General features: G+C 34.7%; 11 protein-coding genes across 12 annotated transcripts in view; 6 read left to right on the top strand and 5 right to left on the bottom strand.

The window, feature by feature from the left end:
- Window positions 1-1055: 1055 nt before the first annotated feature.
- Window positions 1056-7260, bottom strand: LOC133200967 (BRISC and BRCA1-A complex member 1-like). Of its 2 annotated transcripts, XM_061336780.1 has the most exons (7): window positions 7047-7260; window positions 6431-6489; window positions 5265-5385; window positions 4873-4979; window positions 4366-4489; window positions 2720-2806; window positions 1056-2107 (listed from the first exon to the last, which is right to left on the bottom strand). In XM_061336780.1, exons 1-7 carry the CDS (start codon window positions 7239-7241, stop codon window positions 1925-1927), a joined length of 876 nt encoding a protein of 291 aa, XP_061192764.1. In that variant the 5' UTR covers window positions 7242-7260; the 3' UTR covers window positions 1056-1924. The 2 variants fall into 2 exon arrangements, with proteins under 2 accessions (XP_061192764.1, XP_061192765.1); XM_061336781.1 differs by lacking the exon at window positions 2720-2806.
- Window positions 7261-7442: 182 nt separating this feature from the next.
- Window positions 7443-15648, top strand: LOC133200816 (membralin-like). The gene is made up of 11 exons (XM_061336632.1): window positions 7443-7538; window positions 9153-9331; window positions 9913-10504; window positions 10664-10774; window positions 11109-11231; window positions 11458-11558; window positions 12503-12560; window positions 12698-12781; window positions 13756-13888; window positions 14046-14145; window positions 14545-15648. Exons 2-11 carry the CDS (start codon window positions 9155-9157, stop codon window positions 15430-15432), a joined length of 2367 nt encoding a protein of 788 aa, XP_061192616.1. The 5' UTR covers window positions 7443-7538; window positions 9153-9154; the 3' UTR covers window positions 15433-15648.
- Window positions 15649-53066: 37418 nt separating this feature from the next.
- LOC133200812 (hillarin-like) lies at window positions 53067-65243 on the bottom strand. The gene is made up of 8 exons (XM_061336628.1): window positions 64504-65243; window positions 58725-58952; window positions 58129-58350; window positions 57545-57724; window positions 57264-57346; window positions 56181-56324; window positions 55717-55872; window positions 53067-55476 (listed from the first exon to the last, which is right to left on the bottom strand). Exons 1-8 carry the CDS (start codon window positions 65116-65118, stop codon window positions 53925-53927), a joined length of 3180 nt encoding a protein of 1059 aa, XP_061192612.1. The 5' UTR covers window positions 65119-65243; the 3' UTR covers window positions 53067-53924.
- A 6603-nt stretch (window positions 65244-71846) lies between these two features.
- Window positions 71847-74450, top strand: LOC133200966 (uncharacterized). Its single transcript, XM_061336779.1, has 4 exons — window positions 71847-72332; window positions 72829-73040; window positions 73631-73810; window positions 74202-74450. The coding sequence occupies exons 1-4, from the start codon at window positions 71906-71908 to the stop codon at window positions 74442-74444; spliced, it is 1062 nt and encodes a 353-aa protein (XP_061192763.1). The 5' UTR covers window positions 71847-71905; the 3' UTR covers window positions 74445-74450.
- A 1784-nt stretch (window positions 74451-76234) lies between these two features.
- LOC133200811 (ATP-dependent DNA helicase PIF1-like) lies at window positions 76235-87535 on the bottom strand. Its single transcript, XM_061336626.1, has 10 exons — window positions 86830-87535; window positions 84967-85056; window positions 83999-84152; window positions 83610-83724; window positions 82884-82990; window positions 82465-82604; window positions 78703-78809; window positions 78353-78440; window positions 77612-77757; window positions 76235-76963 (listed from the first exon to the last, which is right to left on the bottom strand). Exons 1-10 carry the CDS (start codon window positions 87527-87529, stop codon window positions 76748-76750), a joined length of 1863 nt encoding a protein of 620 aa, XP_061192610.1. The 5' UTR covers window positions 87530-87535; the 3' UTR covers window positions 76235-76747.
- On the bottom strand, window positions 79855-82242 carry LOC133200821 (uncharacterized protein C17orf113-like). The gene is made up of 3 exons (XM_061336636.1): window positions 82134-82242; window positions 81620-81714; window positions 79855-81333 (listed from the first exon to the last, which is right to left on the bottom strand). The coding sequence occupies exons 1-3, from the start codon at window positions 82240-82242 to the stop codon at window positions 79855-79857; spliced, it is 1683 nt and encodes a 560-aa protein (XP_061192620.1).
- Window positions 87536-88773: 1238 nt separating the features above from the next.
- Window positions 88774-92966, top strand: LOC133200965 (tetratricopeptide repeat protein 33-like). The gene is made up of 5 exons (XM_061336778.1): window positions 88774-88855; window positions 89916-90135; window positions 91089-91170; window positions 91354-91485; window positions 92445-92966. Exons 2-5 carry the CDS (start codon window positions 89921-89923, stop codon window positions 92952-92954), a joined length of 939 nt encoding a protein of 312 aa, XP_061192762.1. The 5' UTR covers window positions 88774-88855; window positions 89916-89920; the 3' UTR covers window positions 92955-92966.
- Window positions 92967-95300: 2334 nt separating this feature from the next.
- LOC133200810 (trimeric intracellular cation channel type 1B.1-like) lies at window positions 95301-99722 on the bottom strand. Its single transcript, XM_061336625.1, has 5 exons — window positions 99503-99722; window positions 98327-98483; window positions 97976-98160; window positions 97193-97280; window positions 95301-96828 (listed from the first exon to the last, which is right to left on the bottom strand). Exons 1-5 carry the CDS (start codon window positions 99630-99632, stop codon window positions 96531-96533), a joined length of 858 nt encoding a protein of 285 aa, XP_061192609.1. The 5' UTR covers window positions 99633-99722; the 3' UTR covers window positions 95301-96530.
- A 6828-nt stretch (window positions 99723-106550) lies between these two features.
- LOC133200809 (protein O-linked-mannose beta-1,2-N-acetylglucosaminyltransferase 1-like) lies at window positions 106551-122326 on the top strand. The gene is made up of 21 exons (XM_061336624.1): window positions 106551-106627; window positions 107952-108011; window positions 109003-109087; window positions 109622-109755; window positions 109991-110056; window positions 110389-110502; window positions 110891-111008; window positions 111755-111853; window positions 112027-112148; window positions 112330-112400; window positions 112657-112732; window positions 113114-113239; window positions 113688-113746; window positions 113883-113955; window positions 114245-114373; window positions 117343-117533; window positions 117731-117839; window positions 118945-119016; window positions 119850-119891; window positions 120253-120320; window positions 120573-122326. The coding sequence occupies exons 2-21, from the start codon at window positions 107973-107975 to the stop codon at window positions 120631-120633; spliced, it is 1854 nt and encodes a 617-aa protein (XP_061192608.1). The 5' UTR covers window positions 106551-106627; window positions 107952-107972; the 3' UTR covers window positions 120634-122326.
- Window positions 122327-127730: 5404 nt separating this feature from the next.
- Window positions 127731-129749, top strand: LOC133200860 (uncharacterized). The gene has a single exon (XM_061336673.1). It carries the CDS (start codon window positions 127731-127733, stop codon window positions 129747-129749), a length of 2019 nt encoding a protein of 672 aa, XP_061192657.1.
- Window positions 129750-142333: 12584 nt separating this feature from the next.
- LOC133200807 (uncharacterized) overlaps window positions 142334-144179 on the top strand; it is a 1991-nt gene continuing 145 nt past the window's right edge. Inside the window, exon 1 of the mRNA XM_061336623.1 lies at window positions 142334-144179. This exon is cut by the window's right edge and continues 145 nt beyond it. Within this exon, the coding sequence (XP_061192607.1) occupies window positions 142521-144176 (1656 nt within the window). The 5' untranslated portion in view covers window positions 142334-142520 and the 3' untranslated portion in view covers window positions 144177-144179.

The raw sequence follows: 144179 nt of genomic DNA, 5'->3' as shown, positions 1-144179 counted from the left end.
ATTGTATAGTTTAATTTTTTTTGCATGATCAGTTTTAGCTCACCTGAGCTGAAAGCTCAAGTGAGCTTTTCTGATTAACCTTTGTCCGTCGTCCTTCCGTCTGTAAACTGTTCACATTTTCAACTTCTTCTCAATAACCACTAAGCCAATTTTAACCAAACTTGGTACAAAGCATCCTTGCGTGAAGGTGAGTTTAAATAATTAAAATGGAGGGCCAAGCCCCTTTTCAAGGGGACATAATCAAGAAAAGACAAAAATAGGGTGGGGTCTTTAAAAAAAATCTTCTCAGGAACCACTAGGCCAGAAAAGCTGAAACTTATGTGGAAGCATCCTTGGGTTGTGTAGATTCTAAATTGTTAAAATCATGACCCCCCCCCCCCCTTCCGGCATAGGGCAGGGCCACAATAGGGAATCCAAATTTTACATTGAAATATTTTGAAAAAATCTTCTTCTTATGAACCACTGTGCCAGAAATGCTGAGACTTATGTTGAAGCATGCTGGGGTAGTGAAAATTCTAAATTGTTCAAATCGTGACCCCAGGGGTAGGGCAGGGTCACAATAGCGAATCAAAGATTTACATTGAAATATATAGAAAAATCTTCTCCTCAAGAACACTGGACCAGAAAAGATTAAACTTATTTGACACATTCTGGTGTAGGGTAGATTCTAAATTGTTCAAACCAAGACCCCCGGGGGTAGGATAGGGCCACAATAGGTATTATTACAAGGGGAAAATCTGGTGAAGAACAGCAGAGCCAAAGTAACTCAGGTGAGTGTTGTGGGCCTCTTGTTTTATCTTCACATTCCCTTCATAGAATTTTGACATGTTATATAGATAAAACAACAAATATACATCTAAATTTATATAAAAACTTTTTTTGATATTGTATTTGTTTTGTCTTATTCATCCAACTTCCTTAGATCAAATGGGTAGAATATAATCTGGATGTTTCAAGATATTCTTATAATATGTATTTCAAAAACAGATTTTCTATGATTAATGTCATGTTTGTAGAAGAAAAAAATGATTTCTATATTTCAAAACTGAAGACAGTTTGATTTGTTTATAACATCTTTAATAACAAAAGATTGGTACATATGATTATATGTTTAACAATGAATGTAAATTATTGCCTCTAACACAGAAATTCAAAGGAACATAAAACATGAAATGAATAAAAATTAGGACAATGAGAGGCAGATATGAGACCAAATTCCTGTTGTTCAAGACGTATCTGACTTTGTGGTATGTTTTTTTTATTTAGATAAATTGTCAACAATATGGATTTGAATTTTTATTTTGTCATCTTTTTCATTATAGATCTTTCTGTCCAACATATTCTATATATTGTCTGTCACGAGAGTTTTTGTCTTGGTTCTCAGCCTGTTGTGCTGAGTCTGATATATGTACTATGGCCTCAGTCAGTGATTGAAGTTACTGATCTGTTTGTTTAACTCTATCTATGTGTAAAGAATTACACATTTATACTGCTGAAGATAAGAACTTCAAACATGTTTGTGTTTTTCTTTGCATGTATGTGTTTGTGTCTGTGTTTGAAAGAACAAACACATTTGTAGAATGTCTATCATGAATCCCAAACTACCTGTCCACTCTCTCCACTGATTCCCATGTTTATATCTGTAGTTTGAGTTGATTAAATGAAGTAGCTTATACTGAATCAGAAAAACTTAAACTTCATTTACAAATTTCCTCTCATGTCCATGTACTTGCAATACAGACCAATATGGTAAGATAAAGGTCACATAACAGAAAATGACATGCCTCTAATTTTCAACTGAGGGCAAATATATTACAGTTTTATAGTTTATGTAGCCCTTTTGAACACACCTATTGTGTTAAATCTCTTTCATGGCTGTTCCAGTTATTTAGATAACCAAACTTTAAGTAATAGTCCTTCTCTGTCAGGTATCCGTGAGATCAGCAACATTGTGGAGGCGATAAGAGACTTCACCCTGTAGAGGGCGCTGTAAAGGGTGAGCCAATAGTTGTGACATTTGATCATAGAGTCGAGTTGGATTTCTAGCAGCCTCAAAGATGTAGGACATTCCCTTCTCATCAAAATCACAGAGGCGATCAAAGATTTCCTGAAAGAGTCAATGTATAAAAAACTCATAAACATTAAAGAGGTTGAAATAGTCAATAAATAATAAACATATAAAAGTCAAAGAGACAGTCAAAGATATCCTGACAAAGTCAGTAACAGTCCCTGCTGTTCTCTGCAATTTCGTCTGTTATTCAGTTTCAAATCATGTTTTCAGATATTTTCTATATAACAGATAATACGAACAGGAATCTGTTTTGTTGACATTCTGTCTGTATACCCATTTAACTAAATACAAGTCATATAAATGTATATCAGCATTCTCCTCCTTGATAAATTTTCACTTGAACTGAGAAAAAGGGTACAAAAAAAATATATATGATAGGCCAGTAATTTGCAACAGCCAATTAAGAAATAGTAGTAATTCTGTGTTCCTAAACTGTACACTGTTTGTATAAATCTGGTAGCACAGTGTATCAAAAAATTAAATCGCCATGGTCCTGGCATAACAAAATTCTTTCCCACGTGTTGGATCACCTTACAATAAAAACAGAAAAGGTCTACTCTTGAACTAAATCGACATTGCTTACTGACCTCTGTTGGAGGATAAATAGAAAAGACCTACTCTGAACTAAATCCAACATTGCTTACTGACCTCACATTTGTTCTCTTCAGATGGTGGTTCATGGACATAAAGGGCATCAAAAACAAAGTATGGAGAACTATCCAGCAATCTATAACTCTGAAAAATCAAATTTAACATTAAACAGTCTGATATTTACAAAAAAATCTATAAGAAATTGTAATTTGAAGCAGAGTTGGTGTAATTACAAACTCCTCATCATCCCTTACTTCAATACTGTGGTACATCCTTACCTCTTTATCATGGAACTCGATTAGTCCATTAGATCAACCGTAAATAATGGTACATCATTACCTCTTTTTCATGGAACTCGATTAGTCCATTAGATCGTCCATAAATAATGGTACATCATTACCTCTTTATCATGGAACTTGATTAGTTCATTAGATCGACCGTAAATAATGGAAGTGTTTTCAATAAGATTTTTAATAGAAGGAAATATATTTGCAACAGCAGGAAGCCAATCTCGGCGAGGGGTCTGGGGACCAACAAAAGTACCATCTTTTGTCACATTTCTGTCCAATCAATTACATAATTTAACCTTATAAAGCCATATAAAAACTGTTTTTTTCCTTTCCCTGATTTGTTATATGGATTTTTGACAGACTGAGGTTTTTGTTCTGAAAACTATGTATCTATTATAGACATGTACAGTTCCAAAAAATTGAAATATTCTGGAATCTTAGACTAAACTATCATAAACTTTTAGATGCTTCACTATTTTGTACAGAGCAAAATAATAAAAAATAAAATTTCTACTTTATAAAACCTTCTTCAATGGGCAAAGTAATACTGTTACCGTATTTCAAGAGATCTAACACAAATAATCGAGAAAACAAATTTTACATTTTCAGTTTGAGGAAATTCTGTTAGAATTCCTACGTCCTACGTAAACTTATATCGGTCTAGATATAAATATTTGCTGTTGTGATTGATATTTTAATCTTGACCTAGCTTGTGAAGTGACAGTGAATGTTAAAAACATTTTCCTATTCGACATTATAGGCCATAGATACCTGACGCTTGTGCCTATGAAGCTTACAATTCTTAATAATCTTGTGCCAACTTGGTCATATCTTTGAAGCTAAAGTAATAATCGCGATTGTTGAGTTGTGATATTTTTTTTATGAAGTTCTAATTATTCATTAAAAATATATTCTTTAAACTTAACTCTCGGCATCTCGCATGTTGTAGCATAGATTTGGACCAAATAAAACATCCATGAAAAAGAGCACACTCAAGAGAAGTTACTCTAGATCATGTAGATAGTCGCGATAAAATCTATGGATTTCACGTACCAACCCCATCAAAATTCCAATGACAAATATCTCATAGCCGGCAAAATTTCTCGTACAGGCGGTTAATTTTGCCGGTTGCCGGCTCTTATTGAAAACACTGAATGGTACGTCATTACCTCTTTATCATGGAACTCGATTAGTCCTTTTAGATCGACCGTAAATAATGGTACATCATTACCTCTTTATCATGGAACTCAATAAGTCCATTAGATCGACCGTAAATAATGGTACATCATTACCTCTTTTCATGGAACTCGATTAGTCCATTAGATTGACCGTAAATAATGGTACATCATTACCTCTTTATCATGGAACTCAGTAAGTCCATTAGATCGGCCGTAAATAATGGTACATCATTACCTCTTTATCATGGAACTCAATAAGCCCATTAGATCGGCCGTAAATAAACAACATCCTAACAACATAAGGAGGTGGCAGGATTGTCACGTCTCCCTCCACTTCTGGAAGCGGCACGCACTGATGACTGAAATAAGAAGACAACCATGGATACATATGTATATAAATGTACTTCATCATTTAAACTGAGTTCTATGCTGTAAAACTGTTTTAAATATTAAGCCAAATAATCAATCACTCTTTTCCACAGACCATATTATCAAAAGATTTATTTAAAACATTACATGTAAGGTATATCACCTCCTTTCCAGACTTGCAGAAATATAAAATTTAACCCCAAAATTCACGTTTTTAAAAGGATTTTAAATTGGACAAAGTCTTCCATGGAGAACTCTTCGTTGGAAAATGATTTCATTCATAATGTAACTATTTAATATTAAGACTTCTACACAAATTCAAATAAAAACTCTTCAGCTCTTTCTTTCTGATCAATTGTTAATGGATGCTTACATGAGGTCAAACAGGGAGGTCGCATTGAAGGACTGTAGCTCCACCGTCTCAGACAAATCATCTAAGGCATTCATTATGGACTTGATATTTCCAGTAAAATCTTTAACCTAGAAATATTAAAGCATTAATGTAAACAGATATCTTCCATTAAAAGTTTGATAAAACCTTCATATGAGGGCTAAAATCAAGCATATAAGTATTCTTTTTGATGAACAAATCTGTCAGATTTTGAATTACTGCGAATTTATAAAATTCCATTCTGTTTTTCTCCAAACAATGTGAGTGATTGATTCACCTTAGAGAAGTTGTTTTTAGCCTGTTTATTGATCATCTACTTGTTTTTCCTATAATACTCTTTTGATTGAATGAAAGATTAAGTGAAATAGATTTACCCATGATGCTTTGTCAAACAGATGGACTAATGCAAACTGATGATTTTTGTTGATTCGCTGTTTACTGTGGAGAAAAAATGACAGAGCCCTCCGGACAAGCTTCATAGGAGTCCACTTATCCCTGTCAAAAAACATTCAACATCAGCATTGTGTACTAACAGAAATAATTCAACTTCATGGGCATCCAATTATCCCTGTCAAAAAACATTCAACATCAGCATTGTGTACAAACAGAAATTATTCAACTTCATGGGCATCCAATTATCCCTATCAAGACATCAGCATAGGGGTTCACTTATCCCTGGCAAGAAACATTCAACAACATCAATGTCGTTCAAACAGAAGAAAATCACATCAATGTCACAAACATACTAAGAGTCTTTCCTTGTGTAAAATATGCTTTAATAATTTCATGACTAGAATTTATTAAGCCTAGTAGCATAAAGTTCAATACATCAGGGTCATTCTTTTAAAAAAAGGTAATTACTGCTACTTGAATTAAAAAGAAGCACGGAACAAATTTGCAAGTTGACAAAATCACTGATAGCATATTTATTTTAAAAACCATTCTTATTTTGGTTCTATAACAATCCTTTATTAGCAAGTTCATGGTAGCTCATTTGGTAGAGTGCTCGCTCCGTGATCGAAAGGTCTGAGTTCGAGCTCCAGCCACGACTGACCTAAGTCGATTAAAAATAGGTAGCAACTCTTCCATCACCAAGCGCTCAACACTTTGAAGTGAAAGTTGTGGATCCTTCAAATGAGACCTTAAAAACCGAGGCCCCGTGTCACAGCAGACATTGGCACGATAAGAACCCTCACTGCTCAATGGCCCTCAGTGGCAAGTAAAGGTCTAAATTTGAAGCCCTTCATCGGAACATGGTGACGTCTCTATATGAGTTTAAAAATTCTCGAACGGGACATAAAACAACATACAATCCATCATGAAAGCTGCTTAATATGATTTGCTGTAATTATGAATATATGAAAAACCACTAATTCATGAGTGATTGTGCCAAACAGCCTCTTTCTAAATTTTGCACTAAATTTTCAATACCCTAAATAAATTAAGTATGCATTGAGTATATTTTCAGAAAGAACTGCTTATAGTTTACAAGTCCTTTCACTGTCTTCAGTATATTAAGAAACACACACAAAATGCTTACCCTGATCGAGACCGAAATGAAACTTTATCCATTTCTGAGCTCATATCTAGACATATTATCTGAAAATAAAAGATATATGATAAAAAGAAATACACACATTTAATGTAAATAAGCATCACATTTTTCCCTTCCCAAGTTCCCTGTAGCACAGGAAACCTTTACACTTCCAGCCGGTAAGTGGCTTTTGCCTTCATTTTTTGAGGATTTCCCATGGAGGTGTCGAAAGTCGTCTGTCGAATTTGACAACCTTGTTCTCTTATAGTACAGTATCAGAGAGTTTTTTCAGTTGTAATACTTTGTGAATGTGTCATAGAAAACTGTTTTATATTTTAAAAAGTCGAAGAACCCTTGAGATACGAAAAGGGGTGGGGGTGGGGGGGTCCGTCCCCAAGCATCTGTGCCCTGTAGCCATTTTTAAATGTCTTTGTATAGCTGCTAGAGAAAAGCAGCAAGAGGAGAGCTATAGGAGGAGAACTGCTTGGTGTCTTTAAGTGGGAGGAATATGACTACGTGGTAGGTTTTTTTGTCATACACATATACCACAATTGTTAGATTCATTTTGAAATTCCAAGGAAGCGCCTATCCTCAAACACATGAGACTGCAATAAAAACTCACTATTTTTTCTGGGCAGTTCACACGAGGTAATGTGACGTCATCCTGACAGGAATCCCGAGATTTTGCATCTTCGTTTGAGCTTCCCTCGCTTTTGGAACCCGACTGCATGTCAATGATATCGTATTCATGGATAACACTCGACACAAGCCGGGAATAATTTTCTTGTTCATTTCCACTTTCATTTTCGGTCTCCATTTTGTAGTCTCAAAGCAAACGCAAATATATTTCATAATGCATTAAAAACAATTATGGACATATTAATAACAGTATCTACAGAGAATATTCATAGAATTATATTTACAAATCCCAAAACAACATCAATGAAATGATTTATGCAGGTAAAACATTAACTTTATCATGTTAATGCAAGGTCTGGTTTAGAGATTAATTTTTCTATCATCAAAGCTCGTACTCAACATCAAAGCGATAAAACATCACTTATTCCCAAAATTTCAGGTTGTTTGTAAAGAATTTTCTCTTGCTTTGTGACTGGTAAGAACGGAATATCTGTTATCATGTTATCTTTAAAAAATCGACCTTCATTACAAAATGAAGTCGATATATAACAGGCCTTGATATGTGACATGTACACTTGTAATGATGTATGACAATATGTACTGTAGACTAGAGTACCTGACACATTAATGTAGGTGGGCTGTTAGCCGCCACTAATTGTTAAAATAGAAATAATCATTTTTCAAAAACTAACAAAAACATTTTTGATCAAGGAATAACAAATTTACATATTTTTATTTGCATAAAAGGTGAATCCAATATTTTCTCATTTTTATACCTTGCACAGGGTGATCCTAAAAATTTGTATGTATGTAACAGAGACATGTATGTGCCTCCAAATGGATTTGAACCTGGAACCTCTGATATGCCAGTCAAGACCCCAGGATCATGAAACAGACTTGGACTTTTTAGAATTTCAATCACCTTCTACAACATTTGGGTATAATAAAAAGATTTTTACTTGAGCTTAAGATGTTTGTGATCCAGGGGGACAATGCTCTACTGACTGAGCTAAAGGTTTAATCCACTAGCCATAGTTGCTAACTCACCTGATTTCGTTGGGTTACACCCAATTTTCGAACCTTAACCTGATTAATTTTAATGACACGGCGGGTCATGCTTTTCACCCGATTTTTGCCGAACAACCTGAAAATCTCCCAATTTCAGGATTTGGTTCGTAAATTAGGTTGCACTTTCAACTTCCAGTTACAATCCCAGCTTGGATATATGTAAACAATGCCGATGGCTATGTTCAGTAGGCCGTGTACCAGTAAATTATCAGTGCAGGTGTTAACAATTATCTGAGAGTTGTTTTGACAAATCAAAGTTTGAAGTCAATTTAAAATGGCGTCCGATAGAACGAGATTGTTATCAGGGCCAGCAGGAACAAATTGAACCAAGAAAAACGAGAAACGATATTTATGTACATATCAAGGAATTTTGGAAAACAACTTTCATTAGATAAAATAAAGTGTTTGAAGATAGTGTAGGCATAACTGTAAATTTAATAGCACTTGTTAATTAAATTAATTCGGGAGAGGAAAAATAACTTCAAAACCAAAATTGGAATACTTTCAAATTTAGCACAAACTTTCCATGTGCTTCAAATCAGCAATGCAGGTTCTGAAAAAAACTTTTCTTTAAAAAAAAATGTACACTTAATTCAGGTCAATTCTGAATAATGAAACCTTCAATGCTCTTTTAACATGTAAATTTAATCAATATATATTAATTTTTTGTCATTGTAAGTTAAAACCTCATTTTAATAAAATAATTCTAAATAAACAAATGCTTATATTTACATATATATTTAATTTAATCATGGTGAATGTGTCGTGAATGTCGTTACGCATTATGACCAGATTTTTTACTTTCTAAATCTGGTCATGACCAGATTTTTACATGTTGGAGGTTGGCAAGCATGCCACTAGCCCAAGCTAGTAGGATGTCATGTATCTTGCACTACCATATACATATAGCTTGATGAGGTTAACAAGGGGCGAGTATTTCTGATATTTTATTTAATCTAGTAAATGTATAAAATCAATATTCACAAACAGGCAATTGATCCTGGTATATTTAACATTTTAGCTATGAATGCTGAAGCAGAAAATGAGGGTCGACCAGGAAGGTCACAGCGCCCCAATAACCCACTCTTCAACATGAGAGAGAGGTTATTCCATGCCTTGTTTTACAGAGTGGCTTTAACATATGCAAGGGCCTTCCCAAAACCGGTTCGCAGGATCCTAGAATTTGCCATCTTACTGAAGGTAATAATTGTTATTAGAATGTCGTTAAACAAAAATCTTCAGCATTGTTAAAATAACATTTTGATTTGCAAATTTTGTATGCCACTGGTGTGTATTACTATCACCTTTTTGATGGTATGCTGTGGATTTTTAATTGAACTCTAAAAATCAGTAATACACAGCGTTTAGCTAATGTGTAGATAATTTTTGCTTATGTGATTTTATAAAGAGTTATTTCCCGTTGGTTCTAATATTGGAGGTCAACAAGCCCAGATTCCTTCATTATTTAACTTTAAACTTTCAATTCAAGGCAATGAAGTGAAGATAACACAGTTTTTCTTACGAATATATCTTTACAAAAGCTTCCTTTAATTAATAATTTTAGTATTTCAAAGATTTTTGCCCTTTTATTTCTGCCATACTTGTTTGAAATTGGTTGCTCAAAGAGGAAAGTTCACTAGTTTGACCTCCAAGATGGCGGCCAAGGGAAGTAACGCGAAGGAAAAATATGTCACATGAAAACTATCTATTTCATTCATTGTCTGTCTAATGAATGCATGTAATATCACTGACAACTGAATTGCCTATTTTGGATTATTTAGGCTCTTTTAGTGTTGGGGATCCTTGCCTACATACACATAGTTTTTGCTCGCACCCCAATCAACTGCCTGGCAAATGTACAAAACACTTGGCCAAGGAATGGAATTCTCAGAGTAGAAATTGTCCACAATGCATCTGAGAACTACAGCATCATTAACTCATATGAAAAAGAATACTCCGACTTTACCTTGCATTTCTTCAACGATGATAGCGAGGCGAGCATCGAAGAAGGCGTAGACTCAGAAAGCTCCGAGGGAGAGGAGGGGCACATTGGGGAAGATGAAACAGAGGGAAAAGCTGGACACCATGAGAGTGGGCAGGAGAAAGAACTGGTGGAAAAAAGGGACATAAATGTGGAAGGGGTTGACGAGGGAAAGACCACTCTTAATGGTAGTCAAGCTCCTGCGGAGTTCTCTGAGCAGACCAATGCCAGTGGTGGGTTACCTGGTGCTGATACTAAGGAGGCCTTGTTTTCTGATGACTCTCATTTACATATGGAGGGGAACACCACCTACTCACCACCGGAGAAACAAAAAATGTACGAGAATCCCGCCTCTTACCATCTCTCAGAAATTGAAATGCTGGCCAAAGTGGGTGAGTTAAAGGGAAAGGAGGTCAAATTGATCTTTTTACTAGTTCTGTATGAGTGCCATTGTGACATCTAACCTTAATGCGTACTTACTGTTATATGTAAGCTCCATGTTACTGCAGCTGATTAAAAATCATATTATTTTCTGTTATAAATTTTTGTAGTTTGGCCAGAGGAGAAATATATTGTGGAATATGCTCTAGAATATGGATTTCTGAGACTCTCCCCTAAAACCAGACAGAGGCTTAACATCACAGTGATGCTAGTGACTCTGGGTAAGTCTCAAAAATCTTTTATTGACTTCAACAAAGATAAAGGAAATATTATGTATATAAACATTTATACATGTCTATATTGTGTTCAAATAATACCAGAAAAGCTGTATGTAACTGTAAATTTGAAACTGAAAGAAAAGTTTCATAATCTTACTACGAGTTTAGTTTCTTTTTCGTTTTTGAAGATTTGTATTATAGTGAGTTATAGACGCTGAACTTAAGAGTTTGTTATACAGTAGATCAATCTGCATTGTTTTTGAAGATTTGTATAGTGAGTTATAGACGCTGAACTTAGAGTTTGTTATACAGTAGATCAATCTGCAATGTTTTTCAGATCCAGAAAAGGAGAGTTGTTTTGGAGACAGCATCAGTCGATTCCTGTTGGCCGAGTTTCTGGGATACGATGACATTCTCATGTCCAGCATCAAACAGTTGGCCGAGAAAGAGGACAATAAAGGTAGACTACTCTGTGTGATATTTCAGGGAAGTGGAAATTTAATGTGGAAATATCCACAGAACTTTTTTAAATAGTAACCACAAGTCTCTCAGGATAAGTGAGTTTTCATGATACTTAAGAGAATGATTGCTATTTTGGAAGAAGTTATTTTGCGTTTGTTTTATTTTTTGTGATATTAAGTTCCTTTGTTGCATTGACATGATTTGAAACCTTGTGTACATGTTAGGATACCTTCGGAATGTTGTGACTGGGGAACACTACCGCTTTGTCAGTATGTGGATGGCTAGAAGCTCCTACCTGGCTGCAGCCTTCATCATGCTCGTCTTTGTAAGTCTATGATAACTGTGTTTTATCATACCAAGGTCCACACTTGTAAGTCTATGATAACTGTTTTATCATACCCAGGTCCATACTTGTAAGTCTATAATGACTGTGTTTTATCATACTCAGGTCCATACTTGTAAGTCTATAATGACTGTGTTTTATCATACCCAGGTCCATACTTGTTAGTCTATGATGACTGTATTTTATCATACCCAGGTCCATACTTGTAAGTCTATAATGACTGTTTTATCATACCCAGGTCCATACTTGTAAGTCTATAATGACTGTGTTTTATCATACTCAGGTCCATACTTGTAAGTCTATGATAACTGTGTTTTATCATACTCAGGTCCATACTTGTAAGTCTATAATGACAGTGTTTTATCATACCCAGGTCCATACTTGTAAGTCTATGATGACTGTGTTTTATCATACCCAGGTCCATACTTGTAAGTCTATGATGACTGTGTTTTATCATACTCAGGTCCATACTTGTAAGTCCATGATAACTGTGTTTTATCATACTCAGGTCCATACTTGTAAGTCTATGATAACTGTGTTTTATCATACTCAGGTCCATACTTGTAAGTCTATGATAACTGTGTTTTATCATACCCAGGTCCATACTTGTAAGTCTGTAATGATTGTTAAACAGGTTGTGGATCTTATGTATAATACAACTAATATTACTTGGACATTGGATTTTAACAAAACAAATCCTGTAAAAAAAATTTTTAATGCTTTATTTTTGAAAATGTTTTCACACACATATATAAATATAGGTCAAAAACCCCATTCCATCCTTAGTTGATACATGGAAATATCAGTCTTGCTTATTGTTAACCTTTACTAAATTTAGTACAAATTAAGTGTTAGTATTACACGTATATTATGAACTTTATTCATCTTGTGATAGATTTGTTATATTGCTGTTCCTTGTTTTTCAGACGGTGTGTGTTTCTACCTTACTGAGATATTCTCATCACCAGATCTTTATCTTTATTGGTAAGAGAGCTTCTATTTTACTTCTTTAATGTCATTAAATTAATCAGAAAAAAGAGAAGGTAACTGAATAAGAAAATATTAGAGAGAAAGAAGTTTTTGATAAGTTTGTATGTGTACATATGTATGATATTTTTCAGTGGACCTGCTACAGATGCTGGAGATGAATGTTACCATAGCGTTTCCTGCTGCTCCACTTCTAACTGTTATTCTGGCTCTGGTTGGTAAGTCTTGTGACCAAACTCCACCAATCATGATACAGAGATTGAATCACTGTCTGGTGACTATTTAATTAGAATACATGTAATGCACATTATAAAAATAAGTATGCACACCTTGTGTGCTTTTGAGAACTAGAAAAACTAATAAAGCAATCATTTAATGCATATATTTAAGTATTTTGCCACATAATGTATTTTAAAGCTGAATATATTTTTGTTATCTCATACTTTCTCAAAAATACGTTCTATTTCCACTATGGAAGAGATATACTTCTTAGTGCGCTCTTTTGTGAAAAAGTCGGAAAATGTACAAATCTCGCGGGATTTCAGGGACAAACGTAACGTAAACATGTAAACAATATGTTGAATGTTGATGAACAAATCCTAAGAAAATGCAAATGAAATATTTTTTTGTTGTGGACTTTATATACATCAAGAGATAGGAATGACAAAGATATCAATTTATATCTATTGTTGATCGTATGTATCTATTTATCGTATGGTACATCTAAATACAATACACATGCCTCGGAAATGTCATATTTTTTATTAATGGATGATAAATTTAGGGTTCTCGCTCTCTTACACATGTCTTTTAGTTCTTCTATTCTTTAATTGGAATGACAAATACATTTAACATTAAAAATTGGATTGAGATTGGCATGTTTTGTATTATCCGCAACGCCATGCTGTCCCTGTCAAACGACCAAACACGCCTTTGAAGAGTTCACTAATGGAAATAAAACGTATTCTGATTGCTAAAAGAAGTATAAAAAGCCAAGTTGCTATGCATGTTTGTTTTACACGTATGAGCAAACCCAAGTATTTTTTTTATTTTTGAAAGAAAATGATGAAGAATAAGTTCTTATTAAAGAATTCATAAGAAAGTGAATTTTCAAATCTTGAAAAAATAAAAAAGCTTAAGTTAAGTCAGAATAGAGTTTTGCAAATATTCTTTTCATTTAAATTAATTAAAGGAATGGAAGCCATCATGACCGAGTTCTTTAACGATACGACAACAGCATTCTACATTATCCTGATTGTTTGGATTGCCGACCAGTACGATGCTATCTGTTGCCATACCAACATCGGTAAACGACACTGGCTCAGGTGAGTGTGTTTTACAGAGTTAAGAGGCTCTAAACACGATATTATGATATACACAATAAACACGGTCTGTTTTAGCTTTATTAACTCGACATACAGGTGATGTATGAATTGATAGGTCTGTTTACATCTATATTTATTATTGATGTCTTCTTTGCAGATTTTTCTATCTGTACCACTTTGCGTTTTACGCTTACCACTATAGATTTAACGGTCAGTACAGTGGACTCGCTCTGTTTACGTCCTGGCTTTTCATTCAGGTAAACTTATACATTGTCTTTACTGTGTAAATGTATTCTACAGTAACTGAAAAAAAGATTTTCCTTTCTGGAGAACAACATCTTTTTCAATTTTTATTTGTATTGTTGATCAATATTTAAGATGATTTGGTCTTTTAAATGTGCATTATTGGAAAATGTGCATAATTGGAAAATAAAATATAGCAATTCATATGAGAAATTGGAAAGCTTTCCTCCCATACTAAACAATAAATCAGGAACTAAATAATTTCATCAATATTAAATAAATCCAAATTTATGTAATCATAGTATTTATTGATATGACTTCATCTTTTGAAACAGTTTTGTTTGTTAGATTTCTATCTTTCATTGTTGTTTCTCAATTGTCACTTATTTTTATTTTTTCCTTCCTATTCACAGCATTCCATGTTGTACTTTTTCCATCACTATGAGCTGCCAGCAATTTTACAGCAGGAAAGAATTCAGCAAATTGTCACCAACCAACAAAACAACCAGCACACCCAGACTGGTGCAGGGAACAACATCCAACCGGACGCAAACCACAACACCGAGCAAGGGGCGGCACCAGATACCAGACGACCAGGCCAGACAACCGAGAATGGAAGACAAGTAACAGGCAATGTAACACAAGGAGAAGAAGCAAGCAATACTGAGCAAAGACAAGAAACCAGCAACCAAGCCACAATTGCAACAGGAAACCAGCTGACAACTGGTTCAGACACCACACAACAGAGCAATGTACCAGGAGAAACACAGAGACCAGACAATTCACTAACAGATACCACTGACAACAGACAACAGAATGCAAACTTAAACTCTCAGCAGACCAGTTATCAACAAGCAAATGAAAACAACTCAGAAGTAACCAGCATAGGAGTTCAGCCAGCAGGTGCCTCTGATAAAAAACAATTAACAAAAAGAAAACAAACAAGTCCAGCCAGTTCTCCTACTGCATCAGCATCATATTCTGATTTTACTGTACCATCAAATCAAATCAGTCTAAGACACAGAAATGTATTGGTTACTGACAATAATGTAGAAAGTGACTCAATACAACAAACTGTAGAGAAAATGGACTCTCATACATCTGTGCACCAGGACTCAAAACCCGAGATTTCTGGTGCTCAAAGAAAATCTGTGCCATTTGATGTAACTTTATCTGATCAATCTGGTGCTTCAGTCTCATATATTAACTGCCACTCTGGAAGTGGAAAACGTTTAAACAGTGATAAATTGTGTTCTGAAGAAGAAGATCCTAAAGTAAACAGTTCTATTGAAGAAAGGTGATATTGACTGAAGTTAAACTTCATTGAAAGGTTCAAGTGCAATGATGTTTGATGTAATATAATACCCCTGATCTTTCGCTTTTACTAAATTCCTGGCTGTTGTGTACTTGTGACTAGCAGTGCATGTGTGATGGTATGAATTCTGTGATGAAAATAAAAGGAATACATGTATATAATTATGTGTTTGTTAGAAATGAAATTAAAATTCTTATCTTTATCCTGGCAATTTTCATAGTGTCATAGGATATCCTGCCATATAAATTTCCTTAGTGTCATAGAATAACTGCCATATAAATTATGTTATTATCAGAGTATATTACAGTACCCTATAGCCACCTTGCCTATATTGTCTTTGGCAATATTCCAAGCAGATATTGTCGCCCTTGGATACATAAGAGGCCCAAAAGCAATTTCCGGGGTGGGGGGGGGGGGGGGGGGGGGTGTTACAGCCAAACATTTTCTGTTTTGTGACAACGCTGAACGAAAATTCCTTGACAAGCAAAATTAAAAAAAAAAAGGGGGGGGGGATGGGGTCGGATGACATTATTGAGGGGGCACATTCATAAAGTAGTAGCTTTGTATTCTGTAGTATACTGTATCTCGGAAAAATTATTGGGGTGCACAACTCTTCCTAGTTGGAGAGAGGATTTCTATAGGATGGGATACAGAAAGGAAACAAAAACTAAGGCATTTTTGACATTAACCAACTGACCAAGATTTGAACAAATTTGAATAAGGCCATTTTAATGGTTTTTTCTATGTTAGGCATCCACCTATAATTCAAATATGCACCTATACCTCTTCAGAAAATGAAAAAAGAAAAAACAAGAGGTGTTTGTGAAACACTGATGCCCCCGTATGGCAGCTTATGGCGAAGGTTAAAGTTTCTCAAATACAAGTCAAAATCCAGGCCAAAAGATAAAAAATGTTTAATTTGAAAGCCCTAGCTGCAACTGTTCAAAAGTTATGGCGAAGGTTAAAGTTTTTTAAAAGTAAGTAAAACATTAAGGTCAAGGTCAAAGTTGTTGGTATGCAAAGGAAGGTCTTGTCACAAGGATTACATATGTGAAGTATGAAAGCCCTAGCACCAACCATCCAAAAATTATGGTCAAGGTTTAAGTTTTTCAAAAGTAGGTCAAACTCCTATGTCAAGGTCAAAGGATCAAAGTGGTTGGTTTCCAAAGGAAGGTGATGTCACAAGGATTACATATGTGAAGTATGAAAGCCCTAGCATCAACCATTCAAAAATTATGGTCAAGGTTAAAGTTTTTCAAAGGTGGGTCAAACTCCTAGGTCAAGGTCAAAAGGTCAAAGTGGTTGGTATTCAAACGAAGGTCTTGTCACAAGTATTACATATGTGAAGTATGAAAGCCCTAGCTCTAACCGTTCAGAAGTTATGGCCAAGGTTAAAGTTTTTCAAAAGTAGGTCAAACTCCAAGGTCAAGGTCAAAAGGTCAAAGTTGTTGGTATCCAAAGGAAGGCCTTGTCACAAAGAATACACATGTGAAGTTTGAAACCCCAAGCACCAACTGTTTAGAAGTTATGGCCGAGGTTAAAGTCTCATAAAATTTTGCAAAAGTGGGTCAAACTCCAAGGTCAAGGTCAAAAGGTCAAATATGAAAAGAAAGGTCTTGTCACAAGGAATACACATGTGAAATATGAAAGTCATAGCTCCAACCAATCAAAAATTATGGGCAAGGTTAAAGTTGACAACAGACAGAGAAACAGACAAACATATAAACAGACAAGCAGACAGACAGGACAAAAACAATATACCCCCGGGATCTTTCGACCCAGGGGCATAAAAACCCACACTGACCGATAATATAAAACACACACTTGATCATATATAAATGAAATCATTCGAAGGATTTGATATCGTGTATTTTTCTTGCAGATAGATATAGGATCCCCCATGGTTTGTGGTTGGATATGATTTTGTCCAGTGAGTTGTGTTTTCTATCCCTGAGTCTTGGCAAAAACACACAACGAATTGGATAAAAATCATATCCAACCACAAACTAATGGGAGATTCTTTTTATCACACATTTTACACATAGCTATCACGTTTTACACTTTTTTTTTTTTTTTTTTTTTTTTATGTGAATCCGTTTCATTTGACTTCATTACTTTATGCAAAACACCAATGTGACGTCACAATTTGATATGAAAACGATATCATAGGAGCTATATCCACTGTATTAAGGAGTAAACGTGATAAATCAAGATAGTAAATGCTACCATATACTTGCCTGGTAAAATTCAACAGATTCTTGATAATTACAGAAAGTGATTACTGAATTCAAAGTATTTCTACCAAAATAATCAATTGCTGGTCTACTGACTTTGGCCATATTTGAAGAACCCCTTGGCCAATTTTTATCAAATTTGTCACAGAGTATCCTTGGGCTAAGGTATTTTATTTATACTAATAATAGGGATGTGACCCTTAAACAAGGGGGATAATAAGGGAAAGATAAAGAAGTAGTGGCTGTTAAAAAACCTTCTTTAAAACCACTGGGCAGATTATCATCATGTATTCATTTTCAAAAAAAATTTAGTACTAGTATTTCGGATATTAAGAGGTTTAGCATAATCAAACCTTGTCAGTTGATATATCTTGGAACCTTGGGGTGTGTTAACTACAAAGTAGGCCACAGTGACATACTTTCTGATATTTAGACCCCATCATTTTAAAATCTTGAGGCCCTGGGATGTGTCAATTTAAATGTAGGTCATAGTGACCTACTTTTTAAATTTTATCATTATTCATTTAATATTTTGTTAAGATTTCAAAGTAAAGGCCTAGTATCATCAAACCTTGTTCAGATGATGCATCTTGAGGCCTTGCTATATATTAACTCAAAAATAGGCTAATTTAGCAACTTTCGTTTTTAAATTTCGTTAGATGCATGGCTTAGAAGCAGTGTCAAAGCCCCGGATAATCAAACCATGTCAGCTGATACATGTTAGAGCCCTGGAGTATATGATCTAAAAATAGGTCATACTGACCTACTTTCTGAATTTTTTTCAGATGAATGCATCTTGGGGCCTCAGGATGTGTAAACTTAAAAGTAGGTCTTTAAACCTATATATTTTGAACACTATGAGATGTACATGTAGGGTCACTAAAATGGAATTGATGCATCGATTTATTAATTCAAATTTAGGTCACAGTGGTCTACTTTTTGAATTTTATCATTATATTCATTCTCAAATATTTTCAACCTGGATACTTAGAAACCTAAGATCATCAAACCTTCTCAGTTGATGTGCCTTAGGACCCTCAGATTTGTTATCCCAAAAGAGGTCACAATGACCTCCTTATTTGAATTTGATCATTCTTTTTGTCAAATCTTTTGAACTTGAAAAGTAAGAGGTCTTAGATCATTTTTTTTTTTCAATTGATGCATCTTGGGGCTCGGAAAATGTAGGTCACAGTAACCTACTTTTGAATTTTGCATTTATTTATTCTCAAATTGTTTTAGATGCATAGAATGGACATTTTGAAACATAGGATCAAAACACCTTAAATTGTCAATTGATCAAACTAAGACTTCGGGGGGGGGGGGGGGGGTCATATAAATAGTAGATCACAATGACGTACTTTACAAACCCTTACAGTTATTCATTTTAAAAACATTTTAAATTAATTGAATACTAAGATTCTTAGAAATATCAAAGTTTGTAGTGTCACTAAACCTAGAAGGTTGAAGCACCTTAAAATTGGAGCACAGGAATATGTCAACAATAACCTATACTTTAAATTTTTATCAAAATTCATAAACAAATGTTATAGTTTGGATAATAAAGGATCTAAAAGGATCATCAAACCCTGTGAGTCGATGCCTTTCGGTCTTGGGGTATGTTGACCAATTTATCAGAAGAAAAGAGCTATTCAAGGCCTTTAATTTGGGTCTCTTGTTCTGGTTTTGGGTTTCCAAAAGCAAAGTGCATGCGGATGCTAAAAGAAAGAATTGGAATGGCCTAAATTTGAATCTACACTAAGTGAGGAAGGTTCTCGATTGTCTTTTGTAGCCCTACAATGTGAACAGGTTTTCAAAACAGAAATATGTTGGATAAATGAATTGCTTCCTTTGTTTTTCTTGTGTTTGCCAAAAACTTCCTAGCCCTAATTTCTTTCAGACTTAAAACGATGTGTGGAAATGTTTTACGAAATCTTTCTCCCAAAATCTGTCAGAATTTGCAAAGTAGCATAAAAGCAGTAAAACATCAAATTCCTTTCCGTCTTCCCAAATTTTTGTATATCAGTATGAAGATTCCATAAAACATTATAAAGCTTGTTTTAAAAATACACTAAATATCATATACAAGACATGAATTCAATTTATTGACATAACCATTATGGCATACAATAGACAGTCAAACAGCAAAATTGTTCATTCATCAGTATCAATGTAATGACGCTTTCATCTTTTCTGGCCAAGTGGTTTTTGAGAAGATTTTTTGAAAGATGCCCATAAATTTTCCCTAAATCTTAATTATCTCCTTGAATGAGGACGTGGCCCTACATTTGAACAAACTTGAATTCTCTTCACCTAAGCTTTTTGTCAAGTTTTGTTGCAATTGGCCCAATGGTTCTTAAGAAGAAGTCGAAAACGCCGCGGTGAAAAGTTTTACGACTACGGCGACGACGGCAACAACGTCGACAACAGACAAATTAAGGCTTGAACCTTTGGCTTAAGTGAGCTAAAACTCAACTGTGAAAAAGGTCAAGGTAACTGGCTTGAAGAAGGTTCAAAATTCTTGTCCATACCATAATTATATCATGAAATACTGAGTATATGGAGATAACGAACAGTATTCAAGTTCAAAAGTCCATTAAACATTACAAAATAGGAGCAGAGCAAACACGGACCTCCAAAACAGCAGAGGTGGGATCAGCTGCTATGGAGGAGTGAGCATCCCCTGCCGACCGGTCACACCCGTCGTGTGCTCCTTGTCATGATCGGGAAATAACGGAAAAATCCGTCGACAATTCAGTGTGTAAATGATGGCCTAACAATTAGTATGAAAAACGTCAGTCAGCATTTGACTCAATGATAAATTGTATTTGCTGACAAGGTCATTGTATCGACCATAGAACTTACGAAATGATGACTTTGAACGAGACTGCTGATATTCTTGTTTCGTCATTTTGTTTGTCAATAATTTACCTAGTTTTAGAAATTGTACATACGCAGAGCATGCTGTTGCGTATCGAATCAACTGAGAGATATAAACCCCGTATGCAGGTGATGAAGGTATATTGCTGTATAAGTAAGGGAAGTTGACGACTGAAAAGTTAAAGTCATCACGTTTATCATAAAGCTTGGTTGTTAGATTACCATTAACGTCTTTTTCAAGTAAAATATCCAAATATGAAACAGATGTGTCAGACTCTGTGGTATCTTTTATTTCAAGCTCACAGGGATATATCGTATCGACATAAGAATGGAAATAACCATTGTTAATTGTTAATACATCGTCGATATATCTAAATGTCTAGTTGAAGGCCACAGTAATTTTAGAATACAAACTTATCCTGACGGTTGATTATGAACATGACCCTGAACCAAGGTCATTTAGAAAAGGTCAAGGTCGCAAAACTTGAAGGGGAAAACAACTCGGAAATTTAACATTCTAAAAGTAGGTGGAGCCTCAGAGGTCATCTCTTGCACAAAGATTGCTCGTGACAAGAGACTGTCTTGATTCTTGGCAAAGACCATTTGACAAAATCAAGGTCAAATGGCATAAAAGTTTAATATGACGTTTTAATGCTAGGATTGAACTTCTTGTAATTTGCAATTTTGATAAAGCAGTAAACATTCTGACTGGATCATAACTGAAAGGAGGTGGCCATTTGTCAATTTTGGTGTTACATAGATAAATATTAATTTTGGTGGTTACAGGATCCTTTTTGAATGCCAACTTGCTCTTTATAAACATATGTGAAATAACCATAATATTATTTTGCAAGTAATACTTTTACACAAAAGGCCTAGATTTTTTTTTTTTTGAAAAATTCTGCCATTGCAAAGTGTATTTTAATTTGTTAATTTACAACATAGAATATCTCTTACTTGGAAACTCTTCACATATTCGATGCATAATAAGTAAAAATTAACTTGTTTAACAAGGAGTCAAATTAATGAAAATATGTGAATATTCCAAAGATCAAAGTAAACAAAAAAAGCTTTACCAAGAGATTATTTCCTTCAAAATAGATAGATATGACCTCATTAATTTGACATAAAAGCTCACGAAAAAGGTATCATTTTCATAAAAAAAAATGATAAATGAAAATCTTTAAAAAGCGTTTGGTAAAGAGATTTATAAAAGTATCCTTTATAATTTGATGAATTACAATGTATAGGTCACCATGCAAAATTTACAAAATTCAGAAAAAAATCTCTCTGTGTGTGTGTGTGTGTGTGTGTGTGTGTGTGTTTAGATTTTTCCAGGGGCGACAACTCTTGTATTAAACTTATGTTACTTAAAGGATTCTGTACATATATTTCATTTAGTTCATGTTATTTGTTCTAATTATGTTTTAAACTCATTTAATATGCATTGTTTAATTTGAATATATATATACTGAAAATAACAAATACCCCTCTTATGCATAAAACATTTTTGTCAACATAATATTTTGTTTTATGTACATTATACGTCTTGTAAATGCTGGGTAACAATCGCTTCTTTCAAGATACAAACGTTTTCTTGTTATCATTATGAATAATTTATGTTTCTTTGAGTGGAACGAATTGGATAACAACCGATTTTATCAAACTTTTCGTATCTACTAGAGGCTATAGTAGAATAAGAGAGGAAAACGCTTTGTGGTTCAACTAAAGGGCATACTTTTCTACACTTTATACAACCTCAGGAAAAATGAAAAACTAGGCTTTTTGATATCATAAACAACCGCTTCTTCAATAAAAATGGAATTCGGGAATTTTTGTATCTTGTGATTGATCATCAACAAAATTACTTCGTTAAAAATCACTCTGATTCTACACAAAAGTACTCTAAAGTTGATATTAAAAGCATGCTGGAATTCCTCTTTGACAACATTTATGTAGTCTTCGGAGACCAGGTCTTCCAACAAAGTGTTGGAATTCGAATGGGCACTAATTGTGCTACTTTATAAGCCGACTTATTTTTATATTCCTATGAAGCAGAATTTATGCAAAACTTCTACATGAGAAGAAGAAAACACTTGCTGTGGCCTTCTATTCGACACATTCAGATATATCGACGACGTTTTATCAATTAACAATAGTTATTTCCATTCATGTATCGACTCGATACGAGGGTCGTTCAATAAATAATGCAACAAACAGTATATTACAGTATATGTAGATCTGTTTAATTTTATTTTTTCCACAGTTATAACGTTCAATTATAGACCTCCTAATCACAAAAAACCCCATGATTTTTCTTATTGTCCTCGCAAAGAAATTCAAAACTTCTACATGAGAAGAAGAAAACACTTGCTGTGGCCTTCTATTCGACATTTTAAAGTAAGCATGGTCACTACACTGAGCTGAAAACTGTTTAAAATGATCTCTGCCAAGAAGATGAAAATGAGAACGTATGCGAAAACTGTGCTTCTTTACGTAAATCACCGAAGAACTCATATTAAAGATATGATTTTTATATGTGGAAAGAATAGTCTTTAACACTGCATAGTTTCCAGATTGATTCAGAAATTCAAAAGTAAAAAAGGAGAGTTAAAATATAACAGTCAAACTAATCGATTAAAATTTGTAGGGACACAAAAAATTATCGATGCTATGTGCAACATGATATCTGAAAATGTCAGATTTACATCGAAAGACATTGTTAAGACACTAAGCATTTCATCATCACAACATTTTATAAAATTCTGACAATGGAAATGAATATGAAAATATTTCTATCAGATAGGTGCCTTATTTTCTTAAAATTGCCTATGAGAAAACACGCATTAAATGTGCCAACGGTCTATTTAAAAACAAATGTTTTAACAAAATAGATGATTTGTAAAATTTGCACTTTTTATAGCCAAAAAGGAAGATCAATAGTAAAATGTGGAATCAAAGAAAAAGCTATCGTTCTTATCATTGTAAAGAGAAACAAGGGCTCCAAGCATGTTTTATTAGTTTTCATTTTTTTTCAAGATTCCAGTAAAACATGTACATACAACCAAAGGAAGGACTGTCAATGTTAACTTTTATGTTCAAATTGCACTGAGGAAAGGTAAACAGATTTCCTGCAAAGGAAGTCCAAATACTGCCCCCATGGTAATTTTCTTGCGCCTGGAAACGCTGCTGCAAATAAGCACAGAGAAATAAATGAAATTCTGAAGAAAAGAAAGTTTACAGAGCTTTGCCATCCCCTATATTCGCTAGATCTCAGCCATTTTGAGATCTTTTTATTGCAAAAACGCATGAAAACAATCAAAGGAAGATTGTACAATATTAGATATGTCTTGGGAAGTGATATTCATCAGTGTCTTTGGGGCATGCCTAAAGATGAGTATGCTGAGGTTTTCTGGTCATGGGTACAAATTTAAGACTTTATACATATGTAAAGGGTAACAGGGAATGCTTTGAGGGATTGAAAATGTTTAGAATATGTGTTAGTATTTTTCTCACTTTTAGATGACCTATTGCATTCTTTATTGAACGACCCTCGTATATCCTAGTGAACTTGAAATAAAAGACACTACAGAGTCTGCCACATCTGTTTTATATTTGAATGTTTTACTGACTATACACAATAAAGGCCAACTAACAACTAAATTGTAGGACAAACGAGACGACTTCAGCTTTTTAACTTTCCTTATTTTCTTATTCCTTATTTTCGTTTCAGCTTTCCTTAATATTTATGTAGTAATATTCCGCTATCACCCATATACGGTGTTTCTGTCTCCCAACTTTTTCGATACTCAATAGCATGCCCTGAGTACGATCAATTTTTAAACTGAAGCAAGCTACTGACATATAAGTTGATGCTACACGGATTTCAAAAACCTCGTTTTAAGTCAGCATTTCGTAAATTTTAAGGTCGTTATAATGACCTTGTTAACACATATAACCTATCATTGGGTCGTATTTTGGCTGAATTGTGTTTCATACCAATTGCTAGGCCTTTGTTTCTATACTAAACTTGACTCTGGAATGTTCCGTCTACCTGATCAATACATAGGGCTCACGGCGGTTGTGACCGGTCAACAGGGGATGCTTACTTCTCCTAGGCACCTGATCCTACCTGTTGAATTTCCGGGGGTCCATGTTTTTTGCCCTGGTCAGAGATTTGTATTGTTTGTAGATTTTTTGAGATCGATCACTGTTTGTTAGCTTCACTTTTTTCATTCTATTTAAACTTTTATGATATATCGTAACACTGTTCCTTTTATTGTGAATCGTGACACTTAGACATGACGTCCGCTCAGATAAAGCTCTTTCAAAGTTTTTCGAGAAATATATCCATCGATATTTAAAAGAGAGCTTCGTAGGACGGTTAATCTACCGGATTTTCAGTGCTTTTCCCCTAGGTATTCCCACGTTCAACTTTGATCTTTTATTATGACCCCTCTACTCTCTCTCCCACCGCTCCTCCAGAGGCCACGATTTGAACAAAGTTTGAATCTGCAATACCTAAGGATGTTTGGAGATTAGAATGACTAATAATGGCTAAGGTGCAATGGTTCACGAGAAGATTTTAAAGAATTTTTCCGATATATATATTCCCATGTTAAGTTTTTCCGCTTTCATGGCCCCACCCTACTCCTTGAGGGTATTATTCAAACTAAATTGAATTATTGAATCTACACTTCTTGAAGATGCTTGCATATTCATATGGCTAATCAAGGCAATGTTGTTCTTTTGAAGACTTCATTTTTTCATGTAAGTTTTAAATCAGAAAGTGTTATTTTTTATTCAAAAATGTTATTAACATGCAAGTTTTTAAAATCGTTGTAGAAATGCATCAGATTGAATGTAATTTTCAATATTCAATTTTGAGATCAGATAACCAGTAAACTCCTTTACTTTGCTCACTGAGTCTTATGGTCAGTAAGTTTGTTCCAACTTTCAACATGTCCACAGGTATAGGAAAAGTTTGCTCCTGAAAGTCCTTCCATCTAGCGCCATTGTAAGCCTCCAAAAGCAACATACCATTCACTTGAATATCAATTGACCCGTCACCAGTTGTTTTGCAATGGTTTAAAGTCAACATCATGATCTGGACGTGGTTCTTGTCTGGTAAGTGGATCAAGATTTCTGCACTACTTCTTCCCGGGATCGTAAAAATTTTATATGGTCTTCCATTTCTGTACTGCTCCGATGTTTGCAGTTGGATATACATTTCGTTGTTATTTGTGTCGATCCAGATATCATTAGTCACAACTGAAAGAAAGGAGGGCTTTCAGATGAAGGGGGTGCAATTTTATTTGCCTTTTATTAGGTTTTGAATAAATTATTTATCAGCATATGTAGTTTGGCAAAATGATTGACAGATGAGCCATGAAGAGCAACATGATATTTGATGCCTTTTCAACAGTGAAGTATACTGTATAATGATTTTAAAACCTGCCCCTAATTTGTTCAAAATGACATTTGTTTTCATAAGTGTTATTTATCTAAAACTGATTTTTCAAGCCAGGTATTTCAATTACACTTAAGTTCCTTACTGAAACCGTAACACCTCTCTCCAAATACGTACCTGAAATTAATTTTATAAGATCGGTCACCCAGTAGGATCCTCTGCTCTCTTTGTTCAGTCTTACGACCAGTCTGTTAGTCACCCCAGCTCTCAACATGTTCCCTGGAATGCTGAACGTTTGTTCATCAGAATCACTTGAGCTGGCAACAGTGTATTTCTCAACAAGTATCTCATCATTTACAAGAATATCGATAATCTCGCCTGTGCCACACCGGTTCAAAGTTACCTTCATAATATGGACTTGTCGATGGCCTGACAAATGGAACTTGAAGATGGCAGCGCTTTCTCCTGGGGTTTTGAGGATTCTACACAATCTTCCCTTTCCATCGCGGTCTTCATCCGCCTTAATTAACTCCACAGATCTCGTGTCAGTTGTTTCTAAACAAGTTTCAGATTCAACAACTGAAAGAGAGGATGATAATTCTATGACTAAATTATCAACCCAATTAAATTATTAACAGGAACTAAACTTTCCTAGGAGATTATATAGGAGTAGTTGAGTAAAACAATTAAGCTCAAGAACATTCGGACTTTAATAATGGGTCAATTTCAATCAAGGTACATGAAGGGGTGTACAGCAAGGCCAAATTCACAGCAGTCAGATATTCTTCTTGTCCATTTTAATTTGTATTCAAACCCTAAGGTTAATTTATGGTGATGGCTTTTTTATTATTTAAAGTGTCATATTTACTTCTAAACATACCAGTTCTTATATTAAGATCAGACAATAGATATTCTCCTTGACTTTCCTCGTTCAGGCCTAGGATCATTATGTTGGTACCAGCCTTTATCGCGCTCAACGGGACATTGAATGTATGCTCCCTGAAATCATCTGAGTTGTCAACAGGATAACGTCCAAAAAGCAACACACCATTCACCCTAAAATAAATCAGCACTTCACCAGCTGTAGAACAATGGTTAAGTGTCACTCTGACATCATTGACATCTAATGTTACAGGTAGATGGACTGAGATGTTGACAGCACTTTCCCTTGGATCTGAGAGAATCTTATATGGTCTTCCTTTCCTGCGCTTATTCGAAGCTGTCACGTGGTGATACACTGTACTGTTATTTGTGTCTATCCAGGCAACCCTTCTCGGAACTAAGAGACAAAATAAACGTGCAATTTTATGTCATTATTTTAATACTTCACCCCAGAGCCATACTTCCCCCTAAAGTCTTAATAGAGAGCTAGTAAGACTATCAAAGGAGGGAAGTTCACTCTAGAGCCTTACTCCCCCGAAAGATTCACTCTAGAGTGATACTATCCCCTTGGGGAAAGGCTCACTCCAGAGTCATGCTTGCTCTAGAATGAGACCTCTAAGGGGTGAATTCTAATTGTGTCAATTCATTGGAAAGGAAATTTCCGAATCTAACCTGTAATAAATATAGATGTATGACATTAACTTTTTATGTGTGGGTCAAAATAACATGGTCAAAGTTTTTGAATACACGTAGGAGGATCGATCAGAAGAAGTGTGTATGCAAAGAAAAAACATCTTTCTTATAAAGCTAAGGAAGGTATAAAAATGGAATTAAAGTAATGACATTATTGTCGATAGTTTTTCTAATATTCTCTTGTTTTAAATTAGCGAATTCAAATTCAATTAATGCACCATTGTAAAATGTAATTTAGAATTCTCAATATAATTTTTGTTATACTAGTAAAAGTAAAATTAGACCTGCAATGGGGAAAAGTCTGGCTCTACAACTAGTAGTAAAATAGGTCTTCCTGCAGGGAAGTGTGGCTGTATAGTGAAATTTCCTCTGGAGTCAGACTTCTCCCAGGGATAGTTTAATACTCATGGTACGAAAAAGTTCACAATTGTTATTTGTTAGGGCCGAAAACTGTCTGATATTTTTTAAACAGAATTTTATGAAGCATATAATGTACTTAAAACATTGCTTTTTAATTTACCTGAGACATTCCGATATTTTAACAAAGATAGAGGTGGTAATGACCAATATAGCAATTGTTTGAGATGAAAAGTATTCAGTATTTAGGGAATCAGCTACTCTGCAGTAGGTATTTGAAGTTCCTAAGTTTGTTACGGAGAGTGGGGATAAATTATTTCTTCCTTATAACATACACGGAGCTTAAAGCAATGCATCGGATTATGATACAGAAAATCTAGTAAAGGATATTTTTGGAATGTAAAGGAAAATGCAGATGTGAACTTTGATTTGAACTGAACAACCACAAATGCTGAAGGTATATAAGACCATTCCAGATTTTTCTATGTTAAGCGTCCGCATGTACCTTGGTTTTTGACACCTCAGAGGATAAAAACAAATCAACAATCCAGAAATTGGTTATTTTGATGGAAAAGTAGGAATTCTGTCAATTTCTTTCTAAATTTGTGTCAAATTAAGTATTAAATTTCATATATTACCTTGATTTTGCAAAGGTATTCATCTTTTTACGAGAAAAACAGAATAATGAAATCAAATGGTTGGAACTTTGTTATTTATACGTCTCAAAAGTTTGTGTTTTATTTTTTCGGATTGTGTTTTGTTGTTGTTCTTTTTCTTAATAGGTACGTACATAGGGTTTTGAATTATAGGTTGAAGCTAAACATAGGAAAAAATTGGAGTGGTCATACTTTCAATTATAGACTCTGAAGTAGATTTTAAAAAGACTGCATGTGTAATGAATAATTTTGTAATTTAACCAGCAGTAAAACTCTTCTTTGGTTAAAATGAGAGATTTACCATCCAAGTCTGCTTATTGTGTATAACTACCTACGATCATATTCAACCCAGATAAGGGAATTTGTAACCTATAGTCAGCACTACAGATTGATTGATTGTATATTGCTAAACACCAAATCTGCATTATTTCAGCCATATTTTGGCAGTAAAGATTATTTCTTATGACCGGTTTTTGAAAGTTTTTGGGTTTCTCTGGCGACCCGAAGTGAACCTTCTCTTTTTCTCAAACCAGAGAAACCATCGTTTGCTTGCCAAGGGGGGTTGAAACATTTCTTCTTGCATGATCTGGTCCGTCGCATTTTCTTCCTTCCAGTTACAGTATATTCGGTTTAACTGGAAGTTTAATTTGATTGAATTTTTTTTTCCAAATCTGTATGATCAAAATTCTGTTTCAAAATCACCATTGTATAAACGAAATTTAGCTAATTTTCTGTCTGCTAAATAATCACAATTTTTATTTCTTTTGTTCAGTAACAGTCCAATTTTGAAGGATATCAGTACTGAGTCAGTCTGATATTACGATTAATATCAGACTGCTCACCAATATCTGACTGCCAAAGGTAAATTTTTAGACTGCAAGAACAAAGGAATGACATCAAAGCAATGTTTTAAGTTGATTTAATATTAAATCATGGATAAAACTGTTATTCATGATGTCTTTTTCCAGGTAGAAGCAATATACAACTTATCATGTTACATGTCTACTCAACAATATCTGGACATTTGGAAATTTTCCTAGTACGTCTGAAATGCAACATGCCATTTAAAAAAATAATTTATATATTCATGGTACGAAAAAGTTTACAATTCTTATTTCAGAAGTAATATCAATGTTATTTATTTAGAATATCTTATTATGATCCTTTACTTACCGCTAGGTTTGTTGTTGTAAGCCATCAGCAATTGTAATAAATGATAAAAAGCTGGAATTAAAAATGAAGTGCAAAAAAGATGAAATTCTATACTCTAACTCTAAGAACAAGCATATTGACTATTACGTTTCTAAATATTCTTGTTATCAGTTGTGGTTGAGGAAATAAAACATACTCTGGTACAACCCACAGATAGACTGGTGAATCCCAAAATAAACTGGTACAGCCCAAAGATATACTCAAGAGTAACTAAAGGAAGTGACAAATACTTGGCGTTAAAACATGTGCACTGGTTACAATTTAATTGGAAATTACAGAGAAACGTGAACTACTAGTATTAATAGCCCTTTTCTCATATGAATAATGCATTTTTGTTGCAAGTATGAGACTGGTTAAGTAATACATTTAAAATTTCTGTCTACAATGTCTATCTTTGCCCTTGACCTTAGACTCATAAACGGGAATCAATACGCTTTTCCATTGACCACCACATCTCTGAAAAAAAACATGAGAAGGAAAGGTTAAGTGAAATCTCTTAAATTATTCCTATATTTTACTTTACGCCTGTCATAGGCACATAGTATCGGGGGGGGGGGGGGGGGGGGGGTCTACCAGCCAAAGGATTTCTGAGTTTGGACAATTTTCTTTCTTTGTCAAGGATTTTTTTTTCGTTAGTTGTCAAATATTTTTTTCGGCCGCCCCTCTTTTAAAAACGACACAACGTTCCTATGTCACCTACTTTAATTTGTACCTTGGTCTTGACTCTTGAATAAATAGATTTCTCCTCTGGCCACCATGCGTCTTAAAAAAGCAAGCAAGAGGAGTGAAGGTGAAGTTCAATTGTGTATACATCTGAATTTACACCTATCACAATCGTTGGCGTTTAGCTTGAAATTTTTTTCCCTTCCGCGAAAGCGCGGGGACATTAAATCTTATTCGTCTGGCTGTCTGTCTGTCAATAAAACTTTAACCGTAGTCTTTACTTTTGAAAGAGTGAAAATAGGGTTTTATATTCAACATGTGTATTACCTGTGGCAAGACCTTTCCGAATGTGCAATGATTTATACATAATGACCTTGACGTTGACCTTGACTACTTCTTATAAAATTCAACTTTGGTTATAACATTTGAATGAGGTAAGATATGGTTAACACATGGGCATTACATGTACTTGTGACAAGACCAAAGTACAAAGATTTTTTTTACCTCTTGACCTTGGCCTTAAAGATTGAACAATTTTTGAAAAAAAAATTGCTTTGGTAATAACTTTTGAATGAGAAAAAAATAGAAGACTTTTGTATTTGACGTGTATTTCCTGCAACAAGATTTTACCTCATGACCTTGACCTTTAAGTTTGACCTACCTTATTAAAATATTAACATTGGCCGTAGATGTGACACCTGAAGAGATATGACTTTCATATTTTTACATGTGCATTACCTGTAACGAGACCTTTCCGAATGTTCTATCATTTTTGACCTCATGACATTGAAATTTAACTTACTTTAATTTTTTTTTTTTTAGCTGTAAATCTTGCACCAGAAGAGACAAGGCTTTCATATTTTTTCACACGTGCCTCTGACGAGACCTTTCCGAATGAACCATGATTTTGGACCTCATGATCTAGACTTCGAAGTTTGACTTAATTACAGAAACCTTAATCTGGGCCGTAACTTTTGCACCACTACAAAATATACATAACATTTTTAGCATACATGTAATTAACAGACAAGACAGACATCTACAAAATTACTTCCTTAAAAATCATTCTGATTCTACAAACGAGTACTCTGAAGTTAATATTAAAAAATATGCTTGAGTTCCTCGCTGATAATATCTATTTAGTCTTTGAAGACCAGGTCTTCCAACATTCCGTTGGATTTTCAATGGGCACTAATTGTGCTTCTTTATTAGCCGACTTGTTTTTATACGCCTATAAAGCTGAATTTATTCAAAACTTCATGAGAAGAAGAAAACACCTGCTGTGGCATTCAACTCGACATTTAGATATATCGACGAAGTTTTATCAAGCTATTGACAAATAAGTTGATGTTACAAGAATTTCAACGATCCCGTTTCAGCTTTTCGCAAATTCTACGGTGATGACCTTGTTTGTAAATACAACCTCTAGTTGGATCGCATTTTGTCTAACATGTTTCATACCATTTGTTATGTCATTGTTTTATACTAAATTTGAATATGGAATACTCCGTCTACCTGATCAATTCATAGGGCTCAAGACGGGTGTAACAGGTCGACAGAGAATGCTTACTCCTCCTAGGCACCTGATCCCACCTTTGGTGATTCCAGGGGTCTATATATTTGCACTGTTCACGATATGTTTTCTTTCCTTGATTTATGAGATTGATCACTGTACGGTTTCTTTACCTTTTACATTACAATATGCCATAGATTATTGCAACCCAACCAATAGGACTCTGAAATCTGGGACTTCTCTGAATTTGCTTGTCTTCTTGTAATATGTAGGCGCATTTCCCGTGTCTTTTACCACCACTATAACAAGTATTGGACTTAAAATTCAGTAAATACTCTTCATATGCTGGCCTCAACATCGTTGCAAACTAAAATTCGAAGTAAATCCGATCTATACCCCACTTCTTTTTTTTTTTAAATGAGTAGGGTCGTTTCGGAGGTTACATTCCACTTCTGTAGCACGTTCGAGACTAAATCGTCCAACCGTGCTCTACATATCCTGTTCACAACATTGACCAGAAGATGCTCTCACATCTCTTGACCCTGATTTCGACCTCCACAAATAGGCTTTCACCCCTGGTTACCTGCCGAACATATTGCAAATTTGCGAAGAGAGGTCAAATAGTACTACACATTTCGTGTCACAACACAACTTTTGGAAAACTTGAAATCACAAAATTTTACCACAATCAACAATATAAAAATTTACAACTTTTCAACTTTATATACAACCATTCCATACGACAAATTAAAGTCCAGGCTTTTTGATATCAGTGACAGCTACTTTTTCAATAAATTTACTTACCTTGTCATTGGTCATTTGCAAAATTATTTTGTTAAAAAACAATCTGATTGTACACTCAAGTACTATGGAGTTAATATTAAAAAGATTCTTGAGTTTCTGATTGACAATATCTATCTGGTTTTTTGGAGACCAGGGGCCCGTTTTACAAAAGAACTTACGACTAAGACCAAAAACTTCAGTTGATTGTAAAATTTTGCAAAATTAATTATATTGTTTAAAATTGCTAGGGTAAAAGTATCTTTCTACATACCTTTTAAAAATATTAAAACCATTTTCTATTTAATGTAAATTAGAAAGTTATTAGCAGAATAAAGTTTTGGTCCTAGTTGTAAGTTCTTTTGTAAAACGGGCCCCTGGTCTTCCAACAATCTATTGGAATTTCCATAGGTACCAATTGCGCCCCTTTATTATCAGACCTATTTTGTATTCATATGAAGCAGAATTTGTTCAAAATCTTATACGTGAAAAGAAGAAAACACTTGCATTGGCCTTCAACTTAATAATGGTTATTTCCATTCTTATGTCGATATGATATATCCCGGTGAGCTTGATATAAAAGCTAAGATACCACAGAGTCTGACACATCTGTATATTTTACTAGACAAAGATGTTAATGGTTATCTAACAACCACGCTTTATGATAAACTTGAGGACTTTAACTTTTCAATCGTCAACTTCCCTTACTTGTGCAGCAATATGCCTTCATCTCTCGTTGATTCGATACGCAAGAGCTTGCTGTTGAACAATTTCTTAAACGAGGTAAGTTATTAATAAACAAGTTGATGAAACAAGAATATCAGCAGTCTCGTTTAAAGTCGTTATTTCGTAAGTTCTATGTTCTTCCTGTTATATGTTTGTTTATCTATACAATGACCTTGTCAGCTAATACAATTTATCATTAAGTCAAATGCTGACTGACGTTTTTCATACTTATTGTTAGGTCATTATTTACACACTGAATTGTCTACGGATTTTTCCATCATTCCCCGATCATGACAAGGAGCACACGGCGGGTGTGACCGGTCGGCAGGGGATGCTCACTCCTCCATGGGACCTGATCCCACTTCTGATGTTTTAGAGGCCCGTGTTTGCTTCTCTCCAAAATTTGCATAAATTAATGGACTTTTAAGCTTGAATACTAATCGTTATCTCCATACAATTCACAAATAAAAGATGATTTTCATGAATTATACAACAAAGTGTTTTGAGCATAACTTGTTTAAAGATGTTTTACTGTTTTTAAGTTTTTTTAATTCACCGCAAACCCAGAAATATTGTCCTCTTTTTTTTTATTTTTCTTTTGATTTTCTAGTATGTTATGAAATAAAATTTTATAGGCCTATACAATGACTTTTTTCAAATGCAACCTCTTGTTAGGTAACTATTGACTGACGGTTTTAAAACGAATGTTTCGACTATCAGTTTCATGTTGAATTGAGCACGAATTAAAATTATTGTTCAATGTTCATTTTATGCTATTGCAGGCAAAATATTTTTTTTTCTAAGATGACTAGGGACATATTTTATCATATAAACAAAACAAGAAGGAGGGATACTCATAAACTCGATTTTTCATCTTTGCTAGAAAAGAGTTGGAATTTCTTACAGGTACTCATAGATCAGATGACTGAAGGCCCATAATTCAGATTACTTTATTGCCTTTGCAGGACGGAGTATTTATATTTTCGTAAACGGGTTATTCATTTCTAAAAACACCATCTCCTCTGCCCTTAATTGTCAAATTACCCATGTGAAAGTCATTAATATCTTTTTAGAAATTGGATAAAAAGTCTTATTTGTATCAATTTTATATTATACTGAAATTAAAATAATATTTTTTTATCCTTTTGATGAATAAGAAAATAACCAAGGTGAATTGAAATTCAACTGCAAAGAAGAATTTGCAGCTCTCCGGCAAGTGGTTTCGTCTCTATATGAGTGAAAAATTATCGAGAGGGACGTTAAACAACAAACAAACAGACAAACAAAAATTGATATTTTAATTCAAATCAATATGAAGCCGTTGAGAATTTTGACAATTTTCATGTTGGTTTTAGTGCCTAGTGATTGTTGTACTATGTAAATTAAAAACTGAGATCATGTTTCTGCCGATACGATACGTTGATACTTTATAAGGTTTATCAGGAATAATACTAGTCCCCTATCAGCGAAACCGGAGGGGACTATTTTGATCACAGATAAAGGAAGACACTTGTTTATGGCGCCATGGAACTACTTTAATAGTGAATTTATTATCACATGCAACACATAACACACTTCCGGAATATGTAATACTGTAGTATTTAAGTATGAACTTATCTTAAAGAAAAGACATAACATGGACTATATATTTCCTTTTTGTCTCTCTGTCTGTCAGTCAGTCTTGGTTTTCCAGACCCTTTTCTACACGTTTGTAGATGTTGAACCGAATTTTAATATGCAAGTCGATCTTGATGAGTTACCACATTATTCGCCTTCCGGTGTTATGTTTGATTATTTCCCAGCCGACTTCTATCTACCCTGATTGTCTTGTTTAGATCGTACTCTTCCATACACAGAAGTGAATTGAAAATCTCCTGATGCAATGCAACGAGAAAGGCTTTTCCAGTAAAGCCAGGGCTTGATAAAATTCCCTTTACTTTAGATGTTCTTTTATGTAAATGAAAAATAAAATCAGTATGACTTAAGGTATCCGAACCACATTAGAAAATGTGTGGTTAGAGAAAAATAGACTTGGAAAGTCTTTGTACATGAATGTAAAGATAACGAACAATGATCATACTCAAAATTGAGAGCAGAGCAAACACGGACCTCTGAAAACGGAGGTGGGATCAGGTGCTATGGAGGAGTAAGCATCTCAAACCTGACGTGAGCCTCTCGTCTTGATCCGATAAATGGAGTAATCCGTGCTCATTTCAATATGAAAATAATGGTCTAACCATTCGTTTTAAAACCGTCAGTCAATAGTCTACCTAATAACATGTTGCATTTGAAAAAAGGTCATTATGTAGACCATAAAATTTTATTTCATAACATACTAGAAAATCAAAGGGAAGGTGATAAAAAGAGGACAATATTTCTTGGGTTTTGCGTTGAATTAAGAAAAATTTTAAAACAGGAAAGCACCTTTTAACAAGTTATGCTTAAAAAACACTTTGTTGTATAATTCATGAAAATCATCTTATATGGGCCGAATACCTTAACATAAGGGTTTACAGCAATGTTAAGGCTGCCCAAAGCGTTTAATTCTATTCTGCACATGACATTACATTTCGAACTCGCTTTTTATTTTAATATTTTAAAAGTTATAGAAATAAATGCAGACACAAATGACTCTTAAGCATTTGTTGCGATAACACATCGTTTTTTGATGTCAAAGACAACTGCTTCTTCAAGAAAATGGAACTCGGGAATTTCTGTTTCTTGCAATAGGTCATTAACAAAATAACTTTGTTAAAATCACTCTGATTCTACATAAAAGTATTTTGAAGTTGATATTAAAAGGATGCTGAAGTTTCTTATTAATAACATTTTTGTAGTCTTCCGAGACCAGGTCTTCTAACAAACTGTTGGAATTCCGATAGGCTTTAATTGTGTTCTTGTATGAGCCGACCTGTTTTTTATTCCTATGAAGCAGAATGTATTCAGACTTCTATATGAGAAGACGAAAACACTTGCTGTGGCATTCAACTCGATATTTAGACATTTAGACGACGTTTTTTTCAATTAACAATAGTTACTTCCATTCATATTTCGACTCGATATATCCCAGTGAACTTGAAATTAAAGACACCACAGAGTCTGTTACGTCTGTTTCGTATTTGGAAATTTTACTGACTATACACGATAAGGGCCAACTAACAACAAAATTGTATGACAAACGAGATGACCAGCTCTTCCATCGTCAACTTTCCTCATTTATATCGTAACACCCGCTATCACCTGCATAAGTCTCCAACTTATTCGATACTCAAGAGCATGCTTTGAGTACGATCAATTTTTAAATCGTGGCAGGCTACTGACAGATAAGCTAATGTTACAGGGATATCAACAACCTTTTAAGTCTGTATTTCGTAAATTCTATGGTCATTATAATGTCCTTGTTAAGAATTATTAATTTATCATTGGTTAGTACTTTCCTTTTTGGCTGACGTGTTTCAAACCAATTGTTAGGCCTTTGTTTTTATAATAAATTTGACTAAGGTATGTTTCGTTTACCTGATCAATACATAGGGCTCACGGCGGGTGTGACCGGTGAACAGGGAATGTTTACTCCTCAAAGGCACATGATCCCACCTCTAGAATTTCCGGGGTCCGTGTTTTATACCCCGTTCACAGATTTGCATCGTTTGTGGATTTTTTTTAAATCGATCACCGTTCGTTATCTTCACCTTTTCATGACCTCGTTGATCACGTGATGTCAACTATATTTTTAAGTTTTGCAAGTGATTGACAAAAAATTATTTACATTCTCTTACATAATAAAACTTATTGTATCTAAGTGTTATTTAAGAGTGCTTGAGAAGAACCATAATATCATTAGTGCACAAAATATTTCATGAGTATTTCAACTTATCATCACATTTGACGGCATTTTCGAGCCTTAATCGTAATTCATATCAAATTTATAAAGATTACACATAATGTTACCGGTCGCAAGGGATGCTTACTCCTCCATGGCACTTGATCCCACCTCTTTCAGAGGTCCGTGTTATATCTACTCATAATTTGCGTTATTTAAATGGACATTTGAGAATGATTACTGTACGTTATCTTAACATTTCGTCCTTCCCAAGCAAGACTCATTCTAGGGAACATAAGCCTCCTATGGATTTTTTTTTAAATATCAACAATTGCTCCATTTTAATCACTTGCACCAGTCTCTTTAATACACACATAATAAATTCTAATTTAAAATACGGTTGTGTAAAAGGAGGCATTTCAAGGTCAAGTTTTTTGTTGTATCGTAGAGAATACAGTTGAGTTCTGTCAACAGAAACAAAACAAAGTAGTTTTTAAATATTCAATAATATTACAGAACTCTTAAATCTAGCGTGACATATGGAGGTAACGAACAGTAATCAAGCTCAAAAGTCTATTGAAACAATACAAATCGAGAGCAGAGCAAACATGGACCTCTAAAAACATCAGAGGTGTGATCAGTTGCCATAGAGGAGTAAGCATCCCTTGTAGACCTGTTACACCTGCCGTGTGCTCATTGTCATAATCGGGCAAACGGAAAATTCTGTAGACAATTCAGTGTGTGAATTATTCCCTAACAATTAATATGAAAATGTCAGTCAGCATTCGACTTATTGATAGATTGTGTTGGCCATTGTATCGACCATAGAACTTGCGAAATGATTTTAGAAATTGCTCTTGTGTATCGAATCAACTGGAAGACATAAACTCCATATGCAGGTGATAACAGTATATTGCTACATTAATAAGGGACGATAGAAAAGTTGTAGTCATCACGTTTTGTTTTCAGGTTACATTTAGCGACTTTTTCAAGTAAAATATCCAAATATGAAACAGATGTGCCAGACTTTGTGGTATGTTTTATTTCAAGTTCACTGGGATATGTATTACATGTATTTTGTACATTATGTTCTTAGTAATAACTTACAGATCACACAGAAATACAATAGTATGATCACCGACTAGCTTAAACTTCTGTATCATTATAATAACAATTATTTAAAATTAAAAACAAGTTTTAAAGAGAATGTGAATGAAAAATAGGTGTAATTATTATTACAAGGTTTAATCTGCAAGAGGTATGATGTATAGAGGATATTCAATGTTTTGTAGTTGGGTATGGAATTTATTTCATGAGTGGGACAGGATTTTTTTTTAGATTTTCACAAGTGCGAGGCACGAGTGAAAATTTTAAAAAAATTCTGTCTCATGAGTGAAATAAATTCCATATCAACTACAAAACATTGAATGTTCTATTTATTACATTTTCTTTGATTTCCTTTGCCTCTGTCTTTTCTTAACACAGTGTCATAAGCTGTGACGTCATAATTGAGCAGTTTAGACGTTATAGCTTAGCGATTGTGAGATTGAAAACGTAATATGGATTTTAGCAACATATTTGGGAAGAAATCGAAAGTTTTAGTCTCTCTCAAGATGGTTTAGTTACTATCTCTATCTTATGACAGGCCAGAAAGTATTTTTTACAATAAGGTTTAAACAAGGCTCAAAAGTTTACGCCACAATTCTGATATTCTCTCACACTGTGACAGAATACAACTTTGATATCCTTTCATTCTGTCACAGAATATCACTTTTTGGGGGGCTATTGTTATGTCAAGCAAATCGCATATGCAAAAAACTTATATTTATTACCAAGTATTTGTTAATTATTTATTAACTTAATTCATCTTCTTATATAAATTTGTTCATTGCTATTCCTTGCTTATGTTTTCAGACGGTTTATGTTTCTACTGTACTGAGATCACATCACCAGATCTTTATCTTTATTGGTAAGAGAGCTTCTGTTTTACGTCTTCTTTAATGAGAAAAGAGAAGTTAACTCTGCTTAAGCAAATAATTTAGAGATTGAAGTGTTTGATAAGTTTGTATGTGTACATGTGTATGGTATTTTGTATATTTTGAATCCCTGATTTTTTGGAACTGCTACAGTTTTTAAGTGTACATGTAAATGGGATTCCATTTTAATCTGAATATTTGGTGTGTTGCATTTTTCAGTGGACCTGCTACAGATGCTTAAGATTAATGTTACCATGAAATATATGAAGATAACGAACAGAATTCAAGCTAAAAAGTCCATTTAAACAATACAAGCAAACACGGACCTCTAAAACATAACAGGTGGGATCAGGTGCCATGGAGGAGTGAGCATCCCCTGCCGACCTGTCACACCCGCCGTGTGCCCCTTGTCATTCAACTGGCGTCAAAATTTCATAAATATTATCAATTCTGTGGAAGATTACGCCAGGCGATGGGCCAAAAATGGTAAAGAAGACCTTGACACTTTGTCAGAATGGACTAAATATATCAGGTGGATGTTGAAATCTGTCATTAAACGGTAGGGGTAATATGAAAACCATCTATCCCTGTGCCTTTAATAATTTAGAAGAGAACAAGATGTGTTTGTGAAACACTGATGCCCCCGTATGGCAGCTTATGGCGAAGGTTAAAGTTTCTCAAATGCAAGTCAAAATCCAGGCCAAAAGATAAAAAATGTTAAATTTGAAAGCCCTAGCTGCAACTGTTCAAAAGTTATGGCGAAGGTTAAAGTTTTTTGAAATTAAGTAAAACATCAAGGTCAAGGTCAAAGTTGTTGGTATCTAAAGGAAGGTCTTGTCACAAGGATTACATGTGTGAAGTATGAAAGCCTTTAGCACCAACCATTCAAAAGTTATGGCCAAAGTTAAAGTTTTTCAAAAGTAGTTCAAACTCCTATGTCAAGGTCAAGGGGTCAAAGTGGTTGGTATTCAAAGGAAGGTGATGTCACAAGGATTACATGTGTGAAGAATGAAAGCCCTAGCATCAACCATTCAAAAGTTATGGCCAAGGTTAAAGTTTTTCAAAAACATATGATGGTACCCAAAGAAAGGTCTTGTCACAAGGAATACACATGTGAAATATGAAAAGCATAGCTCCAACCAATCAAAAGTTATGGGCAAGGTTAAAGTTGACAACAGACAGACAGACAGACAAACAGATAAACAGACAAACAGATAAACAGACAAACAGACAGACAGGACAAAAACAATATAACCCGGGATCTTTCGATCCCGGGGCATAAAAACAGAATTTGATAGATTACACGATCAATATGTACTGATCCAAGCTGACAAAGCAGGTAACATCATTGTCTTTGTTTGTAAGGCTCATTATTATGCCCCCGGATCGAAAGATCCCGGAGGTATATTGTTTTTGTCCTGTCTGTCTGTTTGTCTGTTTATCTGTTTGTCTGTCTGTCTGTTGTCAACTTTAACCTTACCCATAACTTTTGATCGGTTGGAGCTATGACTTTCATATTTCACAGGTGTATTCCTTGTGACAAGACCTTTCTTTGGGTGCCATCAACTTTGACCTTTTCACCTTGACCTTGGAGTTTGACCCACTTTTGCAAAATTTTATGAGACTTTAACCTTGGCCATAACTTCTGAATAGTTCGTGCTTGGGTTTTCAAACTTCACATGTGTATTCTTTGTGACTGACAAGGCCTTCCTTTGGATACCAACCACTTTGACCTTGACCTTGGAGTTTGACCTACTTTTGAGAAACTTTAACCTTGGCCATAACTTTTGAATGGTTCGTGCGTGGGATTTCAAACTTCACATGTGTATTCCTTGTGACAAGATCTTCCTCTGGGTATCAACCTCTTTGACCCTTTGACCTTGACCTAGGAGTCTGACCTACTTTTGAAAAACTTTAACCTTGGCCATAACTTTTGAATGGTTGGAGCTAGGGCTTTCATACTTCACATATGTAATCCTTGTGACAGACCATTTTTTTGGATACCAACCACTTTGACCTTTTGACCTTGACCTACAAATGTAGGAGTTTGACCTACTTTTCAAAAACTTTAACCTTGGCCATAACCTTTGAATGGTTGATGCTAGGGCTTTCTAATCCTTGTGACAAGACCTTCCTTTGGATACCAATCACTTTGACCCCTTGATCTTGACAGAGGAGTTTGACCTACTTTCGAAAAACTTTAACCTTGGTCACAACTTTTGAATGGTTAGTGCTAGGGCTTTCATACTTCACATATGTAATCCTTGTGAGAAGACCTTCCTTTAGATACCAACAACTTTTGACCTTGACCTTGTCGTTTTTCTTACTTTTAAAAAACTTTAATCTTCGCCATAACTTTTGAACAGTTGCAGCTAGGGCTTCCAAATTTCACAGGTATATTTCTCGAGACAAGACCTTTCTTTGTGTACCAACATTTTTTATCTTTTGGCTTGGATTTTGACTTGCATTTGAGAAACTTTAACCTTCGCCATAAGCTACCATTCGGGGGCATCATTGTTTCACAAACACATCTTGTTTTAATTATATTTTGGAGGAACTTGGATTAATTCTGCAAGAGGTAATCTAGCAGCTTATACCCAATAGCTCCCTTTCTAAGGAGGATATTCTACAAAATCAGTAGTCAGTTTTAAGTCAGTTTTAAATATTTTTAATATTCCAAACAGACAAAATGAATTTGAATTACCATACCTATACTGAATTCATAAAATACATAAAAACCCTTATAACAAAGATACATAGCGGGTTCTTGGAAATGATATACATTAGAAGAAGAAAAAATTGCAGTGGCCTTCAACTTCACATTTTAGAGGTTATCAATTAACAATAGTTACTTCCATTAATATGTTAACTCGATACATCCCAATGAACTTGATATAGAAAAATCCACAAAGTCTGACCTTTTGTTGATTTACTCACACATAAGTTGATTTTATAGAGATTTCAACATCCTCGTTTAAAGTCGGCATTTCATATATTTCTATTTTCATTCTAATGGCCTTGTTAGCAAATATAACCTATCATTAGGTCGTATTTTGCCTTGACTTGTTTCATATCAATTGTTAGGCCTTTGTTTATATACTGAATTTGACTACGGAATGTTTCTTCTACCTGGTCAATACATAGGCGGGAGTGACCGGGGGTCAACAGGGGATGTTTACTCCTCCTAGGCATCTGATCCCACCTCTGGGATTTCCAGGGGTCCGTGTTTTGTGCCCTCTTCACATTGTTTATAGATTTTTTAGATCGGTCACTGTTCGTCATCCTCACCTCTTTCATTATTCCTTGTCCTTAAAAGGAAGTTCAAGAATTGGTACAATTTCATAATTTTTACGTACATCAAATACTGGCAAACAATCGCTTCTTTCACGATCCAAATGTTCTTCTTACAGAAAAATACAAAAATTCTTAGGTAAATTTTAAATCAGAACAAATGAATTCTTGTTTTTGTTTTTGTTTTTTTTTTTTAAATTCCAAAAGTTATTAATATAAAAACTTTTTAAAATCTTTGCAGAAATGCATCAGATTGAATGTTATTTTCAATATTCAATTTTGAGATCAGATAACCAGTAAACTCCTGTACTGTCTTTATTGAGTCTTATTGTTAATACGTTTGTTCCATCTCTCAATATGTGTTCAGGGATAGGAAAAGTTTGCTCCTGAAAGTTCTTCCAGTAAGCTTCATTGTAAGCCTTCAAAAGCACCATACCATTCACCAGAATATCAATTGATCCGTCCCCAGTTGTTCTGCAATGGTTTAAAGTCAGCACCATGTCCTGGACGTGTTTTTTGTCTGGTAAGTGGATCAAAATATGTGCACAACTTATTCCCGGAGTCGTAAAAATTTTGTATGGTCTCCCATTTCTGTACATTTCCGATGTTTCCAGTTGGATATACTTTTCCGTGTTATTTGTGTCGATCCAGATAACATTAGTCACAACTGAAAGAAAGGAAGGTTTTCAGTTGAAGGAGGGTGCGATTTTCTTTGCCTATAAATCTAATTTTAAGAATCGGTTTTGATTAAATTATCAGCATATGGGAATTGATTGAAAGATGAGTCACGAAGAACTAGTGCGCTAGAGAAACATGATACTTAATGCCTTTTTAACAGTGAAGTATAAAGATTTTATAAGGTGTCCTAAAGTTTTTCAAAAAGATATTTCTCATAGGTGTTAGTTATCTAAAACTGATTTTTTCAAGGCAGGTATCCCAAATCACACTTAGTTCTTACTTAAATCGTAACACCTCTCTCCAAATACGTACCTGAATTTAGTTTTATAAGATCGGTCACCCAGTAGGATCCTCTGCTCTCTTTGTTCAGTCTTACGACCAGTCTGTTAGTCACCCCAGCTCTCAACATGGTCCCTGGAATGCTGAACGTTTGTTCATCAGAATCACTTGAACTGGCAACAGTATATTGCTCAACAAGTATCTCGTCATTAACAAGAATATCGATCATCTCGTCTGTGCCAAACCAGTTCAAAGTCACCTTCATGAAATGGACTTGTTGGTGGCTTGGCAAATGGAACTTGAAGATGGCAGCGCTTTCTCCTGAGGTTTTGAGGGTTTTACACAATCTACCCTCTCCATCGCGGTCCTCATCCGCCTTAATCAATTCAACTGAGCTCGTGTCGGTTGTTTTTAAACAAGTTTTAGATTCCACAACTGAAAGAAAGGGAGATACTGTGGAATCATTTTAATTCGTGGAGATCAATGGGGACGTACTTTACTGAGTAACTCGTATATACAGAAGATTCGTTAAATAAATATGTCGACAAAATAATGTTCGTGGGGATGTAAATTCGTGGATAAGGATGACCCTCGAAATTCACGAACATTGGTCCCCCACGAACATTGATGTTTCCACAGTTATTCTATGATTAAATTATAAGCACGATTAAATTATTAATAAGAACTTAACTTTTCACGGAGATTATATAGGAGTAGAAGAGTAAAGAAATTAAAGCTTAAGAACATCCGGACTATAACTAATGGGTCAGTTTCAATCAAGACACATGAAGGAATGTACAACAAGGCCAATTTCACAGTAGTCAGATATTCAACTTGTCCATTTTAATTTGTTCTTACCCCTAAGACTAATTCAAGGTTAAATGAATAATATGGTGTTTTTCATTATATAAATTGTCATATTTACTTTCAAACATACCAGTTCTTATATTTAGATCAGACAACAAATATTCTCCTTGACTTTCCTCGTTCAGGCCTAGGACCATTATGTTAGTGCCAGTCTTTATCGTGTTCAACGGGACATTGAATGTATGCTCACTGAAATCATCTGAGTTGGCAACCTGATAACCTCTAGAAAGCAACACACCATTCGCCATAAAATAAATCCGCACTTCACCAGTTGTAGAACAATGGTTAACTGTCACTTTTACATCTTTGACCCCTGACGTCACAGGTAGATGGACTGAGATATTAACAGCGCTCTCCCCTGGATCTGAGAGAATCTTGTACGGTCTTCCTTTTCTGAGCTTATTCGAAGATGTCACGTCGTGATACTCTGTACTATTATTTGTGTCTATCCAGGCAACCCTTCTAGGAACTAAGAGACAGAATAAAAAGGCAATTTTACCTCGTTGTTTTAATATAGGAGTGTCTTTAAGTACTGTTTATAGGGACCAATTCGTGGTAAAGGATACATTTGTGGTTATGTAATTTTGGAGTTTCCTTAAGAACGAGATTACTTCGTGGTTGTGTAATTTTGGAGTCTCTTTAAGTACTGTCTAAGGAAGGGGGATATAATTATGGAGTTTCTTGTTGTACGAGATAACTTCGTGACTATACTTTAGGATTCTCTAAGCACTGTATGAGGAAATAAGATACTAGAACATCTCACATTTTCTTTCCTTACAAATGAATGTATAAATTTAACCACCCCTATTGTGATTCAAAACTTAATGTATGCTTTCATGATTTCTACTTGAAACAGTATATTTAACGACACTAAGGTTTCAAATTTTGATAAAACAACACGTGTATTATTTCTAATGTTTATCTATTATCTCACTTAGGAAAAGAGTGTGGTCCTTTATTTTAATTAATAAACCATAATAGCTTTTACCCAAGGTTGTCGTTTCTTGATCAGCGTTCTTGAATACACTTTTTGCAATGGACTCTAGCCCAACCCCCAACCCCCAACCCCCCCCCCCCTTGTAACAGGGCAAGGGTTCTTATCTCTGTCATCAGAGGAATGCTTAATTTGTTAATTTGTGACATGTTTGGTCTAAATCTTGAAAAGTGGTTCAATTAAAAAAAAAACAGAAAATCTAAGATGGAAAAGCATATTTGCATTCCATGCAAGCATTAATGCAGTATTATTGCAGTCAGACATTTATTTTTCATATATATAAGAGGCAAAAAGAAAGAATTTTATTTTATATTTTTAATTTCTTTTTTGAAATAAATATCGTCCTATTTTCAGACGAAAACAATCTTCCTAGTGTAATAAAAATTTAAAAGCATAATGCCGAGTCTGTTTAAAAATTTATATTGATTTAATACTAAATTTTGGATAAAACTTGCACCTAAAAATTTCCTTATTTCATCACTGACACCAAAACTTTTTCCAGGTAGAAATAATATGAAACGTATCATGTAAGAAGTATATCAAAAAATATCTGGATATTTGGAAATTTCAATCGCAGGGCTCTAAGTAGCGACTAATTTAAATTTCATATATCACTTAGACATATCTTAGGAAAGTTTCATGAACATGCCTGCTGCATTGAACGTCCAAAGGCAATATGTCCTTTTTAAAATAAAGTGTATATTCATGATACGAAAAAGTTCATAATACATGTAATTGTTATTTAAGAAGTGGTTTTAATTTTATTTAGAATATCTTTATACGAGGGTTGTTCGGAAAGTTCGTAGACTAGAGCCATAAAATTAAAACAGCTCAAGATACATCAATGAATTTTTTAACGTTTTATTAGCATTATCTTTTTTATTTATATAATTAACTATACATCATTAGTTATATGTTTTAATAAATTGTTGATGTTTTTGAAAGCAATGGTATGTCCAGGCGGCGCAACCTCGAAGATTACATTTTTTCTACCTAAGTGTAACTGGGAAAAAACTCTTTTTTTTAAATGAGCATTTGTCATCCAAAAATGCCGTTAATTCACTCATGTGGAATGACATAATTGTATCGTATTTTTTTTTTCAATTTTTACCCCATTCTTTAAGTTCTATGAAATTTTATCATAAATTTTGTATGAAATGTCCAAACAATTAAGGGGTTGTAATGACGTCAGAAAGAGGGGGGTGGATTTCTTTATCCAACATTCTATAAAGTTGCAACCACTGGAGAAACTGGCATAGACCTAGAATATATCTAAATGGGCTACAGAAAAATAAAATGCATTCAGAGTACTTGTTTTTAAATGCCGAAAAAGATTAGAGAGACGAGAGATGTGAAAGTTAATGTCCGTTTGTAGTAAGGGTGTTCAAATTTGTCACGTCGAAAAGTGACCTTGATCATGTGTGATAGATGTTGAAATCCGACAAGCAAATATGCTGTTATAATCAAGTTAGGATCTTTCACTATGTATAGATCTATTTACAATATTATATGCATTAAAATCAGCTGTTCATGACATTGTAAAATCATATAAACAAGGCGGGATTAAATCTTTACTTAACTCCAAGGAATATCATCAAGATAAGTGTATGAGGTAGAGAATGCAGACATTGAAAAACAATGACGTCATGAAACTAAATGGCGACAGCGCCTGGTGATCATATAATGTTTTTTTTTTTATTTTATGATAATTTGGTAAATATTCAAGGTATCAAGCTAAAATTTTCAACATTTCTTTAACTTTTGTTGTTTTATGTTCCTTAAAAATTTTGTACGCATAAACTACATAGTATTAAATTTATCGTATCAGTCCACGAACTTTCCGAACAACCCTCGTATTAATTACTTATTACTTACCGCTAGATTTACTGTAGTCCATCAGCAGTTCTAGTAAATGGCAAAGATAAGCAATCAAAATTAAAGTAATTCTTTGTCAAAGAACAAGACAGATACTGATTTCAACGTTAATAAATACTTTTTATTAGTTGTGATTGAGGAAATAAAAAAAAATCTGGAATAACCATACTTGAGCGTGACGAAAATAAGTGACAAATACTTGGCGTTAGAAAATGTGTATATGTCACAATTTATAAGAACCTACAAACTTAGACTAAATTATCTTTAGCCCTTTTCTCGTATAAATGGTGTATTTTTACTGAAAGTTTGAGACTGTTCAAGCGAAACTTTCTGAATTTTTGTCCACAATTCTGACTTTGCCCTTGATTTAATTTTATAAACCTAGAATCAATAGTCATAGCTCCGTGTAAAATGCATGAGAAGGAAAGGTTAAATAAAACTCCTCAAATTGTGTATATATTTTACTTTACTCATGATATAGGCACGTGTTCGGACACCATGCATCTTCAAAAAGCAAGTACAAGGATTGAAATTGAAAATAAAATTGCGTTTACAACTATATGTTTACACATTTCACAGTCGTTTGCGATTAACTTGATATTTTTGATTTCCGCTTTCGCAAAAGCACGCATTCGTCTTTCAGTCTGTCACAAAAAAAAAAAAAAAAAAAAAAAAAAAAAAAAAAAAAAAACTTAACTTGATCATGACTTTTAAATGAGAAACAAATCAGCACTGAAGAGTTTGAAATTTAAAAGTTTGCAAGCAATTGCAGAAGAATATTTGTAAGCAATAGAAAATATGGACGTTCATTTCAAATATGGTGGAATACGACTGCAAGACTGGACCTATTTTGAATTAGAATATTAATAATGTTTATGGTGGCAATTCCTTTGTTGGAAAAATTAAGTTAAGCGAACAGGAAGGTTTCTTGAGAAGTGTTCTCTCTCAGGAAACTCGGCAATTTAAAATGCTTGTGATTAGCAACATTCCTAATCACATAACCCAGCTTGGGGTTTTTTTCCGAAAAATCAAATTATTGACTTTCTTATGCTTTTCAAATAGATCATTTAAAACTTTCAAAGGTAAAGAGAAAGTTTGGTGCTATATTTTTCTATTATTGCAATTTTTCTTTATTTTTTAAAAACTTCTTTTTATTATTCTTTTTTTTTTATAATTTCTTTTGGCACTTATTTGTATCATATTTTTAGAGATGGTGAGAAAGATTTTGGCGTCAATCTATGAGAGAGAGGGGAAAATGGCAGGAGGAAGATTAAGACAAGAACGTTTTTAAAACTAGAGGGGAAAGTGCAAAAATAGAAAATCATACAAAATATCTGTTTCTGAATTCCGATTAATCGTGGTGGAAAAATCAAGATGAAATAGAAAATGACTTAATGGATTTACTAATTTTTAAAGTGTTGGATATGTTTGTCACCAAATTTTTTAAGTTTCATCATATTCATGCAAAAAATATAAATATCAATAAATTCTTCGTTTGGGTAAGAATGAGATACAATGTACATTAAAGAATCTGTCTAAGGGCAATTTGCTTATCATGGTAAATCCTTGTAAAGATTTATTCTGAACGTTTTTATTTTTGTTTACGTTTATCTATTGGTAAGTCGAATGTTTACTGCCATTTTTCATACAAATCGTTAGGCCATTATTTTCTCAAATCCAAGTTCAATTTTAATGGTACATAAGGTTCTATGTACAATATATGCAAAGACAATATACACGATACATTTGAAATGGCGAGAATACATTCAAATTAAGTTAACAAAAATAATTATGGAGGACAGACTTGTTCATGTACTCTAGCCGTGTAACTGCACAATTTGATTAATGCACTGGAGTCAGCAGTTGACAATGATTCTGAGAATTTGTATTTTAAAAAAATGGCATCGTTATACGTTCTGCTATAAATGACCAAATATCCGATGCCGTAGTTCTTTTATAGTTTTGTTTGCACATGCGCAGAAGTGAGGCCAAAGTAAGCAGTTAGCAGTTGACAGGAAGCAGAAACCAGTTGGCCGTAAGCAGTAAGCAGCTGGCAGTAAGCAGTTGGCTGTCGTATATGGAATTCCATACTTGTACAATATTTACTAGGTAGATACTTTTTCCGGCATTCTGGAAAAAATGACATTCCTCAATATAGTGATACTCATCTACTATTTGTCCCTATTAAGAACTGCAAATTATCGTCTCCCAGTTGAGACTGGGAGATTGTGTGGAATTCCCCAAGATGGATTGACTTTGTAATTTCTGTAATAACTTATTACAGAAAATACAAAGTTATTACAGAAATTACAAAGTCAATCCATTTTGTGGAATTCCGCACCATCTCCCAATCCCAACTGGGAGACGATGATTTGCTGTTCTTAATTTAATTAGGATTGTACAAAATGTTTTAGGTTGTATATTAAAATACACATGTATTTTTCAAATACAAATTCTGTTTTGAAGATACTGTATATATGACCTTTGGACGAATCTCACATACTATATCGCTTTGCCATTGCTGTATGTACTGATTTTTAATTAAGACGTACAATTATAGTTTTCAACCATTTCATATTTACAAAGGCTTGCAAGGGTTCGTATGAATTCCCGTACAAAACTCTTTAAATAAATATTTATATATGACATAAACAATCTTATTTTCAGGGCTAACCAGTAATTTTGCCCAGTGGGATATCATTCTTATATACACCGTTACATGCAAAGGGAAGCGACCTGTTTCTTCATAAACCGTATAGCTTGGAGTACTACTTTTCAGATTAAAAATATATTTCAAAAATTTTAGATGAACACTCTTAATTATTTCAATATTCTCCAAACCCCATATCTCACATCCATACAAAAGCACTGCTGCGACAATCTTTTTCGAACAAATCATGTTGGCAATCTACTGGTAAATTAAATTGACTCTTAAGTAGAAAATTTTTCGTATAACACCATACATGGCTTAATTTTTCGGGTTGCTCACTTATATGTTTTTCAGTCTTACAAAATGAACCTGATCGGTAAAATAAGATATTTAAATTCGTTCACAATTTCAATAACTGAATAATTGTAATAGAATACATTTTTAACGGATGGACCTTTTGAACAAATCATGTTTTGTTTTGTCCACATTGACATTCAGTTTCCATTGTACACAGTTCGAATGAAACTCATTAAAAACGTGTCACAAACCTTCTGCAGACTCAGATATGATTATATAACAGCTGTATAGAACAACATAAAAAGTTAAAATACAGCAAAAGTTGGTTTTCTATAGTGTTTGAAACGCAAGAAATTCGAACGTCCGAGGTGTGTTTCTTGAGCCCTCGGGCATCCTGCGGGGTGGATAGTTCCGGGTGTTGACGTGTTGCGGTTCATCAATGTACAATTTGTCCACAACAAGTTTTACACGTCTGTTTTCTTTCTTCGCCTTGCGCATAACTGGGTACAACTTGCGTCTTTTCTCTCTATCTCCGGTGGAAATTGTTCGTTTACCCAAATGTTGGATCTCTTCAGTTAAAGAGGAGCATGTTGGCGAACAAAGAACTACGCACGCTAACTCTCGATTCCCGCCTACATTTTACACCCATTCAATTCAATACTAATGGCAATTTGGCCATAAAATTTTGGTGGAATGCAAAAAAGAGTTAAATGGTAATTGATTAATAATTTTAATGCCAGTGTTAAATAGTTAATTACTCTTAATTCCAACTCCTTTTATAAAGGGGGGGTGGGGGGTTAGACGATGTTTACCATTGGAATCGGACTTGAAAGCATCAACATATTTTAAAATATTCTTGGATATGGATAAATGTTCCTTAAACCTTTTCTTATGTTTTACGTATGTAAAATTAAACATATGTCATTGATAAAATACATTGTTTAAGTTGTAAACCCCTTCAAAGTTGGTGAAAAAATGAGCATTTTTGTCTGTAAACATATGCCCCCCCCCCCCCTGGAAACACAAAAAGCTTTGGTTTGAATTTGTGAAATAACAATTCATAATACCTGTAAAAAGGAATTTTTGTTTCACGGGGGGGGGGGGGGGGGGGGTTGTTAAAAATATTTTCCGTTGATTTCTATAGTGAAAAACACAAGTTTTACCAAAATTATAGAGTTATCTCTCTTTGTTTTCCCAAATGAGTAATGTTTTATGAAAATTTATATAAATATCTATATAAATATGAAAAATCATTCAAATATGTTAACTTTTGAAAATTGACTTGGAGGTAGGCGGGAGAACAATACTATCGATCGCAGTTCTTCACGATCCTTATAAAAATTGAACGTAGCAACAATGTTCCTTGGTTTTGGTCTGACCCATACGATGCACTCTCTCAAAAGGGATTTCATCTTAGATTTTCAATTGGTTTTCAAGAAATATCGCATAACTCTATCAAAATTTTGCGCTCCGTTCTCTGGAATGCCAGTGAATACTAGGTTATCTCTCATTGATCTGCTTTTTAAATCGATTACTGATTTCTGTAATTCACTTTGACCGTTGCTTAACTCTGTAATATACTATAATATAGTATCAGTTAACTTTTTTTGTTTAATTTGGCTGTATCATATCTAATTGCTCTCAGATCTCGGTCTGGAGTAGATTTTACGTTCTCACTCATGGACTGGGCACCGACCTCAATGGACGCCAAGGTCTGTTTCGCATCACTGACCTCGCTGTAAAATTGTTTACCCTTTCATTCAATGTCGTAATAGAGTCAGTTATGGACTGAAAATGTGTCACTTGATTTAAATTTCACACAGTCTCTGTATTATTGTTCTCAATGGCTGCTAATCTTGGGTTTTATTTACACACTGAATTGTCGACGGATTTTTTCGTTATTTCCCGATCATGACAAGGAGCACACGGCGGGTGTGACCGGTCGGCAGGGTTGCACACTCCTCCATGGCACCTGATCCCACCTCTGATGTCTAGAGGTCCGTGTTTGCTCTGCTCCTATTTTGTGATGTTTAATGGACTTTTGAGCTCGAATACTGTTCGTTATCTCCACATATGTCATTGTAGAAGAGGCTCGTGTAGTGTCCCATGAGAAATCTCTTGCTGGGCTGTTTGAGACTCATCATTACAATAGACTGGGTACATAGCAGAATGACTCTGAGATAGTATACTCGCAGTATCTGCAATCGATGTTTCTGACATGATTTTAATAGATCAAATGTATCAGTCTGATCAGTTACATTATACACACTGGTAACCGGTAGCAGACAACTGGGTGTATACATGCACCATCAAGAATGACCACTGAACACTACTCAATGTTCCGAGTGTTAGCAATTTAAACAAACCTTCTAAAACACACTTAGAGAGTCCCTACACCCCTGTCTATCTGCTTATGATTCTTAAGAACTAGTTCTCGCAGATTTTCAACTTCAGACTGTGCAAAATACAAACTTGCACACGGATTTCATACAAAAATTTCATAGTCTACTCAAAACACCGCCATACTTGTCGAATCACCCGATCTCCTTCTCAATGAATAGTCTACGGATTTTTTCTGTTTACTCGATCATGACAAGGAGCACAAGGCGGTATGACCGGACGACAGGGGACGCTTACTCCTCCATGGCACCTGATCCCACTTCTGATGTTTTTAGAGGTCCGTCTTTGCTCTGCTGCTGATTAGTATTGTTTCAATGGACTTTTGACTATGACTACTGTTCGTAATCTTCATATTACATACAGGCTATGAATTAAATGTTTGAAAATTATGCATTAACATTTTTTTTACCTTTTCCGTTTGCCCACATATTGGAAGAATTGATAATAAAAACATATAAATCAACAAGATGAGTAATTTTAAGGATTTTATTCTGTGTGTTTAAACAAAAATGTTTTACTTCCAATGGAAATATATAACACAAAATATATTATATATAACACAATTATATTGATAATAGGTCGCTTTGGTACAATAAACAGAGAAGGACAAAACAAGAGAAAAATTCAAAATTAGAGATATGTGCAGTAGCAGGCACTTGTAGGATTTTAGGATAAGCATAAATAAAAAGAGAAATGCACTTTTTCTTAATGTTCAAAGTTAAAGCCCTCTGTCAGACTGTTTTCGGAACTGAAGATCATAAATGTATGGCACCTATTTCGTAGGGCAGATTTAGTTTAATTTTACGATGAACAATGATTCAGTATTATTAATTTCTACCCTGAAATTTTCAGAATAATTTGATAAAAAGGCAAAGGTCTTTTGTATGAGCCAGCAAGGTAAACGCATAATGTCAAGTACATATCACATTACAGGGTTAATATCACACTGGTTTGTTAATATCTTCCGGCCAATTTTATGCTCTGGAGTTATCTTTCGTCCTTCGTAAAAGAGTAATCGTTCTTTACACCGGTAAAGCGAAGGCACCATCAGCCGACACAAAATAAAATGAAAGAGAAACCAAAGTTTTTGGCTATGTTTGCAGAGAAAGAAGACTTTTACACAAATGTGTATATATGTACATAACATTTAAAAACGCAATGAATATATATGTACGAATATATGTTTATAATCGTAATAAGATGATAAATAATACCGAATTTCAATCCACAAGACACGTTAAATTGACCAAGTACAAACACGGCTCGACAATGCGCATTACATCGTATAACTGGCAGCATCATTGATTGTTGTGTAGTAGAAATTGCTCACGTGATGGATAAAATGGTTTTACTTTTTCTCACTTTTCTTGAAGAATCCCTTTTTAAATATAGATGATCCTCTTCTCTCCTCCTTCTGTTGGGTGCCATTTGTATCGCCTGCTTTTTTGTAGACAATAAGGTAGTTATAAATATTTGGCATCTCATCCTCCTCCTTCCGTCGCCCAAACAAACTCAGCATGTAGTTTCCAGTTTGGGGAAGATCTATGTGATACTTGATCGTCCCGCCTTTTTCTGGTAACTTGGCGATGTGATCCTTAACGTCTGTATCAGGTTCTCTAAGAAACTGATGTGTCACGATGATGTCATCAGGAACCAGAATTTCTACAGTACACGTGTTAACATCAGTTATTGTTATCTTAGGATCTTTGGGGCTTATTGCTTTAATACCCAAGGACTCAAACGTCGGCTGCGGTCCCCATTTTTCTTTTTTAATAGTCGACTGCTGTTTTTCTACGGTTTTAGGGAGTTCTACTGGGTTTGATACTTTAAGGCAGTTGACGAGATATTTCATGGCGTGAGACAAGGTGGTGTTTTCCCCCGCCTCTTTGGGACGTCCGTAAATATCGAGTCCGTACTGGCCGATCTGAGGTAGAGTTCCCGTGATATGGATGATATCTTTCTCTATTTTTGTGGTGATAAAAGCATCCAGTGTCTTTGTATCCACATTGTTCATTTTAAGCTTAGCGACCACGTGCAATGGGCGTGGCATTTTTAATTTGATATCGAGGCTATCATCCACGTTCAGAATCCCGGCCTTGGGGTTTTCTGGAGGGTCATCCCCAGAAGAGCTTCCACTGTCTGATATCCTATCCCCCTCACTAGAATCAGGTGAGGACCGAGTTTTGGAGGATTTCCCCGGCCTTGTTTGAAGCACCTTTAACCCAAAATGTCGGTAGGCTTTTTTAGGTCCCCACTCCCCTGATGCACAGTCGGGAAGTGGGTACATTTTACCACTAAGGGAGTTACACACGACCTTAAACTTACAAGTACACTTCAGTCTGAAGGGAGAAATAGATGTACCCGTGGTCTCCTCAGCGTTTATAAGTCTACTACTCTCTTCAATTTTATTAGCAAACACTTCAAAGAAATATTCACCCACCGCAGGGACATGTATACTGAACATCACGGTATTGTCTAACATCGTCTGAAACACGAACCTCTCTAGATTTGCCCCTTTGTAGGTCGCCTCCTGTCTTTTCTCTTTGTCTGCATACCTCATCTGATAATAAAACACCAGATCATTCTCATATTCTTCTGGGATTTTTATCTTGACTTCAGTTCCTCCTTTCTCGGTAGTTTCTAAAACGGCAGTCAAGCTCTTCTCAAACCTCATGCCGTAGTGGAAGAAGATGGAGCGGACAAATGGTAGTGCCTCAAATTCCTCCAGAGTGATTGGGTTTTCTAGAAGCTGCCATTTTGGATCAGCGGCCCAGAATTCTTGAATGAACTCATCAGGGTCTGTCAAGAAATAGTGCTCGTCGTATTGATACCTGATCTGGTCCTTAGACTTGGGTTTGGGTTTGTCCTTACTTTTCTTGTCTTTGTTCAGTACCAGGTGTCTGAAGTAAAGTATATGATGTCATAAAGAGATTTCCTCTCAATCTGACACAAAATAGGCAATGATAAAAACTAGAAAAAGTATACACTGTGTTTGTTTTAGAGCAGTCTGGTTAAAATCGGTATACTTTTCTTCTTAAAGTCAAAATTTACTTATCATAGCGACAAATCTTGTGCAGCTTTATCTTCATTCATCAAGTTTTACGTTACTCTTTAGTCTATCTTCAAACAATAATTTTTACCTCGCTCCCCAGTTACATTGCACCAGTCTCCAGTCTCCGTCGATGAGCACGGCGTTCCAAGTATTCTGGAAATGATCGGGTTTGATCTTCATCCCGGGCTCATACCCAACACTTTTGGAATGACCTTTGATCTCCTCACAATGAAGACCCGCGTAACTAAAAAATAACATTATGATAAAAGGTTCAGAACATAAATTAACTGAAACATTTCACATCCGGCGCCTCAGTTTTCCCACTCTTTTCCTAGTTGTCCTTTCTCCTTGCATGCTAATAATAACTTTTCATCAAACATCTTTTTATGACATTAATTTATAGTTACAAATATTTGGACCTTAGGAATTGGCGACATAAACAGGTTTTGTCACGTAATGTACTGAAAAAACACATAGTCTTTAATAATGTATAATTATAAATTATACACACTCCAGAAACAACAGATCCACACTTTCTACTAATCTCAATACCTGCAAAGTCTCATGAAGAGCACGTGATAGGTCTCTGTCCCATATTTGATTCCCCTTAGGAGCCCCATGGGCGTGTCTGTTTCTGTACTTTCCTCAAATTCCATCACATTTAAATCCTTGACCGTAACCCAGCGGTAGATCGCCCTGCAAAAATCATATGTGTTACATCACATTTAATTCCTTGACCGTAACCCAGCGGTAGATCACCTTGCAAAAATCATCAAGTGTTACATCACATTTAATTCCTTGACCGCGAGAGCGGTAGATTGCACCGAAAATCGTCATCATATGTTTACATCCACCTTGCCAAGATCACAACTTGTGTTGTACTGGTTTTGCATGACCAAAAATTAAGAAAAAAATCTCGATCACACAGTAACATTAATTTATCAATTTTCTGCGAGATCCGTGCATTTACCACAATATCTTTCCACTTTCTAACAAAGAAGTGTTGTCTTTAAGATATGATACTCTATTTCATTATGAATTTCATTGTACCCTCCTCATCACCACCACAACCATCTTTTGATTCATCAACAGCATGGTATACGTTTAGAATGATTCTAATCATATCATTAGCATAAAGAGTAAAAGTAAAGACGAACTTTTTAACAAAGATTCATTATCTATTAAGACTTACTAAATACTTAAATGTTTCTTTTTATATCAGCATTTTGTTTATATTTTAAAGGTCATTTTGATCTAACCAATCTAAAAAAAGGATTCCAAATGATTCCATGATACGATATACTTAAAATGTTTCTTTTTATATCAGCATTTATATTTATATTTTAAAGGTGATTTTGACCTAACCAATCTAAAAAAAGGATTCCAAATGATTCCCTGATACGGTATACTTAAAATGTTTCTTTTTATATCAGCCATTACATTTATATTTTAAAGGTCATTTTCATCTGACCAATCTAAAAAAGGATTCCAATCTGTCAGTGTAGAAATCATGAGACATCACTCCATTAAGTTAAGTAGTCGTGCGTGATTTATTAAGGACATTAAGTGTAAATATACTAGTTCTTCTAATGTCATCCTATTTTTGGTCACCAGGCCTGAACGATTTCACTGTACCTGGCTTTCTCCAAATCGGTAACGAGATCTTCTGTCAGCTGTTGAACCAAATCTGTGTAGGTCGGCTGTTCGTTCTCCGCAACCTATGGAAGAGAAAATAATGTATGTTCAAAGTTTACAATATATTCTAATTCAGTTTATCTGAACTCTCTAATTGCAACATACAAATGACATAATTGATATGTATTATAATAAGTTCACAATGTATTCTTATTACAGTTTTACGTGGTCTCTCTACTTGCACCATACAAATGACATAAACACTCATGTTATATACGAACCTTAATTGTTTGTTCGTCGATATCATTGAACTGTGAGGGGTCCACATACAGGTCTTGTTTCCTGCAGGATGGGGGATGGGGTGAGGGAATTTCTGTAGGGGCAACAGGGATAATCTCTAATGCCTCCATTGCTTCCTCTATTTCTTCTGTCTCTCCATTAGCTGTACTCCCTTCCACTTTCTGCATTAACAACATATGATTGTGCATTTACTCTATTTTTTCATAAACGTGATAAATCAATAGATTCCCAAATAAAAAGAAGTTAAACCCTAATCAACTTTAATAACTTGATCATAGAAAAAAATGCAAGATATCTGTTGAAAATATTACGGTATTGTTTATAATAGGTGTAAATCAAACACTCGCCACTGGGTATTTACATGTGGTAGAAAGACGCAAACTAAAGATACACGAAAATTTTAGTCCTCAATATAGCATATAAACCTTTATCCACGTTTCTTTTAAGCGTGCCTATGTGTTACTTTCCTTCTTTATGACCCAGTGGAGTTTTATTCAAAGACTCGACCATATAGTGTGCCTAAGTGTTACAATGCATCTTTATTATTCAGTGAAATTTTACTCACAGACTCAGCCACCATTTCCTGTTTAAGTTCCTGTTTGAGTTCATCCTGTTTCTGCGCCAATATTTCTAACATCTGACGACTCTGTCGCGCCACCATTGTCGCTGTTTTCTTTTGTTCCTTCTCCTTCAGTCTCAGTGTCATAGACTCCTGCTTCTTTTTCTTTTTTTCCTGAATGACAACTTCTATCTCTCTCTTCTTGTTCTCAAAGTGTATAGTCATTTGCTAGAAATTTAAAACCAATAGAAATTGAATTTATATTTCTATGTGAAACAGAGTTATTATTTCTTATATGCAATTCAACAAGATCCTTAAATGGAACAAAAATCAGGTACATGGTGAAATTGTCCATTTTCAGTCATTTGAATATTTTATGCGTCATGTTTTAAACGTGAAGTCATAATTGGAAACAAAAATAAACATACATGTATACACCTGTGAAGATTTTTTAACTTATGATGTTCATTTTTTGTTGGTTCACTTGGAATTCTTAATTTTAAATATGCAGCAGATGTATCCAAAACTGTTTCCTGTTTGTGAATGAATATTTCGTTTTGTGTATGTTGACTTTTTCTCCCATTTCAGTTTAATATAAATACCTTTCTTTCGCTGTCTTTCATCTTTTTCTTCTTTTGTCCAAATTCTTTATCAAATTTTTCCGTTAATTCTTTCAATCTGGCCTCCCATTCATGTTGCAGTTCTGCCGACAGACGGCGCTTTTCCTGTTTTCTCTCATTCTGGAATTCATCCAATAAACGATCTTCCTCTCGCTTGTATTCAGCCTCCAGGCGGCGCTGCTCCTCGATCAGTTTCTTGCGCTTCTTATACTGTAAAGAAGAGAAAGTACACAGGACATACAGAATGATTTAATTTCAAAAATATTAAAGATAGCATACATGTATACTTTAAGGGTTTTAATTTCCGTTACTACTTTGAACGCAGTTCGACGGATGACCTGTGAAAGCACGTCCGTAACCTAAGATAAATCCTCAGTTAGTCTAAAATTGTTACACTGCAGTGTTAACACACATACACATACATGGGACTGAGAAATGAGACAATCTGTGCTGCTTTATTTCAATTTTATTAAGCTCAAACTTTAACATATGACATATACTTATGAATTAAATTTCAATCCATTCACAATTTCTTTCAACATTTATTGACAATGCATGGTAAATACGCTTCAATTTCCCAACTTATGTATTTTACCAGCTATTTAAACTGCAAGATTTTATCAGTTTAAAAATAGCAGTTATCCAAAAAGAAAAAAAAATGTACGCAAAGAATAATTAATTTCTTGAAAACCTCAATTAGTATTATTTATCGATTTTGTTTCGCATGGGCTTTCTTTGAATCTTGCAGGAAACATCGAAACTTGATTCAGCAGTAAACTTTATTTCATTAAAAATGTTCTTATAAGCAGGACCACAGCAATCCTTAAATATGCATACCTGCAATATCTTCTTAATAACTTTGCACGACTTAAAATTCATGGCCATAGGCATTTATGTGAATGAGTTGTCAAATGTTTATCGTTGTGTAATGACCCATGGGCAATGTCGTTTGAAGTCATCTCTTCACGTTTTTGGCTACACATCCCCGGTATTAATCTAAGTTTTCCCTCACATCAAGGCTATGGCATGTCAAACGTTGCAATATTCGATCTTTTCCATTTGTATTGTATAACTTTCCATTTGTATTGTATAATTTTTATTTGTATTGTATAATTTTTAATTTGTATTGTATAATTTTTCATTTGTTTTGTATAATTTTCAATTTGTATTGTATAATTTTTATTTGTATTCTATAATTTTCCATTTGGATTTTATAATTTTCCATTTGGATTGTATAATGTTCATTTGTATTCTATATTTTCCATTTGTGTTGTAAAAAAATCATTTGTATTGTATAATTTTTCATTTGTATTCTATATTTTCCATTTGCATTGTATAATTTCTTATTTGTATTGTATAATTTCTTATTTGTATGCGATAATTTTTCATTTGTATTGTATCCGAGGATTGTTTATTTATTTCGTTACGAAGGATGTCATTGGTCATAAAATTTAGTCTGTATAAAGGTCTCAGGTGCCCATCACAAACTTAGTCTGGTACCCTTCCCACAATTCCGATCGCGCACTCTCTACAAACACAAACTCGGCTCCTCTATTTGCGGTGCATGCTAAGGGACGACCATTTGATTCTCGGGGGGTGTCGAATCCGATTATTTATTTTCATTCTCTCGCAGGAGAGAATATTTATTTCCAATATGACCAGAGACAAGGAGAAAAACAAAAAGAAGAAAATCCGCCCAAACCCGAAAACTCAGTTTATTGGGGGTGGGGGTAGTTACCACCACTCAAGGTCAATTTATTTATTTTCTCAGTCAGCATTCCTAAGGACAGATTATTTATTTGCCATTTACCGGCGCTCCCTTTTTAGAATCCAATGACCGTCTAACATGCACGCAAATACATATGCCGCCGAAATATGGCTGAAATATTGCCGACTCGGCGTTAAACAATAATCAATCAATCAAGCAAGCAAATACATATGAGCCCAGTTTGCTTTGAGCATCCGGAACATCTTCAACCCGATACAGGCTGAAACTTGACCAATGAAATCCTTCGTAACGAAACAAATAAACAGTCCGCGGATACAATACAAATGAAAAATTATCGCATACAAATAAGAAATTTTACAATACAAATAAGAAATTATACAATGCAAATGGAAAATTATACAATACAAATAAAAATTATACAATACAAATGAAAATTATACAATACAAATAGAAAATTATAGAATACAAATAAAAATTATACAATACAAATGAAAAATTATACAATACAAATAGAAAATTATACAATACAAATAAAAATTATACAATGCAAATGGAAAATTATACAATGCAAATGCAAAAGATCGAATATTGCAACGTTTGACATGCCATATCAAGGCTCACCCAAAACCATTTTTGTTTGTTTGTTTTTTTCCTAACACAGGACTACAAGCGAATTTAGTCTTATGCTTATGATGGCGATAAAGACTGTCTTCTTTCTTTTCCCCCTCCATTTGTACCCAAGGCTATAGGAACCTCAGCTATTGTTAACATTCGGGGTGTTTAATGTATATTTAGGTTATCACGCCATTTCCATTCATACTTTAATTCTTCCTTGTTTGGATCATGAAAACGTAGAAAAGATCGTAATTTTCCCAGTCTAATTCAAAGACTAATCACACTGCATTATTTAAAATATAAAATAAATATTGTATTTTAATGAATGCAAAGATATCCCTTTACAGTATTAATCCGAGTGGTGGAGCCTGTAAATACAGACTATCATTTCACCAGAAGTTTTCTTATGAAAATAATTTTCATTTGTAAGCTATTGAATGCTTCCATATGAGTGACCAACTTTTTTTTCCTGATTATGTATTGAAGATCAATAATTTGAACTTGTCGTATGACTGTGATGTAGATGGCAAGTTTATGAGTTTCCGGGATTTCCCAGTCAGAGGGGGATAAAAAATCTATTAACGTGACATCTGCAAACTGTCTACTTTATGTCGATATAACTGACAAAAATACAATACCTAAAGTCGTAAAAATGTCGCGTGTTCGGGATTTTACGCCCCAAAATCGACACATCATCCCCTGGGGTGGTGACAGACACGTTAGGACACGATGACCTTGACATCAAACATAAGTTTCTTTTGTTAATACGCAACCTACCTCACCTGCTGATAATTTTTCAAGATATTCTTAATTTGAGATTATAGTGTCATCAGACATTAGTAGACAAAAAATCAGCATGCATTACCAGGGGTTTTGAAAAGACATCAATTGATGAAAATTCTTGTATTATTCAAAGAAAAATACACAAAAATTACTAAACATATATTCTAGATGTTTTGTTTATCTAACTTGTTTTAAGAAGAAGTGAACAATAGAATATATAGATATGGAAATGTATCACATGGTTCCTTTAAGTATTGGAACTCTTCAACTCCAGGGGAAAAGACAATAAAGTTCAAACTACGCTGCGTACATGTATGTCCTTAAAGGTTATACGGACTAAACGATTAGAAATCAAATTGTTTTCTGTATTTCCCCTTTTAAAATTATTTTTGTAGTCTAAACATAATCAACCTAGGCCATCTTTTTTTTCTTTTTTTTTTTTTTTAAAAGTTTTGTTTGACCTCTCTCGACCGACTTGCTAAAAATGGCCCGACTCAAAAAACTTTTTGAAACTTCCAAGAAACAATTTTTTTAAAAATTAATTTAGGAATTTTCTCATTCTGTCAACAATATTTCGGTTTTATTTACATCTACCTACCGACCCATTATTTTTATCTCTGAGTCGGGAGGGGGTAAACAAACATTACTTTTAAGATGGCCCTACATATCTGACTTTTTAAAGATTCATTTTCTTTCCAGGAATTTTTTTAAAAAAGGAAATTTAAATCCTAGTTCGTGATTGTCCTGATTGTCCCAAATAAAGTAAGGAAATCCAGAATTCCTGACCGAGGCGATTGTTGGGGGTAACAGAACCGTAATGTGACTGGGCGAGCACACACACGAAAATTTGGAACTTTTATCTCGATGAAAGCTCCTTATATTCCAAACACTGTTAAACTTCACCCTCGTTTTATTCCTGCCTAGAGTTTTAGAGATGTTTCAAGAGATCTGGGGTATTAAAGACAACACTCGGTGTCTAATCGCCGCGTTAATCACTGCCGGGTGCTTCTGTTTTCCTGATACAATGATGACGGGTCCTCTTTGATTCCAAAACAACAGTTCGCCGGGTGCTTCTGAGTAACAAACAATGGAATTAACGGCCCACATAATTCTGTTAATCTCTTAAGAACACAGAGACAACCCGCTAATCCAAAGTCAGAGGCTTAGTTTTAATTCAACCAGACATTTCTAGTTCTCATGTGAATCAAGTTTTGGTCATAATTTCAACTTAATATTGATATGAATCACCCCCCCCCGCCCCCCCCCCCCCGCTATATTACCACGTGTATCACGGTTGTTACATTTACTTTTGGGTGTTCAAACATTCCTGACACATGCATGCAGCCCCAATCATTGGAGTGATGGAAGCCCAATACCCTCCATGAAGTTTTGTCAACAAAACAGTTGACGAATGGGAAAATGTTGGAACAAGGACATTTCTTGACATTTTTCTACGAAAATTAAGTTCAACGTACAGATATCTGCAATAAAATTGACACTAGAATATCGCAATAATATTCTATATCTATAATCAATTCTACTGTACTTTAATATGAAAATAAGTGTAAAACTTCTCTTTAAAACATTAAGTGAATAACTTTACACTTTAACCACGCTTCAGACTTTTGTCGAGTTAAGTATTTACTTTATTTACATGATGCCAGCTCACATAAAAACAGTACATCGCTAATGGACATTTCACCGCAGATTCCCAGACCATGAAATCTGATTAGCGCTGCCATTCTCCAGTGACAGGGTGGTATAAATATAGACCCTAACCTGCTCAACAACTTCTCTTATGTCAACATACTTTTGTCCTTTTTATGGAGACCGTATCAACTTCTTTATTCACAAAAGACTTGGAAATCCACTTAGGAAAGTGTTGACGTACACTACACATCATGCCCCCTTGTGTCGAGCCACAATCGTCATGTAAAACATCAAAGATATTTTATATATTGTCATGATAAGAAATCCCCATGTAAATGGAGATATGACTTCAGTTCACCTATCGAACAACATAACATTACTCTAAGAAAGTAACAAGGGCTATCTCTGGTTTCAGACCACCGTGTTATTGAGTTTGATTGTGCTGTATTCTTTCGGAGTGACCGGGTCCGAGTTGTCCGGGGGGTTATCAGGGTCCAGGGACCCCTCACCTTTGTCAGGGTTTGATACACAGTATACAATAATCCTCGGCAAACAGACGGCGATTAGATCTGTTTGGATTGTGGTGTATTCACTGTATTGGTAATCAATAAGAAACACATGAATAAAACATGCCATGACTAAAGAAAAACTTTATAAGCAAGAACTCATGTCTGTCTTTAAAAAAAAACAAACTGTGAAGTGGGGAATTTTATAATGGTTAAGTTAAGAGAGGGGTGTGTTGATCTGCATGACCCCCACCACCATGAAAATTTGTGTGTTATGGTGTTTATAAAAGACTTTAGAATTGAGGGGAGAGGCGGGGAAGGAATATACTCTCTAAATATTCTACATGTATATTGATAGATGTCTAAAATTTAAAGATTCTAGAAAGATGGCTTAAGCTGTGAAAGGTCGGGGAAAGGGGGGGGAGGGGTTTTTGGGAGTTCAGAAATCAGTATAGAAAGGGGTTCGGGGGATACTTACAATGTTTGGTGGGTAGTGATGCTTGTCCAGTTTGCGTTGGTAGCCCTGTCGGAGAAGCTGTGCCTCTATGGGGCCCTTTATGTACAGGGCATTGGCGTCGATGTCTACACCCTTATGAAGAGATTCAGCTGTTGCGCGCTCCGCCACGTAGTCTTGGGTTTTAGGTACAGTGGTGGCGCGTTTGATTGCCACCGCCTCATAGTTATAGTTAGGTTTTCTCAGGGTCCCGGCCAGACGGACCTCCGAGTTCATCTTTTTGCTCATCTTCTTGTACACGTTTTGACTGTTGATGGCGTTTTTGATTCCCATGGCTCGTTCGTCAATGTGTGTCCCTCCGATTCGAGGCACATGCGTCCCACAGTATACCTCGCGATCTGAGGCCTCCGTCTGATTTGAGAAATAGTTCTTAATGGTCAGGAACTGACCACAGACTACACATTTAAAACAGTTCCTGTGAAATACTACATCGTGGACCGGGCCAATCTTTTCTGCGTGGTACACCTGGGCTTTACACCTGTGGCAGGAGTTCCCTTCTGACAGGGTGGGGCGGAACAAGGAGGAGAGTCGCTGATATCCCCGCTCCACGGACTGAGCTTCCGCCGTAGCGACTGCCATACTTCCCCGCTGAGTTCACACAGAGAGCACCGATTCAGTAGGCCATAACAACGTACTGACACCGAAACAATATATGTATATATCTAATATACCTCAGTTGTATCTAAATCACAAAAATATATCACAAAAAATCAAAAGATTGTGTATTCCCTTGCATGAACTTTCTCACATCCAGTTTGAGATTCGTTCTTTTTCGATCCTCGAGATCTGTGTGTGAAATTTCTATAGCGGGCGATTCCATTCTCCAGTCAGGTAAGCGCGCAATAGACCGTGACCATTGACACAGGTATGTAATTTAGGTAACTGATCCATACCTGAGGAAACAAAATACCTGACGTCCTACACACTTAGGACAAACAATTAACAATCAACTCAAGATAAAGGGTTTATCTATGTAACGACCCAGCCTACTAATTTACTACCACATTCCACAAGGTATTACAATTAATTATTGTTTTTCAAGGACGTTTATGTAAAAGATTAGCTATTTAATTAATGGCAAAATTTATACGTCATCACCACGGGATGTTTTGAGATTTAAAAAAAAATATCAATTACCAAACGTAAAAAAAATTAAAGTAAATTTTAAGATGATTTCAATGACACTCATTTGTTTTAATATAGTTCTCAAATGTACATATGTATATAGATGTCAATCCCGCTTCTCCGTGTTGTGTTTCGGTGGAATTGGTCACTCTGTAACAGACCTAAATATCGATGTCTGTCAGGCCAACCTGACCGAAATCTTGGTCTTTTAATTCTCTGAAAAGGACAGATGTATATCTCCCTGTCATCGGGTAAGTCTTACAGATCAAATCGCAAATCATTGTCAATTTTCTCAGTTTACCATAGAGTCACCTAGAGCGTGAAGTGAAGAGAAGAATATATAGGCCTAGAAGTCAATAGACAGATTACAGGCCGTGACCGAAGAATACTGAACATTGGAACAGTCCCGAGAGATATCGATAATTACTCCAGAATCTGCTGTCGTGTGAATATCTGTACATATTTGTCACGGACCACGCTCAGTGATTGATCAAAATGAAATAATTAATAAATATTGCTCTTTAAAAAAAAAGAGCTTTGTTATTCTCTCTGTCAACTCGAATTTCTGGTAATAGAGAATATAAATTGAAATCTTGTCAATTTTTTAGTTAAAAACATTGCCGTCTTTGTAAAATGTAATCAAAGAGCAGGATTTTTGACATCATAAACAACTGCTTCCTCAATAAAAATTGACCTCGCAATTTTTCATATCTTGTGATTGATCATCTACAAACAAATACTCTGAAGTTGATATTAATAACGATTCTCTGTAACCACTTAAACTTCTGCCACGCATGGTCACCGATTTTGATGAAACTTTGCCCATCATTACATCTTGACATTAGAAACATGTATCAAATAAAATTTCGTTGCTATGTGTCTTGGTTGCCATGGTAACAGCCAGAAAAGTTGGAAAAATTGAGATTTTCAGCTACTTTGAATCTTTATTGGGTCTTAATAAAGACTAAGAAAAACAAACAAACCATTCTCACAAAAACATGACACCTTGTTGCCACTTATGCTATAAAGAAACTATTTAGAATTTATTTCTAAGTAAGTGGTAACCATGGGTACATTTGGAATACATTTTAGATGCTGAAAAACGCTCAATATTCACTAGTGATGGATGTTACATGATCAAACTCAACCAACGACGTAAGAGAAACAATAAAACTATTTGACCTTAAGTAATTAAGTATTGGCAATATTATTCTAAAAATAACTTTCATGGTTGCCATGGTAACAGTGTAACCATACAAAATCTGTTGCTAAGATTGGGTTAATGATACTATCTTGAGGGGTAAAATATAAAATTCATGACTGGCCCATATACATCCTTAGGACCTTGCAACATCGACAACATAAGAAAAATTGGGAGTAATTGTTACTTTGCAGTGTAACCATGGAAACAACGTACCAAAGTGATATTTTTTTGCTGCCTTAGGAATTTACTTACCTTTTAATCAAGAAACATATTATTTGACTCACCTTGAATAGTACTTATCTGGTAGAACTAAGGTTTAATATCATATATTGATAAAGATGGTTGAAAAATACAGCACTGTTGCTATGGTTACCAAGAAGGTAAAATGTTCGATTTTGTTAACTTTATATCAATATTAAACCCTATGTGCCAGCTTTTTGCATCTAGTTAGAGATTGGGTGGTAGTTAAAATTGAAAGTTAGGTTAGTTGTTCATAAATATCAATCATAAAAGTTTTGGGAATCTACATACAAAGGTACGTATCCAAGGAAACAGAATACTTTTCAGATTTTTATGCATATTTTTCGGCTAATTTCCATAGCAACGCTCTGTTTAAAGAATTGAATTTGATTTATTTGAAATGTGAAAAATAGGGTCACGCCAACGCCTTTAAAAATTGATCATCAGTTATGTAGAAATATTCTTTTTTTAAAAGATAGGATATTATTAAAACACTTAGAGAGTAAATTTAAAATCCCTTCGTGGTATTAAAACCATGGCAACCATAGCCAACCTATAAGAAATATCGTATTTCGTCCTTGGTATATGTTACAACGATCTTTTATCTATAATTTGCTTGCATTTCAACCTATAATTGTTTTTAATCTTAAGTGTATGACTTTATAAAATTAAGTGAACAAAATAATCACTTTTGAATACTTTGTTTCCATAGTAACGTTTGTAATAGTTGATTTACTATTATCATGCATTTAAGAAATCTGGCCTTCAACTTTCAGAAACAGTCATTGCCACTTGTTTGCTTTGTTGCAAACGTTAACTGTGGGACTCTGAACATGTTGAAAAATGCCATTTTTCAAACTTTAGGACATGTTGCTATGGTTACCTAGGAGTGAAACGGTTCACCGCGGTATCGATTCATCGCGGTATTTTTTCTCGGTTTGATACACGGTGCAAAATCTCTAATTTTCGGTTCGGTTCATTTTTCGGTCGGGATCGTTATTCAGTCGGGTTTGGCATAAGGTAAAACACATTACTTAGTAAAATAAGTATAGAAAACGTAAATTTTTTATGACTGATAGCTTGTAAAATAATTTTTGACCGTCAAATAATTTTAATCAATTTCTTATAGTCAATTTGCAAATAAAACTCGTAAAATATGTTACTAGATTTAGAAAAAGAAAGCATAAAACAACGTTGAATTTGTTTTCTTCTATCAAAATGTATCGTATCGAAAATAACCGAACCGAGACAAAATTATACAATACGTATCGAACCGTGAAGGAGGTGTATCGTTTCACCCCTATGGTTACCATGACACACAGCAACCAATTTTTGCCTGATTTGAGTTTTCAGTATCAAAGACTTTTATCATAGAGAGTTTGGAGAAATTCGAAGACTATGCGTGCCACAGCTCCTACATAAAAGTTCAAGTCATTGCAGAGAATGGCTCTTAAAAGATACTTGAGTTTCTGATTGACAATATCTATGTAGTCTTCGGAGACCAGGTCTTCCAGCAATCTTTTTAAATAATTCCAACGAGCACTAATTGCGCTCCTTTGTAAGCCGATCTGTTTTTATATTCCTATGAAGCAGAATTTATTCAAGAATTTCTACATGAGAAGAAAAAAAAACTTTTGCCTTGACCTTCAAATCAGCATTTAGATAAATTGACGACGTTTAATCAATTAACAGTAGTTACTTTCATTCATATGTCGACTCGAAATTTATCCCAGTGAACTTGAAATAAAAGACACCACAGAGTCTATTAAACCTTTTATCTGGATATTTTACTAGCTAAAGAGGATAATGGCCAAGTAACAACTAAACTGTACGACAAACGAGATGACATCAGCCGAGGAAGCTACAGACAATTAAATAGTTGATGTTACAAGGATTTCAACAACCTCCTTTAAATTCAGCTTTCGCAATTCTACGGTCGGTATAATGACCTTGTTTGAAAATACAATAAAAAAAGGTGAAGATAAAGAACTGTGATAGATCTAAAAAAAAAAAAAATCAATAAAAAATACAAATCTGTGAAAAGGGCATAAAACACGAACCGCTGGAAATTCCAGGGGTGGGATCAGGTGCCTAAGGGGAGTAAGCATCCCCTGTTGACTGGTCACACCCGCCGTGTGCCCTATGCATTGATCAGGTAGACGGAACATTCCGTAGTTAAATTCAGTATAAAAACAAAGGGCATTTAGGCCTAAAAATTAGTATGCAACAAGTCAGCCAAAATACGACCCAATGATAGGTTATATTTGCTAACAAGGTCATTATAACGACCATAGAATTTACGAAATGCTGACTTTCACGAAGTTGTTGATGAAATTCCGGTAACATTAACTTATCTGTCAGTAGCATGCCTCGGTTTAAAAATTGATAGTACTCTAAGCACGCTCTTGAGTATCGAATAAGTCGGGAGATGTAAACACTGTAAGTAGGTGATACATGTAGCGGGATATTACTACATAAATAAAGAAAATTGACGATGGACAAGCTGAAGTCATCTTGTTTGTCATACAATTTAGTTGTTAGTTGGCCTTGTCATTTATAGTCAGTAAACGCTTCGTGATCGGGAGGTCGTGAGTTCGAATCTCGGCCGCGACTGACCTAAGTCGATAAAAAAAATGGGTAGCAACTGTTCCTTCGCCAAGCGCTCGGCACTTTGAAGTGAAAGTTGCGGGTCTTTCGGATGAGACCTTAAAAACTGAGGCCCCGTGTCACGACAGGCGTTGGCAAGATAAAGATCCCTCATTGCTCAATGACCCTGAGTGCCGAGTAAAGGTCAAAATTTGAAGCCCTTCACCGGTATATGGTGACGTCTCTATATTAGTGAAAAATTCTCGAATGGGACGTAAAACAACATACAATCAATCAATCATATAGTCAGTAAAACATCCAAATATGAAACAGGTGTGGCAGACTCTGTGGTGTCTTTTATTTCAAGTTCACTGGGATATATCAAATCGACATATAAATGGAAGTAACTATTGTTAATTGATAAAACGTCGTTGATATACCTAAATGTTGAGTTGAAGACCACAGCAAGTGTTTTCTTCTTCTCATGTAGAAGTTTTTGAATGAATTCTGCTTCTGCAATCTTCGAGTCGTATTTTGTCTGAAATGTCATACCATTTGTTAGGTTATTGAAAATTTGACTACGGATTACTTCGTCTACCTGATCAATACATAGGGCACTTGGCGGGTGTGACCGGTCGACAAAGGATGCTTACTCCTCCTAGGCACCTGATCCCACCTCTGGTGATTCCAGGGGTTCTACTTTTGCCCTGTTTACGATTCCTATTCTTTATGAATTTGATCACTACTAAATTGTTACCTTCACGTTTTACATCACTTTCTTCTTGGTTTAGCACCAATCATGTAGAACAATAGCATGGTTGACTGGAGAGTCTCCAGCAAGACTTGGACCCTCATTAGTTGTAGAGAATGACTATCTTTACCCACTTTGCTTAATCAAACTATGATTTTATCCAACGATTTGTGTGTTTCTATCCCTGAGCCTTGGGGAGGGGATAAAAAGCACACAAGGAGTTGGATAAAAAGTCATATCTATAACCATAAACCATCCTTTGATTCTTTTTATCACATGTTTTATACACTAAGGTTTTTCATGTTTTACACAGCTTTATATGTTAATCCACAATATTTGACGTGATCAAATTCACGCAAAAACCACCGTGGATACAAAAACGATATCCTATGACCTATATCTACTGTTTAAGAGTAAACATGTGATAAAATTATGTATTCTTTAAATTTGACATGTTAATAAATATGTACAAGATAATAAAGCTTTTGTGTGTCTTCGTGTTTAATTTTGTAATATATTTTCAGTACTTGAAAGTAATGAATGGATCTAAAGGAGAAAAAGCTACATGTATACACCTCATATTAAAATTTTTCCTTTCTTAAATGCACAATATTGGGAAAACAGTTTAGTGTCCTTAAGGACAATGCATCCTTCCACTTTGATAACAGAATCTGTCTTGCGGCTTAGGGATCGTAGTGAAAAAAAGGAAAGGAAAGTAATGAAATAAATTCTACGGTAGAGATTGTAAACAGAGTGCGGTATTTGGTCAGACCTACGTGTTAGTTATCATGTTTGCGTCACAGATAATTATAATTAAGTAGTGAGGTTTGACTGCACACATCTTGTTAAATAAAATGGAAAACAGGCGATTTTACAGTTAATGTAGCCAAGATGCACATTATAGGGCGAACACGTGTGTTATTTTGTTTATTTGGCTCTTTGTCTCCAGATCTGCCAACCTTTCATATGGTCTGTGTTAAAAGAGGAAGAAAAGGGGAAAGGGGAGGGGGGTATGCATGTGATACGTTTCCTTTATGTATAACTTATGTATAACTTGTATTTTCAACTGAAGAAAAATATACATGTATATATACGTACAGAAGAGATCCCGATTTAATAAAGTGACCATGACTCCCATCTTAATAAAATAAATCTTTTTGTATGTTTTATACTTGTAAATATATTCACATCTTAATAAAATAAATCCGTTTGTATGTTTTATACTTGCAAATATGTAAATATTCACTGGTAAGCACATGTAATATTAAAATTTTCTCAGGTAAATGAACCCCTCTACATTGAACACTACTGATATAAATGATAAAGATACCCGTCCTTGTTATCCGTTATCTTCAATTGATCGTTGACCAGTTAATCATCACTTCCGTTGCATAGATATATTAATTCTTTGCAATATTTTCATTTGAAGAGTAGAAGACATTTTACAACACTCATAAATCATGTTTAAAATGAATCTCACGGCCATTATGGCAATGGAACCTGTGGACAAGCTGTACCTCGGTTTGGGACTGTTGACGTCATTAGCGTCATTGCTCGCGTGTTTGACGTTGTTCTTCGCTTTCTGTTGTGTTCCCGTCATCAGGAACAGGGCACGATACATCGTTCTATGTATCGTGATAGCCAATGCAGGCGTTAGTATCGGCACTTTGATGTCAGTGGCTGTCAAACTAGGCTATCCGGAAGTCTCATGGAGATCACATCCGGTCTGCGAGTCGGCAGCCGCAATAACAGTCTTGTTCCGGATTAGTGGGTACCTATGGACCGTCACACTGGCCCTCCATCTTTGTTTTGAGACCTGGAAGAAGAATTTGTCCATCGCTCCGTCCATGACGTGGCCCGCTCACTGCATCTGCTGGGGATTTCCAAGTAAGCCAATTAGATGTTGTCTTTTAGTCCTCTTATGATATTCATATTCAAATTTTCTGTCTAAGCAACAGCCATTCTACCGTTATCATTTTCAAACATCCCATTTTCCTAGGACTGCCGTTGTCTAAGTTGTGCACACAACTTTAAAACAAGGTATTGAAATTTAAAAAAAAAGAAAAGAAATACGTTTGTTTATCTAGATAAAAAAAATTGCCGGTAACTAATACCCATATAAATTTGCTATCTAGAGGAAAAATTCTGATAGTTTTAGTCAAAAACCATAAACCCGTCTTCATTTCATTTATGAAGTCATTGGATATTAATAGTTTCCTTATGCCGTTCTTATAAATCAGTTAACAGTGGTTTAAATTACATGTACATATTGTAGTTAATTTAAAAAAAAATGTCCCATTTTTTGTAAGGTCACTGAAAAATTTTATAACTACTAGTATCTGTTGAATTAGCAAACTTGATATTCTATTTTTGTCTTAATTAGCGGCCATCATGATCACGCTGGTGGTGCTTGATGTCCTTGGATCAGACATCGGAAGTAAGCCCGGACACGTACGGCCTCCCTGGTGTCTGGTAGATCGGCAGATTTCTGACTACAACACGTTCGCCATTTTGGCGGGAATGGGATGGCGAATGGCAGCCCTCATCTTTTGCTCCATTGTTTACGTTCTGCTGCAGTTTAAGTCTCTCAAAATGGTAAGTACAAGGCAAATACAGGCCCGTAGGAAGCAATTTCAGTTGGGTGGGGGGGGGGGGGGGGGGGGCACAGCCATACATTTTCAGTTGAGGGGGAACTATCAACTACCAAAAATTTCTTGACAAGCAAAAAAAAAAAAAAAAAAAAGGTCCTTAGACGTTTTTATTGAGGGGGCACAGGCATATAGTATCTATGTTTTCTAAAGTAATCTATATATCGGCAAAATTATTGGGGGGGGGGGGCACGGCCCCCCCGTGCCCCCCGGTTCCTACGGCCATGAAATATATTGGGTAGCAAAGGTAATTTGAAATTCGTTTTCATAAAATAAAATACAAAATTCGATCCACACGAAGCATCCGTTGGTTGTTGATGCAGTGGCTGTGTGTGATCTCTATTGCTGGTTGGATCCATCGGGAAATTTTGCCTAGACTGTAAGCTTTCAAACAAAGAATGGGGAAAAGGGCTATTTTATTGGAGTTTCCTGATTGAAGTGTAACAAACCATGCAACTTTGCTTCAGTAATTGGCGCGTCCACTAAAGACTTATGCCCCCTTCTGATGAACAAATACAATGCAGCTTATCTTTGTAGCCCAAACCACAGCAGCCAGAGAGGCGACAGGAGGGGGAGCAGCACCACAAACCCGCGGAAAATCCAAATCGACAACTGCGCCATCTACTGGCGGTTTTTGTTCTGTTGAACATTTGGGGAGGATGGCACTACTTGATCTCCCAGTACCGTAATGATGTGGACGTTATGGTGGGGTTAGAGGTAATATTTGTAATTTCGCATCCTAAAAAATGATTAAAAATTCACAAAATGACCTTTATACCTAATGTTCTTCTCAAACATCAACCTGCAACAATGAACTTATGGTATGTTCTTTAAAGAAATAAACAGAATTAAGAACAAGCTGAAGAAAAAAATGTGGATGAACAATTATGATATCTAAAATTTCTCAGACCATGTAGTAAGCTACAAAAAAGAAAATTATGTGAAATGTACTATTCATTTAGCCCCACCCCACCCTGTTTTGGTTGGAAATGTTTTCATTTAAAGGACACTAGAAATATTTTTCTGCAATCTGCCGTAATGTGGTATAGTATCATAGATGTCATCGCTAGATTTAATCTTAAATCTGAGAATTCGGTGTACATTGTAGGTGGTGTGTGAAAACATTCAAGGCTTTGTCAACACAGGATTCATTTTCCTGTTTATCAGAGAAGTGCGCAAGGCCACGAGGAAGTACTGCTGTCAAGGCTTCTGTAAGTGCTGCTGTAGACGTTTCCGTGATGCTAATGTGTCACTTCCGGTAGAGATGGAACAGCTAAGAGAGGAAAGTGGAGACCATGCCCTCTTACTCGAGGCCGAAGATGACCGTGTGCACTTTACCAAAGGACCCTGATACAACAAACAAGAGGCCCATGGGCCACATCGCTCACCTGAGCACATTGGCTAAACTAAGGCACAAATCAGTTCAGTAATGAACGGGGAGGGGGGTGGGGTGGGGGGCTTGAATTTTAAACTACCTGATGATGCTTCCATGTCATTATAACAAATGAATTTGTTGTACTTGAGAAGATTTTAAAAGAATTTTCCCATTTATTTCTTTGTAAAAATTTGATCCCCCATTGTACCTCCTCCCTATCTCAGGGGTCATCATTTGAACAAACTTGAATCTACATTACCTGAGGATGCTTCCATATCAATAAGACTAACATAGCTTTTCTGTTCTTGAAAAGAAATTTTTTTTCTATATGTTCTTATGTAAAACTTTCAATCCCCCATTGGGCCCCACCCTACCCCCGGTGGTCATGATTTGAACAAAATTGAATCTGCACTACTTGAGGATGCTTCCATATAAATTTGACTCATCATGGCTTTGCTGTACTTGAGAAAAAGATTTTTCCTATATATTTCTATGTAAAACTTTGATCCTCCATTGTGGCCCCGCCCTACCCCTGGGGGTCATGATTTGAACAAAATTGAATCTACACTTCCTGAGGATGCTTCCAAATAAATATGACTCATCATGGCTTTGCTGTTCTTGAGAAGAAGATTTTTAAAGATTTTTTCCTATATATTTCTATGTAAAACTTTGATCCTCCATTGTGGCCCCGCCCTACCCCTGGGGGTCATGATTTGAACAATCTACACTTCCTGAGGATGCTTCCATATAAATATGACTCATCATGGCTTTGCTGTTCTTGAGAAGAAGATTTTTAAAAAATTTTTCCTATATATTTCTATGTAAAACTTTGATCCTCCATTGTGGCCCCGCCCTACCCCTGGGGGTCATGATTTGAACAAACTTGAATCTACACTTCCTGAGGATGCTTCCATATAAATATGACTCTTCATGGCTTTAGTGTTCTTGAAAAGAAGATTTTAAAAGATTTTTCCTATATATTTCTATGTAAAACTTTGATCCTCCATTGTGGCCCCACCCTACCCCCGGGGGTCATGATTTGAACAAACTTGAATCTACACTTCCTGAGGATGCTTCCATATAAATATGACTCTTCATGGCTTTACTGTTCTTGAGAAGAAGATTTTTAAACATTTTTCCTATATATTTCTTTGTAAAACTTTGATCCTCCATTGTGGCCCCACCCTACCCCCGGGGGTCATGATTTGAACAAACTTGAATCTACACTACCTGGGGATGCTTCCATATGAGTTTCATCTTTCCTGGCCCTGTGGTTCTTGAGAAGAAGATTTTTAAAAGATACTATTCATTTTTCACTAATTCTTAATTATCTCCCCTTGAAAGAGGGCGTGGCCCTTCATTTGAACAAACTTGAATCCCCTTCTTGCAAGGATTCTTTGTGGCAAGTTTGGTTGATATTGGCCCAGTGGTTCTGGAGAAGAAGTTGAAAATGTGAAAAGTTTACAGACAGACGGACAGACAGACAGACGGACTACAGACAAAATGTGATCAGAAAAGCTCACTTGAGCTTTCAGCTCAGGTGAGCTAAAAAACGAATCTCGTGACGTGGTTAGAAATCAAGAAGTAAGGGAGATAATTCCCACAAGTTACCTTGACTAGACACTGCAGATTGCATGTGAAAGCAATATCTGAATATTTTATGAACCTCAGCTATAAATGGATTGTCAGCAAATAATGTGCTTTAAAAAAAACATCATTTTTTTTTACCATTTACATGTGTCATAAAACAGAGAATAAGTGTGTGCTTTATGGATTTATTTGTCATTTTTGCCATGCAATTGTAAAAAAATAAAAACACATTCTCACTATGATAAATTACTTCTATATATCATATCACAATTCTGCATTGACATGTACTGGTATATAAGAAATAAATAATGTATTCTATCATAATGGCATTCCCATTATAGATAAAGAGTTGGAAGGGGAGAGTCACAAACCTATAATGCTGAGCGATGCACTCATTTCTCATTTAAAAAAGAATCAGAAATAGTTTTTTAATATCCGTAGAAAGCTTGATGCAATATCACTTAGTTGGTAGAGACCTGTATCAATGATAGACCACAACACACCTGAGATCAAATGTGCATGTAATGAGATCATGTTGAGGTATTTGATGATTTATACATAAACAAAACACATCCTTCCTCTCTTCAAGTACTGTTTCTGCACCCTGAGACAGAGATTTGGACAAACATCTGGGTCATCTCTAAGCTTTTAATGCTCACCATCAATCAGCCATAGATGTCTTCTAATGCTCACCAACAATCATCTATAGATGTCTGCATCATTTTTCGGGTTAGTTCTAGTTTGTGATAGAACCTAAGGACATCCGGATTAGCATGGACGCAGGACCGATCAAAGTCGAGAATCCGCAGTCCCTCCAAACTCTTGGCGCGGGACAGGGCTACATACGTCTGTCCAGCCTCAAACACTTTAGACAGGGACATCTCCACACAATCCAGAGTCATTCCCTGAAACCAAAAATAGGACATCCATAGGCCACAATGATCACCTGAGTTATTATCTTCCTAGCAAATTACAGTGTACATAAATGAAAATTTATTGTTGTCCTCAAATTAAAGCTCCATCATCACAAGCCATAGGTTTTGTGTTCATTCTATGTCCCATTTTATTATAATGGACAATTAATTTTGTCCACGTCATTGCCCATGTGATCATAAATTGAACAAATTTGTATCTCGACTACAAAGATGTTTTACTATTGATTTGACTAATTATGGCCCTCTTTTCTTTGTGCCCCCAGCCCCATGAATTGAACAAATTTGTATCCATGCATCTTTGCTAGCCAAGGGTTTCTGATCCACTACTCTCCTCACAAACCCCTGGCATATGGTGCTATCAAAAGCCGGAATTGTTAACAATATCCATACACAAGTCTTAGTTCTCAATCAAATTACTCCGGGCATGACTGATTTTTATTGATTGTAAACTTACTTGAGACTTGTGTATACATGGATATTGTGAACTCACCTGAGACTTGTGTATGAATATTGTGAACTCACCTGAAACTTGAGTATGGATATTGTAAACTCACCTGAGACTTGTGTATGGATATTGTGAACTCACCTGAGACTTGTGTATGGATATTGTGAACTCACCTGAGACTTGTGTATGGATATTGCCCATGCCAACTTGAGTGGAAGCTGTTTTCTGTTTATATAAACAGTTCCAGACAACTTGAACGTCCACCTTACTGGCCGTATCACTTCTTCTTCTCCAGAAACAAACTTCACCACAGGATAATCTGCCAAGTTATCATAATGAACATCATTCAACGAGGACTCTTGCTTACATCACAGGTGCTTGAGGACAGACCCCCCCCCCCAATTATAGACCCCCAGGCCTGTTCGACATTTTCCTCATAAATTATATATGGATGACACATTTGTGATGTAATCTATATCATCAAGTCGGAAAATTGGCTTAAACAAACATTTTATAAAAATTACTACCCCACTCTATATATATATAAATGTAGAGAGCGGGGTAGATTTTATTACATGTTTGTTTTAGGTAATTTTTCCAATTGTTGGTATAGATTATATCACAAATATGTCATCGAAAGATAATTAATGAGAAAAAAAGTCGAAAGGCCCAGGGGTCTATATCGGAGGGGGGGGGGGGGGGGGGGGGGGTCCTGTCCTCAAGCACCTGTTGCTTACATCACACCTTTTAATTCTAAATGATTAATGCATGCAATGAGAGATTAAAATGTCATATTTCAAATATAATACCAGATTTAACTGATTACCTTTCTTGTTTTAATTTGACTTTTTCAAGTTAACCCTCTAAATGTTTGACAATGTTATTGTTAATCTGGTCAAGTTCAACATCAGTACCTTGGTTCTTTTTATCGAATCCAACAACAACTCCACGAGCTCCATTCACAAGTCCCCTCTGGACCTCCAGATTTTTGGCCAACATCACCTAAAACGTGATAAAATTAAATCTAAACCACAGCTAAGTAGAAAGAATAATAGACTCCTATAATAACTATAATTCTGTACAGTTATGATGTGTTCATTTCACAGAAGGGTATAAACTAAATCCACAGAATCCTTTTTTGTCTTACAGAGATTTAGTCCTCAAATCCCTGCTTTCTTTATCAAGAAAATAAAAAATTAAACAAAACTGCTAGAAAACAACAAAATCTGTGAGAAAGAAAATGAACAATAAGAACAATTTATACCTGAGCACCAACTTTAAGGTTGAGTTTCTTTGGGACAGGGGAGAGAACTTCCAGCTGACTTTGATAAACTTCATCTCCATCCAGAGCTACAAATGTCTTCTCATCTCCTGTAATCATCAAACACAGTGTAAAACATTCAGTTATAGATGTCAGCTTTAGAAAGCTACATTCACAGATCTCCTTTAATCATCACAGTGTAAGACTTTCAATAAACTGTTATCATATCATAGGCTATTTTGCTATCCTGAATTTACTAGCATGGTTATCTCTGACAAAACACTGGATAAGGTAAGGCCAAAATAAAATAATTGTTTGTTTGAAATTGCCTCCCACTTCATTGAAATGACCCCTCCTAAAAAAAATTAACCAAATAAGTTTTTTTTTTTTAAATTTTATCAATTCTTGGCCTGTTATCACAGATGCCTCCCAAACCTTTAATTAGCATTAGATCTAAGCAAAAACAGGTTTCTTGGTTGATGGGAGTTACCTTTTACAAAAAGTAAAAAAAATAATGTGTTCCCTGCTTATTGAGATTTTTGTCAGCTGTTTTTAATTTAACTTCAATTTTGAAAAAAAAAAAGTTCTTTCCCTCCAAATAAACAATTTTTTAAGGAGGGCTTAAATATTTATATGTATTATTTTATAATACTGTAGATGTGCTTTTTTCGACGTGGGAATAAATTACATTATGTATGCTGTCACAAATTTTCTGTGGAAATTTGTCACAGCATACTAAAAGTGCATGTAGGACATACAATGGCAATCCAAGAAATTCATATAATTTTCTACCTTTGCAGGGACCAACCTAGACCAAAAATTTAGGGAGACTTCACTTCTCCCTCAGTGAAATTTAGGGAGAAGTTTCAAATTTTAGGGAGACTTCTCAGCGCGCGCAATGCGCATTAATTATTGAATTATTTGATTAAATTTTAATATATATTAAAACATTGATTTCTTTGTAGTATTCCATCATTCTAAGACTATTTAAGGAGACAGAAAATGTAGATCTTTAAACGATGTATTAAATATTTTTTATATTAAAAGTTATTAATTCATAGCATGAAAATACATTTTCACATAATCAATCTAAAAGGCTGTCAACTTGTACAAAATGAGTTCAGTATTTACATATGTACACATCAGTTCAAAAATTTAAGATTGAAAAAGTTTTCTCTTTTTCTCATCTTTCCAGATTTTCAGGGCCTTTGCAAAGTCAAAGTTTTCAATTGAAGGACCATCCTCTGAAATCCTCATTAAGTCATTCACTGAGTTATTATTCAAGTTTGTTCTTAATCTTGATTTGATGCGATTTTGGGTGGAAAACCCCCTCTCACAGGTAGCACTGTTCACTGGCAACAGTGTGCAACATTGAACAAGTTTGATGAGGTTTGGCAGGATATCCTCATATTCTGAACCAAGTTTCTCACAAACTTCACTCAAGGAAGACGTTGAGAAAGAGCCTATGACAAGTCTTTTGCACTGTTTGTATTCCATAGGCACTTGTTCCGTTTCTATTCCTTGGATAGCAAAATGTTCAGCTAAAACAGCTACACTCTCATTTCCAAATTTTGCTAACTCTCCTTTTTTGTGAGCTGAAGTGATGTGAAGGGGTTGTAACACTTGCATTTTTTCTATTAATCCACTTTCTTGAAATCTGTCTTTCAAATTTTTTACTATATTGTCTACATATTGTGGCATGATAGATCTGAGAATGTTTTTCTGTTGAGAAAAGAATCTGACTTGAACTCCATCATGTCCTGCCTCAATTTCTTCATCAGAGCTCTCAAATCCATCAAACCCATCAATATTGGTGTCAATGGCCTCTTGAACAACTGATTTTTTGCTTTCACTGTCAGGTCGATTGTACGTAACTTCATCCCCATCTATAGTAATAAATTCCTCCAGTTTATCTACATAAATTCCTTGAGCCTCTTTGAAATCGAGTAGAGCTTCACAGGTACTTTCCACTATTGGTCTAAGTTTACTCAGGTCCAAGTCCTTGGTTTGGAAAATACGGCTCAATCTACCCAGGAAAGGCAAAATGTCCATCAGCATATGAGTAATTGCAATAAAATTGTACTGGGAAACTTCTGCATGAATCCCCCTTGCAGCTGGGTTGGTAGTTCCTTCATGCTCTAGGGCTATAAGAAGGGCAGGGTAAGTCCTATAGAGAATTTCAACTGATTTCTGAAGACTTAACCATCTCACAGAGTGAATTTGAGCAAATTTCAGTGTAGGAAGGTTAAGCAGCATTTGGATTTCTCTAAGCTTATTTGATCGTAGTGCAGATCCACTGAAATAAAAGAAAATGTTTGCCACTGTATCTGAGTATTTTTTCAGTTGAGGAATACATTTTGATGCTTGTGAGGCAGCAAGGGCACATCGGTGTGCAGCACAGTGAATCCCTACTAAAGCTGGACTGTATTCTTTAAGCCTTACAATAACTCCATTTTTCCTCCCTGTCATGACACTGGCTCCATCAGTTCCAACACCAACAAGTTTTGACACATCTAGGCCTTTAACTCTCAGCTCTGTAATCACATGATTAACTATGGTCTCTGCATCTGCCTTGGGTGTAGAAATTTCTATATTGCAGAGAAACCGTGTTTCAAGTGTTTCAAGTTGTCTCTCCTGCAGGTAGTGAGCATAGAGTAAAAGACGCTTTCAATTTCCGCGGTCTGTGCTTTCATCCAGTGTTATAGAAAAAACTCCAGAGTTTGTTATATTTTCAACTAGATCAAGTGATATAACTTTTGCACATGCACTCTGAAATTCTCCAACACTTTTGGAACTGGTGTAAGAATTTTCTTCTTTCAGTGTTTGGCACCCCATTTCACCCATTAAACTAATGAAATTCTTCCTTAGGTAGCTCTCTCTTAGCAAGGAAATAAGCACATTTAATGTAGTGGGTGATGACTTGCTCATCTTTGTCAAGTTTACTGGCTAGTAGCTTCTGGAGTGGTTGCTGTTTGGCCAGTTTAGACTTTGTTATGGCAGTCAAATGGAGCTGAGCTGAAATAAAATTGTTGAAATGTCATTTTTATTAATTTTGTTTTTACTGTGAGCTTAATTTTTTCCCAAAGTATTCAATTGAAAACTTGCTAAAAATTATAAAGTTACTGTATGAAAAAAAAATACTGATAAAAATTATTCAGATAAAAACTATTTTGAGTGCAGACACTAAATACAAAAAATAAACTTTTAAGGTTTATCCCTCAGAAAGTACTCAAACGAAAATTATTTCATGCAAACAAATAAATCTAAAACTAACAAACAAAAAATAAATAAATAAAACAAAAAACTTACAGGATGCATGTCGCATATGGTTTGTTGTTTTTGCTGGTTTTTCGTGGCCTCGTGCATATGGATTGTCCATACCTGCAGCTCTACACAAAGTACAGTGCCACTTTTTTTCAGAATCCAATTCATACCATTCAAATGCATTTTGTGTAATTTCTTTGGCAAACTTCTTTCTAGGAGATTCCATTGCATTTTCATCTTGTAACTTTCGCTTACTTCCAGGTTTCGGCGATCCGCCATGCTTGTAACGACATTTATTCTTTTATGTTCAATTTTCTCCGGTGCTCGTTTATTCCCAAAGGCTTTGGGAATAAACAGAAATTGTTTTTTAAGGATTTATGACCCAGTGGAAAAAAGTAGGTTTACAGAATTTGCATTTCTTTGTGTTATATCCTCTCTACTACCCTGTTTTTTCTTGTATTTTGACATAACCTGTAGTTCTGTACAAGTATTTTGACATACCCTGTAGTTTACCCAGATGGTACAGGTTGATTTTGTTGACATCTTCTTTATGAGTACACAGTCTGGTTGCTAGGATACCATTCCTTTGAATGTTGTGTTGTGCTGTCTCTCTCAGTACTTGGTATGTTTCCTCACTACACCTATTTATAAATATACCTGTGATTAGACATCTTGATTCTGATAAATTTGCCTGTATTCACTAATCTTCAGTCTTTCTTTTCTGTCATTGGTATTTTCAAGTTATGTTAAAACCTGTTAGTGCTGAATTACAGAAAATCCAGAAGAAGATAATTATATATTTTTCTGAAATTGATAATTAAATTATTTTACAAAACTACATGTATATTATTTCAAAAATACTTTGAAATGTTTCTACTTTTGTTTTGTATATTAAATAATTATGTATAAGCATCTCTTACTTTCCAAGGCGGACATTCTGTAGAATGTTGATGAAAGAGATATCATTCTGACGACGCACTTCTTTCAGTTCCATGTTGACCTGAATGCACTTTGACCAGGATTTTGCCTACAAAAAAATGTATATGAATACATTTATATGCTTAATATAAATTATCAGTTTTATGCTTTATTTTCTTTCAGGTTCGCAAAATTTAAAATGTTCCGGAAAAAAGAGAAAGTCTTTTGGGGGTAAAGCAAAGAAAATTGTAACACAACATGCACAAGGAAACAGTGCACTTACATGTATACCTCTAGGTTGAAATTTGTATTTATGCTTAAAAAAATATTTAGAATGTCAAATGCCTGTGCCCACACCTTGAAGTTAATGCCTGAGCCCATACCTTTTAAGTTTTAAAGTATTGCTCTATAATAAATATAATGTCTACAATCAATGATGTTTATTTCATAACTTATATGATTGGTCTGTAATACTGGGGTCCACAGCCAGACCACATTGACCACTGCCTTATCTGAATGCCATGACTGACTATGAACTCTGACCTACTGTACATACTCGCCTATAAGGCGGTCCGCCTATAATTCAGTTGTATTTTGAAGCTTATACAAGAGGGATTGACCTTCTAAAATACCATATCTTTATATAACTCGCCTATACGTTGGACATAAAGTTTTGGACCAAAGTTTAACTCCCAAAAATCCGACTTATAGGCGAGTATATACGGTACCTGAAAGCAAAATGTCTTTTTCTCTGTTCCCTTGGTAACGGGAGGCAGCTGCAGAAAGTCCCCACAGATAATGAGCTGAATTCCCCCAAAAGGATTATCATTCTTACGGACCACTCTGTAACGGAAATATACACAAGAGACTTACTGATTCTTCGGACAAAAATTTTCCCATCAAACAAGACTTACAGTGAGGGTCATTGCATTTTTTTTTTAATCAATTTTAAATAAATTATATACTTCAAATGTATCCCCCCCCCAAAAAAGAAAATAAGGAGAGAAGGCAATTATTATTTTTTCCCTCCCCTTAATCACTATGCTAAATACTAAAGGGCTTATTGTACAGAACATGCACAACATATGTTGACTTCCTGTTTCCAGGTCAGTCTTACCGAGCTATTGTCTCCAGTTTGTCAAACAATGATCCATCCACCATTGAGATTTCATCAATGACAAGATGGTGACATTTCCTCCACTGCTGAGCAATCTGTGGCCGAGATGCTAACTGTACACACTGCTCAAGAAGGGCTGATCCAGAACCAATACCTAAAGATAAAATCAGGTTTTAGAATCATACAGAATCTGTAATTTTATCTTTTAGGTTTTCACACAAATGATATGAAAACACTTATGAGGTGCATTAAAAAATATTATGTATATACATTTCATTGATCAATGTTAGATCAAATTTTGGTTGAATAAAATTCTAATCTTTCATCGTAAACATTTATACTTTAATCATGTATGTACCTCACAATCACTATACTTTTTATTATTTGGTCAACAACCTGTAAAGGTATACACTATAATACTAAATAAAATAATCTGTAGTTATCTACCGAATACACCAGATATTTTAAGATGAGAAAATCAGATCAGATCCAAAAATTAGATTACATTCAAATTCACTAGTTTTCATAGTTTATAAATACCAATATTACCATGGTATATTAAATGAAAATCTTTTTTTTAAAGATGGATGAAACAAATACCTGACTCTCTCTTGTAACCAAATTTAAATACATATGCATTTAGGGGCAAGATCAAACAATCTATGACTCATGGAAAAAAACTTACTTTAAATAGTTAGGGGATGGGGTGGGGTGGGGTGGTGGATGTTGTGGTTAAAAGACAAACAAAAGTTTTTGTCTGATATTGATAATTACACAAAAGACTTTATATTAGTAGTTTTTGAAATGCTTCTTTACGAATAAACAAATATGAGTTATTTACAATATAATAAATATTAGTACATGTACTTAATAATCAAAGAATTAATAATAAAACTTTCTCTATTCTACTATCTAAACTCTTCAGATGCATGTAACTTAGCATTGTTCTTTAATGATAATCTACAAACCTGCAAAGGCATGTAATGTGGTTCCCCCTATGTGACAAGCAGCCACTCCAGTACTGGCTGTAGCAAATGTGTGCTGGGGTGGAAGAGAACCTAGGATGGAAAGTACATGTAAAAATAAAGATCTCTTCATGCTAATTGAACATTCAAATTATGTGCATTCACTATTAATTCAGAAATGTGGTCAATTACTTTGTTGTGCTTCCAAGGCCATCATAACAAAAAATGTTTGATGTTCTCCGACCCACTTTTTTCAAGGAGGGTAGGTATGCATTTTTTTAAAAAAAAATAATTTTCTACCACTTTGATAAGGTTGTAAAATCCCCAGACTTAGAGATTTTCATTATAGAAACCTGACAGCTAAACCGTTTAATTAAATGTCTATTGCTATAAAATCTTTTAATCTACAAAGCATCTTAGAAAAATGAAAGACATTAAATTTAAAATGGTACACATAATCTGTAAAAAAAAAAAAAAAAAATAAAAAGGAAAAAGAATTTAAAATACTGATAAAAAAGATTAGGTAAGGGCGATTATGATGAGTCGGTTGGAGTACATCGAACGACATCTTCGCTAGCCAAGGGTTTCTGATACGCTACTCTCCTCATAAGCCCTTGGCATACGATGTTAAAAAAAGTTGGGATTTTTTTCTCAAGTTGTGATTGGAGTTGATCGACACCATTCGACCAATCAGCAATTGTTTTTTGTAAATGACGATATTTGCGTTCGGGATATATCTTGACTCTTTAATATCGGGAGTGAAAAACGCAAGTAAACAACGATCCGTAAGACAACATGCCATTCTATGAATAGCTATATGGTGTCATCCAATATCTTAAGCTACGTGCAAAATATGTCATTATTAATAAGAATCTATACTGAGGCGGTCCTACTAAACAGAGAACCCTAGAGAACTCTAGAGAACCCTAGAGAACTCAAGGTTTATTTGGTGAATTCAAATAAATATTAGGCATAATTGGGTTGATTTTTACTTTAAAAATCATATTCTATCTATATAGTCAGTAATAAAGTTATTTTATGAATGTTTTCCGCCGAAAATAGTTGAAAAACGTAAACAGGTAGATGGCGAAATATTTTATGTCATCCCGATCTCGATGGAATTTCAAAAACGTTTATTATTAATTTTATCACAAGTTTACAATTCTTTTTCACATTTTTTTTTATTTAATACTATTTTTAAAGTTATGTATAACTCTTCTTAGCCATTCACTTTAATGTAAAACGTATGAATAAAATTAATTTCTTATTACTTACATAATGAAAGATATGATAAAAGTCTTCAGAGATTAGTAATCTGTTAAAATTATTCATAAAATGTGTCAAAATGTTCTTTTTTCAAATTTGATTTTGTTTTTGTTTGATATACTGGTTATCTAATACATACAAATTTCATTTACAGACCATAAATAATTCAAAAACATTAGGGTTCTCTAAGGTTCTTTAGAGTTCTCTAGGGTTCTCTGTTTAGTAGTACCCATACTGAGGATGTAGATTTGCATTTTAACATGTTTAAATAACAAATTAACATAACTCAATACCTTCTTGTTAATTATTCTTAAAAATACATTATTTTTTAAAATACGTTTTTTATTTCTGTCGATGACGCAATCTGTGCATACCTGGAAGAATCGTGATCACATGACGAAAACAATCCCGTCTTTTGTCAGCACCGTATGCCAAGGGTTTATGAGGAGAGTAGCGTATCAGAAACCCTTGGCTAGCGAAGATGATCAAACTAATCATTTTTTATTGTTGGTCCAAAATGCATACATATATATACTTGTGATCATAAACCATTACTGTACACTTTATCATTAAGTGACTATAGTTAGTTAAATAATTTACCAATTATTCTCCTCATCAGGAAAGACTTCCCTGTCCCTGCACTCCCTGTGAAAAACACATTTTTTCCTTGAAGGACAGCATCCAGTATTGTATTTTGTTCTTTGCTGAGTTTGACAGGCACAGCGATGGCTGATGGGTTAAGACTGCTGCACATGAACTTACTTTTCTGGACTGGTCGGTTTTCTTTGTCATCCTCAATGGATCTTTTCCTTTTTCCAACACCTTTTCCTTTTGGTGTAAACATATCAGGTTTTGATTCCAATTCTTTAGCCCTTGCCTCATGAACAGTCTTCAAGTCTTTGATGGTAAGTGGGCTGATTTCTTCAAATGACTTTGGCACATCTGACAGAAGTTTCTTTCTTTCTGATATAAAACCTTTTAGTCGTCCACATTCAAACTTGGTACTTAGCAACTTTAAGAAATATATCAATTTATCTGGTGGACAATTACTAATTAACAAATTCATGTTTTTGTCAGGGATTCTGATTGTTGATTTTCCATCCTTTGCAAACTTTTTGTGAATTCTTAATTCTCTCAGTGAAAATTTCAAATCTTTTTTCTGAAGTTCCACCTTAAGTACAACATCTCTGAATTCATTGCGTCCCACCGAGATGAAAATGTTTTTGTGAATGCTGGATTTCTGGACATCACCAGCTTTTGAAAGCTCTTCTACAGCCAATGTACACTGAAGTCTTTCCATGTTTGTATTTTCTAAAAAAAAAAAAAAAAAAAAAAATCAATTTACTCCACACATATTACTGACACTCCAAAAAGTGAAAATATAAAATCAACAGCAGGATTTTCTAAAATTTTGTTTTCATCCAAATTTGTCCAGTGAGAAATCAGTTAGAAAATTATCGAGATATATCTTTAACAAATGAATTACATTTAATTAATATGTAGATCCCAAAAGAAAAACTCACGAGTGAAGCACTTTCTGTCAGTCAGATTCCCAAATTCAAAATGTTTTCGAAATTACGTCACTTCCGGATGGTATTGGGTCCGTTCGCCCTATCTACCTGTTCGCATGAGTCCGTTCGCGCAAGGTCCGTTCGCCCTAATTCTGGTTCGCCCTATTTCTCGTTCGCCCTATATCTCGTTCGCTCTAATATATATATACATATATATACAGTATATAGTTAATATTATTGTTTATCATCATTTATGATTTATTTTATTTATTTTATTCAGTATTTTACGACTTGAAGTCGTGTTTTTTTTTCTCTTTTCCCCCAATGTTGACATAGTTAATTTGTTCTTTATTAAACTATTCAAATTTGATATTAATGCTTTTTACATGCTTAATTGGTTTAATTATACCTAATAATGTCACTGCAATTTAGGGGATCATATCCGTGTTTTTTTTTTAACAATCCGCGGTATGTTTTGAAAACAATTAAAGGACTGAGACGTTAATAGGCCCATTATGGAGCTGAGCAGCGGATGAGCAATAAAACCAAAATATTTACCGAATTTCTGTTGGTCTGCCGGGTCTTTGATAGGACAGGTATTTAGTGTGACTATGCATACGTCCGTTGTTTCCCATGTGCAATTTTTATTCCAATGTACATATAAAGTATTAAAAAAATCCATTGCTTTATTATTCAACTTTCTGCAATATAAATAGGGCGAACAGACCTTGGGCGAACAAGTTTTAGGGCGAACGGACTCTGGGCGAACGAGAATGAGGGCGAACGGCGTCAAGGGCGAACAAGTTTTAGGGCGAACGAACATACAACCCTTCCGGATAGTAATTTTCGACAAGTCGTTCGAAAAATAAACATATCAAAATTCAAAGAATAATGAAAAACTGCAATGTTATTTCAAACATTATTTTATGAATCAGCTGAATAAATGTTAACATCCAGGTTTACATGTAATCTAATAAAAGTTTGTGTACACAAAATACGAAAGTGAAAGTAGAGAGAGAAAAAATAAACAGGCCTCTACTGCACATTCGACAGTTTGAAACTTTGAGAACTGAATGATGCCACTTTGAATAGCTCTTTTAATTTAGATGTTGTGTGTAAGTTCTTAAAGTAACATAATATATTAATTAAGATATATATATGTATAATTTGACGATCACACGGTATTAATTTTGCCAGTATTTATTTGTAATACAGTTAACCATAGACCTAAAGCAAACACTTTGCTTTAGGTCTTTGAGTTAACTTATGTTAAATGTCGCTAATTGGTTGATATATATTTTATTAAAACATGATAAAACACCAGTAAAGTAAGCTAATGATTTGCAAATCAACAAGAAATCAATTTAATTCGATCCTTGACTTAAATATAATATATAAATATATATGTTATATGTTTATGCCCCTGTAGGCCCTGATTTAGGAAATAATTCCTGCATATATAGGTGGATTGTTGGAGAATATACCCCGATAGTTGAGAGATTTTGTTGGCAAATAAAAAACAAGCCCTAGGGGCGATCGAGGTTTTTATTAAGATTTGCCAACAAAATCTGAAGACTGAGGGGAAAATTCTCCAACAAATCTGACGACAAGTGAATTATTTCTATTCTGCTTTGGCAAATATTTAAACTTTGATAAATAAATGCAGAAGCTAGATTTGGACGTCATCAGGAGTGTCTTATGACATCACAATCGATTCCTCTACTCGACGGCTCATTCATTTGTATCTCAAGCATTGGAAAAAGTGTGATGTAATCTGAACCCAAAGTAAAAATTTTCCCACCAATTTGCATCACAGTAAAAAAAATACATCTATCTTTTTCCTAGTGAACACAGTCAAAATTAGAGGAAACCGATTTAAATTTATTGAGAATTTGTTGATGATGTTCATGATTTATAGGATAATAATGGCTGCTGCATCTCTTTGATCTTTGCGATAATGGTATAAGAATTGGTAATAAATGCTGTATTCAATTCTATTCTATTCTATACATGTCGCTTTACTTAGCACAAGTCATACATATGATTCATCATTCTCCTGGCAGGAGAGATAAAATCTCCCATTATTTCAACAACCATCTGCCTCTTCTGATTATTTTTCAAATTGTCCTTGTTTTGAAAATCTTTAAATTGAATTTGCTTTTACTTATGTCACAGGTGCCATGACATCATTTGGCTGGAAGAGAAAGCTTGGTGGGAATGTGTCCAAGAAATTGTCACAGAGTTTCCAGGACAACAGTAAAGGTCACCATGACAACCTAGAGGAAGTGGACTGGCTGACCTTGGCACCAAAGAGGAAGGTCATTTGTCTAGAGGACAGCTGGGCAAAAAGTGAACGTCTTAAACAAGAAGGAAGTCTACTGGCCGAATCAGAAAGGTAGAGTGAAGCACAGTATGTACGGAAACTTGAAATGTTTCAAAGAAAACAACTCCTTCTGCACATAAGTCATCACAACACTAGTAGCATTACAGATAAACTATGAGACTGAAACTTCATGAATGCTGCTTCAAAACCAGACTGGTCAAGTTTTATACAATAATTAGATGATTTATTACTGTACCTACTATTAATATCCTGATACTCACAGATACAAATTTCAGACACCACTACATACATACAGTACATGTATACAGACTGATATAGACACATTCTAGCCTAAAAAGAAACAAACTAATGGTATCCCCCTCCAATAAATAAACAATGAAATTAACTCCAACTCTGTTGTCCAGTCTTCCATAATTTAATTTTTTTCTCTTTTTTAACCACCTATTGTCCACCTATTGTGATAAGCACAACTTTTGTTTAAAAATCTGTACAAAACATATATATTTTCATGCATATGCACCAACAATCTTTCATGACCCAACTTATGTTGCAGTTTGAAGAAGAAAATAAGGTTTCCTTTGACAAGTTTACTAACAATATTAAGTATTTTTGAATGTGAGCGTTAAAATTTGTTTTCAGATATACATCATTGTCAAGAAATTTGTAGTAAAATATAAATCACAAGCTGATTAATTTTCAAACAAATTAACAAAGATGTTAATCCAAAGTCTCAAACAATCCCATAATGATAGTACTAACATTTATTTCTATTCTGCAAACAATGTATTCCAACAGAGTAGCCATATTTAACAGAGACATCCTTCTGTTTTTACCCAATCAGTACTTTGTGGTGTTACAAAAGTAAGGTGAAAATATCTTTTTTAATCAGTATAATATGAAAATTTTGAATTAAAGAAGTACCGATAATTAATAAATTTCATTGTCAAGCATTTTTTTTTAAGATACTTGCTTGCACCAAAACTGGCTGTGACTTTTGTTTATAGATACTGGGAGGCCATTTCTAAGTGGGAAGAGGCACTAGGACTTAATCCCAATGATGAAACTCTCCATGAAATGAGGGCTCAGGTTTGAACACTAACTCAATATAAACAAAAAATATTTTATAGACTTTTAGAGTCTTTTTTCATCAAGGAATCTGTTGTATTTGAGTACACATGCTTATTTTTTTCACAGTCCCACTTTCACATGCAAACCCTTATTTGAGACATTTACTGTGAACAGAATACGTTCTTCTCTTTATTATGACAGAGTTATTTGCTCCTGAATGAGGTTTACCCAGCAGTCCAAGCTGCCGTCAAGTGTACAGAGATCAACCCTTTGTGGTGGGTGGGTCATCAGACACTGGGGCGTGCACAGCTGGGTCTGGGAGATGTTGCCATGGTAAGTACACATGTACTGGTGTACAGTTGTATAAATAAATGCAAGACTGGAGTGTTTTACAAGAGTTATAACCCATATTAGATTTGCCCTAGTTTTAATGATATCTTGAATATTTTTAAAAAGTAAGAAAGAGGAGATAGATTTTACAGTTATGAATAACACTGATGTACATGTACATGTATATAATACAAATGTATTGCAAAAGTAAGGTGAAACATCAAAGCACACTTTAGCACTAAACATACTGATAAAAGAATGCAAAGATAACGAGTTCCATGGGCCACAATGATCACCTGAGTCAATATGGCCCTGCTATTCTTCTTCAGCAGTTTTTTCTTTTATATATTCCTATGTTAAACTTTAATCCCTGTTGTGACAACACCTTACCACCAGGTGTCATGATTAGAACAAACTTGAATTTACACTCTCAGAGGATGCTTCCATATTCATTTGACTATTCATGGCTTTGCTGTTCTTGAGAAGATTTTTAAAGATCTTTTTTTCCTATATATTCTTAAGTAAAACTTTGATCCCCCATTTTGACCCAACCCTACCCCTTGGGGTCAAGATTTGAACAAACTTGAATCTACACTACCTGAGGATGCTTTCATATCAGTATGATTAATCATGACTTTGCTGTTCCTGAGAAGAAGATTTTTAAAGATTTTTTTCCCTAAAAGATAGAGTAGATTCGAGTTTGGTCAAATCATGACGTCTTGGGGTAGGTTAGGGTCACAAAAGGGATAAAAGTTTTACATACTAGGAATATATAAAAGAAAAAAATCTGCTGATGAAAAACAGCAGAGCCTTATTGACTCAGGTGAACATTGTGGCCTATGGGCCTATTTTTTTTTTTTTTTTTTTTTTTTTTTTTTGGTCAGGATGAAATTTGGTTGCTAAAATTGTTTTTCACAGATATGCCACTTGAGAAATGCTTTTCTCAGTTATTTGGGTTTCAGGCTGTTAAAAGTTTTTCTCGGGCCATTCGTTTGTTCCCTGATGATGAGGAACTTTGGAAGGAGGATCTTCTGTGGGCCAAATCACTCCTGGACCATCAGCGAGTAACACAGGCAGAACAGTCCACAAAGGAAGACGGCTGTACTGTCACTGAAATCTGTGATCCACCCCATAAAGAGAACTGTACCGTCACTGAAATCTGTGATCCACCTCATAAAGAGAAAAGTACCATCAATGAAATCTGTGATCCACCCCATAAACTGACTGCAATCTGTGCTTCATCTCACAACATAACAGGAATCAGTGATTCATCAGATCAGGTGGATGAAACCTTTGATCATCCCCAAAAATCAAACAAAACATGTGATTCTCTCTCACACCAAAGTAAACATATATCAGATGCATGGGTTCAGGAAAATAACAAGAGCAACTTGGGGAGCTCTGAACAAGTGAAAGAAACTAAAAGAATACCTCAAAACTATGTCAGAATGAGACAGCATCTGTCCCATTAAATATGAAAATGAGCAGTGTTTTTTTTCTTCCTTTTTTGTATGAAAAATGAGCAAAAAAGATAGCTTGGATGCTGCATGTTAAAAAGATCTCTGAATCAGTGATTAGCTTATGATGGCCAAGAGACCTTAAATTCCTAAGTGATCATAATAAACATTGCATTTTGTATGACTAACAATGTTCTGGATGACCTATTTTACAGGGAAAGGATAGGGTTAATTCCACTCTAAAGTACTTCCTCAATTTATTCTAAAATGTATTGAATTATTGGGAAATTGAATCTGCCCTAGATTATGACATCAGTGACCAAGTGGGTCGGGATGGGGGGGGGGGGGGGGTCCCACTGTTGAGACAAAGATTAAACTATTTCTCAGCAAACTGAAGCAAGGTCAGTTGGATATGGTCCAAGTTACAGGGATGTGAATGTGAAACATTACCTGTTCATTAAGTGACAAAGAGGTAGATAATGATGAGAGGATATATCAAGACCCAGAATCAATGTCCTCAGAAAGGAGAAATGATTCCCATTGATATCGGGGGCTTCACTCATGGGTATCTCTGTCATTGTAATACTTACATATACATGTATAATCTGTGACAATAATGAGTTAACATGTATCTATTCCATGTGCCAATGAATAACACAATGCCAAATTTTACTGGGTGGTTTTCCTTGGAGACTGTAACAGCAGAACCAAGACCACAGTGAACAGCTGTACTCAGGAGATTCCGAGTATACATGTATATATAAACATTAAGACAGTTGAATTCTTTCTCTAGCCAATGTGCATTAATTTGAAAATTGATTAGAAATTTTAAAATATGTGTGGAATTTATTAAATAATTGGATTTATAATTCTTATTTAATGTCTCCCCTGTTAGTAGCACCATATGCCTCCTGAATAAGGTACCAAGTTGGAATTTATTTTTCAGCAGCTTCCCTGGAGGACTATAGGTTTACTGTCTGAACAAAATAATCCCATCAAATTTAAAATCTGTGTACACATTAAAAATGTATTTTGTTGACATGAGCCGATTTATATAAACAACAACTAAATGAATTTATCACAATAAGCCTCAAACCACAGTATCTCTACAGCACAACTGTAGTTTGAATAACTATTTTTCTATGGTTTCCACACTTTAAAGAAAGTAATGCTTTTTCAATGGTCTACTTTACAACCTTTGATTTATTAAGAAAATAGATTACTTAAAATAATATGTTATAGAAATTTGTAAAAAAAAAAAAAAAAAAAAAAAAAAAAAATACTCTACAGATTTTGTTATTGTTAAAACACATACATGTATTTACTATTAGTATAAGTTTTCATCTCAAGCCAGACTTATTTTATATTATCACCAAATCTTTTTATTATCTACCTTAAAATTCAATATAAAACATGAAAAAATTTAAATTCACTCCAAAATAAAATATGAATTACTCTAATTTTACCATGTAACAAATTTTTTGAATACAGCCACTTGTGTGTATAAATGGCACAGAAATTTTCCTAGTCTTGGGGACCCCGTATTGACAATATAGAACTAGTGAATATAGAGTTATGCAGTTTAAAAAAAATGAAAAACATTGACAAATTACTGTAAACCAACTTTTATTCGTGTGCGAGAAATTTCCACAAGTTTCGCGATCTACTTTAACTCGCGAATATTAATCGCCGCGAACCATTTATTTAGCTTTGTTTTCATAGAGAATATTTCCACAGTCGCGAAAATTAATCGTCGCGGATTGATTTCAAACTGACGAATCACGAATAAAAGATGACGCAAATAATAGTTGGTTTACAGTATCTTGATACTTGAATAACTGTTGGCAAACTACTACCGGTAATAAGTTTTAAAAAATTGTATAGTCGGAAAGACGTCAATGCTGTGTGAGGTGTATTTTTTCAGAAACTGTCATGCTATGTTTTTGATGTTATGGTGCTCCGTGGTGACAAAACCTGTTGATTTTAAAATAAAATGAGTTCCATTTGATAAAATAAAATGAAACTGCACACAACAAAATAAATTTTAAATATGATAATCTTAAATTTCTTAAAAATAAAATGATGGAGAGTTAACAGGCACCAAACTTGTTTGAATTTTTTACCCCTAGTATACATTATACTAGGAGGTCAAAAATCCAAGCAAGTTTGGAACTTGTGGAATGACCCTTGTACTTGGGCAGAAGAAAACACAATACTGAATACTGGTATCTCATTTTATCAGAAAGGCAGTGTATAACCTTCATCTGACCTTAATATTCATAAGCTTCCAAAAAAACATGCAAACTTCATTATGCAAATTAGCTTTACTATACCTGGTAAGTAATAAAAAAAAAAACAAAATACATCAAAAGGAAGTTTATTTCAAACTCTCCAGAATCAATTTATAGCACACAGACACAATGAACAATGAAACACATTTGATCCGTCATGCAGAGGTGAAAAATGCAACCATTCATGAAAATTCTTATACTATGCTATTGTTCCTTAAATAATTATAATCAATGATTTCAATACAACAACTATGTGTAGAGTATATTGCACTACTTACAATCAAAGACTAGCATTTCATTAATTTTAATAAAAATAAATATTACATTTAAAATGGTGGGCATCACATAAGAGTGGTACAAAAATATTTTGCCACCAGAGTATGTCGGCTGTATACATGTTAATGCTGTGTTCTGTAATACATGAAATATTACACTAAGTAAAAATATACTGATTATCCATGTCCTTGAACAAGAACTAAACATAAAACAACAGATCCATCATCAATTGTTCTACAAAACAGGAATTCACAGGGACATATGTACTCTGTATCTGACAAGAAAATCAGGGACATTTTACACGTCTGCCTTCCGAATATTATAGATAAATCTACTTATTAATGTAAAACTCAAACCACTTCCCAAAACAACTCACTCACTGTTTCCTTCCTTAATAAAAACCACAATCTCTAAAAAGGTCAATAATCTCAACATCTCTTATACATGTTTGAAATTACATGCACTGCAATCTTTCTGAAATCAAATAATGCAGTGTATTACTTCACTGAGACTCTTTGATAGGTTCTACACATGTACTCTAAACCCACAATTTCCTTTTCTGAGACACATATAGATTTTAACACATCTTAGAACTAGCAAAAAATTCCCAAATTTCTGCAACAAGTGACACTTCCAATTACATTTCTTGTTCTAGTCTTGTTATTTAAGTGTAACGAAGTCCTACTCGGTCTATATGACAGTGTTATTGCCATGCAGCGTGTCTCCAGAAGGGTATATCCTTCTAAAGTCCCCTAATACTTGTCAGTATAACCCTAACCCCCTGAGGAAAGAAGAAATCCCAACTATTGAATTTCTCTCTAATCCCTGACCCCATTATTTAAAAACCTCTGAGGTGAGGCCACACCCCTTGTAAGTTTCTGTACATACATAATTCCTGTCACAATGGATGAAGATAATACATCTACACAAACTCTTGGATAAATATATTCAGAAGCCTAGGAGATCTGGGGAAGGGAGATGTCCTATATTTCACAACACCAAATTTCATGTATCCTTTCTTTGTTCAGTCATTCTTTTTGTCTTCACGACTCTTCACTGGAATGTCCGAGTCTTTTTCTTCTTTCTTGGTTTCTGTGGCAACTGCTCGTCTCATGGCATCCCACATTCCTCCCATGAATATTGCGCAGAATAAGTTTTCAAATGGAGCAAACGGGTCATGGATGCCAAGAAGTAGGGCAGAGAGTTTAAAGTACACAAAGAAAATAACTACACCGAAATACACCAGGGCATGCGGGGCTGTGATGTAGTTCATCTTCTCCATCAGGAACACAAGAGATGCCAGAAAACAAGCCTTTGTAACACTGAAAATATAGGTCAAGGTCATAACTTAAAATAAGGAAAAATATGGATAACTTACAATAAGGAAAATATGGATAAAACTCATTTGAATAGGATGTTGATTAAATGTTCCGCTAATAATCTGTCAAAACACTATTAGAATGCACCAGGACAACAAAAGAAAGAACATATAAACAGATCAAAATCTGATATAATACTTCTTCAATACCAATAATCATGATATTTGGCTTCGACAACTGACATTCATTATTACATGTATTTTGAAATATATACAGAATTTCAAAATCTAGAATAAATTGTGTATTTTTTCCCTGAATAATGATGCACAAAACATTTTATGGACCTGAAAAACAGAAACGGACTTACAATGAAGGCTGCAGTACTTCATTTGTTCCAGGAATCCACAAACCTCTGACCAGTCTCTCAAACGTCTTCATCAGTCCACTGCCTGCTCCTGTAAAAGGACATAACTCATGACAGAGGAGGATAGAATTTAAAATTTTAAGCAGTTTGGATTATTGTATATTTTTATATATACTGGTAAAACCATGCACCTGTTTGATCTCACTGAACATTATCACTCTTTGTTTAAGCTAAATGTAGCAGAATGTACTTTTATTCACTGCATTTATTAAATAAGACAAACTGAAACTTCACAGAAATTAGAGAGTTCTCTGACAATCTGTGGAAATCTCTGTTTAATTTAAAGAAATATCCTTCCTTAATCCTACATTTTGTAACTCATTATTTTTTTAACAGCGAGTAATATTTGTGATAATCACGTTGGCTTGGTTGGGATGGTCATTCAGTGTCTTTGTCAGATATTTTACCTTTGATTGTCCCTACCTTTAATTGCTCCCACCTTTAATCGTTCCTGCCTTTAATTTTCCTACCTTTAATTGTTCCTAACTTCCTATCTTTAATTGTTCCTAACTTCCTACCTTTAATTGTTCCTAACTTTAATTGCCCCTACCTTTGATTGTTCCTACCTTTAATTGTCCCTACCTTTAATTGTTCTTACCTTTATTTGTTCTCACCTTTAATTGTCCCTACTTTTAATTGTTCCTACCTTTAATTGATCCTACCTTTAATTGTCCCTACCTTTATTTTTTCTCACCTTTAATTGTTCCTACCTTTAACTGTTCCTACCTTTAATTGTTCCTATGAGAAGAATGATGACAACAGAGTTAGGATACACCTTTGCTGTATAAACCACCCCATGATACACTTTGTGAGCTCGCTGCACTTCCTTCAGCCCCGCCACTGCCAATTTACATGGTAGGAATTTTACAGCCTTGTATACAATGTCAAATGGTGAATAAAACATCAAGTACCTGTAGGAAGACAAATAACAAGAGAATTAAATCTTCAATCAATTTAAACTCATCTCTGCAATGATGAAAGATAAATTTCAAGATCTGAAACAAATGCTTGCATGACTGACAACAAAACAGAAAAAAATGCTAAGCCTTGTGTGAATTTCTTAACAAAAGGACTTACCAAACAACAGAGGCAGTCAGCAGTGAATTGTGATCTTTGAATGGTGTTATAATAGGCTCTCCCAGTAAGAAGTTTGCTATCAGACTCCCAGCAAAACACAGCAGCATGGAGGAGACCCAGCAAGACAGTGGGTGCTTTCTGGAAAAAGCTGTACCCCCTACAATTATACAGACACATCTGCTAGGTCATTAATTTTAAATACATTCATATATACAATACATAGTCATAATATTTAGTTTTGTTCTTAATATACAGCCAGGGAAACATGTACTGCTACATAATGCTTATGGTTAGGGGAGCTGGAGTAGTGATGCACTCTGAATATGTTAAATTGCAGTTACAGACACATTCAATATTATTCATCTTCTGTTTTTATGTTTATTTTATTTCTGAAATTTGCATAAGATTGAAGTAAAGAAATAAAAAACTTTGTATTTCCAAATATTTCCCAGTTTAGAGAATATTTGTAGTATTTACCAGGAAATACCGTCATTCAACATTGGTAATTCCTGGCCAATCCTGACAGTATCACACTATCACTTATTAATTATTGGTCATTTGTATGAAGCTAGAATTCTTGATATATGAATGATATTCATCTGGTTATTCAACATGATCAATCATGGATTTGCCAAAGGGGAAATAATTTACTACTACCTTTCTTCAAATGACAAAATGTAAAAAAAAAACCATGTGATTAGCAAAGTGTTTTTCTTGTGTTCCTCACAAATTACTAATAATAAATGTTATCGTAACTCTTCACACCTAGTGTAATCAGAATTCTTCTGCAAGCAGATTGACATAATAATGTAAAGCACATGTATTAGATCTATTCAAGGAATGTTGTTACATCTGGTCAACATTTTGTCTGAAAAATAAGAAAAATTATACTCCCAGCAAATGTACACAATTCAAAACGCTATTAAATCCAATATGAAAAAAATAGCAACCGCATCCTTTTCAAATTATTTCTTACAACATGTGTACAATGCAAAATAAACAAAGCCCTATTCTTGTTCACCAAGAGCAATGAATTCGAAATAATGGATAAAGATTCTAGTTGGCATAAAATAATTCTACTAAAAATACTTATTCCTAAATAAGATTCGAGACCGCGGAAATTCAAATCGGACATCGGGCAATAAAATATCCTTATATGGGATTGGGTCAACTTACCCGCGGCGTTCGCAGGTGCGTCGTCCCGAGCTGCCATGCACATGAGCGTGTAGTGAGCAATGTCGAAATAGGGGTACATCTTTAACTTCGTCACCTTTGTGGCGATATCCAGGAACGTTTGCGGATCCATTTTGCTCTTTTAATTAATTCAACCGCTACCTCAGCGGTTCTCGAAAAGAAGACCGGAAGGTCGAAATCGAAAAAGGCACGTGATAACTCGTACTTAGTTGAGAGGTTGAATTTTAGCCTGCCGTACCCAGGAGGAAGACAGATTCATATATACAAAATTATTTCTCTCTTAAAGCAATATGAGCTGCAACTTTGATATCAGAATTTTTTATTGCAATAATGTAATTAACTATTTCAATGACAGACAAAAAGAACATTTATAAACATTTGCGGTGGAAGAACTATAATTATTATTAAGCTTTGATTGAAGCAAAATTACATTATTGTCGTTCTGTACAATATTGATTTCTTATTTAAACTATATAGGGTAGAGTGGGGTAATTTCGACCACTTTTGCTGATTTGTGGCTTTCAATCCACAAAACACGGCTGTTTTCAAATGTACTAGATCTAGTTAAAAAAGATTCAAAGTAATTGAGATTGATTTTTTTCTTCAGATTTTTCTGCTTTAGGAGTTAAAAATGCATAAAAAATAATGAATTGGTTTAAAAATAAGTAAGCATGTCGCATGGGTTAATTTCGACCGGCCTCGGTGTAATTTCGACCACAACAACATCAAAAAGAAAGATAACTCTTGCAATGCAAGTAAACTTTACCTGTCGCATTTTATTCAAAATTTATGGTCCAAGAAACTATATTGCTTATTTAGAAAATATGTGTATCTATCTCTATCTCTCTCAATAAACAGAGTAAAATGGATAAGTACTAATATCCATACAGTAAAGATAGGGGTTGGGTTACATAAGCTTTTCAATGCTGTCTTATACTTATAGACATCTTTCAAAATTCTTATTCTTTATTCTAAATTCTGCTTTTAATTCGCCAACTCTATAATTTAAAATTGTGATATATAGTTATGCAAATAGATAAAATTTTCTCAGATCCCACAAATAATTTCTTTGTTATGATTTGTAAATTCTCCAACCCAAAAGGAATTTTATTTAATATCGTCTTTTCACAACAGAATCATTCAGATTGTATATCTATGTATAAGGTTTGAGCATATAGCATTAGAATTGCGTATATTTTTTCTTCACTAATTTTTACCATATACACATTCATTTGGAATGCGTTGTTACATGTAATATACGTATTTTACGTGTTTTGTTAATTCTTAAGAGAGATAGATCCCGAGAAATTCGATAAGTCAATTAAATAAAGATTTACAGAAGCAAAGTCCTCTGATCCCCCCCCCCCAAAAAAAAAAAACCTAAACGCAAACAAATCATTTCAGTATTTCGTGTAACATCATAGTAGTTTTTTTTTGTTTCAAGATTGTTGCGGCTCTTTTGGTGTGTTGTTCTGATATTTTGGGTACTATTAGGATTTTTTTACCTGGACTGTGTGATACAATCTTAATACGTTTTCGATAGCCTCAGTCTTATTCGTCAAAGTTTACGCATTCGTAATAATGAAAAAAATTACAAAAACCTGATTTTTTTTTTTTGGACATATATTTAATATTGCCTGCACCCTCTCTTTTGTGAATTTGATGGGTTTGGAATCTTTAGGATTGCTCTCGTCATGTGTTAATTCAAAGCCAGTGCCGACTCCGTGTTCTCTCGCATCTCGATCAGTGATGCACCCTCGTGAAAGAACCTCGTGAACGGCCCGGACAATATAGCTAGGCATGCACATGTTAATTAAATAATCTGACATTTTTTTTAATATAAATGGTTATGTGTAGATAATATTATACATATACAGTATAATTATTTTTTTAAGATCTAACTCTGCATTGCATTAAACAGCTGTTGAAGACAACTTACACGTATATTTCAGAATAAGTGGTCGAATTTACCCCGCGTCCTTAAAATCACTAGGGGTAATTTCGACCAAAATCAAATGGACGTTTCTTGTGCATTTTGAGAGAAATCCAAGATAAATTTGTAAAATTCTGCAACTTAAAGATATTCCAAGAAGAAATAAAACAATTTTAATTTAACTCTTGCTGTAGACTGTTAAACAAGGTTAAACTTAAAAAGAGGTTGTACGAGTTGTCTCTCTTGCATTTCCTTGATCAAATCAAGCGCACTGAAGACTGGAACTTCGAACGTCAAACTGGAGACATAAATTATAGTTAAAAATATTATTTATATCTCTGATCAAGCCATATTTGCGATAAATAATTATACTACGACACACAATTTGAGGAATAGTTTTTTTTATAATTCCGAATAAATTAAACTTGTCTCAACACTTCCGTAGATCTTTGTGTGGTTTTGAGTTCCTGTGGTCGAAATTAAACGGTGGTCGAAATTACCCTGACTTACCCTATTCTTTTGTAAAAAAATCTTTCTTCTAAAACAACTTAATACTTTATTTTATTTTATTTTATTTTAAAGCTCATATTGCTTTAAGAAAATATCGGGTTTTTCTTTTTACCATAGATAAATAATTCATTCACTTAAACTTGAATGATTAAAAAATAATAATATTATTCATGCATTCTTTGACAACATAGCCCATATTTCTCTTAGCTGAATTTCGTATTGGAACTTGGGGGGGGGGGGGAAGGGGGGGGGGACCTAAAGCCAAGCCAAAGACATGCTTTTATGTTTCTGCTGAAGGGGTCCCGGGTTCGAATCCCGGTCCAGCCATACATTTTCTCCTTTCCTGTTACATTTCTTTAAGCTGAATTTCGTATTGGAATTTGAAAAAAAGGTGGTTTACCTATAAAGCCAAGCCAAAGACATGTTTTTATGTTTCTGCTGAAGCATATTCTAGAGGTCTTAATTTTGATATTCACTATCTCTAATTTTAATGGTCATATCTACTATTCATGAATTTCATTAATCCTATTACAATTTTTTCCCTTTATCAGTGTATACTCTCCTCTACTAGGGATACATAGACAGGAGTCAAATCTGGCTGTTTGTGTGAATTAGGGCGTTTTCCCACGTACTATTTATGTTAATATATTCAATTTATTTATCGACAACACCATCATACATTGGCATATAGTCATGAAAACAACAAACAATAACATAAAATCAAATATATGTTTACATACTACAAGAGACTGATCATGAATATGGGCGGGTCCAGGATTTTATCCGGAGGGGAGCTTGGGATACGACAAGTCACTTTTTAAAGTCTGTTTTCTTCAGATACAAATGGAATGCAAACATGATTATAATAATTATTTAGTGGTATCTGCATTTAAAGAAGATAAAAAAAATTGTATCTAGAATATCGAAATCTAGTTTTTCATAAGTCAAATTTGGTTGTTCTATGGTATAACATATGAACAGCCCCCCCCCCCCCCCCCCCCGGGGCAAAAAGGAGATGTTACAGCGAATCTTCAGTTCACTTGATCAATGCTAAGAAAATAAAATTGTTCTTTGATGGCTTTTTTCAAATTTTATCCTGTACTCTGCATTGAAGATTGATTGTCTTGAAGAAGGGACCATTCATAGTTTTTACATTAAATAATGCAGATATATATAGGTGATATCACTCATTCCATTAAGTGTTATCACCCATTCAAAACGATGAAGTGATATCAGCAATTTAAAAGAAATACGTTGTATCACCAATTCACATACTAGTAAGTGATATCACCTCTTTATTCCGAAAAGACGATATCACCAATTCCAAAAGGTAAATCATCTATTCGAATAAGGGATAACACCTACTCGGAGGTGATATCACCTATTCAATTCAAATGAGTAATATCGCTTGCATGTTTGATAAGGTGATATCATCTACTCGAATAGGCAATAAATACAAAAAACGGCGCCTCATAGACCAAGTATCGTAAACTTTTAAGGCAATGTTTATGCTTAAACAGGACTCATTATTATTGAAATAACCTGATTTTAAAACCTATTTTTCGTTGATAATAGTAAATTATTATTACTAATAACATTTTGAGTATAGAAGGGCACAACATGATTTTGTAGTCTGGCACGAATATGCATGCATGTATTCTGTTATTATTATTTTTTTTTGGGGGGGGGGGGTCGTTAGGGAAGTTTATTTTCAGCGATAAAAGTTGAAATTCTCGGCAATATATATAATAAACGTTTGATTTAAGATGTTAATCAACAGTATCAGGCATTTCGCCCCAAAATAATAAAACTTTTTTTTAATACTTTAAATGCAAAAACATTGCTGGATTACCGTTGTGGACGTTAAATTTTTAAGAGAGTTTAGTCTTAGAGTTGAAATCGATCTTTAAATCATTAATACGATGTAATATTGTAGGCGACATAAAAATACCCCCCCCCCAAAAAAAAAAAAAAAACATACGTATAATACATGTATTTCATTTTTGAATCAAATATGTTTTAATAATATATGACATACATCTAATTCTTATCTATTTTTTCACGCACCTAAGGAGATGATAATGGCAAAAGACAGCCTAATATTTTTTCTTCAGTAAAACCCCTTTATCTAGAAATTGGTCGAGTGATATATACCCTTATCACCTGCTATGGGGTTTATGTCTCCCAGTTGATTCGATTTGCAAGGCTCTACGCATGAACAATTTCTAAAACGAGGCAATCTATTGACAAACAAGTTGATTCAACAAGAATATCAACAGTCTCGTTTGAAGTCATCATTTCGCAATTTCTGACCTTGTCAGCAAATACAGTCTACCATTGAGTTGAATGCTGACTGACGTTTTTCATACTAATTGTTATAGGCCATTATTTACACTTCGAATTGTCCACGGATTTTTCCGTTTTTGCGAGCATGACAAAGAGCACACGGCGGGTTTGACCGGTCGACAGGGGATGCATACTCCTACATGGCACCTGATCCCATCTCTGATGTTTTAGAGGTCCGTGTTTGCTCTGCTCCCGATTTGTATTTTTTTGATGAACTTTTGAGCTTGATTACTGTTCGTTATCTTCGTGTTTAGTATAATCTACCAGACGCTCGGCTGTCTCTGTAATTGTCTACTTCTGAAACGAGCACCTGTATGAAGTCACTCATTTGCATCGATATTTATCTGCCATAAAACTTTACACATACATGTATATATGCCTAAATATGATAAAATAACCCTCTTCTCGGGTAACATCAATTTAGACTGCTTTGCGACTTATATATGTACACTCGAGGTATTTCTTGACTTGTCAATTTTTTAATGATAAATTTATGCTCCCCCAGCCTGGGTGTGACTTATGTATATCTTCGCTTCAGAAAATAAATAAAATCTTAACTTTCCTTTATTTAGTGAAGCGAACACAATTTAAGTCACACCCAATTGAGAAGAGAATAAAATTACCAGCAAAAACATTTTAAACACGTTCTCCTTATTATCATGTGAACAGCCAGGATACAACCATGATTTCAAATTCAGGACGGGTACATGTTCCTACATGTATAAGGGTATAGCGCTGTCAAATAACACAGGACATACCGCGGTAGAGAACAAGAAACTGGGAGCTAGGATTACTGTGTATTACACAGGGATCTCAGGTACCTAGTCATACTTACTTTTCTATAAATAATGAAAAAAAGACCCAACAATATGACCCAATCCTAGCTTCAATGGGTCGTGGATTAATCAAACTTGAATCCACTAATACATGGGGGAAAATGATTCTAAATGTCATTGTAACTTATATGGCCTTGCAGTTCTGGACAAGATTTTTTTTCCAAAAAGTTTTCCACTGAATATCTGTTTTATGTAAATCTCCAGTTTTAACTCACCCTAACTCTAGTGACAATAATTCGAATAAACTTGAATCAACTTGATATAGGAATGTTTTAATTCAATATGATTAAGTATCACTTTATTCCCTTATTGTGACCGCACCCTATACCACTGGAGGCCATAAATTGAATAAAGGTGAATCTACATCACATGTATATCATGAAGCTCTTAATGTTTGTATAACTCCACCAAACACATGTATTTGCCTTTTCTTGACTATATCTTCTTGGAAAGAGACGTGACATTTAATTCATTGGAACAAACTTCCCTGCACCCAAGTATGATACTATATACTTTGTGCCAAATTTGGTTGAAATTGACCCATTTGTTCTGGAAATGAAGATGTGAAAAAGTTCAATACAACGACCACAATACCAACGAGGACAGACAACACCAACGACGACAGATAAATTTTGATCAGAATTGCTCATTTGAGCAATCTAGTTACATCAATTCATTTCAAAAACAACACTGAGAACCCTAATAATAATAGATATAGGACAGGCACATGTCCCAACCACATCCCCCACCCCAAACAACTACAAATATACTAAAACCTAAATCATATTTTTAACGGATTTCAAATTCATCAGCTAATGCACGAGTCTTTTTTTATCATTAGTGGATGCGAGTACACGTGCATATTTTTCCCATATATACATTTTTATCCTCTAATGAAAAAATGTAAGTGAACGTTTTATATTGATGTTTACGATGGTCTATCAATAATGATAAAATTTTATCATTACAGAAGAATAATCTATTCACTAATGCAAGATTCTGCAAGATCATTTAAGTGATTTTATCATTAAAGGAACCTCACTACTGAGCTTATCATGCTTATTCCTTATGGACTCAATCTAACAGTGACCACAGACACTATATAGCCAATAAAGCGATAAAGCTCTAGATTAAAAAAAATCTCACTTCCATAAATATATAAATGTATATGCAGAGTGGTAGTGATGTCTTAATCTAGGGCTTTATTTGCTACTTTTCGATGAAAATCCAGGTGCCTATGTTGCCGTGAAGTGTGTGTGTGTGTGTGTGTGTTTGTTGGGGAGGGGGGGGGGGTCTTACTTTCCGGAAATGTTATAATTACCAAGTTGACTTCAATTTTAGCAATCGTTGGTACTTATCCCGTTGTTACTTACTGTTGCAAAGTTTTGTGGTTTTTGTAGATTTTTTATGCCTGTGTTGTTTAAAGGCACGTTCCAGACTAAAGGACATGAAAAGTGAATGGGAAAGTGATATTTCTAAGTGGTAAATGTTTGAATTTTATCTACGAAGTAATTGCATAGTGGTAGAATCAGGAATAAACAGTGACCCCGCCCATCTGCTAACCAGCTAAACTGGCAGCCGTTAGTAGATTCTAGTGATCTGATGAGAATTCGGAATCTTTTTTTATAATCTTTTATCGAATATAATGGAAAGTCCAGTATCTATTAATCAATCAAAAAGCTCAAACCCTTTTCTTATTAAAAAATACGAAAATAATATACAACATCCTCACAATGTCAAGGTTTTGTGATTTCGGAACTCCACACAAACCCTTGACATACGTCGCTATTTAAAAGTTGGGCTAGAAAGCTACTATTTCGTTTGTTCCTGGTCTAGGACTGGAACCAATCAGCTTTTATTGTATAGGTAAGATTTGTAATTACTTGTCTTTCAAATGGAAAGTGTCGATATTGTAGGATTTGTGACTAGTTAACATTAAATGAAACATCAGGGATTAATCTTTGGAAGATCGTCCTCCTAACAATCACAAAACATATGCTCTGGAGTTGGGCCATTTGAAAACGACGGATTTGAAAAACATATTCTCATTGGTTAGTTTATAATTACCCATTACGTCATGTGTAACCACAAACCCAACTTTTAAATAGCGACTTATGTCAAGGGTTTGTGTGGAGTTCTGAAATCACAAAACCTTGACATTGTGAGGATGATCGAATATAGAACAGAATGAACCATCTTCTATTCTTTTGCCACATGGAGCAGCCATATTGTTTCACAAAAGTTAAGATTATATCAAGTTGTATAAAGTTACTTCAATTTTTACATCATGTTTATATTTTTTTCAATCAGATTTATCATGACTATTGTAATCAACAATTAATTGACATCTGGCGAACTTTAGCATCAACTTTCAGTTGTGGGCAACAATCGAATCATCAATAGCATATTCAGTTATTCTTGTTTTCCAAGTGTTTTACTGAATAATATTTTCTTTTGTTACTCCCCCCCCCCCTTAAAAAAATGGTAAAGTGTCATATTTCTGTTGTAAATAGTAGAATACATGTACAGTAAACAACTTATAAATTATTTACATGGTTTAAGTGTTTAAAATGTTACTGAAAATTAAATTTAAGTCAGTCAAAGGGGTTACCACTGTCCACCAAGAGACCAGAGTCAGTATGTGTTAACTCTTGTAAATGCTCTCTATTAACTCACACAGTGTCCAAGCTGGATATTGTAACTCAACGATTGAAGCAAAAGCTGGTCTTTGTTTTTAACTCACTGCATCTTAAAAGATACCTATATATGTTTCAAAGTAATATTAAAATATTTATGTGTATTTCAGAAATACTAGTTCTATTCCAATATGCTCTTGAGAAAGAAATGGGTAACAAGAATTCTGCAGGTAATCTTTTTGCTTTTCCATGTGTATAATGACCTAGTTAAACCAAAGTATCAAGACTTCATGTTAAAGATCAGGTGTTACTGTTATCATGTCTCTAAAAATCTTTTAAAACAACAACAATAACCACCCCCACAGATGTTCGTATCTGTTGAACTCTGCATATTACAATAATAAAGTAGACTTAGCACCTTCTTCTTTACTCTATATTATCATGATTATGGAGCATTTGAAGAATGCATGGTCTAATATTTCAAATGACCTTTGATTTATATTGAAGATTTAATTCAGGTAATATTAAAACACAAATCATTTAATATTCAAATGCTTCATTTTCTGTATCAAAAATTAACAAGTACTGGTACATGTATTTGTTGATTGGTGCTGCAAAACTATGACAAAGGAAATCCAGCAATGCCTTTTGTTAATATCTGGTGTGAGAGAAGACGATATTGTATAAATATTACATGCAATACTGAATATTTTATATAAAGATATATATCAGTGAACCTTGTGCACATATATTATGTGCAGTTAATATATTTTTGGAATATCAGCTGTCGTCAAGCAATGTTGCCTGTTGCTACTTTCAATCATACTGGAGGGTGTGGTTTCATCATTCAGATTGTAAAAGTGTTTTCAAACAAATGTTTCTTGACAAATGAGATTCAACTACAGTCAAACGTTACATCGTTATCTCGAACAGAAGGGACCGAGAAAATACTTCGAGATATCCGAGGATTCGAGATATCCATGGTAAAATACTTAACGAATAAGCAGTTGGGACTTCAAAATGACTTTGACATATCCATGGTATTCAAGATATCCGTGTTTGAGAAACCGAAGTTCAACTGAAGTTTACATGAAAGTATAAATGTTTATGATAAATGATATTCTGAGACACATAAATACATTGAAGTGACAATCAGTATGTATAAAAAGATGACAGTGAAAGAGAATTTGATGTGAAATAATTCTGTTGTCTTGGTTACAGGGAGGTCTGCTGCTGATACTGGTTGTGACTGCGATAGTTAACATTTCATTTATAAAGCAGACCCATCAGAGAAACCTTGATCAAGGTCAGTACCAGGGCCCCGAATTTGACAGAAATTTCTATTTTTAGTAACCATGGCAATACTGTTCAACATATTCAAAAACTGATAAATAGACATGTATTTTGTAAGTACTCTTGTACTAAGTTATATTGAAATTGGACTGAAACTGTAGGAGGAGTAGTGTTTTGGAAAAAAAATTGTTTACAGACAGACAGATAGACAAACAAATAGAGGGATGGATAAATAATGGACACCTTACTATTACATAAACAAACATACAAACAGAAAAAAAGAAAAGAACAAAAAAAGAAAAAAAAATCAGCAAAATAAAATTTGTTGTGACAAACACTCTGAATGTGATAGAAGAAATGCCTCTTGGATATTTTCTGTATCTTCTCTGCCCGAAGTTTTTCTCTAGGAAACCAAATAAAGAGTATATTTGAATGAACAGATTACCAAGTAATAATAATATCTGAATTAGTGTTTTTTTCCTCAACATTTAACCTTACTACCCCTGTGGATTATAATGAGATGGATTTTTTCGATTTTCTAATGAAGCCGAAAAGAGATCCAAGAAAAGAGAAACCCCAGCCGTCTCCGAGAAAAAAGACGAAGAGAACCCCCCCACAGAGATATCACTCGGTGTAACGTCAAGCAAGTCCCTGGTGTTAGTAACAATCAATGGAAACACGGTGTGTGTTTACAACAAAATAGTAATTATATTGGATTAAAAACTGAAGAATTGACTTGATAAAATGTCCTATTGTTATTTTCTGTTTGACCAGAATGCATAACTAATAAAACAATAAATTCCTTAAGTTTTAAGATTTGTACTTGGTTTTAAAATTTTTAGATGTGAAGACCTTTGTGTGTTTGTTTGTTTGTGTGATAATTTGTTCAGTATTTTATTCCTCTTATTGTCCCCAGGTTTACCAGGATGACGACTTCGATGTCCACAGGGGAATCCATTTATTGGTCCTAAATCAAGCAACAGTAAGTATGGAGTTTAAAGTCTAGAGCTTATCAACATGATCAATTTCTGAATGAGTAAGAACACTGTTATCAAGTCTAGGTCACAAATTATCTACTTTTGTGACAAATATATGCAATATCAGATGCAAATATTAACATTTAACCATACTAACTATAAATATACATGTATTAGTTGCATGGAAATGTCATTATTTGTGTCTTTAAAAAGTTTTGATATTGCACACAGATAGAAACTTCCATGAATTATTATTTGGGATTTTTTCTTTATTAACATATCTCTCACCTGTTCATTTTGAGAGTATGTTTTTTTAAATTTGTTATTTTGTGTTTAGGGCCATGTAATGGCAAAACAGGTGTTTGATACGTACAGCGCAGGAGAAGACCAAGCCATGTTAGACTTCATTGACCGCATCTCTAAAAATAGAATCTTAGTCTTCACCATTAAAGTACGTATCAGGAGAATAGTAGGGCATACATGTACTACAAGGTTATTTTACTGCTAGACAAGGGAGCAGGACTGGAGGATTCTCCATACAAATTATTCATACTGCTTTGTCATGAAAATGGTATTGGTGATGACTTGCTACTTTAACAAGAGTATTAATAAGCTTGAATAAATTGTATACATCTGTCTGAAATAGTAACATATTTATATTTAGGTAAGCCAGATCTTGTTCAGATTATTTTTATTTCACAAGTCTCTCATATTAGGATCTGATCTTGCTGTATGTTAGAATCATACAAAATACAAATATGTGTGTATTTGAATCATCATCATGTAGATCATACATTCTAGTGTATAATCAGGTCTATCACTTTATTTTACTTCTTCAGGATGAGGGGTCATTTCAGCTAAAACCTGAAGCCCGGGCAGTCCTGGGCAAGATGGGCAGTGTGACAGTAGAGAAGCTAACCTTTAGGGACATGTGGATATTTATCTGCTTCAAAGGAGGTGAGTACAGAGCATTGATTCAAGAAAAGATTCAGAAGATAGTTTAAAAGATGCACTCAGAGAGCATTGATTCAGGGAAATATTTAGAAGCTAATTTGAAGGAGGCACTCAGAGAACATTGATTAAGGGAAAGATTCAGAAGGCTAATTAAAAGGTTGCTTAGAGCAAAATTTAAATGAAAATTTGAGAGGAAACTGAACTTAAAATTATTTGGTACTTTTACTGTATGTATCTTATTACAGTGAAATCTGTCTAATCTGACACCTGTGTAATCCGTTTCACTGTGAATTCCAACCCTTATCTAAGGCATTCCCATTTGACTGTTTTCGATGTTCTTTATACTGTGTACCCAGTCTATTCTGTCAGAAAATTTGTTTCCCAGTGTATGTTGGATTAGACAAGTTTCACTGGAATAAGTTGAGAAAAAATGACTAATTCGTTTTTTTTTTTTGTAGTCTGAACCTTTTAAGTTAGTAAGCTCTGTATGTAAGATCATGATTCATTGAGAATAAACTGATTGCAGGTGTTTTTGTTATTATTGTCATGAATGAATTACAATACCTGTGTTGTACTTTAAAGTATACTTATATGTACAGTCAAAACTTGTCATCTGAAATTCAGTGGGGCCAAGAAAAAACTTTTAGATATCCAAGAGTTTGAATTATTGAGGTTAAAATAAAGGTGGTAGGAACTTTCAACTCACTTTTGATGCCTTCCTGTACTTTTACAATATAAATGATATTTAGGTAAGGTCATCAGTGAGCGCCACAACAAGGCTGCAAGTATGGGAAGCTGGGGAGATCGAATTACTGTCACGGAGGTCGTTAAACTGGTTCCAGTACAAGGTAAGGAGTTCAACTGGTACCCTTACTTACTTCCCATATTTGATATGATTTGAAAAGTGTGTCAAACTGCATTAGAAGCAGTTTCATTAATGTTTTCCTTAGTTGAATTTGTTAGGGAAACCTGAAATAACATTATTCCCTTATTAAATGGATGGTAATACAATTATTGGTAGATTCTAATTGTCCGTGGACAAAGACTGAGCCTAAGAGACAGGCATTTTGTGAGAAGATGGAGGGGTATGGTAAGGTTTGTGACTGCCAAAATCCTGACCCAATCACATTCCATCCATCAAAGGTAGGACAAATTCCTATAAAGCATATAATGCTTGCATGCATTTTTCATGTACATGTTGTTCATGGACTTAATATCATGAGTCCAACATTATTATTACATTTTTCTCAATTACACAGACTGTGGTCTAACTTGCCTGATATGTATATCATATATATATATTTTTTATATTATGGTGGAATAGTTGGACAAGGATAATTTGGAGAATGTGGCCATAACAGTGATAGCTAGCAACAGACCCCAGTATATGTACAGGTGAGGGGTACAGGTGTATACCTATAAGTTACCCAGAGTTAAATATGAGGGTACAGGTGTATACCTATAAGTTACCCAGAGTTAAATATGAGGGTACAGGTGTATACCTATAAGTTACCCAGAATTAAACTGTTTTAAGTTGAACAGCAGATGTACACAATTTTCATGCTAGAAGTTTCTGAATTCTGGTGCCCCATGATTTTTTGTTTGTAAAAAATAGAGTATTATATTTTAAATACTGTACTTATTTTTTCAGAATGCTTATCAGGCTTTTGTCCACAGCTGGAGTAAAGCCAGAAATGATCACTGTTTTTATTGATGGATTTTTCGAGGTGAATATTTGTTTACTCTGCTAACAAGTAAATGTGACTTTAGTTGGACATGTTAACATGGAATGCCATTAACATGAAAAACTACTTAATCCTCATCAGATAAATGATGAAATTTGAGAGACCAGGACTTTTTTGAACCATGTACCCTCTTCATATCTCTGGAAATGAAATATAAATCAACATCTTATAATGGCATATAAACAAGGAGGGAACATCAGGGTACATGTTAGAACTGTTATGAACTCCCCATAGAGCTTTTAGCAAAAAAAAAAAACCAAAAAACTCCATGCCTAGAAGATTATAAATGTTAAATAATTCACTATTACTGTCAGTGTGAAACTTTGACCAATCAATGACAGTGTATGTATTTTTTCCCTGTAGGAGCCTCTTGAGGTGACGAGACTCCTAGGATTGAGGGGGATTCAGCACACGCCGCTGGGGAAGAAGAATGCGAGGGTCAGTCAACACTATAAGGCCAGTCTGACCTCTACGTTTGACCTTCATCCAGTGAGTACTCTTTCATTGTCAAAGTATCATCCTCAGTGTATTCTACACTTGTAGGTAAGACTAGAATTGGCTTTGAAAAGCAGACAAATTTTGATGTGAATCCACTTTAATACAAATGTAGGATAAAGATATATAGATGTTAAGGCATTGCAATTATTGGTGAATATATTTTCAGTAATCAAAATTTAATTTGTAACTATATTCCAAGAGTTCTGTATCAGAGTATCATGCAGTAGATCTTTATTACAAATATTTTGTATCTCTAATTAATTCCTTACAGTGGATGAAATTAGTACACGTTCCTTTTCAGTTGTATCTTGTATTCGTTATAGAGGTGTATAAATGTGTGTCAGTCAAAAGCGATTTAGAGCTTAAAATGTCTTGTTATGTACAACACTATGACTTCAAATACAGCTAACAGTCTAACATGTTCTCCTTTACTCCACAGTCAGCTCTGTACACAATAGTTATAGAAGAGGACCTTGATGTATCACCTGATTTCTTTAAGTAAGTGGATTATGTGACAAAACTAAATGTGTCAACAGAACCTTATTGTGGCATTATTTAATTATTATGTTCATATAAAGTAAGGTAAATGTTGAATGTTATTTTGATATAACAAGAGTTTGTTTTTTTTCCTCAGTTATTTTAGTCAGACAATCCATCTAATGGAGAAAGATGACACTCTATACTGCATCTCAGCATGGAATGACCAGGTAGGCATAGATATTGTATTGTATTTCAACATGGATTGACCAGGTAAGCATTGATACTATAACTTATCTCAGAAAGACTAAGTAGACATAGATACTATACTTTATCTTAGCATGGAATGACCAGGTAGGCATAGGTACTGTACTGCAACAATGAATGTCTACCAGATGATTATCTTCCATATATACATGTACTTTATTTAATAGTCTTTCTTGAAACATTGAAAAAATAAATGCCAGTAATGTTTAATCTGAGAATGAAAGTTGAGACAGATTAATTTTTTTGTATTAGGGATACTCCCATTCTTGTAAAGAGCCCAGCCTTCTCTACAGGGTGGAGACGATGCCTGGTCTGGGGTGGCTACTCAAGAAAAAACTGTTCAAAACAGAACTGGAGAAACAATGGCCATCCCCCGATAAAGTAAGAGTAATGTTACTTCAAAAACATCACACATGAGACATACACTCATACAATCAGCCTGTTTTCTCACACATGAGACATACACTCATACAATCAGCCTGTTTTCTCACACATGGTACATCACACATGGGACATACACTCATACAATCAGCCTGTTTTCTCACACATGAGACATACACTCATACAATCAGCCTGTTTTCTCACACATGGTACAACACACATTTTTTTTGTTCCATGCTGTTGCAAAAGTGTGGGGACATTAAATCTCATTTTTCCACCATCTGCCTGTCTATCTGTGGATCTATCTTTCATTCTGTCTGTGACAAAAACTTTAATTAGTCATGACTTTGGAATGAGAGAAGATATGGCTTTCATACATGTATTTCACTTGTTTATTACCTGTGCTTGGAACTTTCTGAATGTTCCAAGACTTTTGACATCCTTACATTGACCTTAAAGTTTGACCTGAAAATTTTACACATTTTAAATAATTTTAATCTTGGCCATAATTTTGCACCAGAACACATTACTTAAAAAAAAGGTAACACTTTTAGTATCATGGACAGACAGAACACAATATGCCATAAATCATTGCACCCCAACCCTGATTAGAGCCTGAAAGCAGGGGACCACAATACGTTAAGACAACACCACACATAGCTCAGAAGTTTGTAGGAATACAAATGAAAAGACAAATTTTTATTCTTATATATTTACATTTGCAAATGTTTTCCCTTATATAACACTATCTAAGTAAGGCATATTTAATTCTATATACATGTATTTGCATTTGCTGTGTTTTTCTGCTAAGCCAACTGTGAAATTGATTTGAAAACCGTTTCTGTGTATACTCACGCATAGAAATATACACAGAGAAACTTGCGCTAAAGTGACATCACAATGAGGCTACAGAGGCGTTAATAGAAATATGACGATATAGGGCAGGGAGAAATTCAAACATTAAGTGTGTTTTTGGTGCATTTAAACATGTAAAATGTAAATAGAAGGAATGTTTTTAAGTTAAGTCTGACTTCCAGGTAGGCATATTTATCATGAAGCGCTAGTGCGTTTCATGAAATATGCCTACGTGACAAGTCTGTGTGATTTACACACCAATAACTTACACAAAACTTAAAAACATTCCTTAAGTTAAAACAGGATCGTCACGTGTCCTTAAACTCATTGTTAAATCAAAACGATTGACATAATTTCACAGTGACGATGTAAATACGGGTTGACATATGATCAAATCTACCATAAACCCTTCGGGCTTTCTGGTATTTGATCACATGACCAACCCGTATTTACATCCTGATAAAAGTTTAAAAATGATACCTTATTTCTTAAAAAAATCCTCATCAGATTTTTTTAAGCCCCACTTTTAAAGCAAGGGGGGTTATGCCCAAATTATTCTGAACAATGTAGATCATTATCATTTATATTTCCTGTCTGGATTATATTTCCTCTGAATTATAATTGTCTGGATTATAATTCTGCCTGGATTATAATTCTGTCAGGGTTATATTTCCTCTGAATTATAATTGTCTGGATTATAATTCTGCCTGGATTATAATTCTGTCAGGGTTATATTTCCTCTGAATTATAATTGTCTGGATTATAATTCTGCCTGGATTATAATTCTGTCAGGGTTATATTTCCTCTGAATTATAATTGTCTGGATTATAATTCTGCCTGGATTATAATTCTGTCAGGGTTATATTTCCTCTGAATTATAATTGTCTGGATTATAATTCTGTCTGAGTTATATTATCTGCTGAATTATAATTGACTGGATAATTTTTATGCCCCGGATCGAAAGATCCCGGGGGTATATTGTTTTTGTCCTGTCTGTCTGTTTGTCTGCTTGTCTGTCTGTCTGTTGTCAACTTTAACCTTGCCCATAACTTTTGATTGGTTGGAGCTATGACTTTCATATTTCACATGTGTATTCCTTGTGACAAGACCTTTCTTTGGGTACCATCATATTTGACCTTTTGACCTTGGAGTTTGACCAACTTTTGCAAAATTTTATGAGACTTTAACCTTGGCCATAACTTCTGAACAGTTGGAGCTTGGGGTTTCAAACTTCACATGTGTATTCTTTGTGACAAGGCCTTCTTTTGGATACCAACCACTTTGACCTTTTGACCTTGACCTTGGACTTTGACCTACTTTTAAAAAACTTTAACCTTGGCCATAACTTTTGAACAGTTGGTGCTTAGGGTTTCAAACTTCACATGTGTATTCCTTGTGACAAGACCTTCCTCTGGATATCAACCACTTTGACCCTTTTGACCTTGACCTAGGAGTTTGACCTACTTTTGAAAAACTTTAACCTTGGCCATAACTTTTGAATGGTTGGAGCTAGGGCTTTCATACTTCACATATGTAATTCTTGTGACAAGACCTTCCTTTGAATACCAACGACTTTGACTTTTTGACCTTGACCTAGGAGTTTGACCTACTTTTGAAAAACTTTAACCTTAGCCATAACTTTTGAATGGTTGATGCTAGGGCTTTCATACTTCACATATGTAATCCTTGTGACAAGACCTTCCTTTGGATACCAACCACTTTGACCCTTTGACCTTGACCTAGGAGTTTGACCTACTTTTGAAAAACTTAAACCTTGGCCATAACTTTTGAATGGTTGGTGCTAGGGCTTTCATACTTCACATATGTAATCCTTGTGATGAGATCTTCCTTTGGATACCAACCCCTTTGACCTTGACCTTGACGTTTGACTTTTATTTAAAAAACTTTAACCTTCACCATAACTTTTGAACAGTTGTATCTAGGTCTTTCAAATTTCACAGGTGTTTTCCTCGAGACAAGATCTTTCTTTGGGTATCAACATTTTTTATCTTTTGGCCTGGATTTTGACTTGCATTTGAGAAACTTTAACCTTCGACATAAGCTACCATACGGGGGCATAGTGTTTCACAAACACATCTTGTTCCTGTTTACAGCAGTGGGATTGGGACATGTGGATGAGGCTGCCTACCATGAGGAAGGGCAGAGAGTGCATCATCCCGGACATTTCACGGACATATCACTTTGGGTCCAAAGGACTCAACATGAATCCTTATTTCCAGGAAGTTTACTTCAAGAAGCATTCCATTCTGAATGAGTCCAATGTCATTCTGAAAGATTTAGACAGGTAAACAAAGCAACGACAGGTAAACAAAGCTAAGACAGGTAAACAAAGCTAAGATATGTAAACAGAAAGACAGGTAAACAAAGTCAAAAAAAGGTAAACAAAGCTATGTGAAAAGCACCACTGCTAAAGTTTGTCAACTGACCACTTACAAATTAGTGTTATTATGAGAACATAACCACTTTTTGAATATTGATTAGGATGACATCAGAGAAATATGAGGAGTTGATTAATGAGATTCTGAAGACAGCCAAAGTGGTAGACCACACCAAAGACCCTTGTGATAGTAGCCTCATTCCAAAAAATCAGGTAAAAACAAAATACAAATCTCATTTCTAGAAATAAAAGCATGTGAACATGAGATACAAATCTCATTTCTAGAAATAAAAGCATATGAACACGAGATACAAATCTCATTTCCAGAAATAACAGCATGTAAACACGAGATACAAATCTCATTTCAAGAATTAAAAAGCATGTAAACACAAGATACAAATCTCATTTTGAGAATTAAAAAGCATGTAAAAGTCACCTCCTCATTTCTGAAATGTATAAAAAAGGAGAGAAAAATGAACACATTTCATTAATTACTGACTTTATTACAGTAGCTCACCTGAGCTGAAAACTAAAAATAAATTTCAAAATCTTCTTCTCAAGAACAACTTGGCCAGAAAAGCTGAAAATTATGTGGAAGCATCCTGGGGTAGTGTAGATTTTAAATTGTTCAAATCATGACCCCAGGGGTCGGGTGGGGTCACAATAGGTATTACAGGAGGGAAAATCTGGTGAAAAACAGCAGGGCCAAAGTTACTAAGGCAAGCGTTGTGGCTCATGTGCCTCTTGTATAACAAGCTTCTGAGAGTTTTGCATTAGCAATACTAGTCCCCTACCGGCAAGTGTAATCTGGTTCCCGTTAAGAATTGAAAATGCCATAATTCCGTCAAATATTAATGAAGCGGGACGAAATGCAAACTTGTTCTAAAACTAATCAAGGTAAAGCCACATACCAAAAATCAGCTCAATATCTACAAGCATTTAGAAGAAAATTGCGGAAAACCCGTAAAAATTGAAAAGGCCGTAATTCCGTCAAAAATCAATGAAGCAGAACGAAATGCAAACTTGATCTGTAACTCATTAAGATACACCCACATACCAAAAATCAGCTCAATATCTGCAAGCGTTTAGGAAAAAAGTGCAGAAAACCAAGTGGGACAGACTGACAGACAGACAGAGGGACAGACAGACAGACAGACGGACAGACAGACAGACGGACGGACAGACGGACGGACAGACTCAGAGGAAACCTATAGTCCCCTCCGGTTTCACCGGTAGGGGACTAATAATTACATATTTGATTTTTTTCATTCTGTCTAGGACACTGTCCATGTGTTATATATACTTTTGTTTTATTTAGGACACCGTCCATGTGTTATATATACAGATGCAGCATCCCACAGACTTCACTACGTGGAAACAACTTGCCAAGGTATGGTGCTATATATTATGACAGCTCACTAAGGTATGGTGTTATATTATGACTGTCACAGCTCACTAAGGTATGGTGTTATATTATGACAGCTCACCAAGGTATGGTGTTATATTATGACAGTTCACTAAGGTATGGTGTTATATTATGACAGCTCACCAAGGTATGGTGTTATATTATGACAGTTCACTAAGGTATGGTGTTATATTATGACAGCTCACCAAGGTATGGTGTTATATCATGACAGCTTACTAAGGTATGGTGTTATATTATGACAGCTCACCAAGGTATGGTGTTATATTATGACAGCTCACTAAGGTATGGTGTTATATTTTGACAGCTCACCAAGGTATGGTGTTATAATATGACAGCTCACTAAAGTATGGTGTTATATTATGTCAGCTCACCAAAGTATGGTGTTATATTATGACAGCTCACAAAGGTATGGTGTTATATTATGACAGCTCACTAAGGTATGGTGTTATATTATGTCAGCTCACCAAAGAATGGTGTTATGTCATGACAGCTCAACCAAAGTATGGTGATCATGACAGCTCAACCAAAGAATGGTATTATATTATGACAGCTCACCAAGGTATGGTATTATATTATGACAGCTCACTAAGGTATGGTGTTATATTATGACAGCTCACTAAGGTATGGTGTTATATTATGACAGCTCACTAAGGTATGGTTTTATATGAGAGCTCACTAAGGTGTGGTGTTATATTATGAAAGAGCTAAGGTATAAATGCTTGTCAAGGTTTTTGCATGAGGATTTGTTATAATAGCTTGATTGCCAACTTATTTAGCTCATTCTGTCTTTATTTTAGTGTTACCACCTTTGGGATCTTGATGTTCGAGGGCTTCATAAGGTAGGATCAGTCTCTTACAAAAACTTTGTAATGATTTTAGATCTAGATATTAATTGTTTTATTCCAAACTAAAAACAAATCTGTCTTGAAACATTATTAACATATGTCATATATGATATTGTATATCGCTTCTTTTTAATTCAGTGTTTATTTTGTGCATATGTGCATGTTTATCAAGGTCATATGAAAATATGAAATTTATACCATTATATCATTTTCTAGACTTAAAATTTTGAAGATGTTCAAATTGAACATAATTTATATCTACTATATTTAATATGTATGTATATTGTATCCTAGAGTAAATAGAAATATCAAGAATACTTCAGTCCAAATAAAATCTTATTTACTTGTATAACAGAGCATGTGGCGACTTTACCTCAATGGTACACCAGTCATGTTGGTAGGAGTACCTCATTCTCCATATCAGTAAGTCTGTCTATCTATCTGTCTATCTATCAGTCCAGCTGTCTGTCTGTCTAACAATCACTTTGTACCTCTGTCTACATTGTATAAATCCATACATTCTGTGTAAACTCAATTTTAGGATAAGGTATAAATACATTTGTAAAAATGAAGAAGATGATTATCTTCTGATATTTTTTTAAATATACAATCTATGATATTTATGAATGAGGAATATTCTTTTTAGCTGGCCATAATCTTTTTTTTGATTTGTAGTACACATAAACCCAGCAACGTGACACCATTTGTCCTTCAGGAACCGTCAAAGAAGCCATGATGGTAATATCTAGAACTCGGTTCTTCCACAGTCTACAAATCACCATACCGGTGGAAGGAAGAATTTTGTAGCTTGTGTAACCATATTGTGTGTAGCCATGTCGATATCAAGCACAACTCTACACAGATGTCCTAAAATATGTAGATGATGGCGACGTGCTGCCATGCCTCTCTTTGTGGAGGCTTTAGTTTGTCATATATTTGATTAATCCTTGTGGTATTAATTGATTATTTTACACTAGTAATTATTAGTGTTACAAGAATTTTGCCTTATTTACACGTATTTTACACTAGTTATTATTAGTGTTACAAGAATTCTGCCTTATTCATTTTACACTAGTAATTATTAGTGTTACAAGAATTCTGCCTTGTTTTGTGCTATAATGTACTAGGCCACTTCTGTTGAGGCTTTATTATTTATTTTGAATGCTCTTTAGGGGCATTAAATAATATTATACAGTGTACATTTCTTTTTTTAACACTGAACTATAAGTGTTGTAGATTTTGCATCTTATTTTTAAGATGACAGTTTTAAGAGAAATCTGTGTAACAAATATTTTTTTATGCATTTGCTTTATTTAGGTAATGAAACCTGTAAAGCCTGAAAAACCCTTATCTTTATTATCAATTGTTATATCAGAGTTGTTGATTTGCAGGTGGAATTTGCCTGAAAATTATTAAACTGCAGGTAAAATTTACTAGTAGTTTGTACGTTTGAAGTTCATAGCGTATTGCGTGCTTGAATTGTTATGCAATATTTTGAATTGAACTGATTAATTTTTGATACAGATTTGTGAAGAGATTGAATAATCTCATGTGTTTAAATCTCAACTAAGAAGCAGATATTCTAGTCAGAAATCTTTTATATTTATTATGTTTATTTTTTGTTAAATCGTTGTTCTATACTTTCCAATAATGTTACCTAAGTGTCACCCCCTCGGCATGAAATGCTGTTTTTTTTCTGCGTACACCTGTATTTTACACCTGTTGGTTCTCCTGATATGTATATTACTGCTGTTATTTTTGAGTCATAACACAGGTTGTGAGTTAACATGTTAATCTATGCAATTTATTTTGAAACTGTTAATTTTTGAGAGAGAGATATTTTGTTACATTGTATATTTTCCTAAGAATATTTTTTTATCTCATTTTTTGTTCTCATTATATTCAACTTTTTCCTTTTTGAAATTCAATATAAATGACTCTTCCTCTTCTGTTCAATAAATTGATGAAGACAATAATTACACTGGTGAAATGGCTAATTCATTTCCACACTGACCACCATTTGCTCACAAAAATAATTGAATTATGTTTTATCAAAGATAGTGCTCAAATGTCAACTTCAGTATATTTTTGGTGCAATAGTTTTACCCTTTAATTGCTCCTGAGTTGATGATTTAGTCATCTATGTTGCCTTGTGATTCAGTATTATGAAAATCTTGAATGTGTTAGTCTTTGCAATAATACACTTAACATATTTTTACCTCATTTGTTTATTCAACAATCAACAAACTCAGAAAGGTACAGACCAAAAACTTGCACAAAAATCAAATTAGTTTCAGGTCCATTGTCTTATTATATTTTAAGTTGATTTTACAATAATTTAAGTACTTAGTAACTGTGTTCAACATTTAATACTTCAACTTTTCCTGAAAAAGGAATTTTTTCGTTAATAATCTAGTCTTAGCTGTAAATTTTGCTGTCTAGTGAGTATTTATCAATTAGATTTCAATAAATTGTTATAACTTTAAAATATTTGTTTTTATTCAATGTGTGTATGGCATGGACTTTCTTTCAAATGAAGATATTTTACTTGATCACAAGATCATTGTCAGTTCTCAAGGAGCAGGGTCTGCTTTGATGTCAACAAAACCATAAATTCAAGTTTTTTTTTAAAGTGCAGATACTTGTGGCTGTCCCTTCACTGTCCTCTGAAGAACCCTGTCCTTGGATTTTTTGGACGAAAAGTCAGGATGAAACATTGGTTAAACAATATTTCATGAGAACATTTTAAAGTATAGCAGCTAGTAATTACATAAAAAGCTTGAATTCGGAAGCAAACTTTTGAGAAACTTTTATAAGCTGTTTCCTTTTGATAATTTAAGATAAATATATGACAATAGGTTTCTTGCTTAAAGATGTTCATACTCTGTGAAATAAAACGCTCATTTTATTAAACTGTCAATTATAGGATATGCACATCTAATTTTTTGCCAATACAGGCTCGTAGCAACGGTTTTAAAAGTCGGGAGGGGGACCATTCCAAAAAATCTGACGAGCCAAAAAACAAAAAACGTAAACTATCTATACCCGAAAATCCTATTTCGTATGTATGTATGTGAGGTGGGGGCCTTTCTCTAACTTTTAGGTATATTTTTTTTCTCAAATGCTGGAATTTGCGAGTGCTCGACTTTACAGGAACAAAGAGTTTGGGAGAAGGGGGGGGTGCAGCACCTAAATGGAAATTTACATGAAAATTATAGCGAAAGACTGCTCAGAAAAAGTACCCCACCCCCACCCGCGTTCTACGGACCTGTAAAGAAATAATTAATATTCCCAGACTTTTCACATTAACTATATTGTTAGTAAATTTGACATAGAATGTAACTTTTTTTTCTCCAAGCAAATAGTCCCTAGGTGTAAGGAAAAATTCAGCAATTCATTTTTTTTTTTTTTTGGAAAGAAAGAAATCATCCCGCTCGTACACTGATCAAAGATATGTTGACAAGGAAAAGATAGATCACTTGATTCACAGTTAATTGTGACAAATTAATGTCGCCATCAGATCACAGGGAGTCCGCAAGATCTTAATTCTACAGCAACAATCATTCAAACATCCATTTAAAGTTAAAGGAATTGTGTAAGTAACGCGACCTTATGAACAAAGAGATTTTTTGTTTGCGAAGGAACATGTATGAATTTGACTTCAATTAGTTAGTTGATTATTTTTTTTTACCTACCTTTAGTAGAAGAAAAAATTCTTAACTACATACATTTTCACATGTACATGCATGTATATTGCCCTGTAACATGTTCCTTCCATTGTGCTTTCTCCCAATTCTTGCCAAGGGGTCAAACTGATGTCTGATTGTAGTCAGCACCCCCCCCCCCCTCCACCCCTATTTTTTTCCTATATACATGACCATTCCAATGTAAAACTTTTATCCCGTTCCGTGACCCACCCTAGCCCTATAGGTGAGTTTTTACATGTTTTATCGTATTGTAAATTTTTGAATTTACCTCCCACTAGTAAATTCAAAATTTAAAACATATGATATTTTCACGTCAATTTAATTTATCTGACATCTCTATGAGTTCCAGATGGAGATTTTCCCTAGATAGATTCAAGTTAAAAAAAATACACAAATTAACGGCCTCGTATCCAGCTCAGGGGTCAAGTTTTGAACAGTTTCTTGCAAAGAAAATAGCATAACCCTATTTTCACTACATGTATTTCTCCCGTTGAAAAGGCCTGAACAAACTTAAATTTCCTTCATCCGAAAATGCTTTGGGAAGTTTAGTCAAAAATATTTTTTTTTTAAAAAAAGAAAGAAAAAGTTAGGGCAACATACGAAAGGCTATTTGATAAGAAAAGGCCACAAGAGCTTTCAGCTCAGTAAAGTTATGTTATATATTTATTTGTCAATATAATACAAGTATTAGTTAAACCTTTCTTTTACTCTTTTGTTTTGTCATGGTTGTTTTACTCTGGTTGAGATTTACTTGTCGTGAGAACTATACCACTGCCATTTAGATTTAAGTATGAGAAAAATCGGTCACATAAATTCCCTTCATATGCACGGAAACGAAACACTCAATTCCTCGGTTGTCTATAAAAAAGAAAATGCTATCATAAGTATTTCTCAGCTGACAAATGAATGTGGGCGTGTCTTGGCATTTTTCTGTGTAAAAATAAATTGTCTTAATTTAAATATATATTTGATATTCGATTTACTATTTTTTTTTTATAAAGACTTTTATATTTATACAGCTGCAGTATATTATAAAATTTTGACGATAACATCATTCTGGAATGATTGCCTTTTCTTTTTCCTCTAATCACAGGTCATTGAATTATTTACTTAATTTAAAAGGAATCAATTGAGATTTATGTTAAATGAAGCTTATATCTTATTTTTAACCAACCTTCCATTAAATTAAAATATTAACACGCACCGTGACACACATTATCATCATCATCATTTAGTTGAAATTTGAAAGGTAAAAATGTTAACAATGAACGTTGAAGAGAGTCACCCTTTGCCTTAAATTAACTTGGTATAGTCCATTAACCCCGTGTCACAGTCCATTAGTGGACGTGGCTTCTATAGAGGGGTGCCAATCTAATGGTGATACAGTAACACAGTAAACGCGAAACGTTAAAGCTGACATTGTAAGATAAACAATCATGTTTTAGCCGAGAATAGCATGTCCCCAAGATCGAACAATAGTTGAAATTATATATATATATATATATATATATATATATATATATATATATATATATATATATATATATATATATATATATATATATATTTATCCCATGTTTACCCCTTTATCCCGTGGATATGACTCATTGGATAATTTTTTCATAATCCACAGTTGTGACGTCACAACGGTTTTTGCGTTAGCGCGATGAAGTAAAATAAAGTGGAGTCCTATATAAAACAGTGTAAAACATTGGTTGTGAAGTATATAACATGGGATAAAAAGAATCTCCCATGATTTGTAGTTGGATATGACTTTTATCCAACTCGTTGTGTGTTTTTATCCCCTCGCCAAGGCTCGGGGATAAAAAACACACATTTTGTTGGATAAAAATCATATCCAACTACAAATCATGGGAGATCCTATATATATACCACAATGAGACATCAAAATTCTACAACAGAAATAACCAGATTCCAGTATTTACCTGAATGTATTTGACATTTTCTTGTCAGTTATATTTCATTTCTTGGAAAAAGATTACCAAATTTTACGAATTTGTAGCACAGGTGCTTGTGGAATTGCATAAAATGAATCGATACCAAAAATAGGTAGATTTCACGGAGCCTGTTCTTTGATTTTCGGGTGCGTGTTTTAGGAATTGACAGTCTAAAAGATCTCCCACATCTGTTGTGTAAAATTATAGGTAACTCCCAATTTTCAAGCTTCATATATAGGGTAGTAAATTCTGATAACTGATATTATTTCCCGTTTTCTGTTTATTTTTGCAGACTGACCCTCTACCGGTATATAAAAACACTAGTATTTTTACATACAGTAGAGGAACAATTTCCAAAATTTAACAAAAATGGGGAATAATATCATATATCATCGTTCAGGCAGGTTATGCTAAGAAAATCATATATTTTGCATAAGTTATCGCGCCTTTAAATATTGTCAGACCATTGGGGATTTGCTACATGTTTGGTATAAGCGGTCCATTTGGAATTGAGCATAGTTAAGTGTATAAAATAAATTCAGTGAACAGTCCATATAGGAATAAATTTCCGGGGGGGGGGGGGGGGCAACCAAACAGAAATTCATTGGCAAGCAAAAATACACAATAATAAAAAAACCAATCAAACAAAAAAGGTCATCAGACACTTTTAATAACGACCATAACTGTAAATTAGTTTTTTTCCTATTGCATAGTATATATTGGCAAATATCACGGGACACGGCCATCCCCTGCCCCCTCCCGTGGTTTCTACAGGCCCGGTGAAATATTAATCCAAATGTAATTCTTAAATGAATTGTGAACAATAATTCATATTATGTTTTATGCTGTTGAATTAAGACCCGGTTTGAAGATCAAAATTCAACGATTCGGCTCAATTTTCAACGGGCTAGGGTCTTTATTCCACACCGCTTGTCTCAAAATTCAACGTTGAAATGAGACCCCCGGGGTCAGTTTTCAACCGCGGTCAAAATTCATCGTTACACCTGCCCATCAGACCAATATATGTCACATTAGTAACAATATAATTATGTATAGTGTAATTACAATTATACAACGGGTATCCATCGAGGTGAGTGAGGCACTCTTCACCAATCATATTTCGGAGATTCTGAGAGTTGAGCTTCACATCGTTTAATAAGAAGAGTGCATACAATTTTATTATGAAATGCTTTATAAAAATTGGATACACATCAGATTTATTATGTTAAAGCAATCTTTCAAAGCATGTCTCTTACAATTAGTCGAAAGTCAAATTCCGGTTGTTTTTTCTTAAAACAAGATCCGTACCTCCAGGCTTTAACAGGTAAATGGGAAGAGGTTAATCAGATATTTTGAACTACAGTCTTGAATTCAAAACGTACATATTGAAAGTAAAATTAAGTATACCAGATAACAATAATACGTTCTCTCTCTCTTTCATTATCAAAGATAAACGGGGGTCCCAACCCCCTAGAAACCCCCTCTGGATCCGCCAATGGTAGAGATAGCTACAGTACCCACTGCGGGGAACTTCTTTTGCAAAGGGAACAATTCGGCCTTTTCCGTCAAGAAATCACTTGACGAAAACGGCCGAAGACGCCATTTGATGAGAGGTAAAGATGGAGGACTCTATACCTCAAAATATGTAAGTTTTATATATATATATATATATATATATATATATATATATATACAATATGTTAAAAAAGATTTAAATTATTCTTCGACTTTAAAAAACTGTACATTATTTGATACATACAAACACTTCCTTAGTTTTGATTTCACCGATGATTTTAGTGCAAATCACCAAGCTTGACGGTTGTTCTTATTTTTTAGTCATACGAATCTTGCTAGATATCTGTGGAAAGGGAGAATCATTTTTCTTCCAGATGTTCTTTTTTTAATTTTGTCCTTTACATTTTATTTTTCTTTTCTTAAAACACCATCCTATATAGAATTGCCATTTACTCTTTCTTTATTTTTTCTATAATATGCATTTTCAGTTTAGGATTGCTATATTTCAAATTATTCCAAATTAAAGCTAACATTTTCATTAAGAGAGAGAGAGATAGAGAGATTGACCTGTAGATGCCAATTTCTTTGTTTCCAGAATATTTGGTATCCATAGGACAGTATCTGAATCGGTGTTTCTTGGACTTTGTGGAATTATGGGCACGTCAGAACAGGTCAAAATGAGGAGAAGTGTGAAGGAAGTAGGGGAAATACTAGGAAACCAATCAAAAGCAATGGATGATCGCAGTGTCGTGAGGGCTGGCAGTTTCAGTGAAGGATTTAGATTACCAGGATTGGATAGAGACGCCATGTTCTGGCCAAATGACCATCGGATGATCTGGGACTTATCCCAGACTCAGTATTACCAAACGCCCATCCACAAACTCATTTTAGCCCTCTACTCTGACAGTCCACCAGGGTACACGTTGCTTCAGTTAATGACACCAACAAATAGAACTGAGGTCTTATCAGCATGTGTCATTATAAATAACAGACCCTATGTATCAAGTTCTTTGTACAGGCATATAAATTGCTCTAGGGTGTTTCCTAATTCTACAATTCATGGACCATGTGGTAGCGGCAATATCAGTGGATATCTGGAATATGACACTGCTCAAGGTTTTGCTTGTGATCTTTGGCCCCCTTTGGCCTACAGTTGGGTCGACAGATGTCAGTCATGGCCCAAACCTCACGTGGTTTATGATATTGTCAGAAGTGGATGTCACGTTGTACCAATAGGCCACAAACTTGGACGTCATGAAATCAATGAATGGCGAATCTCATTCTGTGTCGCAGAAATGAAACTGGTGTCCTCTATGAGCCACTGTCAGTTCTTGACCTACGGTTTGTTGAAGTTGTTCCTGAAAGAAGTTATCCATCCTAAGACTGGTGTATTACTTTCTTCATATCACATGAAGACGGCGGTTTTTTTGGGTATAATTCAGCTACATCCCCAGTGTATCTGGTGTCCTCAAAATCTCATTGAAAACGTTTGGGTCTGCTTTAAACTTATCATTAAATGGGTGTATGAAGGGGTCTGTTCAAACTTTTTCATTCCTGAAAACAACATGTTTTTAACAAAAATCTACGGCTCAGCAAAAGAAGTCTTGTTTCGTTACTTATACGGGTTCTATGAGAGAGGAACGGTGTCCCTGTTAGACTGCCCCTCCGTGAAATGTATCCTGATGAATGTCCTTTTTCATCCCAGAATTATTTCTACAGACGAATGCAGTTGCATCTCAGAGGTTATGTTTGATAAGGAACTATTCACGGACATATATAACATTGCTTCACTCCAAGCACCAACTTTTTGCGTTTGTTTGTGGTACCTAAACACAGTTCATCAAATGTGTGGCTTACAGTTAACAGAAATTCAAGCTCTAACGCTGCAGTACATTACATCAACCGTCTTACAAAGTGCTGCATTCATCTTACGCAACATCTTAATCAACCCAAGGAAAAATAAATTTTTGTACTTAGCAACAACAAAATCCTGTCACATGACCAAAATAGCCTCAAACCTTGGTTTCGTCTCCGACTTGCTGTACGTTGCAATGCATTATTATAAGAGTTTCAGATTCAAAAAAGCCTTATCAGTTTTAGAAATTGCACAGACCAAGTTATCAAGGCCATATGTAATGCTTTTGCTATCCTTAAATACGAGTTATACAGAAGCTGTAGGGGGGCAACCTTTGTTTAAAAAGATGGGACACGCTATAGCATATTACATCAAACTTAGTAATAAGATCTGTTATATCGATGAGTTAATAATCGAGCAACAAAGTAGTTTACAGAACCGGAAGTATTCGTTAAGTATCCCACACATCGTCCTCTTGCGCATGCTCCAGTTCTTGTGCTATAGACATTTTGACATGATGAAAGCACAAGCAGTCTTAGATAACCTTCAGCATCTTCTCCTAGAGCACACAGTGTGTATACTGAACACAGACATAGCTTGGCAGATCTTGGGAATATGTCAACATGTCACCGGAAATTATAAAGATGCTATAAATTCATACAAACGATCCCTCAAACAAATACCGCACCACAAAATAAAAACTGCTACCTACAAGAGGATAAAAGAAACGCTACAGTGCTGCGACCTAACGAACATGGATGGTCCTTTCTGTGGATCAGCAACACTGCTTCTACAAAAACGGAGAAAATCTTGTTGAGAATTACAGACTTCTGATGTCATCCTTCAATTTTAACAGTTTATTGGAAACTTTTAAACTGTCTATAATTAATATCAATAGTTTTATTAATTGTGTATTTTATAAACAGACTGAAAGATATTTGTTGCTTTACATGCATTACAGCTGACATATGTTGTAAACAGAATAGAATTAGTAAACAAGATTATGTTATTTAGGAGAAATTGATTACCAACGACTTTTGTTTTTTTTCTGTTTGACCCAATGAAAAGGAAGCTATGGATAATTAAAGTGAAACATGTGGAGATAAGGGACACTATTCGAGCTCAAAAGTCCATTAAACATTTCAAAATAAGAGCAGAGCAACCACGAACCTCTAAAACTTCAGAGGTGGGATAAGGTGCCATGGAGGAGTGAGCATCCCCTGCCGACCGGTCACACCCGCCGTGTGCTCCATGTCATGATCGGGGAATAACGGCAAAATCCGTCGGCAATTCAGTGTGTAAATAATGGCCTAACAAATAGTATGAAAAAAGTCAGTCAGCATTTGTCTTAATGATAGATTGTATTTGCTGACAAAGTCATTGTATCAACCATAGAACTTACGAAATGATGACTTTAAACGAGACTGTTGATATTCTTGTTTCATCAACTTGTTTGTCAATAACTTATCTCGTTTTAGAGATTGTTCATACATAGAGCATGCTCTGGCGTATCGAATCAACTGAGAGATATAAACCCCGTATGCAGGTGATAAGGGTATATTGCTGCATAAGTATAGGAAGTTGACGATTGAAAAGTTAAAGTCATCACGTTTATCATAAAGCTTGGTTGTTAGATTACCATTAACGTCTTTTTCTAATAAAATATCCAAATATGAAACAGATGTGTCAGATCCTGTGGTATCTATTATCTCAAGGTCACCGGGGTATATCGTGTCGATATAAGAATGGAAATCACCATTGTTAGACAATATACGTCGTCGATATATCTAAAGTTCGAGTTGAAGGCCACAACAAGTGGTATATATATAAAAATGGAAATCACCATTGTTAATTGACAATACGTCGTCGATATTGTTAATTTGATTTCTATTCAAGGACAGTTTATCAGGTTTTACCTCGATTTCAGATAAGAATGGATCGTTTTTCATGTTTGCCACTTACCTATAGTTGGAGAACGTATGTGCTATATTTATACACATTTAGATAAACATGTACATAAATTTAGTTAAAATGTATGTATGTATGCATGTGTATTTGATATCACGATAAAATCTGTACAAGTTACAATAATTATATGATTCTTATCTACACATGTCACCCCGAAATGATCCAAACGCCTCAGTGTTGGACTTGATGAAAGTGAGGTAAGCAAGCACGCACAAGAGCGAGCTCAATAGATTAACATGGAAGAACGGAGGAAATTCGGAATGAAATCTGTACATTCGTCAGGCAAGTTTTCTTGTGCAACATTCCCAGAATTCCTTCTCTACCAGGATTCCATGCGAAATTATTACAAAACATGTAAAAGACCATGGATAATTGTTCCCTTACCAAGAGATACTTTTACTTTTGTTTCTTTGCAGAGAGCTTAAAAGAAACAAAAAATAATTGCATCTACTCTACAACGTATTTCATTAAATCTGTAGTCTTGTTTAACCAGACGCTCAGCTGTCTCCGTAAATTCCGACGTAATGTGACGTCACAGTCAAGACTGTATCTCGTGCGGTTTGATGTTTGAAGAGGCGGATCAACGTTACAAGTGTAAGCTGTGTATAGGCAACTGCGCTCGCCCCAAGGGTCACACCGTAAAACATTAGCTGTATTTCACAAGACCACTCAGCTGAACATTGACAATACACAATGGTCATGTGACAGCTACCTCCAAAATGAAAAAGCGAAGTGTTACTAGTTTTCTTTCCATGGCTACCGCGTAAACTTCGTCAAACCGATTAATATGTTGACGGTGCGACCGTTGGGGCGAGCGCATTGTTCACTTCATTTTAAGATCCGCCTCTTCATTTGGAATGTCTAGACTGTGACGTCACATGACGTCGTATGTTAGCTGCATTTCCATAAACAAAGTTTAAAAAAGTGCAAATATTTTAACAAAGAACGTTTAATCTACTATCTGCATGCAATAGCCATTAATTAAGGTGAGTTTATTTTTTGTGAAATTCAGTTGTTGTCACCGCGTGAACGAAGTTAGCAGCGAGAACAAGAAGCGATGCATTGTGGGTCAGAATTACTGCGGAAAAAAATTCTATTGAATGAATGTGCAGAAGTCCGAATTTTCTCTTCGCCCAGGCGTTGTCGTTAGAGCTCGCAGTGACGAGCGGCGCTCGCTATAATTTTTTGCAGAAACTACTTTGACACGCTGCCATGAACACTCACTATAAGTTTCAAAAAGATTCATTTCACTGAACAGTTATTGAGAAAAATGAAATTAAAAAAAATTGCACACTTCGTATGTTTCCATGGCAACGGTACAATTGGTCATTTTTAGAATTTAAAATGCAGCAAGCACAGCTAGACTTGGTGATTATCATTCCTTTGAAGTTTCCTCAAGATTGACCAAGCCCTCTGCGAGAATATTTGCGATCTAGCAACAACAATACTAATATGTCGCTCCGACATTATGAAAAGGCACATCAAAGAAAAAAGACAGTTTTAAGTTTCACTGAAAGAAAAGAAAACATGAGGCCCATGGGTCACAATGCTCACCCGAATTACCTTAGCCGTGCTGTTTTTGACAGTTAGATATTTAACAAATTTTCCTGTTTATTCCCATGTGAAAATTTGATCCCCATTGTGGCCAAACCCTCGTCCTAAGTAAAATTTAAATCTACACTATATGGAGATGGTTGATAAACGATATGACTAATTGTCACCGTACTGTGTATAAGATATTTAAAGAATTTCTCAGCATACCCCACAGGCACTTCTCTGAGACAAATTTTCCCGTCGACAAGCAGAGTTTTGACGCTGTTTATAGAGATAAAAGGAAATGAAGACAAGCATGCCATGTATGGTTGTGTAGATAAATTATTATAGAGGACAATGATAATTAACAGTTTGCCCGTACATTTTCTTCTGAAAGTGTAAATGACTGTGATTCTGGGCAGGGTGGATACTCCATGTTATTCGAAGTTAGATACCTTTTGTTATTATTATACTATGGGTTAAAAAATTTATTACAGAAACAAGTGCCTGTGGTATATCCGTATGTAAAACAGTGACCCACATTGTAGCCCCACTTAACCCGGGGGGCAATGGCGAAACCAAAGTTGAATTTACCGGGTAAATTTTACCCTATATTGGGATTTTGGTCAATCAAAATGACTAAAGCCCTGCCGTTTTTAATCAGAATTTTTACCAATATATTCCTTTGTCAAGGGTTGGTTCCCTTTTGTGATCCTATCCTAGTCCCACGAAACATAATCTGACATAACTTATGAGATTGATCCCTGTTTCTTTTCTTCACGTTTTTTATTTAACAAACTTAAATCTTCACGGCATGTTTGTGTTTACATACTGACTAGTGATAGTCATTATGTTCATAAGAAAATTTTTTGGAAGATTTTTTTTCTCTACAGATGCATTTTCTATGTTGCCATGAGTAATTTTACACTAAAGTCGTTACAATACATTAAACTCTCTCTCTCTCTCTCCCCCCCCCCTTTGCGACCCCATCTTCGCACAGGAGTCAGAATTTGAACAAACTTTGATATTAGTATACTCTCATCTTAAATTTTATCTCTTCTGCTACATTGGTTCTTTAAATGGTACTACTCTATTTTCACTACATGTATTTCTAAACTATCTTCCCTTTGAAGGGTCGTGAACAAACGTGAATCCCCTTCACATAAGAATGCTGTGGCAATTTTGATAAAAAATTACCGTTGTTCTCCAAAAGTCGAAAATGTAAGAAGTTCACAACAACAGACGATAGTTTGATCAGAAAAATTTCAATTGATTTATTTTTTTAGCTCAGGCAAGCTATAGTAAAATTTCAACAATACAAGTTTTAACTTAATTTTTTTCTTTTTATTTATTTATTTTTTTGTCATGGTTGAGATTTACTTGTAAGAATTGTACCACGTCCTGAGCACCCATTGCCATTTAGATTTAGATATGAGAATTAGTGGTCACATTAATTCCTTTCTCATGCATGGGAAAGAAACACACTCTTCCGCGACTGTCTAAAAATTGAAATGCGATCGTGAGTATTTCCTCAGCTGACAAATAAGTTTGGGCATGCAATTATTTAGCATTTTCCATTGTAATTTTAGTGAAATTTGTTCTAAATCATAGATTTATCATTTTTAATCTCCTTTAACAGCTTTCACCTATACTATATTATACTTGTACAGTACAGTATAATGAAATTGTGGAGATAATATCTTTCTGATATTATTGCCTTTTCGTATCCATCTAATCAAAGTTTATTGAACAATTTACTTAATAATTATTCTAAATATATAAATCATTTTGAATTTATTCTAATAAATGAAGTTTATGCGTCTAAATCGTGTAATAAGTTTAATTTTAATTGTACATGTCATAGATATGTATGTTTTTAAAAAAGAAATTAAATGAATACTCTATATTTCTCAAATACATCTATACTTATGAATCTATAAATTTTGCAAATGAACTCCGAAACCGATGTACCAGAGTTTTTACTTACTCCTCTAAGAATACACTAGATACAATATGATGTCCGTAAACTATATTTAGATTTCACTGGCATTGTAAGTATCGTGCATTAAATTAAAAGTCTACTTTTATTTTCTATAAAAAGCCATGAAATAGCAAAAACATGAGTACGGTGGCGTTTCCGGTTGGCAGATCTAAGTTTCTGGCAATTTTCAATGAAACTGACAACAATCAATCGTTTACTTATTTCATAAAACGTCATAAATGAATTATTCAATCAAAACTTGATTTAAATGACATAAAAGAAATAAGTTGTGATAACCGATTAAAAAGGGAAATGTGCAAATTATTTTTGTCATTCACCGATCTTAATATTGACGGAAGCTTCTAGAACATCATATAGCATCGAGCCCGATGTTAAAAAGAAAAACGAGACGATTATAGCTGCAGGAACATAAAAAAGCTGATGTCCTTGTGTAAATGGTCATTGAAATAATGGTAAATCATTGATAACACTATAAGTTGTGAATATATTTATATATCGAAAGACTATTAGATATATGTAGTAGGTTTTCCTAATAAATTTATTGGTAAAATGTGTAATATATTCATCACTGTGAGAGCATCGTGGCAACGAACCCGAAGTACAATTTCTACTTCGTAATAAAATTGCTTACATGAAAAGAGAAATTTATGAATAAGATATTGCTCAAATACAATTAAAGCTGTAAAATTTTGTGCTTTAATCGATACATTTCAGGTTTTTTTTTCTGTATACAGTCTTTTGTGTCAAATACTCGGCCTATTCATAGGGTGTTAAAAGCTAATTTTTACAAAGGTACTTGCGTCTTGGTTTATTTATATGTATGTACCTTATTGATATGTAAAAAAGGTAAAGTACATTTTTTACATATCAAAAAGGTACATACATATTCATAAACCAAGACCCGAGTACCTGTGAATTTTTACCCCCCCCCCCTTCAAAAAAAAAAAAAAACTATCAGTAAAATGTGCATATTCGCTGCTTTTATCCTTGGCGGAAATGAAATAAGATAGTATAACAGGTTTCACAATAAACATTAATTAATGAAATTGTTATTTTTTCAGGCTTTTACAAAAAGGGGGGGGGGGACGCACATGCGGGATTTTGAACAGCGTATTTCTTCCTGCTATAAGCCTGTAGGCTGTCAGTAGAAACTACAATGTATTTTCTGTCGGTAGTGGTATAAATTCAATTACCCGCGCTTGCGCGGGATTTCAACTAGTTAAACCAAGTTTCAAAAGATATACATGTATACACAAGGCATGTCACGTAGTATTAGGTAGGTCCTGTCTCCCTTTTTCTGAGATTTTCAATCAAAGCCCCCCCCCCCCCCCACCCCCTTTCCGTGGCAGTATCGAGGTTTTGGTACAATTCAATTCAATTCTTTATTCACTCAAAACCAGATCACTGGTACAAGAGGAACATATACACATATATACAAACAAAATTACAGTCAAGGGTCAAAAAAATAGACAAGTATATAAAGAAAAAAGAAAAGAAAGTAAACATATAATCAGTTATATATATGGAGGATTCAAGAAGGACAGACAGTTTTGAAGATTTTCTTAACAAATTTTGACAATGATTTTTGTATTTCTACATTATTTGTGTTCATTAGTTCATTAAATTTGAAAGTGTTATGATTTTTACAATATCTATTTTGGAGAAATATTTTTCTGGCATTCCATAACATAATGAAATTCATCACCAATAGTTTTACAATCACAAATGGTACATATTCTTAAATTTCTATCAATATTTATTCCATCTACCTGTATTAATTGGCAAATGATGATTACACGTTCGTAGTTTTGTAAGTGTAACTCTTTCGGTAAATTCAGCAGATAATTTTCGAAACCAAAGTTTGTTTTAAAAATTCTATAAATAATACACTTGGGTGAACTATCAACAATGCTTCTCCATTCTTCTTCAAATTGATTTTTTAGGGTATCTTTAATAATTGACTTAAGCCAGTTAAAACTATGAAATGTTTGACTTGTCCATATATAAGACAATCCACAAGAATTAAGCACATCTTGTACACATTTTATCCATGGATGTACAAACGACCCATCGATATAACACCTATAAAAATATGAATAAATCACATTTGTAAGATTACTTTCATGGGCTGTTAAAATTTTTGCCCAGTACATAACCATTTTTAATTTTATAAATAATGATGGTCGACATAGGCTTTTGGAGTTGGAATTTTTTCACAGTCCATTAACCCCGTATCTACCTGGACTTGGCACAGTCCATTAACCCCGCATCGACCTGGACTTGACACAGTCCATTAACCCTGCATCTTCCTGGACTTGGCACAGTCCGTTAATCGATGGGTGATTGGCTTCTGAGGAGGTAGATGGGTAGCAAGGTATCACAGTAATGGTGTAAAACAAAGTTGTCATTGTATATGATAGATATCTTTTGACCGAGAACATTATTTAACAGGGTCTATTTAGAATTTTTAGGTGTATAGTAACGGAGATAGCTTTAAACATAGTGTATTGTCTGGAAAATGTTCCAGTGGGATAGGACAAAAACCTTAAATCTTAGATCTACCTTTTTCTTAATAGTTATTTTTAGAAGAAATATAACATATATAGGCAAAGTCACAGATTTTAATCCGGCCCGTAGGAAGCAATATCAGTACTGGGGAAAGGGGGGGGGGACTTGATAGAAATTCTTGACAAGCAAAAAAAAAAAAAGTCATCAGACGTTATTTTATGGGGGCACAACCGTAAATTAGCTTTGTTTTCTATTGAATAATATGTACTGGCAACATTATTAAAGGGGTATTTGATTTGAACATATTTTATTGCAATAAATATATACAATGGGATTGGGCACAAGTTCTAAAAACTTAATTCGCCCTCTCCCTACATGTTATATCACAAAAAATTCAATCAGACGTGTCCAACAGCATGTACAAAGTAAATTAACTCACAACATAGAAACATATACTGCTAAATTATTATCTATACACATTTTTAGAAAAATCAATTAAATCTGCCTGAATGCTGAATATAAGATTGAACAATAGAGAAGAGATATTCATTTTCAGCAATACTGAGTGAGGTATCCCCCCAGAGTAAAGTATGAGTGTCAACAATATGAACTTTATTAAATCTCAAAAACTTATCGAAGAAATCTTTCCTGGCCTCAGTGTAATTAGGACATGAGAAAAAATAATGATGTGTGTCTTCTACCTTACCACAAGAGCATAATGGACTAGATATTATGTTACACCTATAAAGATCAATGTTTAGCACACAATTGTGTCGGAGTCTAGTGTGCAGTATATTGTAGCGTCTTTTTCCAAAACTGAAATAAGGCGGGGCTATTGTTATTTTTTGTGTGATTTTACTTTTAAAAGCAGATAAGGAGCTCGAGAGTCTGGTGTCTAGCGATAAAGAATTCCACTCGTTTACTACAGTTGGTACAAATGATGATTTGTATGTTTGCAGTCTACAGACGGGTATATTATAATTTTGAGAGTTTCTTGTTGTATACGCGGAAGCATTACATCGCATTTCAGGTATAATTTCACGTAGATAATCAGGAACTAAATTATTATGAATTTTATACATGGTATTCAATCTCTGAATCTTGCGTCTATCAATGAGCGGTTCCCAGCCTGTTTCAAAGTACAAAGAGTCTCTAGATGCAATTAAGGTCAAGCCAGTAACAATCCGCGCTGCGTGTAGTTGCAATTTCTCTAATTTTTCAGAGTCGATAGCTAGACAACCACCCCATACAACTGAAGCGTATTCGAGCTGAGGGCGGATAAATGAAGTATACATGAGTGAAAGAGTCTTTCGATTTATTTTAAATTTAAGTTTTTTTAATAGACCAATTTTTTTGAATGCATTAGACAGTAAGATTTCAATGTGAGTTGACCAACTTAAGTTATATGAAAAAGTTACCCCTAAATGTTTGTGAGTTTGAACATATTCTAATTGGCTATCTTGGAATAGGAGTTTGGGAGGTTCTATGTTTTTTCTTGTGCTAAAAAATACAACCTTAGTTTTGGATGGATTAAATTTTAGTAACCATTTGTTTGACCACTCTTCAAGAGATAAAAGATCATTATTCAGATTACTTTCTATAGATTTAACACATTTAGATGCGTACTGCAAACTGTTATCATCAGCGAATAATCTACAAAAGCTTGACATCTTGTCAGATACATCATTTACATAAATTAAAAATAATAATGGACCTAATACAGAACCTTGTGGAACGCCGGCATATAAGGAAGCCGAAGGGGATACCAAATTTTTGTAAATAACTCTTTGTGTTCTATTTTCTAAATAACTTTTTAACCAAAAGTACATATTACTCTCTATGCCATACATGTTTAGCTTGAACAAGAGCCCTTTGTGCCAGACACGGTCAAAGGCCTTAGATAAGTCACAAAAAATCATACAACTGGATTTACCATCATCAATATTTCTAACAATATTATCGTATGTTTCTAACAATTGATAAACCGTAGAATGACCAGGCAAGAAACCAGCCTGGTATTTGTAAAAAATATTATTACAATGAAAGTAGTTATACAAGTGTTTAAATACAATACGTTCCATGACTTTACCAACACAACTTAACAATGAAATAGGTCTATAGTTTGACAAAACAGCTGGATCGTCTTTTTTAAAGAGAGGAATAACATTAGCTAATTTCCATTTTTGAGGAGGGGTATACTGTAAATTAGCTAAACGTTTGTTTTCTAATGTAAAGTATACATTTATACAGGCAAAATTATTTGGGGCACCCCTTCCGATTCCTACGGACCTGTTTACCAAAAAAAAAAAAAAAAAAATACCGTAAAAATAAAAATTATTCAGAGAAAAAAAAAATAGATCCATGATTTCAATGAGATATTAGTGAACAAATTACAAATTTTTATAATAATAGTAACTATCCAGTCACTATCAAAATTAATGTGTCGCTTAGTGTTTGTGTACAAGATGCAGATGTCCGTCTTCATCATTAACTTCAGTTTTACACAGGTACTTGTGGACAGGATCCTCCCTCCCCGAATATACCCCCGGGTCAAAAAATATTTTTATGTCTCATACCCGCGGTACTCTATTTTATAATAATGCGGGTATGATTTTTTAGTAAACGTTAATTCTGTGTTATTTTTTGTGGATTTTTCATATGGAATACATCGTAAATGTGTACTAGAAGAATAGTTTATGAAAAAAAGACATAAAAATATTTTTGACCCGGGGGTGTATTCGGGGGGGGGGGGGGTCCTGTCCACCAGTACCTATGCAGTTTTATACCAAGTTCAAGTCATATTTAGAAATTCGTTTTAAATACCAAATGTACAATCCAATCGGATTCGATTCGGCAGGGTGTAAGAAAATGTCACTCTTGTAATTAGTGAGAAGTGTACATGTTTCTTTCTCTAACCGTCTATAACTCGTCATTTTTCCCGGATTTTTTTCTTTAAGTCTTAAATATTGCTCCTCAAAAAAAAAAAAAAAAAAAAAAAAAAAAAAAAAAAAAAATCCTTCACAGACTTTGTGCTTGGTAATTTAATGAAAAAAGATGTATGTATGTACTAAAAATTATCTGTAAAGATTAAAGATCTGTAAGTTGGTTAAGTTTGTGTGTAAACAGTGTCAAAGAAATGCAATACATACGCTAGGAAAAGAATTAAATATAAGGCCAAAATAAAAAATACCTTTGTTTCCCCTAACGCGCTTAAATCGTGCCGACTGAAAAGTTTTTTTAATAAGATTATTTAAATATTTTTTTTTATTGTTTATCAACTTTATAAAATACAATTTCATCAAAATCCATTTTTTATCAGAACGGTGGCTTTTGTTTTACTCTCATTTGGCGCCCACAACATGTGGCCACAGAGGGTTAGTTTGTGTTATAAAGCAATGGTGACGCATCAATCTTATTATATATACATGTATCTTTAACTGTTAGAATCCTACACTCTTGAGACATTTCGTGAATTAAATGTACCATGACTAAGGAGTGTTAAGATGGTATTTACAAATGTGTCTTCTAAAATTAACGTAAGCATGGCAAACCCTGCATCATGAGCAGATGAGGGGCCCACCTTGTGTATACATATAAATAAATTTCACTGCATTTCATTCGTTTCGATCTAATAAACAGTTCATGTATGATCCTATTTTTACTATATAGGACCATAGGAGTTGTAAATATGTCTTTGTATGATTATTTCATCTTGATAAATATAATTCAGATGTCGTTTCTTCATTCCTTTTATCTATGGGGTATTAACTTCGTGACTATAACATTAGATATATCAAACTTTAATAATCATTTTAAATACATGGTTTGGTTGAATTAAATAGTGTTTATACATGTACACTCTTTCCAAATAGTGTTGAAATCTTTAAAATTTGCTCATGGTACGGCTTCCTGAGATGTCCAGTGTATTTCTTTTCAGTTTGGCCCTTGAAATCAGGTTGTTTCTTTGCTTTAAAATATCTTTAAAAATTGTTGGGCCGGTGGAGGGCTCCTAATTTAGACTTTTACTCGGCACTTATGGCCATTGATCATTAGGCATCAGTAAGGGATCTTTTTCGTGCCAACATCTATATGTGTACTGCGACACTGGACCTGCGTTTTTTACGGTCTCATTCGACTGACCATTCTCCACGTCCCTCGTCGGGACCTGTGACTTAGAATAAGCTCCTGAATTACGTTGTGACTCCAAAATGAAACGCTAGAATCACTGCACCACGCGAGGCCCTAGACAATTTTGTCTGTGTAAGTACTTGAAGATGATAGTAGGTTTGAAAAATATACTCGGATGTCCGATGGTTTAGTATTTGCGAATCTTGTCTTTTTGTAAATATTCAATTTCAATAAATTTACGCTGGCCTGAGATATTTCACAAGATCAAATGAATAATATTTGTGAATTAATTTAACTTACATGTTGCTTCATTTGTATGATATTCGGTTTAAAAATTGGTTTCTTTTGTTCTTTCTTATTCATAATGATATTATTCAATTTTTTAGAATGTATTTCCAAAGCTGCTGTCACAAAAAAAAAAAATAATAATTTACCTACCTACCTAACCAACTTGAGATTTTTGGGTCGGGTTAGGGGAAACAAAGATATTTTTAGTGATGGCCTAAAGCTCTTGACTTTGAATCTTGAATCAAACTTTGAAAGGAAAAAAAAATTCTATATGTTCTTTATTACTGTTTAACCAGGTTAATGATCGACACAATTAAGTAAATTACCAAAGATAAATCGGTTACACTGAATAGATTATATGTAACTGGAGCTATTCAGGGCTTTCTTTGTAAAGTTGTGTAAGATAAAATAGGAGCTTGACACGAACAACGAACCCAAAAAAGTAATAGACAACATAAAGAAAATTACCTTTATCAAGTCAGCAAAAAAATTTTTTTTGTCCTAAAATATATTTTTCTTATACATTGAATTAGACAATGTGCTTTAATATCATTTAAATGCCTGACCTTGGGGATTTACCCAGACACCTACGTATCATGTGTGTTAAATATACTTAAAACTTAAATACAAAAGAAAGAATGTCATTGATTCCATATAACAAAGTGATGATTCACTTCAAAATAAAAAAAAAATACGACCAATTTGGCAAACTGACACAGTTTTAAGAGCATTCACAAAGGAAACATTTACCGATTTGGTGACATGATTCACCCCTTTGGTTAGTTTATGCGGGGTATAATACGAGTGGGAGGCAGAGACCCCCATGTCCATGGCTGACCGCCAACCCCAAATCATGAAAACCGTAAGCACCCGATTTTCTCAATCAGACATGTTAGAACTCTGAGGGAGAAGGATCGCGTACCGTGTTACATTGCGCTGTACCACGCTGTGACAGCATTAGATGTTCAGGCCTCGGTTCTGTCAATACACGTATACAGATTGAATTAAAACCCGGTCTGTTCTCGGATATCAAGATTTCCAGCCGATTAAACTCGAACAACCATCGATCAAGTTTTTCCCCTAACGGTACTGTTTATCCTGCGCAGTGAACGTTAACAGGATTACCTTGCCGTGTTTAGACAGACCGCAAAACCTTTCCACATGAGTGCCACGCTATTTCAGGCTTATCCAGACCTGCTCGGCCGGTATGCTAATTGTCAGAACATAAACACGATACACAGTATGGCGAAAGACATGGGCTCTCTCCCAGTGGCCGTCTGGGACAGCCAGGCCCTGACCCTCAGGGATGTACTTATGCAGGTGGATGTCCCCACTCTAGGAAAAATCGTAAAAGGGCAGTTTATGAACTTGGGAGTTTCCAAAATTCCATTCAGGAACTTACAACAAGAGGTATTGATTCATTCTATCAAAACAAACATAAAAGTGTTGTCCCACAGTGTTCAGCGTATTGATGGTCGGGACGGACGGTTACGGCTTCATCCTCTAGAACAGAGGCTGTCGATCCCTATCACATATCAGGGATGGTTCGAACTACTGTCCGAAGACGGCCGATCGGCCCGGCCAATTGATAGTGTGATGAACTTGGCCAAAGTGAGACCGAATCGGTGTCTTGTAAGACAAAATATTAAGGCATTTATGTCCAGCGAGGACGGACAGATGACGTATGATAAATCAAAGATAGTGCCGAGTGGGGAATCTTTGACCATTATGGGTGACGTCACAGTGAAAGCACCGACAGGAGAACGGCGTAAGGTTTTAAAATGTCGAGATTCTAAAGGTGTTATTCTGTTCTTTGATTTGGAACAAAGAGGACTCTTTACCCCCATCGCGGGCCCTCAGGATGTGACTGGTGTAATGACCATTAAAGACATTATTGGGCGTTTCCGTCTGCCCCTCACTGTCAAGTTAGTCCAGGGCGTGTGGCCCAAAGTGGACACTAACCGCTTCACAGGGATCGTCCGTCTAGATTGGGTTTACACGGACGAAGTGGCGTTCCTGTGTCCATTGGATCGTGGTATGTTCCGGATCACACCCGTCCCTACCGAGGTGCTAATGAAAGTCTTGCCAGCAGTAAACTCCACAGAGATTCTTGAGAATCAGACAATTAAAGACATAATTACAAAGGTAAACAGAATGGTGGCCAACTATAACAATACCATACATCTTATTTTAGCAGTTCCGGAAGCTGCCATGGTTAAAAATAAGTCTCACCAAATGGCCAACATGTTCTCACCAAAGGAAAGTGCGAATGGTCATTCACGTGTAAAGCGATCGAAAAGTCGCGAGGATGTCCTAATGAACGATGTGGATGAGCTGTATCAATATCTACGTGATGGGAAAATGCCTCCAAAAGAAAAATTTCATTACGACTCAGATGAAGAGAGCTTTTTTGAAGAGCCTGCTTATGAGAAGTTAGACGACTTCCGGTCCAGATTAGAACGCTTGGAGCGGGGTGAACCCGCAAATCAGAGCAGTCGTTATCGCCCGGCAGACCTTGCCAAACTTGGTCTACATAAGGGTACTGAAAATCTTAGATCCGTCGATGAAGTGAACGGAAATAAACCCACCACTCCCCCTGAGGCCCCTCCACCCGTTCCACCGCGGAGGTATACAAGAGCCGATTCCGCACCGACGATTAAGTTGAGTCAGGTCCAGAAATCTAGTCCTCAGAAGACCGAGTCCTCTAGCGGCTCGAGTCGGGGAGGGGGAAGTAAAAAAGACACAAAACAGACTAGCAATAAAACTTCCTCACATTCATCAGGGAAGAGACATTCTGTACACACGTTCTATTTATAGATT

The sequence above is a fragment of the Saccostrea echinata genome, unplaced genomic scaffold (assembly GCF_033153115.1).
Source record: "Saccostrea echinata isolate AGI-Se365-2 ecotype Australia unplaced genomic scaffold, CSIRO_AGI_Sech_v1 ptg000041l, whole genome shotgun sequence".
Classification (NCBI taxonomy): domain Eukaryota; kingdom Metazoa; phylum Mollusca; class Bivalvia; order Ostreida; family Ostreidae; genus Saccostrea; species Saccostrea echinata.
This window is presented reverse-complemented; position numbering and strand designations above follow the sequence as displayed.

What these genes read in the sequence shown, in the direction of transcription:
- LOC133200967 (XM_061336780.1), bottom strand. Translation starts at nt 7,241, where the DNA reads ATGGAGACCGAAAATGAAAGTGGAAATGAACAAGAAAATTATTCCCGG. An exon ending in TGAACTGCCCAGAAAAAATA is followed by an intron (nt 6,490 to 7,046) that starts GTGAGTTTTTAT and finishes TTTTATTTTCAG; the next exon opens with ATAATATGTCTAGATATGAG. An exon ending in TTGAGTTCCATGATAAAGAG is followed by an intron (nt 2,807 to 4,365) that starts GTAATGATGTAC and finishes TTGATTTTTCAG; the next exon opens with AGTTATAGATTGCTGGATAG.
- LOC133200816 (XM_061336632.1), top strand. Translation starts at nt 9,155, where the DNA reads ATGAATGCTGAAGCAGAAAATGAGGGTCGACCAGGAAGGTCACAGCGC. An exon ending in TGAAATGCTGGCCAAAGTGG is followed by an intron (nt 10,505 to 10,663) that starts GTGAGTTAAAGG and finishes AAATTTTTGTAG; the next exon opens with TTTGGCCAGAGGAGAAATAT. An exon ending in GGTAAACGACACTGGCTCAG is followed by an intron (nt 13,889 to 14,045) that starts GTGAGTGTGTTT and finishes TCTTCTTTGCAG; the next exon opens with ATTTTTCTATCTGTACCACT.
- LOC133200812 (XM_061336628.1), bottom strand. Translation starts at nt 65,118, where the DNA reads ATGGCAGTCGCTACGGCGGAAGCTCAGTCCGTGGAGCGGGGATATCAG. An exon ending in ATCACTACCCACCAAACATT is followed by an intron (nt 58,953 to 64,503) that starts GTAAGTATCCCC and finishes TCTTCTTTACAG; the next exon opens with TATAAGAAGCGCAAGAAACT. An exon ending in CAATGTAACTGGGGAGCGAG is followed by an intron (nt 55,477 to 55,716) that starts GTAAAAATTATT and finishes ACTTTACTTCAG; the next exon opens with ACACCTGGTACTGAACAAAG.
- LOC133200966 (XM_061336779.1), top strand. Translation starts at nt 71,906, where the DNA reads ATGTTTAAAATGAATCTCACGGCCATTATGGCAATGGAACCTGTGGAC. An exon ending in AGTTTAAGTCTCTCAAAATG is followed by an intron (nt 73,041 to 73,630) that starts GTAAGTACAAGG and finishes TTATCTTTGTAG; the next exon opens with CCCAAACCACAGCAGCCAGA. An exon ending in ACGTTATGGTGGGGTTAGAG is followed by an intron (nt 73,811 to 74,201) that starts GTAATATTTGTA and finishes TGTACATTGTAG; the next exon opens with GTGGTGTGTGAAAACATTCA.
- LOC133200821 (XM_061336636.1), bottom strand. Translation starts at nt 82,242, where the DNA reads ATGGCGGATCGCCGAAACCTGGAAGTAAGCGAAAGTTACAAGATGAAA. An exon ending in ACACAAAATGCATTTGAATG is followed by an intron (nt 81,715 to 82,133) that starts GTATGAATTGGA and finishes ATTTTATTTCAG; the next exon opens with CTCAGCTCCATTTGACTGCC. An exon ending in AACTTGACAAAGATGAGCAA is followed by an intron (nt 81,334 to 81,619) that starts GTCATCACCCAC and finishes CACTACCTGCAG; the next exon opens with GAGAGACAACTTGAAACACT.
- LOC133200811 (XM_061336626.1), bottom strand. Translation starts at nt 87,529, where the DNA reads ATGGAAAGACTTCAGTGTACATTGGCTGTAGAAGAGCTTTCAAAAGCT. An exon ending in CCATCTGGGTAAACTACAGG is followed by an intron (nt 78,810 to 82,464) that starts GTATGTCAAAAT and finishes TGATGATTACAG; the next exon opens with GAGATGAGAAGACATTTGTA. An exon ending in TATCCATACACAAGTCTCAG is followed by an intron (nt 76,964 to 77,611) that starts GTGAGTTCACAA and finishes TTTTGGTTTCAG; the next exon opens with GGAATGACTCTGGATTGTGT.
- LOC133200965 (XM_061336778.1), top strand. Translation starts at nt 89,921, where the DNA reads ATGACATCATTTGGCTGGAAGAGAAAGCTTGGTGGGAATGTGTCCAAG. An exon ending in TCCATGAAATGAGGGCTCAG is followed by an intron (nt 91,171 to 91,353) that starts GTTTGAACACTA and finishes TTATTATGACAG; the next exon opens with AGTTATTTGCTCCTGAATGA. An exon ending in GTCTGGGAGATGTTGCCATG is followed by an intron (nt 91,486 to 92,444) that starts GTAAGTACACAT and finishes TTTGGGTTTCAG; the next exon opens with GCTGTTAAAAGTTTTTCTCG.
- LOC133200810 (XM_061336625.1), bottom strand. Translation starts at nt 99,632, where the DNA reads ATGGATCCGCAAACGTTCCTGGATATCGCCACAAAGGTGACGAAGTTA. An exon ending in CGCACCTGCGAACGCCGCGG is followed by an intron (nt 98,484 to 99,502) that starts GTAAGTTGACCC and finishes GTATAATTGTAG; the next exon opens with GGGGTACAGCTTTTTCCAGA. An exon ending in TCTCATAGGAACAATTAAAG is followed by an intron (nt 97,281 to 97,975) that starts GTAGGAACAGTT and finishes GTCCTTTTACAG; the next exon opens with GAGCAGGCAGTGGACTGATG.
- LOC133200809 (XM_061336624.1), top strand. Translation starts at nt 107,973, where the DNA reads ATGCTCTTGAGAAAGAAATGGGTAACAAGAATTCTGCAG. An exon ending in TCAGAGAAACCTTGATCAAG is followed by an intron (nt 109,088 to 109,621) that starts GTCAGTACCAGG and finishes TTTCTAATGAAG; the next exon opens with CCGAAAAGAGATCCAAGAAA. An exon ending in TCACATTCCATCCATCAAAG is followed by an intron (nt 112,149 to 112,329) that starts GTAGGACAAATT and finishes ATGGTGGAATAG; the next exon opens with TTGGACAAGGATAATTTGGA.
- LOC133200860 (XM_061336673.1), top strand. Translation starts at nt 127,731, where the DNA reads ATGGGCACGTCAGAACAGGTCAAAATGAGGAGAAGTGTGAAGGAAGTA.